The following is a 144,179-nucleotide window of genomic DNA, read 5'->3' as shown; positions in this document are numbered from 1 at the left end:
AATACTGTAAACTTGACAGGGACTTAAGTAAGGTGCTACTTTTCTGGAAGAGTATTGTAGACTAACATAAAGGAGAATAATGTAGGAGGTAATTGCAGCCTTGCCAGGGACATAAGTGAACTGGTATTTTGTCTGAGTGTATTATATAGACTTGCCAGGGACTTGAAGTCTTTCCAGGGATATAAATGATCTGGTTCTTTTGTGGGAGGGTATTGTAGACTTATTTAAAGGGGAATTTTGTATGAATTTACTGTATACTGGTCATGGAAATAAGTAAAGTGGTACTTTGGTGGGTGGGTATTGTAGAGCGATCATGGGCTTACATAAAGGAGACTTTTGTAACACAGTATTGCACACTAGTCAGTGACGTAAGTCAGGGACATAAATCAACTGGTATTTTATCAGAGTTTATTGTATAGACTTGCCAGGAACTTTTGTGGGAGAATATTGTAGACTAAACAAGGACTTACAGGAAGAGGTTGTTGGATTTAACGTCGCACCGACACATGATAGGTCATATGGTGACTTTCCAGCTTTAATGGTGGAGGAAGACCCCAGGTGCCCCTCCGTGCATTATTTCATCATGAGCGGGCATCTGGGTAGAACCACCGACCTTCCGTAAGCCAGCCGGATGGCTTTCTCACATGAAGAATTCAACGCCCCGAGTGAGGCTCGAAGTGATTTGAAGTCAACAACCTTAACCAATCTGCCACGGAGGCCCCCGTGACTTACAGGAAGAGGTATTTCGAATGAGGTTTACTGTAGCATTATTTACATTGTATTTTCTAAGACTTTCTGGGGACTTGGAAAATTGGAGGTATTTTGTAGGATCTTATTGTAGACTGACCAGGGATATAAATGACATGGTATGTTGTGGGAGTCTATTATATTGACTTGCCAGGGACATATGTAAAGTGGAGTACTGTAGACTTAACTGGGACTTACATGAAGAGAATATTGAAGAAGGGTACTGTAGACTGGCCAGGGACACAAGTGTCCTTGTATTTTTGTGGGAGTGTATCAAACAGACTTGCCAGGGACTTGAAGACTTCCAAGGGACATAAGTGAAGTGGTACTTTGTGGGAGGACTTTACAAGGGTTTACATGAAGAGGAATTTTGTATCAGAGTATTGTAGACTTATCAAGGAATAAGTAAACTTGCATTTTTTTTGGAAGTTTATAGGGACTTGCAGACTTGCCAGGGACATCAGTTGTACTTCTTTTGGTGTGTATTGCAGATTTAACAAAGTCTACTTTCCAGATTTTATTTACGGGAAGAGGAATTTTGAAGGAGGTTATTGTAGACTGGCCAGGGACATAAATGAACTGTTATTTTTTGGCATTGTATTGAAGAGAGAGGCATTTTTGTGGGAGAGTATTGTAGATTTAACAAGGACTTAAATAAACAGGCATTTTGTAGAAGGTTATTGTACACTGGCCAGGGAAATAAGTGAACTGGTGTTTTGTTGTAGTGTATTGTACAGACTTCCCAGGGATGAGAAGACATGTTTGGGACATTGTTGAATTGGAAAGAAGAGGAATTTTGTATCAGAGTATTGTTGACTGGTCAGGGACATAAGTGGTGGTATTTTGTCAGTATAATTGTATGGACTTGACAGGGTTTTGAAGACTTGCCAGAGACATAAGGAAAGTGGTACTTTTATGGGAGAGTATTGTATACTTACAGGAAGAGATATTTTGAATGAGGTAAATGCAGACTTGCCAGGGACATATTAAGTGAATAATCATTCAGTGGAAGTACATCGTACAGACTTTTCAGGGACTTGAACACTTGCCAGGGACATAGGTTAAGAGGTACTTTTGTCAGAGAGTATTGTAGACTTAACACTGACTTATTGGAAGAGGAATATTGTATAGGAGTATTATAGACTGGCCAGGGACATAAGTGATTTTGTGGAAAATCAGTGTAGACTGAACAGGGTCTTTGACATACAGAGGAATTTTTTATGAGACAATTATAGACTGGCCTGGGACATAAATGAAATCATTTACCTTTCATACGCATTTTGATAAAATAATTCACAGTGACCTTGACATCTGACTTACTGACCTTGACCTAAAATTAATGTCATGGATGACCGGCATATGGTAAGTTTGGTAACAATAGGCAGGAGCATTCATCAACTCACCAAAAGGCCATACAAGAAAATTTCATTTTTATATATGACATTGACCTCTAAGTGTGACCTTGACCTTAGACCTAGACACCTGGTTCTAGTGCACAACACTCCATCTAATGGTGGTGAACAGTTGTGCCAAGTTACATTTAATTCCCTCCATGCATGAAAAAGAAATGCTCCGGACAGTTTGTGATGCTGCCGGCCTGCCCTCAAGACAAGGGCATTCCCATAATACGTCCCATCTTTCAGATGGGCCTATAAAAAGTTACAAACATGAAGGCCAATGTAGCTCTAAGTCACCCACCTGAACTTGTCTATTTGACCTTTAGTACATATATGACAAACTGAATCATAAATGCCAACAACTATGATTATGATTATGTGAGCTTAAATTGGGCAACAATTTTTGAGAAGAATTTTTTAAAGTTCCCAGTTAATAATCAAGTTCCCAGTCAATGTGGAAGTGGGAGGGTGACCAAATGACTCAACAAAATATGTAGAAGTTATTAACTGACAACAGGAAGCATGTTTTCAGTTTTTTATCTTCATGTTGAGCCTTATGACCCTAAGAACAAATGGAGTCATATACTGACCACAGGCAATGTCAGAAGGCTGCAGGTCCAAGCATTCTGTAGTAATTAATACTCTTCAATAAACTCAATTATACAAGTTAACAATGTAATTATTAAACTTTTTGTAATTATACAACATTATATCATTACAAAACTTAATGAAATTATACAACTCAGTGTGAGTACAAAGTTGAAATATTTATTGTTCTTAAAATGAACATAGACTCCTTATTATACTCCTTAAAAATATATTTGAAGCTATAAGAATACACAAATATCCTAGTTCAAAAAATAAATAAATGAATAAATTTTTAAATCCTTACTGGAATTTAAGCAACATGCCTCTGCAGACAAAACCAACGATTACATACTTTGTTGTTAACTTGAAAAGATTTAAAGGTCCAATACTAAGGAAAGTGAACATTTTAATTTCTTTTAAAAAGCACAGAAACTATTTCATTTATGGAAAATGAAAGTTGGTATGTAGAAATTCGAAATAATTGCAGAATATGTACATTATTTTTCATGAAGTATGAGAAAGTTAAAAAGACCTGGGGGTCATTCTGTCGATTCATGAAATTTACATAATACACATACATTTCTTGAGTTCCAAAGACCTTCTGTAAATTTTGACCTGCCAATCTTCATTATTTAGTGTCTTGCAGAAGTCTATGCACTGGCTATGAAAAAAATTACCAACTCACTTTCCCTTAGTAATGGACCTTTAAGGGCAATTTTCAGTATATATTAAATAATTCTTAAGTCATCAATTGCTAAAACAGAGTTTAATACCAGCATATTATTCAATATGTAACAGAATGGGACAGTTTAATATTACAGCAGTTACATACTAATGTGTTATTCCTTCACAAAATAAAGTCAAATTTTGAATTAAAATCTAATTCAAATTTAATATTGAAAAAAATGCATATCTAATTTTTTTTTTCATTTTTTTTTTTTGTTTGTAATATTTAAAGCATTATATATTCCTTACAAACTTCTATCTGTTCTATAAACCTGTTGAATAACTTGCCTGTCAATAGCCAAAACTATTGCCCATGGTCCAAAGGATCTACGGTCAGAAGTTCTGACTATTGAATAGCAAGCCATTCAATAAGCGTTTTATTTCATGAGTCTGAAATTAATTTTTTCCTGCTTTATACTATCCAGTCATACTGCATGAATATAGACTTATAAGTTATACTGGATGCTAATGGGCAACATGTCCAGCCCAACAGTTGTCAGAAGGACTAAAGTCTCTGTATGACCTTGACCTTTGTGGTAGGGGTCTGGGAGTTGCACACGACACTAAGGCAAACATTTATGCCAAATAAAACAAGAGCTGTCAGATGACAGCAACACTCGACTATTCAACAGCCTTGTCAATTGAAAGAATACAAAAGTTGAAAAAGGGGCATAATTTTGTAAAATGCAAAGTAGAGGTATTGAACCTCTGTACTGCATGTCATATCATGACAGTGAACAAGTGTGTTAAGTTTCAATCCTTTCCAATTTGTGGATACTGAGATACCAGCTTACATACAAAAACTTAACCAAAAACTGCTAAGTCGAAAAAGGGGCATAATTTTGTAAAAATGCAAGGTAGAGTTATAGGACCTTCACAGTGCATGTAAGATCATGACAGTGAACAAGTGTGTGAAGATTCAATCTATTCCAACTAGAAAATGCTTTTGTAAAAAAGCACATGTCTCCCCCAATGCAAAGTCCTATAGGCAAGAAGTCAATAGGGGTCAGGAGCAAAAATCAAAGAGACACTGATGGTTGGCTGCAATAGGGATCATCTACTTGGCATGTCCAGTCATCCCGCTAAATTTCAACACTCTTGGCCTAGTGGTTCTCCAGTCACTGTTCAGGCTCCTGTGACCTTGACCTTTGATCAAGTGACCTCAAAATAAATAGGGGTCATCTACTCTGCATGTCCAATCATCCTATTAAGTTTCAGCATTGTAGGTCAAGTGGTTCTCAAGTTATTTCCAAAAAATGATTTTACATGAACAGGCCACTGTGACCTTGACCATTAACAGACTGACCCCAAAATCAATAGGGGTCATCTACTCTGCATGTTCAATCATCCTATGAAGTTTCAACATTCTGGGTCAAGTGGTTCTCAAGTTATTGATCAGAACTGGTTATCAATGTTCAGGTCCCTGTGACCTTGACCTTTAACGGAGTGGCCCCAAAAACAATAGGGGTCATTTACTCTGCATGAACAATCATCCTATGAAGTTTCAACATTCTGGGTCGAGAGGTTCTCAAGTTATTGATTGGAAATGGTTTTCCATGTTCAGGCCCCTGTGGCCTTGACCTTTAACAGAGTGACCCTAAAATCGTTAGGGGTCATCTACTCTGCATGACCAATCATCCTATGAAGTTTCATCATTATGGGTCAAGTGGTTCTAAAGTTATTGACCGGAAATGGTTTTCAATGTTCGGGCCCCTGTGACCTTGACCTTTCACAGAGTGACCCCATAATCATTAGGGGTCATCTACTCTGCATGACCAATCATCCTATTAAGTTTCAACATTCTGGGTCAAGTGATTCTCAAGTTATTGACCGGAAATGGTTTTCAATGTTCAGGCCCCTGTGACCTTGACCTTTAATGGAGTGATCCCAAGATCGATAGGGGTCATCTACTTTGTATGTACAATCATCCTATGAAGTTTCAACATTCTGGGTCAAGTGGTTCTCTAGTTATTGATCGGAAATGGTTTTCCATGTTCAGGCCCTGTGACCTTGACCTTTGACGGAGTGACCCCAAAATCAATAGGGGTCATCTACTCTTCATGATCAATCATCCTATGAAGTTTCAACATTCTGGGTCAAGTGGTTCTCTAGTTATTGATTGGAAATGGTTTTCCATGTTCAGGCCCCTGTGACCTTGACCTTTGACGGAGTGACCCCAAAATCAATAGGGGTCATCTACTCTTCATGACCAATCATCCTATGAAGTTTCAACATTCTGGGTCAAGTGGTTCTCTAGTTATTGATCGGAAATGGTTTTCAATGTTCAGGCCCCTGTGACCTTGACCTTTGACGGAGTGACCCCAAAATCAATAGGGGTCATCTACTCTTCCTGACCAATCATCCTATGAAGTTTCAACATTCTGGGTCAAGTGGTTCTCTAGTTATAGATCGGAAATGGTTTTCAATGTTCAGGCCCCTGTGACCTTGACCTTTGACGGAGTGACCCCAAAATCAATAGGGGTCATCTACTCTTCATGACCAATCATCCTATGAAGTTTCAACATTCTGGGTCAAGTGGTTCTCTAGTAATAGATCGGAAATGGTTTTCAATGTTCAGGCCCCTGTGACCTTGACCTTAGACGGAGTGACCCCAAAAACAATAGGGGTCGTCTACTCCAGCAGCCCTATGAAGTTTGAAGGTTCTAGGTCAAATGGTTCTCCAGTTATTGCTCGGAAATGAAGTGTGACGTACGGATGGACGGACGGACGGACGGACGGACGGAAGGACAGACGGACGGACGGACAGGGCAAAAACAATATGTCTCCTGGGGGAGACATAATTAGTGGATACTGAGATATCAGATTACATACAAAAATTTAACCAAAAACTGCTAAGTCGAAAAAGGGGCATAATTTTGAAGAAAAAAAGAGAGTAGAGTTATGGGACTTGCTTAGTGTATGTCAGATCGTGACAGTGAACAAGTATGTGAAGTTTCAATCCATTCCCATTAGTAAGTACTGAGATACCAGCTTACATACAAAACCTTAACCAAAAATTTCTAAGTAGAAAAAGGGGCATAATTTTGTAAAAAAGCAAAATAGAGTTATGGAACCTGTGCAATGTATGTCAGTTTATCACAGATAATAAGTGTGTGAAGTTTCAATCCATTCCCACAAGTGGTTACTGAGATACCAGCTTACATACAAAACCCTAACCAAATAGGGAAGCGGACGCATGGGCGAGTCCAATAGCTCTACTATTCTATGAATAGTCGAGCTAAAAAAAGATTACTTTATGCATAGCAAAGTTACAGCCAGAACAAGCTCTAAAATGACCTTTTACCCCAAAGTGTGACCTTGACCTTTGAGATAGGGACCTGAGGAAAAAGATTGCTCCATACTTATCAAAGTTATGGCCTGGACAAACTCTAAAATGACCTTTGACTTCTACCTGTGACCTTGACCTTTAAGATAGGAACCCGAGGTTTGCACAAGACACTTAGTCTCAGAGTTAAACATGAATGCCAAATATAAACAAGATTCCTCAATGTATGTCAAAGTTATGGGTCAGACAAGATCTGACATGACCTCCAACTGTGACCTTGACCTTTGAGATAGGAACCTTGGGTTTGTGCAAGACACTTCGTCTTACTAAGGTTAACATTCATGCCAAATATAACAAGAGCTGTCGCTCGACTTTTCTCAGTGCTTGACTCTGAATTAGAGCTTTGCCAGTAAAAAAATTCCAAGTTAAAAAGGGACATAATTCTGTCAAATTTCAAATCAGAGTTATGGGAACTGTGTCTCCTGGTGTAGACTTTGACAGAAAATAACTATTTTGAATTTCAAGTCAAAAGCTTTAATTGTAAAAGAGATATTTGACTTTATCAAAACATTTTTTTAAAAAATTCTAAGTTAAAAAGGGGCATAATTCTGTCAAAATTCAAATCAGCGTTATGGAGATTGTTTCTCCTGGTGTAGACTTTGATGGAAATAAGTATTTTAAGTTTCAAGTCAAAAGCTTTGATAGTAACAGAGATATTTGACTTTATCAACAATTTTAACAAAAATTCTAAGTTAAAAAGGGGCATAATTCTGTCAAAATTCAATCAGAGTTGTTTGGATTATTACTCCTGATGTAGATTTTGATGGTAAATAAGTATTTTAAGTTTCAAGTCAATAGCTTTGACATTAACAGAGATATTTGACTTTATCAAAAACTTTAACCAAAAACTCTAAGTTAAAAAGGGGCATAATTCTGTCAAAATTCAAATCAGAGTTATGGGGATTGTTTCTCCTGGTGTAGACTCTGATAGTAAATATCTATTTTAAGTTTCAAGTCAATAGCTTTGATAGTAACAGAGATATTTGACTTTATCAAAAACTTTAACCAACGGCGACGGTGACGCCGGGGCGAGTGCAATAGCTCTACATTTTCTTCAAAAAGTCGAGCTAAAAAGGATTACTCCATGCACATCAAAGTTATGGTCTGGACAAACAAATTGGGACGGACGTATGCACGTGCGGACGGATGCATGCACATACACCAAACTGCCATTTAGACAACTATGTCTCCGCTTCTGCAAGTGTGCTCAACAATAAGGAATCAAAAACAACACCTTACATTTGTTATATTTTTTCAAAGTTGACAACTCAGCTGAATATAATACTGTCAATTACTACTGACCTTTAAATAATATTGATAATTTAATATTCAGACTCATGAAAATGAAAACTAGTTCAGAAATGTTTTTTTTCAATGGTTAACTCTTAGTAAACAGATCAATGAAAACTGAATTGTGAGGTTTCGACTCGAGTTGTTCAAGCGGGAAAAGGTCTTGAAGGTTAAAGTTAGGTAACAGTGCTGTGATAAGTGCAATGAAGTTGTGAAGTGCAAAACATGGAGAAAATACAGATATTCCATGACAAGAGGTCAAAAACCTTATTATGTACTGAAATTCTATAAAATCACAACTGACTGCATTTAATATTAGTATAAAAATTCTCTCTTTTTCCTGAAATAAGACTGACTGATACGTGTTATTAAAATACCATTAGTTTAAAAACTTTTCTATAAAATATTTTAAATAATTACAATTTCACTGAAGTTTTATCTTGCCTATTCACATTTCTTCATCAATTACCTGAAATTGTTTAATTCTTCCATCATTAGGACTAAGTAACAAAACCTTTGGTTCCATAACAAGAGGGTCATTGACCCTAAAGCTCTCACCTGTACAAGGCTTCAAGTGCTACATGTTTCAAATGTCAAACTGATGATTTTTAGAAATTTTTTGGAAGTTTTTTCGATGTACAATCAAATAACCCCTGGGGCGGGGCCAATTTTACCCTGGGTGTCATGATTTCAACAAAATTTGTAGAAGTCTACTAGGCAATGTTACATATCAAATATCTAAGATCTAGGCCTTCTGGTTTATTTTTAGCAAATTTGTGAAGATTTCCCGATGTACAATCAAGTAACCCCTGGAGCTGGGTCAATTTGATCCTGGGGGTCAAGATTTGAACAAATTTTGTAGAGGTCCACTAGGCAATGCTACATGTCAAATATCTAAGCTCTAGGCCTTCTGGTTTATTATAAGAAAATTTTGAAGATTTTTCTATGTACAGTCAAGTAACCCCTTGGGGCGGGGTCAATTTGACCCCGGGGGTCATGATTTGAATTTTTTTTTGTAGAAATCTAATAGGCAATGCTATATGTTAAATATCTAAGATCTAGGCCTTCTGGCTTATTTTTAGAAATTTTTTGAAGATTTTCCTATGTAAAATCAAGTGACACCTGGGGCGGGGTCAATTTTGACCCCGGGGGTCATGATTTGAACAAATTTTGTAGAGATCCACTAGGCAATGCTACATGTCAAATATCCTCTAGGCCTTCTGGTCTATTTTTTTTAATTTTTTGAAGATTTTCCTATAGAAATCTATGTAAAATCAAGTGACCCCTGGGTCATGATTTGAACAACTTTAGTACAGGTCCACTAGGCAATGCTACATGTCAAATATCTAAGCTCTAGGGCTTCTGGTTTTTGAGAAGAAGATTTTTTAAGATTTTCCTATGTAAAATCATATGACACCTTGGGCGGGGTCATGATTTGAACAAAATTGGTAGAGGTCCACTAGGTATGCTTCACACCAAATATCTAAGCTCTAGGACTTCTGGTTTTTGAGAAGAAGATTTTTAAAGTTTTTCCTTTCGGTTGCCATGGCAACCAGAGTTCTTCATGGAATTCAATTCTTTGAACAACTTTTGTAGAGCTTCACCCAAGGAACATTCCTGTGAAGTTTGGATGAAATTGGCCTAGCGGTTTATGAGAAGATGTCGTTTAAAGTAAAAGTTTACGGACAGACGCTGGACGGTGAGTGATCACAATAACTCACCCTGAGCCTTTGGCTCATGTGAGCTAATAAAATGCCTTGCAATTGTCAGTTACAGTCCTTGGCCTATTTACTAAACTTTAAAACTACAGCTCCTGTAGTGTAGGACTAAAATAATTCATAAGTCAGGTCTAGGTTTTGGAGGAAAAAAAAAACAATCGAACATCACCAAATCATAGAAAGAACAAGAGCTGTCTCCATAGGATGACATATGCCCCCGATGGCACTTTGAATGAGTAGTTATGGCCGATGTTAGAGTTTAGGACCTTTGACCTACGGAGCTGGGTCTTGCGCGCGACACGTCGTCTTACTGTGCCACACATTCATGCGTAGTTATTTTAAAATCCATGCATGAATGACAAAGATATGGACCGGACACGCCCGTCAATGCACTATCATGAAAAATGACCTTTAACGTCTAAGTGTGACCTTGACCTTTGAGCTACGGACCTGGGTCTTGCGCGAGACACGTCGTCTTACTGTGGTACACATTCATGCTAAGTTATTTGAAAATCCATCTATGGTTGACAAAGATATGGACCGGACACGCCCATCAATGCACTATCCTTTAATGTCTAAGTGTGACCTTGACCTTTGAGCTACGCACCTGGGTCTTGCGCGCGACACGTCGTCTTACTGTGGTACACATTCATGCCAAGTTATTTGAAAATCCATCCATGGATGACAAAGATATGGACCGGACACGCCCATCAATGCACTCTCCTTTAATGTCTAAGTGTGACCTTGACCTTTGAGCTACGGACCTGGGTCTTGCGCGCGACACATCGTCTTACTGTGGTACACATTCATGCCAAGTTATTTGAACATCCATCCATCGATGACAAAGATATGGACCGGACACGAAAATTGCAGACAAACTGACAGACTGACAGACCGACAGACCGACAGACTGACAGACCGACAGACTGACAGACGGACAGACGGTTCAAAAACTATATGCCTCCCTTCGGGGGCATAAAAAGTTGTTTTACATGAAAATTAAACAGCATATAAAACATATATATAAGTCTACAAAAGCATCATCAATTTGCTTACATATGTATTGAATTCTGGAAAGTGACTGCATGAAGGGACCATATAATACTTCTGGACAGTTCAATGCCTTTTAACATTCATCATTTCTAAAGAACTGTTACATGTCTTTATTTTGATGCAATTGCAATAATGTCCCATTGCTTTAACTTCACGTAACTAGGTTAAACATCATTTTGAACAATTGTTTACTTTTATTTCTTTACAAATGGCATTCTTTTATAAAGGGGGACAACTTTTGAGAATATTTCAAGTATCCAATTGTACAGAACAGTAAGGTAAAACATGTATTATTAGACAGGTAGATTGTTAGTAACAAGAGCTGTCAGTTGACAGTGCGCTCGACTATTCTCAGAGCTTGATAGTATAATACAGTGTAACTTCCGAAAACCGGACCTTCTGAAAACCGGAAACCTTTGAAAACTGCACGAAACTCAAGGTCCCGTTTTTTCTGTTCTTATTTCTATATATTTTTAACTTCTGAAAACCGTAACTTCCGAATTCTGAAAACCGGACGATATTTGAAGCACCGTTTATATTTTAACACTAAAATTGACTTCCGAAAACCGAACAGCAAAATATTTGCTGCATTAAAAGTGTCACCTGATAATCTAACAAGAGCGCCGCCAAGCGGGGCAATATACGCCCAAAGGCTTACATCATAGGATTGGAGCAAAATTTTAAGAACTTGACTGTTGTAGCAATAAAGGACTGGAACAACAAAAGGAAAACTTTAAAAAACAAAGTCCACAAAAAAAAAATCTAAGTCTACAAAAAAAATCCTTATCAGGTATAGGTATGTAAAAATACACCTTAAAATTGGAGGTACCATCCATGTTGTACCACAGAAAAGTGGTCTCGGTTTTTCCCTACGGCCAATAATAAAAAAGTTTCAAAATAAGCTATTTATAGTAACATAAAAGGGAAGTAATTCAAAAAAAAATTTATTGTAAGTACAAAAAAGAGATCTGCCAAATTAAAACAAGACCACTGCAATGCAGAGCAATATATACAATGCAAAGTCATATATGACCTTTGACTCTTAAGTGTGACCTTGACCTTGAAGCGAGTCATCCGGAACATGCGTTCTGCAAATCGTTACAATGTGGTGAACATTTCTGCCAAGTTTCTTTGAAATCCTTCCAGCAGTTCAAGAGTTATAGAGCGGACACGAAACAAACTGATATGACTTTTGACCCCTAAGTGTGACCTTGACCTTGAAGCAAGTCATCCGGAACATGCGCTCTGCACATTGTCTTGGCGTGGTGAACATTTGTGTCAACTTTCTTTGAAATCCTTCAAGGGGTTCAAGAGTTACAGAGTGGACACGAAACCAACTGATATGACCTTTGACTCCTAAGTGTGACCTTGACCTTGAAATGAGACATCCAAAACATGCGGTCTGCACATCGTCTCGGTGTGGTGAACATTTGTGTAAAGTTTCCTTGAAATCATTCAAGGGGTTCAAGAGTTACAGAGCAGACATGAAATTGCTAACGGACAGACGGACGGACAGACAGACGGACACCAGCGTCATAACATAATACGTCCCTTCGGGCGTATAAAAATGCTGTCATCATGTTCTTTTGTTTATCTATTAGCGGCGCGCATTTATTTTGACATGCTATATAATCACAATGATCATATGATGCAAAAGTAAGGAAGTAATCAGTGATAACTTCATTTGTATTCAATTTTTGAAAACGTGATGAATTAAACATCTTACGTGTTAAAAAGTTTCTTAATGTTTGAACGAAAGAAAGATAGGTGTTTTAATTGATTTAGTTACATCGATTAAACTATGCATTATCAACATAAATGTAAGTGGAAAATGTTTGCGTAAATGCTATTATTAAAGATATGTTGTTTCTTTTTATATTTGTTATTTATGTATTTATTATCCTTATTGTTTGTAGTTAATTAATTAATCAATTAATTCACATTTTTATATGAAATTGTAAAATAAAAAAGGATAATAATCTCCTTCATCCTACATGTAAGAAAACATAACTCTTGTGCACCACGTCCACTTTACCTACAAACTTTTAAACTTTTGAATTCCGGAAACTTCCAAAAACCGGAGGTCGTTCGGTTTTCGGAAGTTACACTGTATAAGCTACGAGTAAAACTTTAACATTAAAATGAGCATATTCTAAGTCGAAAAGGGGCCATAATTCAGTCAAAATGCTTGATATGCTAGAAACATCCCTCTAGTGGTTCATCAGGCAGACTTTTAAGTTTAAAAGTTTGTTTCATTTTTAGCTATGGGGGGACCTGAAATAAAGTCAATGGGTACCTTCTGAAGAAATTCAAGAAAGGTTCACGAAAGACCTAAGTCAGTGAATGACCTTCACTTTTTGGCATTGTTCTAACCAAGTTTATACAGCAAATCTGATAGACCATAATAGACTATCATAAGGAGTTTTTGTTTTGTGTTTAACAGCATTTTCAACAGTATTTCAGTTAAGTGATCCTGGATTCTGTATAAGTACAAACCTGTTCTTCACTGGTCATGCACCTGTCAATATTTTGCCCGCCCGGGGGAGTGGCAGGCATACACGGGACTTTAGACAGAAAACCATTCCCGACAGGCGGGACTTTGACAAACATTTGATGTACCAACCAGGCTCTAGGGTGGGATTTAGACAAAAAATGTTGTCTCTAGGGTGGGGATTTAGACAACAAAATTTTTGAAATGTCAAATTCCCCTGGGTCAGCCACCCCCCCCCCCCCCCGGACGGGCAAAATATTGACAGGTGCATCACTGCCAACCTCCTCACATGAATCTAAGGTGACAGATAAATATTTCAAACACAATGTCCTTTACCAAATCATCATAGAGAACATAAGCCTAGCCTAAGGATCGAACTCCTGACCCCATGTTCCATAGATCTGTGCCCTCCCTACTGAGCTAATCGGGTGCCCCCCGGCTATCATGAGAAGATAACAATGATTGCCCACTGTCAGCAGATGACCGCTGTTGATTTGGTGGATCAAGAGGTCGAGGTCAAAGTCAGTGACCTCTAGACTGAAAATAATTTACTGTCAAAACCTGGAGAATGCTGAAGCCTAGCATTAATAACTTCAAAGGAGTATTGCCGTAGTCAGTAGATAATCTTTTTTGTTTTGATGGTAAGTAGGTCAAGGTTCAAGGTCATAGTGACATAGAGACTAAACATGGTTTCTTATCAATAACTGGAGAATGATTTAGCCATTTGACTGTCTACAGTCAGAACATTCTCTATTGTTTAGGTGTCAAGACTTCAAAGGTCAAGGTCACTGACCTTGAGATGGAAAATGATTTTGGATGTATAGCAGGGGAACACTGACATATATGGTCAGCAAATGTCTATGGTCAGTAGATGACCTATATTGTTTTTGGGTCATTCAGTCAATGGTCAAGATCACAGCATACTTGAGAGTAAGAATTACAAACATATTTCCCTTCAACAGGTCATGGGGAACATATCACAAAGAAGGAACATTTATGTCCTACTGAGACCTTCTAGAATGATCTATAATAAAGCAGCTCGAGGCTGTATAGTTAGAAAAAAGCACTATTAGAAATATCACTGTGTAAGTGCAAATTGCTTTCCAATATGTCTAAGATCTACATAAAAATGATAAACAATGAAGAAAAGGAAATGAACCTATTATATTATGTATAACAATCTGTATGATGTTTTACTGCAGTCACGCATTCAGGCAACAATTCTTCCCACCAAAACATGTGAAGATCCACAGAAAATAAATGAGAACAAGAGCTGTCACTAATGGTGACAAATGCCCCCACAGCACCTTGACCTTTGACCTGGTGACCCCTAAGTCAGTAGGGTTGGTGTTCTCATAAAGTACTATCAGCAAGTAAAGTTTGAAGGTCCTGGGTGCAGTGGTTCACGAGTAAAGTGCCTTCATGCAAAAAGTTAACGTTGGCCCCTGTGACCTTGACCTTTTGACCCCAATGTCAGTTGGGGTGGTGTACTCAATAAGTACTACCAGCATGTGAAGTTTGAAGGTCCTGGGTGCAGTGGTTCGCGAGTAAAGTGCCTTCATGCAAAAAGTTAACGTTGGCCCCTGTGACCTTGACCTTCAACCTGGTGACCCCAAGGTCAGTAGGGGTGGTGTACTCAATAAGTACTATCAGCATGTGAAGTTTGAAGGTCCTGGGTGCAGTGGTTCGCGAGTAAAGTGCCCTCATGCAAAAAGTTAACGTTGGCCCCTGTGACCTTGACCTTTGACCTGGTGACCCCAAGGTCATTAGGGGTGGTGTACTCAATAAGTACTATCAGCATGTGAAGTTTGAAGGTGTTGGGTGCAGTGGTTCGCAAGTAAAGTGCCTTCATTCAACAAGTTAACGTTGGCCCCTGTGACCTTGACCTTTGACCTGGTGACCCCAAAGTCAGTAAGGGTGGTGTACTCAATAAGTACTGTCAGCATGTGAAGTTTGAAGGTCCTGGCTGCAGTGGTTCGCGAGTAAAGTGCCTTCATGCAAAAAGTTAACGTTGGCCCCTGTGACCTTGACCTTTGACCTGGTGATCCCAAAGTCAGTATGGGGCGGTGTACTCAATAAGTACTATCACCATGTGAAGTTTGAAGGTCCTGGGTGCAGTGGTTCGCGAGTAAAATGCCTTCATGCAAAAAATTAACGTTGCCCCCTGTGACCTTGACCTTTTGACCCCAATGTCAGTTGGGGTGGTTTACTCAATAAGTACTACTATCAGCATGTGAAGTTTGAAGGTCCTGGGTGCAGTGGTTTGCAAGTAAAGTGCCTTCATGCAAAAAGTTAACGTTGGCCCCTGTGACCTTGACCTTTGACCTGGTGATCCCAAAGTCAGTAGGGGTGGTGTACTCAATAAGTACTATCACCATGTGAAGTTGGAAGGTCCTGGGTGCAGTGGTTCGCAAGTAAAATGCCTTCATGCAAAAAATTAACGTTGCCCCCTGTGACCTTGACCTTTTGACCCCAATGTCAGTTGGGGTGGTGTACTCAATAAGTACTATCAGCATGTGAAGTTTGAAGGTCCTGGGTGCAGTGGTTTGCAAGTAAAGTGCCTTCATGCAAAAAGTTAACGTTGGCCCCTGTGACCTTGACCTTTGACCTGGTGACCCCAAGGTCAGTAGGGGTGGTGTATTCAATAAGTACTATCACCACGTGAAGTTTGAAGGTCCTGGGTGCAGTGGTTCGTGAGTAAAGTGCCTCCATGCAAAAAGTTAACGTTGGCCCTTGTGACCTTGACCTTTGACCTGGTGACCCCAAAGTCATTAGGGGTGGTGTACTCAATAAGTACTTTCAGCATGTGAAGTTTGAAGGTCCTGGGTGCAGTGGTTCACGAGTAAAGTGCCTTCATGCAAAAAGTTAACGTTGTGACTAACGAACTAACTAACGGACGGACAGTTAAAAACTAATATGCCTCCCTTCGGGGGGGGGGGGGGGGGGGCATAAAAAGTCAGTTACTGTTAAATCATTAAATTTCGTGGGCATTAAATTTTGAGGTTTTGGTCAAAATGGCAATTTCGTTGGGTTAAGAATTCATGGATTTCAACTTTAGAACATAAAATGAATGGGAATTTACTTGATCATTGGGATTAAATTTTGTGGATTGATTAGACCATGAAATCCACGAAAATAAGTCCCCCACGAATATTAATAATTTTACGGTAAATGTGTTTTTTTCTGCTTTTAGCCCTCGGGCTTCCCTTTCCCCACAAACGTCGTCAAATATTCAGGCAAGAATTCTTCCCACCAAAACGTGTGAAGATCCACAAAATAATTAATGAGAAAAAGTCAGTTAAATGTTTTTTTTCTCCTTTTGGCCCTGGCTTCCCATTCCCAACAAATGTAGTCAAGTATTCAGGCAAGAATTCTTCCCACCAAACGTGTGAAGATGCACAAAACAATTAATGAGAAAAAGTCAGTTAAATGTTTTTTTCTGCTTTTAGCCCTGGCTGCCCTTCCCCCACAAATGCAGTCAAGTATTCCAGCATGAATTCTACTCACCAAAACGTGTGAAGATCCACAAATCAATACATGAGAAATAGTAAGTTAAACGTATTTTTCTGCTTTTAGCCCTCGCTTCCCTCATAAATGCAGTCAAGTAAAACCATTTCAACAAGGCAGTCTGAAAGACAGCTAAATCCCCTGCCACTGCTATGGATAGTGAAAGGGTAAACCTTTGATTTTAGCTGTGACCTTGACCTTGAACTGACATGGCTGACTCATGAATTCTGCGCAACGTCTTGATGAGGTGATCATTTGACCAAAGTTTCATGAAAATCCTTCAAGGGGTTTAGGAGATACAGAGCTGAAACCTTTGACCTTCAGTTGTGACCTTGACCTTGAGTTGACATGGCTGACTCATGAGTTCTTGATGAGGTGATCATTTGACCCAAGTTTGATGAAAATCCTTCAAGGGGTTAAGGAGATACAGAGTGGGCACCAAATGGAAGGCTCAAACCTTCGACCCTTAGTTGTGACCTTGACCTTGAGCTGGCATGGTTGACTCATAATTTCTGCATATTGTTCTGATGAGGTAATCATTTAACCCAAGTTTTATAAAATTCCTTCAAGGGGTTTAGGAGATACAGAGCGGACATGAAATGAAAGGCTCAAACCTTTGACCTTCAGTTGTGACCTTGACCTTGAGCCGACATGGCTGACTCATAAGTTCTGCATATCGCCTTGATGAGGTGATCGTTTGACCCAAGTTTGATGAAATTCCTTCAAGGGGTTAAGGAGATATAGAGCGGACACAAAATGGAAGGTTCAAACCTTTGACCCTAAGTTGTGACCTTGACCTTGAGCCGGCAAGACTGACTCGTGGGTTCTGCACATCGTCTTGATGAGGTGATCATTTGACCCAAGTTTTATAAAATTCCTTCTAGGGGTTTAAGAGATATAGAGCTGACAGAAAATGGAAGGCTCAAACCTTTGACCTCGAGTTGTGACCTTGACCTTGAGCCGGCATGGCTGACTCATGGGTTCTGCACATCGTCTTGATGAGGTGATCATTTGACCCAAGTTTTATAATAAAATTCCTTCAAGGGGTTTAGGAGATATAGAGCAGACACAAAATGGCAGGCTCAAACCTTTGACCTTGAGTTGTGACCTTGACTTTGAACCGACAAGGCTGACTCATGGGTTCTGCACATCGTCTTGATGAGGTGATCATTTGACTCAAGTTTCATCAAAATCCTTCAAGGGGTTTAGGAGATATGGACCGGACACGATTTTGTTACGGATGGAAGGACGCAAGGACGCAGACCATTCCTATAATCCCTCCGCCACGGCGGGGGATTAACAAGCATTAGAAAGGGGGTCTATCTAAAGATGCTTCAAACCACAAGTTCCATCAAATGTTTCATGCAGAAATGCTTTTACATGTTTTTGTACATTAAATTCTAGAGGCCATTAAGTCTGTCAAGATGCTTCTGATCAGGTTTAATGAAAATTTACCAAGTATTCCAGGAGAAAAAAATATTTGAAGGTTTTCCTTTTTTTAACTCTTGCAGTCCCTAGATGTAGTTAAGCACATCCTTTTGAACAGATTTGATTACGTTCCACACAATCATGCTTTAAAACAAGTTTTGCGAACATCCATAGGCCTATAGCTGTTCACAAACTGTTTTTCTTTTTTTCTAACTCGAAGTGAACTTAAGCAGAACTATACAAACAAACATTAACACTGAGACAAGAGTACACACAGATGCTTTTGACCAAGTTTGGTGGAGATCAATACAGATTTTATGAGGAGGTTATGCAGAGCTTTTTTTCTGTTTTGCTCTGGCAGCCCCAAAATGATGATTAAGTGGATATTTATGAATGAATTTGAAAAAAGTCCATGCAAAAAGAGGTAAATATGGATGCTTTTTAAGTTCGGTCAACATCCATCAAGCTGTTTATGGCAAGTTGTTTAAATATTTTCTGAACAAGCTCTGAGAATATCCATCAAGGGGTTTATGAGAAGAATGCTTTCAGAAGTCTTTTTCTGTTCATATCTCTAGCGTCCTTAAGTGCTGCTCACAATGAAAGAAATGTGAAAATTGCTCAATCACCATATATATTACAGTCTTAACTGATGACAACACTGATCTGCTACAACCCTGCTTTTTTAAATATTACTGTTGAAGATTTAATTATAACTAAGCAGGCAGTAAAACACTGCTCTAAAAGTGTCATACCTATTCTAAAACTGAGCAGATGTTTACTGTTACATGTTAAGTTGCATGTGTTTAGGAGAGAAGTTCTTTTATTTCTTAAATGACTATTTATTGAAGTACACACTCCTTCCAAAGTTTTAAATGTTGAGCAATGTTACTTTTGTCACATAAAGGTACCTGGTTGTAAAATGCTTTTCTGATAAGAAGTTTTCAGGGTATTAAGGTAGCATTGTTTTAAAGTATATTTTTTGTTACATGTAGATCTAGTGTGTGAGAGTAATGGTAAGGTGTTCAATCATCTACCAGTATAGTAGACCGGAATGTTTAACATTCTGAAATACCCAGTATCAAATGTAAACTGCTTTGAAAATTTTATTGAAATAAAAGCTGTGAAGCTGTTACAGTGTTTAGTTACTATATAGATGTTATTAAAAGCTTCTTTAATCTGCAAAGATATACCTACACGAAACTACAGTGCTGATTCCTAGTACACAAGCTGAAACTGTCCCATAGAAATTTCTGAATGTCATATAAAATTTTTAAATGTCACAAAACTAAATTTGTGTATGATGGGCCATTGTCCAATAGATATAAATTCTTTCCCAGTCACTGAAAAGGAGGTGAAAGTATACAGCTTAATACACAGAAAAGGGGTTTTCTGCCCTAGGCTTCGAGCGGAAGGAGTGAAAGTTCAGCTAAAATATGCAGAAAATGTGAGGTGAAATAACTTCTGAAATATTCTATATTTTTTTGCCCTTGCAATGAGCATGATACTGAGGTGGAGTACTGTACATAAAAAATATGCATGAACTTTTCTCGGTGGAGGCCCCTAAACCCATTGAAAAGAGGGTAGGATTCATTTCCATACTCTTTGTCAGTGTATATACCCATCAATCTACGAACGTCCCTGACACTATGACAGAAAGCTTGTCAGTCAAAACAGTAGAGAGAAATTAATGCTTATATAATTATAGCATCTTGTAACCAGACATTATAGTCACCTTCAGGGATACCTGTACAATTTCTTACTGTTATTTTTTCTGGAAGATTATCCTTTAAATGTGGAAATCACATTTGAACAATATTTTATGACATTTTTCAGTTATCACATATTCTGTTGTAGATTTTTTCCCAGGAACAAACGACCCATGCAGTACATAAGAGTTAGATCCGTACTCAAAATTTCATGAAAGTTTGTAATTTCTTCACCATTTAATATAAAAGTATTTAAGAAGTGGTCTATTTCCTTATATTTCAATATAATTTCTAGTTTTACATTTGTATTTGATAAATATAGGAATATTTTTCAACTACCTAAAACAAAAGGCAAGATTTAACACCAGCGTGTAGCTTCCAGATTCAGCTATTTTCAATCTTATCTTGGTTGTGCATCTAATATAGGCAAAGGAAGGCAAAAATAATCATATAAACTTGCAATTCTAATGAATTTTAGCAAACAAGATTCTTTTTGATTCAACTCTTTGACAAATTTAATACATCTGTGCTTATATCATTCCTTAAGGCAGAATATATTTATTAAATTTATACTTATGCTAAAATAATGCTATCTTGGTTGGGCAACCACTGGATAGGAAAATCAAATTTTAACAAGAGCACCGCCTTGCAGGTGCTGACGCTCATCTGATTTTTTTGTATAGTAGAAATATTGTCATACCCATGATTTTCTAAGTCTAAAAAGGGCCATCATTCTTGCAAAAAAGCAGGATAGAGTTATGTTTCTTGAAGTACAGCGTCAGCTTATGATGGTGAAAAACTGTTGCAAGTTTTAAAGCAATAGCTTTGGTAGTTTTATAATTATGAGAAAAGCTGACTTGAACATAATACTCAACCAAGAAAACTGATTTTCTAAGTCCAAAAGGGGCAATAATTATTACAAAAAGCAGGATGGAGTTATGTTTCTTGATGTACAGGGTCAGCTTATGATGATGAACAAGTGTTGCAAGTTTCAAAGCAATAGCTTTGACAGTTTAAAAGAAAAAGTTGACCTAAACATAAAACTTAACCAAGAAATCTGATATGTTCTAAATAAAAAAGGGGCAATAAATCTTGCAAAAAAGCAGGATGGAGTTATGTTTCTTGATGTACAGGGTCAGCTTATGATGGTGAACAAGTGTTGCAAGTTTTAAAGCAATAGCTTTGATAGTTTAGGATAAAAGCTGACCTAAACATAAAATTTAACCAAGAAATCTGATTTTCTAAGTCCAAAAGGGGCAACAATTCTTGAAAAAAGCAGGATGGAGTTACAATTCTTGATGTACAGGGTCAGCTTAAGTGATGACAATAACTCATTTTTTTTTTCAAAAAATCAAATAAGCTAACAAGAGCTCGTAGAACACGACATGCCCCCCTTCTATACATTCAGTAATTGTACACGGAACAGAAACTATTTGGTCACTGTACACAAGTTCTACTGTTCTGGGTAATTGTGACCTTGACCTTTGACCTACTGACCTCTAAATCAATAGCGGTCATCTGCTGGTCATGACCAAACCCCCTATCAACTTTCATGATCCTAGGCCCAAGCATTCTCAAGTAATTGTCTGGAAACCGTTTAACAGTTCCAGGTCAGTGTGACCTTGATCTTTGACCTACTAACCTTAAAATCAATAGAGGTCATCTGCTAGTCATGACCAACCTCCATATTAACTTTCATGATCCTAGGCACAAGTGTTCTTGAGTTATCACCCAGAAACGGATTGGTCTACATACAGACTGACCAACATCTGCAAAACAATATACCCCTCCTTCTTCAAAGGAGGGCATAAAAATACCTTCAGTGAAAATTTAATACCTATTGAGAATTCAGTGAACACAAGTAAGTGTAAATGATTAATTATTTAAGTTTAAAGCAAATCCATAAGTTAAACAAAGTTTGATTAACTACCTTTAAACTGTATGAGATTCATTAAATTTTAAAATGGGCTAGAATCACACAGCATGGCTCTAGACAACTTTTGGGACAGGTACCCATACCCTCAGGAAGGGGAATTTTTCGTCATTTTTTAAGACAAAAAAGGGAAGTTTTTAGCCATATAAATGATTGTTACTACTATTCACACTTATAAATACTGTTTTTCATTTCAGTTTTAACAATTAACTATATTGCAGCAAAACCTTCCTTAGAGGCACTATAACTTGAAAGAGAGTTCATAATCTAGTTGTGTCAAACAACCTATTATCAAGGGAAATTTCTTCTGAGAAAGGGGGAAAAAACATTATTTTATGAAGGGGATGGGGCCCATATTCAGCCCAAAAAATGGCGAAACTAGTGCCCTGCATGGAGTACGTTCCATTAAGAGTCAATTAGCAAAAAGTTTTTATTGTATTGGTGCCTTTTTATGGCTCCATGTCACCCAATAAAAAGAAATCATGACCCTACTGACCCAACATTTATGAAAACCTCATTTAAAAAACCCACCCTTTACTTATTAGGCAGATAATGCACTTTCTCAATATCTTGTTCTGCAAAACAAAGTTTGACAGTCATCTGCTAAAGCATTCTCCACTTACTGATCAGGAATTGTTTCCATTGTGACTTTGACCTTTGCCCTACTGACCAAAACAACAGGGGTCATCTAGTGACTACAAGTATTATAATAATATACTGGACTTTTCCAAATTGGCAGCAAGATTTTAATGTTTGATCAGAAACAATGCCTTGTCACCAAAATCAGCCTCTAAAAACTGTCATTATTATCATTATTTTGGTCACTTCTGTCTTTATGGAAAAGCACAAAAGGTTAATGAGATTAGTTCATCACTGGCAAGGTTTTAAAAAGTGAATGTATTGATATGGTTTCATTCTCTTTATATGTAAAGCACTGTTTTGCTATAATGTGAAAATGTACAATAACATCTTTGTGAATAAAAAAATGAATAGGTCACACAAAAAGCAGAAATGCAATGAGTACTAAAAAATTGCTTTGAGGCAATAAAACTAAACTGATCAAGTGGTGTCCCCACCATAATCATCAGATGTATAAAATTTGAATGTCATCTCAAAAGCTAACCCTACACAAGTTGCTTAGATGTATTTATGCTCAGAAATAGAAATCCCTTTCTGAAGGGTACCATTTGATATTCGATATCTTTTCCAAAATCAATGATTTACAAGTCATTTTTCCCTATATACCATTACCAGAATAACAATAACAATACCAAATCTATATGCCCCCACCATTCATAGTGGGGGCAAAAAAACTCTAGTTTTTGTGTCAATTTTGTAGTTGCAACTTATAATATGTATTCAAAAGTTGTAACTCTACAGATACTGGTCTGAGTTTTCCTTGCTCTGTACAAAAAGGGCCTTAGCAGACTTTTTAAGATGACTGATCTTTTCAAATTTTATTTATGACCTCCTGCAAGGAATTCCAGTCAATGATTACACTGTAACAACATATAAGAATCTTTTACTGACTAAAGGTGCTGATGGAAATATCTGGCTTGAGGGTAACTGTTTAGTCAGTAACAAGGCTCTGCCGAGTTACCTCGAAAAGAGCCGAGTTACCATGAAACACTTACCTGAGAACCAGAATATTTCTATCCCCACCTTCAACTAGTAATAGATTCTTTTTTTTGCATGCCATACTCTTCAATAAATAGAACAAATAAATGAATGTTTTTATTTTAGATGCAATACCTTACTAAAGTAATAAATTACAGCACGCGAGACAACTTATATTTTTGGGTGTAAGAAGAGTTTTAATACTAACAGAAAAACAATGGAAAAATCCTGTTAGGATTAGGCATGCAAGAAGGTTACCTTATCTTTCTCATAACATTTGAGTGCATGTTTCATGAAAATCCTTCAACGGGTTTAGGAGATACAGAGCAGACACAAAATGGAAGGCTCAAACCTTTGACCTTGAGTTGTGACCTTGACCTTGAGACAACATGGCTGACTCACAAGCTCTACACATTGTCTTGATGAGGTGATCATTAACCCGAGTTTCATGAAAATCCTCAAGGAGTTAAGGAGAAACAGAGCGGACACAAAATGAAAGACTCAAACCTTTGACCTTGAGTTATAACCTTGACCTTGAACCAACATGGCTGACACATTGTCTTGTTGAGGTGATCATTTGACCCAAGTTTCATGAAATTCCTTTAAGTGGTTGGACGGAAGGATGGACGGATTGAGGCCACTCCTATAAACGCCCCCCACTCATGACGGGGAATTTAATATTAGCCACTCCAAGTCTCATCCCAAGCTCTTGGCAAATATTGCCCCCACTAGAAAGGTTATTCCCTACCCCCCAATTGATGTTCATGTTTTAAGAAGCCAAGTTATTTGGTCATGATAGCAATTACTCTGCCTGACTGTGTGTCTGTCCATCACTCTGTACATCTGTCCGTCAGTCTGGTTACTGACTTATGACTGGCATCATAAGTGCAATATCTTCAATGAGTGGAGAAAGTTTTCCAAGATGTCAACTTTAGAAACACTGTCATAACTACTGTCAGTAAGCTTGTTAAGTCTGTCTTATATAATGATGCTAACTACTCTCTGATAATATTGAAAGTGATTTATCTGACATGTTAGAATTTTGTTCCTACAGTAGAATGTGTACATTATTGATTTAAAAAGCAAAATAGCTTCTGTAGCATCACCATTCATTATGATAAGGTAAATTTTGAATTTATTCCCAGCAAGTTGCTGGTACCCATCTACAGCTAAGTGGACTGCAATCATGATAAAGTGCTTGCCTAAGGTTACACTGCAATGGGAGTAGCAAGGAATCGCACCTAGAGCCTTCGCTCCAAATGAAAGCGACCTACTCTCTCTACCAATGCATCTGTGTTTGCCATGCACGTGTCAATGGTCCCTTTATGAGTAACTCCACACATCAAAAGCACAGTCAAACTCTTCAGCAAGACAGACTTTTGAACAACTCAACATTGAAAGCTGTCAAACCCTTCAGAAAGACAGGCTCTACAACACTGAGTCATGACAGTGACCAGAATGAAAACCATCCTGTTCTCTTTCTATAGACTATTGGGCATGTTTATGCCTCCCAACTCTTATGTGAGCTACAAAATAACAACTTTGCTTTATAAATCATAATGGAACACATCTCCTGTGGATTATAAACTGTATTATAAATATTCAAAAAATGCTTGAGTATCATTATGAACATGGAGCAGTTAGCATCAAAAACATAACCAAAGTTTTTGGCAATTTAAGTTTTATGCACCTATAAAAGCAGGAATTAGTGAAGAATAATATTTGGAAATCAGAAATAGTTGATTATACAACCAGAAAAGCCTAAATTTATCATTAAATATTGAATGCTTCAGAAAAAATAATATCGAGGAACAAAAAATTTGATTCTTCTGAAAAGTCAAGTACTGGCGGGTCTGTCTTTGTCACCATGGATAACTATAATGCTGAATAACAGTAACTTTTTCATAGATATGAAACCTTGTAACTCTATATAATGGAACCTATATATCTTTTATGAAATCTTACCCTACCCTTTATCAACCTCAATTTTTGACCAATCAACATGGCTTCAGAAACCATGAAAAATCTGTGTAAATATTAGAGCAAGATGATTTTTAAGTTCATGTCTTTTCATGTCCAAGTTTATTAAATGAACAGTTACACGTGCAATCAGTTCAAACATTCTTAGCAGAGGATCCTCCTAGGAAATGCAGCATCAGGATCTTTTTCATCATTTTGGGAATCATACAGTCACCAAAACAAATAGCATTGGGAAAGTAGCATTGTAAATTATTTGAATTTGGAAAACATGATTTTAACAAATATATAAAAACATTAACTTTTCTTTTTAAAGCATTTTCAGTGCAAACAAATCTATACAGACATTAAATTATATCCACTTAAAGACCCTGCCAGTGTGTAAGAAATTAAAGCCATGCCACTGAGTCCACTTAAAAACCTTGCCACTGTCATGTGTCGGTGTGACGTTAAATCTAACAAAATAAATAATAAATAAATAAATTGCCACTGTGTGTTAGAAAATAAATCTGTGTTTTGAAACCCATTTAACTGAACAATGTCAGACTGTTTTACAATATAACTGAATTAAGTGTCCATCCATTGCATTAAAAAAAAAAAAACAATTTCATTAAGATACATTTTAAAATTTTATATTCATTCACGCACTGTGTTTTATAACATTGATTCACTTTTTACAAAATAATTCATTCACCATTCATTCACTGTGTTTTACAGAATAATTCATTTTAATACAATCATTCATTGTGTTTTACATAGACTTCATTGAATGCCTCTGGGTTATACAAGATAATTTAATCAATCTAGTGAAATCTTTTCATTTAAAAAGAGAAAAAATCAGTTAAAATTTATCTCAGAATAAAACTTTAGGCCTAAATCTCAAATTCATATTTCCAATTATATCAAAAATATTCAGTAGCTGAACTTTATTCTCTGTATCATCCTTTTTTCTTGAAATTCAATCCAAAAATACATGCATATGGACATCCTTATTTTTTTACTTTCTGTACTCAAAATTCTTTTATGGCAAAGTAACTTTTCCTTAAATGCTTTTTCTTCTTTCTGTTCAAACCAAACACAGGTAAATCCAGTTTCTAGGCACTTTTCACACATTTGGCTCCCTGGCATTTGACTTGCCATGGGATAATTTTGATGGGCTGGTTAGAGCACAGAAAATATATTGCAATTTAAAGCTTTATTTGATTTTTGGCTCCAGTGACCCCTGAAAGGGGTCAAACTTACAATCAGAACAAATCTGAACAAGAGCTGTCTCCGTAGGATGACACATGCCCCCGATGGCACTTTGAATGAATAGTTATGGCCGATGTTAGAGTTTAGGACCTTTGACCTACGGAGCTGGGTCTTGCGCGCGACACATCGTCTTACTGTGTCACACATTCATGCATAGTTATTTTAAAATCCATGCATGAATGACAAAGATATGGACCGGACATGCCCATCAACGCACTATCATGAAAAATGATCTTTAACGTCTAAGTGTGACCTTGACCTTTGAGCTACGGACCTGGGTCTTGCGTGTGACAGGTCGTCTTATTGTGGTACACATTCATGCCAAGTTATTTGAAAATCCATCCATCGATGACAAAGATATGGACCGGACACGCCCATTAATGCACTATCCTTTAACGTCTAAGTGTGACCTTGACCTTTGAGCTACGGACCTGGGTCTTGCGCACTGCATGTCGTCTTACTGTGGTACACATTCATGCCAAGTTATTTGAAAATCCATCCATCGATGACAAAGATATGGACCGGACAGGCCCATTAATGCACTATCCTTTAACGTCTAAGTGTGACCTTGACCTTTGAGCTACGGACCTGGGTCTTGCGCACTGCACTTTGTCTTACTGTGGTACACATTCATGCCAAGTTATTTGAAAATCCATCCATCGATGACAAAGATATGGACCGGACACGCCCATCAATGCACTATCCTTTAAAGTCTAAGTGTGACCTTGACCTTTGAGCTAGGGACCTGGGTCTTGCGCACTGCACGTCGTCTTACTGTGGTACACATTCATGCCAAGTTATTTGAAAATCCATCCATCGGTGACAAAGATATGGACCGGACACGAAAATTGCGGACAGACCGACAGACTGACAGACAGACAGACGGTTCAAAAACTATATGCCTCCCTTCGGGGGCATAAAAAGATCCACACAAGGAGTGCTACAGACCAAGTTTGGTTAATATCCATCAGGTAGGGCAAGCAAAGAAGTTTTTCTATTTTTAGCTCTAGTGGTCACCACCACTTAAACAATTTTGAAAGAAATTACAAGAATGCTGTAACAGACCAAGTTCTTTGAAGATCTATCAAGTGGTTTGCTGTTTTTAAAGATGGTTAATCTGACCTAGGTCAACTAATGGATTTGTTCAAAACTTAACCAACTGATCAGTTACTCCTATTTATGTTCACTGAGTTCTTCATACATGTCAGATGTCATACTGGAAATGATTTTAGAATTTGAATCTCCTATCCTGGTTACCAAGATAGCTTTATTTTAACATAAGTATAAATTCAGTAAATAAAGTCTGCCTAAGGAATAATACAAATATAAGAACTATTGCATTAAAGTAGTCAAAAATATGCACTGACAAGTACATCTTTTGCCAAAATTAATTATAAATGCAAGTTCATAAAATTATTATTACTTCCCATGGAATAATACAAATATAAGAATTATTGCATTAAAGTAGTCAAAAATATGCACTGACAAGTACATCTTTTGCCAAAATTAATTATAAGTGCAAGTTTATAAAATTATAATTACTTCCCTTTGTCTATCTGGGTTTACCAAGATAAGATTGAAAATAGATGAATGCTGAAGCAAAACACTGTTTTAAAACTTATAAGTTTTGTTTCAAGTATTTGAAATATCCCAATATTTATCAATTGCAAAATTGATGTAAAATTAGAAATTATATTGAAATCAAAACAAACAGTCCCTTTATTAAAGGAAGGCAATTACAAAATTTCATAAAAGGTAGTAAGATATACTCGCTAAATACATCTCTGACAGAATACATGTATAATGAGAACTGAAAAATGTCATGAACTGTTGTTCAAATATAACAGATCACCTTTAATTATGTTGGCTACTGACTTCCAAACTCCTGACCAGAGTGCACTATTTGAAATCAATATTTATAAATGTTTTTCTTTTTTTTTTGGGGGGGGGGGGGGGGGGGGGGGGGGTTGTGATGGAGGGAAAGGCCCTCAAATACCTTCATCACCTAGAAGAGGATACCAGCTCCCACACTGCCCTTCCCCCCTGCAACATGTGTTTTTTACCCTTTAAATCCTGGGTATGTCCTTGAATAAGAAGGCCCTATATAAACAGACAGCTTAGCTCAACTTGATGCAGAAATGTTTACATTTGCAGTGTGCTGTTCACTGGATATATGGTATAAATGTATAATAATTACAATATGGCCGCCAACTTCAAATCACTTGCCCCTCACTGATATGGGTTCAAGCCTCACTCAGAGCATTGAGGAAGCCAAACAGATGGCTTATGGAAGGTTGGTGGTTCTACCTGAGGTGCCCACTTCCTCCAACAAGTTGCCATATATCTTATAATTGTGTCAGCATGAGGTGAAACCCAACAAAAAAATTAACACTCTATAAATTGCTTCATTGGAACCCACATTTTGATTCTGTATTAATAGCCATACTGTTTTCATGTGTATAAATGATTAAATTACTACTGAGCTTTAAAATAATAAAAAACTAGAAATGTGTCCATGGGACACAGATGCCCCCACTACATGACATTAGTCAGGGGCCAGAACTCCTACAATACTGAATGAATCTGGATGCGAAACCCCAGGTGCACAACTACACATGCTGACCAACATTCCTGTAAACTTTGGTGATTCTAGGTCAAATACTTTTGGGGCTATGCACGACACAACATTAAAATGACCAATTTTTTACGAAGTCAGGGGCCATAACTCCTACATGACTGGATGAATCCGGACGCGAAACCCCAGGTGCACAACTACACATGCTGACCAACATGCCTGTAAAGTTTTGTGACTCTAGGTCATATACTTTTGGAGCTAGGCACGACAAAACATTAAAATGACCAATTTTTACAAAGTCAGGGGCCATAACTTCTACATGAATGAATGAATCCGGACGCGAAACCCCAGGTGCACAACTACACATGCTGACCAACATTCCTGTAAACTTTGGTGATTCTAGGTCAAATACTTTTGGAGCTATGCGTGACACAACATTAAAATGACCAATTTTTTACTAAGTCAGGGGCCATAACTCCTATATGTCTGGATGAATCCAGACGCGAAACCCCAGGTGCACAACTGCACATGCTGACCAACATGCCTGTAAAGTTTTGTGACTCTAGGTCATATACTTTTGGAGCTAGGCACGACACAACATTAAAATGACCAATTTTTACAAAGTCAGGGGCCATAACTTCTACATGACTGAATGGATCCGGACGCAAGACCCCAGGTGCACAACTACACATGCTGACCAACATTCTTGTAAAGTTTTGTGACTCTACGTCAAATACTTTCAGAGCTACGCGCGACACAACATTTTCAGAAGGACGGACGGACGGACGGACAGACGGACAAGAGCAAATCTATATGCCCCCCTCCCAAAGTGGGGGCATAAAAATTGAATGAGATGCTAAAATCAGACATTTCAGCATGCACACAGACAACCACTACTGTTCTTATTTATTGGAAAAATGTATGATTAAAACTGTGATTTCAAGACTAGTCTTTATAATATTTTTCATAGAGGGGAATTTATTTGATTTTTCAAATTCTGTTAGTATCAAAAGAAACTAAATTTAGATTTACTCCTAAGTATGCTGTATTTCAAGTCTGTATTCTGTGTCTATCTGCATCAAGTAGGAAAAGTTCAGTGCAAAATAGGTCCATCTGCAGATGGACTTCTTTTGCACTGAAAAGATCAGTGCAATATACATTGCTACCACCAAACAAGACATCAGTCATCCAACCCATGGACCAGGGCATTATTCAGACTACAAAACTGAAATATAGGAACAGCTAACTCTCCGACGTGGTTGCTGAAATGGAGAACTGTCCAACAAAGACTGGAACCCAGTTACTGAAGGACATGACAGTCCTACAGACCATCTACTGGAACAAGAGGACCATGATGGTCCTGAATCGCTCACCTCTTCCCATATGACCCAGTTTTGAGTATGACGTCATTTTTTCTATTATCTGACATAGTGACCTAGTTTTTGAGCTCATGTGACCCAGTTTTGAACTTGACCTAGATATTATCAAGATAAAAATTCTGACCAATTTTCATGAAGATCCATTGAAAAATATGGTCTCTAGAGAGGTCAAAAGATTTTAATAATTTTAGACCTACTGACCTAGTTTTTGACCGCAGTTGACCCAGTTTCAAATTTGACTTAGATATCATCAAGATGAACATTCAGACCAACTTTCATACAGATCCCATGAAAAGTATGGCCTCTAGAGAGGTCACAAGGTTTTTTTATTATTTGACCTACTGACCTAGTTTTTTATGGCATGTGACCCAGTTTCAAACTTGACCTAGATATCATCAAGATGAACATTCTGACCAATTTTTATGGAGATCCATTCACAAGTATGGTCTCTAGAGAGGTCACAAGGTTTTTTCTATTTTTAGACCTAATGACCTAGTTTTTGACCGCACATGACCCTGTTTCGAACTGGACCTAGATATCATCAAGATGAACATTCAGACCAATTTTCATACAGATCCCATGAAAAATATGGCCTTTAGAGAGGTCACAAGGTTTTTCTATTATTTGACCTACTGACCTAGTTTTTGATGGCACATGACCCACTTTCAAACTTGACCTAGATATCATCAAGATGAACATTCAAACCAATTTTCATACAGATCCCATGAAAAATATGGCCTCTAGAGAGGTCACAAGGTTTTTCTATTATTTGACCTACTGACCTAGTTTTTGACCGCACATGACCCACTTTCGAACTTGGCCTAGATATCATCAAGGTGAACATTCTGACCAATTTTCATGAAGATCTTATGAAATATATGGCCTCTAGAGAGGTCACAAGGTTTTTCTATTTTTAGACCTACTGACCTAGTTTTTGTCCGCACATGACCCAGTTTCGAACTTGACCTAGATATCATCAAGATGAACATTCAGACCAACTTTCATACATATCCCATGAAAAATATGGCCTCTAGAGAGGTCACAAGGTTTTTCTATTATTTGGCCTACTGACCTAGTTTTTGATGGCACGTGACCCAGTTTCGAACTTGACCTAGATATTATCAAGGTGAACGTTCTCACTAATTTTCATGAAGATCTTGTGAAATATATGGCCTCTAGAGAGGTCACAAGGTTTTTCTATTTTTAGACCTACTGACCTAGTTTTTGATGGCACGTGACCCAGTTTCGAACTTGACCTAGATATCATCAAGGTGAACATTCTGACCATGTTTCATGAAGATCTTGTGAAATATATGGCCTCTAGAGAGGTCACAAGGTTTTTCTATTTTTAGACCTACTGACCTAGTTTTTGAAGGCACGTGACCCAGTTTCGAACTTGACCTAGATATCATCAAGATGAACATTCTGACCAACTTTCATAAAGATCCCATGAAAAATGTTACCTCTAGAGTGGTCACAAGCAAAAGTTTACGGACGGACGCACGCACGCACGGACGGACGACGGACGACGGACACCGCGCGATCACAAAAGCTCACCTTGTCACTTTGTGACAGGTGAGCTAATAAAAAGGCTTGGAAGGACATCAAGGAGGAAACCATTCAGAAGTGCTTTTTAAACTCTGGAGTTAATGTGTTGTTATGTGATAACAATGATGAAAGTGATGATAGTGTCAATGCTGAGGCAAGTGAGCCCGAGATCAGCATCAGTGACTCACTTGTTGAACAGGACAACACCTGCCCTCTGTCTGTGCACATAAAGACACGGCAACTCTTTGACTGCGATTTCATGGATTTACTCAAAATCGACAGTGATTCCGCAATATGTGATACAGACATGAGCAAATGGGTCAAAACTACACAAGAAATTCTTCAGGATGTCAGTGACAGTGAAGAGGTTCAGGAACCGACCCGTGTCCCTATTAGCCTCATTGAGGCCACTGACTGTATTGCCAGGCTAAAAGAATTTGCTATTGAAAAGGGACAGCAAGAATGTTTAATTGAAAGATTAATGAATTAATGTAATGAACTATGAAGGCATTCACTGGTTTTAGGCTTCAGACTGGTGTAAAACAGAACAAAATCAGTAATTTCTTTTGGTAGACTGAACCCGTGTTGAAAACATGAATGACACTGTGTTGAGATTGAACAGTTCATCAATACAAAATGTACATTTATAGATGTGACACTACTGTTGTACCATGAAGTCGATAAAATTCAACACAATTTCGTTTTCATTTTTATACAATATACATAAAAGATAAACCTGTTTGTACTGTTAATTCCTTTTTTATTCATTTGACTGCTTAAATTACATGCACACTTGTGCATGTACATACAATGACAATCCCTAAAAGTGACCGCTTTTATGGAAACTTAAGTATTCGATACATGAACTTGACTGCATTGTAACCAATTGTTTTGCAGACATGTATACTTTACTGCCTGCATGGGAATACTTCACTGCCTGCATGGGAATCTTAATACTTGACAGCATTTGAATCAAATGTATTGGACACATACATTTAAATGCACAGGAATCTTATGGTATGCATTGGATTAATGTTCTTGACTGCACTGGAATTGAAAGTATCAGATAAATATACTTGAATGCATTAGAATCTTTAGCACTGGATACCTTTTCTCGACATCTGAATCTAATGTACCTGACTGCATTATTGGTGACACAAACTTGACCACGCTGAAATTCTAAGTATTGGCTACATATACTTACTTTGAAACTTTTTATTTGAACTACTGATCTTATTGTAGACTACATTTGAATCTAACATCTTGAATCTAATGTATTTGGTACCAGACTACATCTGAATCTAATGTATTTGGTACCAGACTACATTTGAATCTAATGTATTTGGTACCGGACTACATTTGAATCTAATTTATTTGGCACCTGACTACATTAGAATCAAATGTATTTGGTACCTGACTGCATTTTGAATCTAATGTATCTGGTACCTGACTACAATTGATTCTAATGTATCTGACACATTTGAATTTACTGTATTTGGTACCTGACTGCATTTGAATCTACTGTATTTGGTACCTGACTGCGTTTGAATCTAATGTATTTGGTACCTGACTACATTTGAATCTAATGTATTTGGTACCTGAATACATTTGAATCTAATGTATTTGGTACCTGACTGCATTTGGATCTAATGCACTGAGCACCTGACTTGAGAGCATTGCATATTGGACATAATGCCCTAGTCTGCTTCCTTAAAGGTCCAATACTAAGGAAAGTGAACATTTTAATTTCTTTTAAAAAGCACAGAAACTATTTCATTTTATTGGAAAATGAAAGTTGGTATGTAGAAATTCGAAATAAATCACAGTATATGTACAATTATTTTTCTATGAAGTATGAAGAAAGTTAAAAAGACCTGGGGGGTCATTCTGTCGATTCATTGAAATTTCAACATAATACACATACATTTCTTTGAGTTCCAAAGACCTTCTGTAAATTTTGACCTGCCAATCTTCATTATTTAGTGTCTTGCAGAAGTCTATGCACTGGCTATGGAAAAAAATTGCCAACTCACTTTCCCTTAGTAATGGACCTTTAAGAAAACCAGAAATGATTCACTGATAAGATATGAGATGATGCCCTGTCATTATCCCAACTGCTTTAGAATCTACCAACTAGCACTTCATTTTGAATGCAGAAACGAAAAAGCAAAACTACCATGTTTTTTGTTTTCATTTAAGATTCCATTTAAACATGATGAAATCACTCAGTTGCATATAAGATAATAACTTTCAATTCCTTTTCATTACTTCATAGTTTATTACTTCAATGTATATCTTAGATGTATTGGAATGCAATGTACACTTCCTAATAACAAGAGCTGTCACTAATGGTGACAAATGCCCCCGCAGCACCTTGACCTTTGACCTGGTGACTTCGACCTTTGACCTGGTGACCCCAGTCTGTAGGGGTGGTGAACTCAATAAGTACTATCAGCATGTGAAGTTTGAAGGTCCTGGGTGAAGTGGTTCGCGAGTAAAGTGCCTTCATGCAAAAAGTTAACGTTAGCCCCTGTGACCTTGACCTTTGACCTGGTGACCCCAAAGTCAATAGAGGTAGTGTAATCAGTAAGTATTATCAGCATGTGAAGTTTTAAGGTCCTGGATGCAGTGGTTCGCGAGTAAAGTGCCTTCATGCAAAAAGTTAACGTTGGCCCCTGTGACCTTGACCTTTGACCTGGTGACCCAGAAGTCAGTAGGGGTGGTGTACTCAATAAGTAATATCAGCACGTGAAGTTTGAAGGTCCTGAGTGCAGTGGTTCGCGAGTAAAGTGCCTTCATGCAAAAATTTAACGTTGGCTTCTGTGACCTTGACCTTTGATCTGGTGACCCCAAAGTCAATAGGGGTGGTGTACTCAATAAGTACTATCAGCATGTGAAGTTTGAAGGTCTTGGGTGCAGTGGTTCCTAAGTAAAGTGCCTTCATGCAAAAAGTTAACGTTGTGACGAACGAACGAACAAAAACTAACGAATGGACGGACAGTTGAAAACAAATATGCCTCCCTTTGGGGGCATAAAAAACCCCTAAGCTGAAATATCATAGACCATTCTAAAGATATCTTTTCAGGACAAAAATATTCCCTCTCTTTTTGATACACTCTCCATGATGGCCTGTTGGAGGGAAATGTATTTGCAATTCCCATCCTCAAGTAAACTGTGACTTTCACCTTTGACTGAATGACACAAAAACAGTAATGGGTCATCTACTTACCATAGACATTTGTTGATCATATGCCAAAGTGTTCCCCAGCTATACATCTTGAACCATTTTTCATCTCGAGGTCATTATGACCTTGACACTTTGGCCTCCCAACACCAAAACAACAGAGGTTATGTTCTGACCATAGACAATCAATGGCTGAACCATTTTCCAGCAGCTGATAAGAAACCATAGATAGTCCCGATGTCATTGTGACCTTTACCCTTGCCCTTCTGACCCTCAAAACAGAAAGGTTATCTACTTACCATAAGCAATAACCATCTGAAGATTATTAATGCTAAGCTTAAAAGCTTTCTCCAGTTTTTGACAGTAAACCATTTTCAGTTCGAAGGTCACTGACTTTAACTATCGACTCCAGATCACCCAGATCAACAGGGGTCATCTACTGATATCAGGCAATCACTCTAAAAAATCTCATGGATGTAAGCAAAAGCATTCTCTGGCTAAAAAAATCCTTTTAGTCTTGTGGTTCACTGTGACACTGACCTTTTACCTACTGACTTAAAGGGTCCTATGGTAACTACATTCAATCATCTTACCAAGTTTGATCTCTGTAGGCCTAGCCATTCTCCGGTTTTTGATACAAATTTAAATTGTGTAGTCTCAATATCACTCTGATGATTGACCTCTCAAAACAAGAGGGGGCATCAACTGACCACATACAACTACCCTTTGTACTTTTGATCAGTGAAGTGTAAGTTACTGATAAGGAACTAAACTGTCTACTTATAAACACAATCATGTATGTGTTCTTGATGTTTTTGTAAAGCACTTTTGAACGTACATATTTTGTATGAAAAGAGTGCTATATAAGTTAGGTATAATAATAATAATAATAAACACACATACAGACATAAGCAAACCGGTAAATGGTGACCTTGACCTTTTAGCTGTCAGTAATGGACATGTCTCTTGCCATACACATTTAGGCCAAAGTATCTGAATATTCAGCCATATAAAAAAAGCAACAGACTGAACAATAAAAATTAAATCAAATTTTTTGACTTTTCTGAGCCAATTACTGTCACAGTAATTATTCCGATTTTTAAAATATTCCTACTTACTGTGCAAACTAGCGACAGTATCTCACTTTCAACTAATTCAAGGGTCGTTAACTCCAAAGCAAATATAATATGTCCATCTTTGAATATGGAGGTACATAGTATTAGTTTGAATAAGTTCTAAGAAAAAATTATCTAGTTATTGAGCAGTCATTGGAAATTTTGACCAATCCAAGGAGCAGTAACTCTGAAGTCCCCTAATCCAAACTTGACATCAATATAGATGCCATATAATTTGTGTAATTACTGAAATTTTGAACCTGGTGAAGAAATGTGAATGTATCAAGACAGATATTAAACTATTTTTTAAAAATATTTTTAGACACTTTTGAGAAAATATACTAACTTGGAATTTTTAATAAATTTCTTAAATGGTGAAAAGTCACAATACCACATTCAATTATACAGCATAGGGATTTTGTTAACAGAGAGAACAAATTAATAAAACCTAAACCAAAAATCAAATTGCCATGAAAGTAAACTACAAGAGAAAACTACTTGATTTGTTGGATTTATCTCAAATTACTTGCATTAATTTTGTTCTGTAGTAAAAAAATCATTTCTAAAAGTTTAAACATACATACCAGTATTTATTTCTTTTCCCATTTTTAAAATTTAAAAGAATATAACAATTAACAGGTACAGTTATTTTGTTATTTACTGTAAAATTAACATTTATGATTGTGAAAACCTGACTTTTCAATAACTGCTGTACTTAGAAAACTTACATTTGATTCTATTTTAAATTTATTACCTTTTATGTCACATCTAAATCTTATGAAGTATCATTTAAGAAGACCTAACTTACCTTTAAGTGAATGATGCCTCAGCATCTCTTTTCTTTGGTCTTTGCTGAAAAACGATACCTTGCCTGTATGCCTCTTTGCCAACACTCTGTGTGCCTCAGCTCTTTTCTGAAACTCTGTAAGCCTCAGCTCTTTGCCTCAGCTTGGTGTACCTCGGCTGTTTGATGAACCTCTGTCTGTCTCAGTTCTTTGCTGAAACTCCATCTGCCTTAACTCTTTGCTGAGTCTCTGTGTGCCTCAGCTCTTCTAAAACTCTATCTGTGTTATCTTTGCTAAAACTTTTGTTTGCCTCAACTCTGTTAAAAATCTAACTAAGCTCTTGGCTAAAACCCTGCCTGCTTCAGCTTTGCTTAAACTCTATCTACTTTGATGGAACTCCTGTCTGTCTCAGCTCTATACCATTTTCAGATTTTCTAAATTGTTGCATACTTATTTTTCCTCCCTGTTGTCATTTTTGTCCATACAGGATATTTCTTGACATTTCGTCCCTGCTTCACAATTATACCCCCATAAAATGTAATATTTGTCACACGTTATATCTGCTTCCATATGTCTAAGCCCCATAGGCGAGGTTTTCTGAATGCAATTTGCCTGTACAAAGACTCAGCTGTATTATCATCAACTGGCACACACATCTTTGTTTTTATCTGGAAATAAATTTTCATATGATTATGACAAAACATAAAACAACAGCTCTGCCAAGCGGGGCAATATATGCCCAAAAGGTTACATCAGAGGATGGGAGCAAAATTTAAAGGACTTGAAGTGTGAAGCCCAAAGGACAGGAACAACTAAGGGAAGAAATTCCAAAAATATTCTTAGTCCACAAAAAAAAACAAGAGGGTCATGATGACCCTGGTTGCTCACCTGAGTAAATGAGCTACATGTTTCAAATGTCATACCACAGGAGTCTGAAATTCTATCAATAAGACCATAAAAGTCTATCTTTACAAAAAATACCCCCTATATATATAAAATAAACACCAGGAATGAAACGTTAAAAACCCAGGGTCCCCTGAAAATACGCACGGAACACAGGGTGATTGCAATTTAGCGAGCGTAGTTAAGAAATAACACTAAAATACACCTACCACACCCGACAGCATTCAAATCTGATACACTTCACAAGAGTAATCAGATATTTTCTGAGGTTTTCTGAGATTTTCAGCTGTCGCCGAAGCCATTCGCTGACGTCACAACAACAACAACAACAATTACAGCGCCGAGATAAAGATAAAATACTTATTTTATCCTTTAAAATTTGTACATCGAGTAAATAAGTATTAGAATATTTATATGTTTACATCAGTCTATAATATCCCCTAAATTCCTTTTGCAATAAAAAGATATGTTACAAAATTTGATTGGGAAAACCCGTAAAGGGAGGTTACTCTTGGGATAATCCATTTTACGATGCAGCGGAATATCTAAATTTCAGTAGTAAAATTTGATACTTGGTGTACAATGACTTTTTTATATGAATAGAGCAATATGAAAATGTCTGTTATGTAATTTGAAGGTAAGACAGTACGGGAATTGCTACTTTCTAATTTTATCCCGGTGCTGTAATTGTTGTTATTGTTGTGACGTCAGCGAATGGCTTCGGCGACAGCTGAAAATCTCAGAAAACCTCAGAAAATGTCTGATTACTCTTGTAAAGTGTATCAGATTTAAATTATGTCAAGTGTGGTAGGTGTATTTTAATGTTATTTCTTAACTACGCTCGCTAAATTGCGATCACCCTGTGTTCTGTGTGTATTTTCAGGGGACCCTGGGTTTTTGACGTTTCATTCCTGGTGTTTATTTTATATATATAGGGGGTATTTTTTGTAAAGATAGACTTCTATGGTCTTATTGATAGAATTTCAGACTCCTGTGGTCTTACTGATGAAAAAATATTAAGAAAGTCAGTAGGTCACATTCATGGTCAATGAAATTCAGTTTTACAACTTGTGTGCAAAACTGTGTATGTCATCAAAATTTCAAGGCTGTATCTTAAAAAACAAGAAAGTAGGTCAGAAGGTCAAGGTCACAGTCAAGTGACACCATATATTACTTGGGGTCATCAGGTAATTATAATTAAACAGTCTTGGAAATAGGATCAGATGATTTTTTAAGTATTTTTCCTATATAACTCACATAATAACTAAGTGACCACAGGGCGGGGCCTCTTTTAAACCCAGGGGCATAATTTGAACAATTTTGGTAGAGAACTACTAGACAATGCATCATACCAAATATCAAAAGCCTAGGTCGTATGGTTTCAGACAAGAAGATTTTTAAAGCTTTTTGCTATACAAGTCTACATAAAACTTGGGACCTCCAGGGAAGGGCCTCTTTTCACCCAAGGGGTACAACTTGAACAATTTTGGTTGAGGACCATAAGACAATGCTACAAACCAAATATCAAAGGCCTAAGTGTTGTGGTTTCAGACAAGAAGGTTTTTAAACTTTTTTCCTATATAAGTCTATGTAAAACTTGGGACCCCCAGGGCGGGGCCATATTTGACCCTAGGGGGATAATTTGAACAATGTTGATAGAGGACCACTAGATGATGCTACATACCAAATATCAAAGCCCTAGGCCATGTGGTTTTGTACAAGAAGATTTTCAAATTTTTTCCTATGTAAGTCTATATAAACCATGTGACCCCCCGGGACGGAGCCATATTTGAACCTAGGGGGATAATTTGAACAATCTTGGTAGAGGACCACTAGATGATGCTACAAACCAAATATCAAAGCCCTAGGCCATGTGGTTTTGTACAAGAAGATTTTCAAAGTTTTTCCTGTATAAGTCTATATAAACCATGTGACCCCCCAGGACGGGGCCATATTTGACCCTAGGGGGATAATTTGAACAATCTTGGTATATGACCACTAGATGATGCTACATACCAAATATCAAAGACCTAGGCCATGTGGTTTCTTACAAGAAGATTTTCAAAGTTATCCCTATATAAGTCTATATAAACCATATGACCCACAGGGGGGGGGGGGCATATTTGAATATTTGACACTAGGGGATAATTTGAACAATTTTGTATATAAGTCTATATAAACCATGTGACCCCCCCGGGGGGCCATATTTGACCCTAGGGGGATAATTTGAACTATTTTGGTAGAGGACCACTAGATGATGCTACACACGATATCTAAGCCCTAGGCCCTGTGGTTTTGGACAAGAAGATTTTTAAAAATTTTCCTTTCAGTTGCCATGGCAACCGTAGTTCTGCATGGAATTCAATTCTTTGAATAATTTTGAAAGGGGGCCACCAAAGAATCATTCCTGTGAAGTTTGGTATAATTCTGCGCAGTGGTTTAAGAAGATTTTTTTAGAAATTGTTGACGGATGACGCACGACGGACATCAAGCGGTCACAATAGCTCACCTTGTCACTTCGTGACAGGTGAGCTAAAAATTCTTACAAGGTAAAGGTATGTCAAAATACACCTAAAAATTGGATGTACCATTCATGTTGTTCCACAGAAAAGTGGTCCCGTTTTTCCCGTTTTTGCGGCCAATAACAAAAAAGTTTCAAAATAAGCTATGTATAGTAACATAAAAGGGAGGTAATTCAATTGTTTTTATTGTATATGAACAAAAGAGGGATCTGCCAAATAAAAACAAGAGGACCATGATGGTCCTGAATCGCTCACCTGTCCCAACATGACCCAGTTTTGAACTGAGTATGACGTCATTTTTTTCTATTATTTGACATAGTGACCCAGTTTTTGACCTCATGTGACCCAGTTTTGAACCTGACCTAGATATCATCAAGATGAACATTCTGACCAACTTTCATACAGATCCCATGAAAAATATGGCCTCTAGAGAGGTCACAAGGTTTTTTCATTATTTGACCTACTGACCTAGTTATTGATGGCACGTGACCCAGTTTCAAACTTGACCTAGATACAATCAAGATGAACATTCTGACCAATTTTCATGAAGATCCATTCAAAAGTATAGCCTCCAGAGAGGTCACAATGTTTTTCTATTTTTAGACCTAATGACCTAGTTTTTGACCGCAGCTAACCAAGTTTCGAACTTGACCTAGATATCATCAAGATAAACATTCAGACCAACTTTCATACAGATTCCATGAAAAATATGGCCTCTACAGAGGTCACAAGGGTTTTCTATTATTTGACCTACTGACCTAGTTTCTGATGGCACGTGACCCAGTTTCAAACTTGACCTAGATATCATCAAGATGAACATTCAGACCAACTTTCATACAGATCCCATGATAAATATGGCCTCTAGAGAGGTCACAAGGTTTTTCTATAATTTGACCTACTGACCTAGTTTTTGAAGGCATGTGACCTAGTTTCGAACTTGACCTAGATATCATCAAGATGAACATTCTGACCAACTTTCATAAAGATCCCATGAAAAATGTGACTTCTAGAGTGGTCACAAGCAAAAGTTTACGCACGGACGGACGCACGGATGACGAAAACTGCGCGATCACAAAAGCTCACACTGTCACTTTGTGACATGTGAGCTAACAAGAGCACTGCAATGCAGAGAAATAAAACCAAAGTAGTCATATATGACCTTTGACCCCTAAGTGTGACTTTGACCTTGAAGCAAGTCATCAGGGGTCCTGAAATAAGCTGTCCGAGTTGTCTGATTTGTAGATTCCTCGGTCCAGACAAGCAGTTTTTAGAAGCTGGCTTGTCCAGGGACAAGTAAAATTTCCGTGGTAAACATTTTATGAAAACGAAACTAATCGGCGTCATCTGTGATTTCCGCATGCCTTAAGGCAATATCTAATCTGTGATCATTTAAGACCCTTATCAAAACAATCGACTCGAAAAATTAAGCTGCAAATTTTGGCTACTAAATTTTTTCACATAGCACCAACCTAGCTAATCGATTTTCTGAAAATCAAAAATGAAAGTAGATAACGGGAATCCCCAGACTGGCACTCATTTTCAACTTCACGGTATAATGTTCCAATAATGATCATTAAATGTAGTAAACCAGTCCACGTGTCTATAGCAACTGTCAATCACGCATAAGATTGCAAATGGCTGCATACATTTTTCGAGATGCAGAGAACTTTGGATGTTTTTTTTCACTAAAACTTCGCCATCCTCAAGTAATGCATCAAATCAGAACAATGACAAGAGATTGTGCCGTGCCCGATAAGAAGAGGAAAACGAAGACTGATTATGACAAGGCCTATGACCCCAACAGGAAAAGAGTTTGAGTTTTGGCTTGTTGATTTCCCCTGGCTTGAAAACAATGACAGAGTGTGTACTTGTAAACTTTGCAAGGAGTGCAAGAAAATATGTCAAAAGACCAGTGCAGTATTCACTGAATGTTATGGGACCAGGGTAGAAATTCTAGGCACACTGAGATTATTTTTGTCAGTGGCATGTGTTCAAGTGTTCTTAATTATTCTCTACTCACTAAACTTGCTAGTCATAACATATTTTCAAGTGGATGTTCTAGTCACTTAGCTTGCTAGTTATAACATATTTTCAAATGGATGGTTCTAGTCATAACATAAAAACTTTATATAAGTCAAAATAGAAGTCAACATAAGTGTATGTTTGTATTATTTGTTTATTTAGTAATGATAATGCTGATCCTTCCCTTTTTAAACTAAAAAGTACGGACAAGTTCTTCTTTGGTACGGACAAGGGGATTTGTGGGCCCAACTTGTCCATGGACAAGTAGACTCTGAAAATATTTCAGGACCCCTGGTCATCAGGAACATATGCTCTGCACGTCGTCTCAGGATGGTGAACATTTGTGTCAAGTTTCCTTGAAATCCTTCAAGGGGTTAAGAGTTACAGAGCGGACACGAAATTGCTAACGGACAGATGGACGGACAGACAGACACCAGCGTCATAACATAATACGTCCCTTCGGGTGTACTATTACAATAAGATCATATTATATCTTACTTTGAATAAGTTGTTTTAAAATAGTACTAGTACCCAACTAGAGCTATCACTAAAGGTGATGAATGTACCCCCCACATGCACTGACACAGTACATTGCAATTTGACGCACACAAGATTGCACAATTATGTGGACTGTATGTATATAGACTGTATGTATACAGTATAGTAACAAAAAACAAAGTCCCATAACTATGCAGAATATTTACCTAAAAGAATGTAACATGCACCATGCACAACTAGGGTTGGTATTGATCACTTGTGTGAAGTTTCATTAAATTGTGTGTAAGGGTTTGGTAGATTAGGCACGCACAAGATTGCATATGCAGACTGTATGTACATAGTATGTTAACAAGAAACAAAGTCCCATAACTGCAATTTTTGTCGCTGAAAGAACCTAACATGCCCCATGCACAACTACTGTTGTTACTGATCACTTGTGTGAAGTTTCATTAAATTGTGTCAAGGGGATGAGGAGAGATGGTGTGCACAAGATTGTGTCTATGTATATAGTATAGTAACAAAAAAACAAAGTCCCATAACTCTGCAAATTTTTTTTCTAAAAGAACCTAACATACCCCATGCACAACTACTGTTGGTACTGATCACATGTGTAAGTTTCATTAAATTGTGTCAAGGGGATGAGGAGAGATGGTGTGCACAAGATTGTGTCTATGTATATAGTATAGTAACAAAAAAACAAAGTCCCATAACTCTGCAATTTTTTTTTCTAAAAGAACCTAACATGCCCCATGCACAACTACTGTTGTTACTGATCACTTGTGTGAAGTTTCATTTAATTGTGTCAAGGGGATGAGGAGAGATGGTGCGCACAAGATTGTGTCTATGTACATAGTATAGTATAGTAACAAAAAAACAAAGTCCAATAACTCTGCAAATTTTTTTTCTAAAAGAACCTAACATGCCCCATGCACAACTACTGTTGGTACTGATCACTTGTGTGAAGTTTCATTAAATTGTGTTAAGGGGATGAGGAGAGATGGTGCGCACAAGATTGCCTCTACGGACAGACGGACAGACAGACAGACAGACAGACAGACAACCTGAAACCAGTATACCCCCCCTTACAACTTTGTTGTCGGGGGGTACAATAATATATTAAATAACAAGAGCTGTTACAGTAAAATAGGGAGCTGGAGCTATCACTGGAGTACTTAATGATCCCAATGTGGAAGACAATTACAGATTATGTCTGAGTAAATAGCGTTTCAAAATACTAAGTATAAAAGGGACATAATTCATGCAAAACTCTGGTCATAATCTATGACTCTAGTTATCTCCCCTGGCAGTCCGTCCACAGTGTCACAAGCAACTGCTATTAACAACAGCTGTCACAGAAGACAGCATGCTCGACTATTTCAGTGCTTGATAGTGAATTTGGGCACATCTAAGGAAGCTGGAGCTTCCACTGGAGTGTTTAATGACTCAAAATGTGGATGAAGATATTGGACAATAGCTTAAGTCTGTGTCAAATGGATTTAATCATAACACATTATGGTGTATCAAAACATTAAGTAAGTATAAAATGTACATGATTCATGGAAAACTTTTGCAATGCAATACAAAGTCCCCTACTGATTGGCACCTAATTTTCTCTACTGCAGTATAACATACCGGTAATGAACTGATATCTGTCAATAATGTATAAACAATATTGTACTATATATACAATAAGTTATAAACAAAACACTTGGATTAAAATTTGTATACATAAAACCCAATAGTTGTTTTCATAAAGCATTTTTTTGGCCAATTATAACAAAAGAGCCGCCAAGCCGGGCAATATACGCCCGAAGGGTTACATCAAAGGACGGGAGCAAAATTTAAAGAACTTGACTGTTGAAGCCCAAAGGACAGGAACAACAAACAAGAGGGCCATGATGGCCCTATATCGCTCACCTGTTATCATTGCACTGGAGGACAAGAAGGTCCTCAGAAATAATATCTAAGTCCAAAGGACAGTAACAACAAAGTAAGAAATTTAACCAAACAGAAAAACAAAATTCTTACAAGGTACAGATATGTCAAAATACACCTAAAAATTGGAGGTACCATCCATGTTGTACCACAGAAAAGTGTTCTCGGTGTTTCCCTACGGCCAATAATAAAAAAGTTACTAAAAATAAGCTATTTATAGTAACGTAAAAGGGAAGTAATCAAAAAGAAAATTATTGTAAGTGAACAAAAGAAGGATCTGCCAAATAAATCTGTTGACATAAATGAAATTTCAGATCAGTATCTTCATTAGTTACATAGATATACCCATTTTAATTTGAAATAAAGGGAGGTAATTTGACATAAAATCAGTCCATAGTTATCTACCCTGATTGGCTCAGTCCAACTAATGACAATAATGAAATTTCAAATAAGTCCTATAAGTACTTACTGATATAAATCCATTTTGACTATAATCAGGGGAGGTAATCAGATATAAAATAACTCTGGAAACTACGACTGGATCTGATTTGTCATGGAATCCAAGATTTATTGTTGTTCAAGATATTTTGGAAGTTTGTATCAAATCAAACCATAAATGAAATCTCTATATGGCTGCAAAAGCCAAAATAGCCAATTTTGGACCTTTAAGGGGCCATAACTCTGGAACCCATGACGGAATCTTGCCAGTTGAAGAATGGAACCAAGATCTTGTGGTGATACAAGTTGTGTGCAAGTTTGGTTAAAACCAAATCATAAATGAAGTTGCTATTGTGCAGACAAGGTCAACATAGCTAATTTTGGTCCTTTCAGGAGCCATAACTCTGCAATCCATTTGGGGATCTGGCCGGTTCAACAAAGGAACTGAGATCTTATGGCAACACAAGTTTTGTGCAAGTTTGATTAAATTTAAATCATAAATGAAGCTGCTATTGTGCAGAAAAGGTCAAAATAGCTAATTCTGGTCCTTTCAGGGGCCATAACTCTGGAACCCATAATGGAATCTAGCCAGTTCAAGAAAGGAACCAAGATCTTATAGCGATACAAGTTGTGTGCAAGTTTGGTTAAAATAAAATCATAAATGAAGCTGCTATTGTGCAGACAAGGTCAAAATAGCTAATTCTGGCCCTTTCAGGGGCCATAACTCTGGAACCCATAATGGAATCTGGCCAGTTCAAGAAAGGAACCAAGATCTTATGGTGATACAAGTTGTGTGCCAGTCTGGTAAAAATCAAATTATAAATAAAGCTGCTATTGTGCAGACAAGGTCAAAATAGCTAATTTTGGCCCTTTCAGGGGCCATAACTCTGGAACCCATAATGGGATCTGGCCAGTTCAAGAAAGGAACCGAGATCTTATGGTGATACAAGTTGTGTGCAAAGTTTGGTTAAAATAAAATCATAAATGAAACCACTAAGGTGCAGACAAGAAATTGTTGACGGACAGACGCACGCACGGACTGACGACGGACGAAGGGTGATCACAAAAGCTCACCTTGTCATAATGTGACAGGTGAGCTAAAAAGAAGAAATTCCAAAAAAAAAAAAAATCTAAGTCTGCAAAAAAATGCTTACCAGGTAAAGTTATGTCAAAATACATCTAAAAATTGGATGTACCATCCATGTTGTACCACAGAAAAGTGGTCTCAGCTTTTCCCTACGGCCAATAATAAAACAAGAGGGCCATAATGGCCCTATATCGCTCACCTGTTATCATTGCACTTCAGGACAGGAAGGTCAAAAAATCATAATCAAGATCAATCAAAAGAATCATGAGTAAATATAGTTGAAATTTTCTTAAAGGTACAGATATGTCAAAATACACCTAAAAATTGGAGGTACCATCCGTGTTGTACCACAGAAAAGTGGTCTCGGTTTTTCCCTATGGCCAATAATAAAGAAGTTACTAAATAAGCTATTTATAGTAACATAAAATACAGTAACCCCTGGGGCTGGATCAATTTGACCCTGGGGGGTCAAGATCTGAATTTTTTTTGTAGAGGTCCACTAATGCTACATGTCAAATATCTAAGCTCTTCTGGTTTATTTTTAGAAAATTTTGAAGATTTTTCTATGTACAATTAAGTAACCCCATGGGGCGAGGTCAATTTGACCCCGGGGGTCATGATTTGAACAAATTTTGTAGAAGTCTACTAGGCAATGCTACATGTCAAATATCTAAGACCTAGGCCTTCTGGTTTATTTTTAGAAATTTTTGTTAAGATTTTCCTAGGTAAAATCAACTGACCCCTGGGGAGGGGTCATTTTTGACCCCGGGGGTCATGATTTGAACAACTTTAGTAGAGGTCGACTAGGCAATGCTACATGTCAAATATCTAAGCTCTAGGGCTTCTGGTTTTTGAGAAGAAGATTTTTTAAGACTTTCCTATGTACAATCAAGTGACCACTGGGGCGGGGTCAATTTTGACCCCGGGGGTCATGATTTGAACAAATTTTGTAGAAGTCCACTAGGCAATGCTACATGTGATATATCTAAGCTCTAGGCCTTCTGGTTTATTTTTAGACATTTTTTGAAGATTTTGCTATGTAAAATCAAGTGACTCCTGTGGCGGGGTCAATTTTGATCCCTGGGGTCATGATTTGAACAAAGTTTGTAGAGGTCCACTAGACAATGCTACATGTGAAATATCTAAGCTCTAGGTCTTCTGGTTTATTTTAAGAAAATTTTTGAAGATTTTCCTATGTAAAATCAAGTGACCCCTGGGGCGCGGTCAATTTTGACTCTGGGGTCATGATTTGAACAAACTTGGTAGAGGTCCACTAGGCAATGCTTCACACCAAATATCTTAGCTCTAGGGCTTCTGGTTTTTGAGGAGAAGATTTTTAAAGTTTTTCCTTTCGGTTGCCATGGCAACCAGAGTTCTGCATGGAATTCAATTCTTTGAACAATTTTGAAAGGGGGCCACCCAAGGATCATTCCTGTGAAGTTTGGTGAAATTCTGCCCAATGGTTTTCAAGAACAAGGTTTTTTTACAAATTGTTGACGGACGACGGACAACGCACGACGGACATCAAGCGGTCACAAGTGAGCTAAAAATTTCAAAATAAGCTATTTATAGTAACAAAAAAGGGAAGTAATTAAAAAAAAATAAAAAAAAGTATTGTAAGAGAACAAAAAGGGATCTGCCAAATAACAAGAGCTGTCCGTAAGACAGCCAAGCTCGACTATTCGAAATATTGTCACAGAAGCAGGAAATTATTACCCAAAATGTTAAATATCAAAAGAGTTTTAAGTTCGAAAGGGGACATAATTTGACCAAAATACATATCAGAGTTATGGGACTTGGTGCTATTAACTAGTTTTATAACCCCGAAGAAACATATTAAGTTTCAATTCAATATCTGCATTAGTTTTGGGGATAGTAACTTGCATGTAAAACTTTAACCAGAATTTTCTAAGTCCAAAAGGGGGCATAATTTGCTCAAAATACATGTTAAGAGTTATGGAACTTGACCCAGTGAGGTTGGTAATTGACCTAGAAAAAGAATAAATAAGTTTCAAAGCTATATGCCTTTTGGTAATAGCTGTATGTACTTGCACGCAAAACTTTAACCAGGATTTTCTAAGTCCAAAAGGGGCATAATTTGCCCAAAATACATGTCAGAGTTATAGGACTTGGTGCTATCAACTAGTTTTATAACCCCCAAGACACATGTGAAGTTTCAATTTAATATCTGTAGTAGTTTTGGAGATAGTTACTTGCATGTAAAACTTTAACCAGGATTTTCTAAGTCCAAATGGGGGCATAATTTGGCCAAAATACATGTCAGAGTTATGGGACTTGACCCAGGGAGGTAGGTAATTGATCTAGAAAAAGAAAAAATAAGTTTCAAATCTATATGCCTTTTAGTAATAGCTGTATGTACTTGCACGCAAAACTTTAACCAGAATTTTCTAAGTCAAAAAGGGGGCATAATTTGCCCAAAATAAAGGTCAGAGTTATGGAACTTGGTGCTATCAACTAGTTTTATAACCCCGAAGACACATGTGAAGTTTCAATTCAATATCTGCATTAGTTTTGGAGATAGTAACTTGCATGTAAAACTTTAACCAGAATTTTCTAAGTCCAAAAGGGGGCATAATTTGGCCAAAATACATGTCAGAGTTATGGGACTTGACCCAGTGAGGTAGGTAATTGATTTAGAAAAAGAAAAAATAAGTTTTAAATCTATATGCCTTTTAGTAATAGCTGTATGTACTTGCACGCAAAACTTTAACCAGAATTTTCTAAGTCCAAAAGGGGGCATAATTTGGCCAAAATAAAGGTCAGAGTTATGGGACTTGGTGCTATCAACTAGTTTTATAACCCCGAAGACACATGTGAAGTTTCAATTCAATATCTACATTAGTTTTGGAGATAGTAACTTGCATGTAAAACTTTAACCAGAATTTTCTAAGTCCAAAAGGGGGCATAATTTGCTCAAAATACATGTTAGAGTTATGGAACTTGACCCAGTGAGGTTGGTAATTGACCTAGAAAAAGAATAAATAAGTTTCAAAGCTATATGCCTTTAAATGATAGCTGTATGTACTTGCATGCAAAAACTTAACCAAGGTGTGACGCCGACGCCGACGCCGACGCCAGGGTGAGTAGAATAGCTAGACTATTCTTCGAATAGTCGAGCTAAAAACAAGAGCACTGCAACGCAGAGCAATATACACAAAGCAAAGTCATATATGACATTTGACCACTAAGTGTGACCTTGACCTTGAGGCGGGTCAACCAAAACATGCGCTCTGCACGTCGCCTCAGTGTGGTGAACATTTGTGCCAAGTTTCTTTGAAATCATTCAAGCAGTTCAAGAGTTACAAAGCGGACACGAAACACACTCATATGACCTTTCACTCCTAAGTGTGACCTTGACCTTGAAGCTAGTCATCCAAAACAAGCGCTCTGCATGTTGTCTCAATGTGGTGAACATTTGTGCCAAGTTTCTTTGAAATCCTTCAAGGGGTTCAAGAGTTACAGAGTGGACACGAAACTGCTAAATGACGGACGGACATTCCTACAGATGGACCTTTATTGGGTATTTCTTTTGTTAACAAGAGCTGTCACTAATGTTGACAAATGCCCCCACAGCACCTTGACCTTTGACCTGGTGTCCCCAAAGTCAGTAGGGGTGGTGTAGTCAATAAGTACTATCAGCATGTGAAGTTTAAAGGTCCTGAGTGAAGTGGTTCGCGAGTAAAGTGCCTTCATGCAAAAAGTTAACGTTGGCCCCTGTGACCTTGACCTTTGACCTGGTGACCCCAAAGTCAGTAGGGTTGGTGTACTCATAAAGTACTATCAGCATGTAAACTTTGAAGGTCCTGGGTGCAGTGGTACGCGAGTAAAGTGCCTTCATGCAAAAAGTTAACATTGGCCCCTGTGACCTTGACCTTTGATCTGGTGACCCCAAAGTCAGTAGGGTTGGTGTACTCATAAAGTACTATCAGCATGTGAAGTTTGAAGGTCCTGGGTGCAGTGGTTCGCGAGTAGAGTGCCTTCATGCAAAAAGTTAACGTTGGCCCCTGTGACCTTAACCTTTGACCTGGTGACCCCAAAGTCAGTAGGGGTGCTGTACTCAATAAGTACTATCAGCATGTGAAGTTTGAAGGTCCTGGGTGCAGTGGTTCGTGAGTAAAGTGCCTTAATGCAAAAAGTTAACGTTGGCCCCTGTGACCTTGATCTTTGACCTGGTGACCCCAAAGTCAGTAGGGGTGGTGTACTCAATAAGTACTATCAGCCTGTGAAGTTTGAAGGTCCTGGGTGCAGTGGTTCGCAAGTAAAGTGTCTTCATGCAAAACGTTAACGTTGGCCCCTGTGACCTTGACCTTTGACCTGGGGACCCCAAAGTCAGTAAGGGTGGTGTACTCAATAAGTACTATCAGCATGTGAAGTTTGAAGGTCCTGGGTGAAGTGGTTCGCGAATAAAGTGCCTTCATGCAAAAAGTTAACGTTGGCCCCTGTGACCTTGACCTTTGACCTGGTGACCCCAAAGTCAGTAGTAGTGGTGTACTCAATAAGTACTATCAGCATGTGAAGTTTGAAGGTCATGGGTGCAGTGGTTTGCGAGTAAAGTGCCTTCGTGCAAAAAGTTAACGTTGTGACTAACGAACGAACGAACGAACTAACGGACGGACAGTTGAAAACTAATATGCCTCCCTTCGAGGGCAAAAAAGTACCCAATATGCTACAAAAAGTACCCAATAAACACTACGGAATGAATAGAATTTACCGTTACCTCAATCTGACTAAAGTACATATCCTATTACGCTACGCATAGGATCTGAAAACGACCTATTCATTGCCTCGTTCTGACGGCTCTTTCGCTAGCCAATCAGAGACTAGCTTACAACATCTTGCAAATCTACATGTAGCATTGACTTTTGATATTTACAATTCTTATGTCGTAATGTATCAGATAGCCAGTTAGCTCAGTCGGTAGGCCACTTGCTTTGGAAGCGAGGGGTCCCGGGTTCGAGTCCTGGAATAACCGCATATTTTTCTTATCCTTTGACAATCGAACAAGTCCTCTGATTGGATAACATAAAAATAGCAATAATGGAAATCCAAAATATACAGAAGACGAATGTAAATAGGCCGTTCTCAGATCTTCGTTTAGAAGATCAAGTACTTTAGTCAGATTGCTGTTACCTATTGTTCTCTATACCCAACAACTGTTCATTCGTGGACTGGGGCAGACAGACAGACACCGGGACCATAACATAATATGTTCCTTCGGGCATATAAAAAAAGGTATCATGTAAGTTATTTATGGTTAAAAAAAAAACAACAAAAAACAAAAATTCTATGTAAGTCCACATAAAACTCTACCAGGTAAAGATAGGTCAAAATACACCTAAAAATCGGATGTAACATGCATGTTGTACCACAGAAAACTGGTCTTGATTTTTCCCTATGGCCTGTAATAAGTAAGTTACAATATAAGCTATTTACAGTAACAACAGGGACATAAATCTAAAAAAGAGCTGTCAGTGGACAGCGCGCTCGACTATTCTCAGTGCTTGATAGTATAATATAAGCAATGAGTAAAACTTTAACATTACAATAAGCATATTCTAAGTCGAAAAGGGGCCATAATTCAGTCAAAATGCTTGATAGAGTTGCCTCCTCCTTTTTACAGACTGGGGTCGTGATGGTAAACAAGTATGCAAAATATGAAAGTCATATCTCAATGGACTTTGAAAATATTTGGGGTGGTACGCAAACTTTAACATTTATTCTAAGTCGAAAAGGGGCCATAATTCAGTCAAAATGCTTGATACAGTTGCCATCTCCTTATTACAGACGGGGTCACGATGGTAAACAAGTATGCAAAATATGAAAGCAATATCTCAATGGACTTTAAAAATATTTGGGGTGGTACGCAAATTTTAACATTTATTCCAAGTCAAAAAGGGGCCATAATTCAGTCAAAATGCTTGGTAGAGTTGCCTTCTCCTTTTTACAGACTGGGGTCATGATTGTAAACAAGTATGCAAAATATGAAAGCAACATCTCAATGGACTTTGAAAATATTTGGGGTGGTTCGCAAAACTTTAACATTTGTGTGACACTCACGCTAACGCTCATGCCGGGGCGAGCAGGATAGCTCCCCTATTCTTCGAATAGTCGAGCTAAAAACAAGAGTGCCAGTGCCTCATGGTGTTGAACATTTGTGCCAAGTTACATCAAAATCCCTCCATGCATAATGAAGAAATGCTCCGGACAAAGTAGTGAACATTTATGCCAAGTTACATAAAAATCCCTCCATGCATGAACAAGTGTTCCAGACAAAGTCATTCTTGTATCTGACCTTTGGCTTCTATATGTGACCTTGACCTTCGACCTGGGGACCAGGTTCTTGCGCATGACACTCTGTCTCATAGTGGTGAACATTTGTGCCATGTAATTTTCAAATCCTGCTTTGCATGACAAAAATATACACCAGACAGGAAAAATGTCCCATTGACCTTTGATCTCCAAGTGTAACCTTGACCTTTAAGCTAGGGTTCTGGTTAAACAGTCTAGGAAATATGATCTGATATTTTTTTAGTATTTATTCCTATATACATTAACTCATATAACAAGTGACCCCCAGGGCGGGGCCTCTTTTCACCCCAGTGGCCTAATTTGAACATTCTTGTTAGAGATCCTCTAGGCAATGCTATATACCAAATATCAAAGACCTAGGCCTTGAACTTTCGGACAAGAAGATTTTTTTCCCTATACAAGTCTAAGTTAAATTTGGGACCCCCAGGGCTGGGCCTCTTTTCATCCCAGGGGCATAATTTGAACAATTTTGGTAGAGGACCACAAGGCAATGCAACATACCAAATATCAAAAGCCTAAGCCTTGCAGTTTAAGGCAAGAAGATTTTTCAAGTTTTTTCCTTTATATGTCTACGTAAAACTTGAGACCCCCCGGGGCTGGGCCTCTTTTCAACCCACGGGCATAATTTGAATAACTGTGGTAGAGGACCACAAGGTAATGCTACATACCAAATATCAAAGGCCTAGGTCTTGTGGTTTTAGACAAGAAGATTTTTAAAGTTTTTTCCTATTTAAGTCTATGTAAAACTTGTGACCCCCAGGGAGGAACCTCCTTTTCATCCAAGTGGCATAATTTGAACAATCTTCATAGAGGACCATAAGATGATGTCACATGCCAAATATCAAGGCTCTATGCCTTGCAGTTTAGGACAAGAAGATTTTTAAAGTTTTTCGTTTTGGTTGCCATGGCAACCAGAGTTCTGCATGGAATTCAATTCTTTGAAAAATTTTGAAAGGGGGCCACCCAAGGATCATTCCTGTGAAGTTTGGTGTAATTCTGCTCAGTGGTTTTCAAGAAGAGTTTTTTAGAAATTGTTGAAGGACACATGACGGACTACGGACATTGAGCGTTCACAAAAGCTCACCATGAACCTTTGGCTCAGGTGGGCTAAAAAGGGGCAGAATTCTGTCAAAAATCAAATCAGAGTTATGGGAATTGTTTCTCCTTGTGTAGATTTTGATAGTAAATAACTATTTAAAGTTTCAAGTCAACTAATAGTACCAGAGATATTCGACTTTATCAAAAACTTCAACCAAAAATTCTAAGTCAAAAAGGGGCATAACTCCATCAAAATTCATATCAGAGTTATGGGGATTGTTTCTCCTGGTGTAGACTTTGATTTTAAGTTTCAAATCAATAGCTTTGATAGTAATAGACATATCTGACTTTATCAAAAACTTTAACCAACTGTGACGCCGATGCCGGGATGAGTGCAATAGCTCTACTTAAATTTATTCGAAAAGTTGAGCTAAAAGGAGGACATAACTCAGAGCTTTCAGTAGGTTCTGAAACTTGAGAGTCATTCAGACTAAATTTTCAAGGGTCAAAATCAGATTTTCGAGAGGTCAAGCTTAGTACTGTTATAAATGCAACTTCCACAGACTTTATCTAAAACAAGTACATTAATCATTACATATATATTTTTTAAACAATTCATATTTTAGTTGTCTTAGTTTGCACATTGTCTAAAAGTGGGTGGGGTTTGGTGCCTTTGCATGTTTTTATTTTCGGAAATGCTTCAAAATAAGAGCTGCTTTTGTAACAGTTTTATATTTTTCTTAAATGCGAACTTTTTATTTACAGTGTCCTAGAAAATCTTGTAAGAAATGATAAAAATATCTGAAAATCATGGTCGCGAAAATGCTGGTGACAAATATGGAAAATGAAAGAAAACATTTAAAATTTTTGATCAAACATTTGTTTTAAGTTTCATTTTGTTTTCACCATACCTATTCAATACTTACAATTTCTGCTTATTTAAAGCATTTATATTTGTTCTGGCCCAAATAAAGCCTCGGCAATGGTAATAATTTGCTATAGATCGTAACGGCTGACCAGCTCATATAATTGTATCAAGGAAACAAAATAACGATTTTAATTATCCAATTTGTTGTACTTTTAAGATCATTTTCATTTTATTTATTTATTTATTTGGGTTTACGGCGCACCAACACAGTATAGGTTATATGGCGTCAAACAGGACTACAAATTTTGGTTCCACATTTCATTTACATCGAAATAAAAACATAAAGTATGGAATCAAAATTTCCATACCTGCTGGAATCACAGAGTTACTGCAAAACCAAGTGTTAAGACCCTATTAGTCGCCTCTTGCGATCATGCAAGGGTAAGGCAGTGGTTCCAATTCTTTTCATATACAGATCGTCCCAGAACCACATGGGGCCATTTTCATTTTAAGTCGGCAAGACATACAACAATACAACATAATTAAGCTGTTTTTTGTTTTTGTTTTTATTTAACGTTGCACCGACACATGATAGGTCATATGGCGACTTTCCAGCTTAAATGGTGGAGGAAGACCCCAGGTGTTCCTCCGTGCATTATTTCATCATGAGCCGGCACCTGAGTAGAACCACAAAACCCGGAACCTCGGGTCAACCGAACACCCTGATAACTCATAACGTATTAGTGCCAGCATTATTGACCTTGTGTTACATGATGTAGGTGATGATGTGGTTAAGGCTTGGTACTGATCACTCCTGTGAAGTTTCGTCGAAGTCCAGCAAGCGGTTTGACCTGTGAAAGCTGGACAAGTTCTTCTGTATTTAGCTCTGGTGGCCATTTTGTGCAGCAAAGTGGAACATGCCGGCGACATGCACAACTAGGGTTGGTACTGATCACTTCTGTGAAGTTCTGCCAAAATCAAGCGCAAAAGCCAGTCAAGATTTTTCTATTTTTAGCACTGGCGGCCATTTTGTGTAGTGAAGTTGGACATGCCGGCGATATGCACAACTAAGCTTGGTAATGATCACTCCTGTGAAGTATCAGTGAAATCCGGTCAGCAGTTTGACCAGTGAAAACAGGACAAGCTTAATGCAGACGGGCGGATGGACAGATAGCGAACACAAAAACAATATGCCTAAGTAAAAAAGGGATATAATTCATTAAATATTAGTGCCACAGTTATTGACACTGTGTCATATGATGATGATGAGCAGCATCGTATAGTCGAGCTAAAAAGGCCAGCTGGCAGAAAAATCTGAATCCAGACTTGACTCAAAACCTTAAACAGTATAAATATAGCAAAAGAAGCAAACTCTACCTCACCTTGCTTTACTGTTTCCCCTACATGATATTCTGCCGTATCTCATTTTGTGGGGTCTCTGGACAAACACAATTTCATACACACCATCTACATCAGATCTGATCTCTACTCAAGCATGGACCAAACAACCAGAACTATCTTTTCTATCTAAATTTAATAGATGAATTTGAAAATGAACATTTTTGAAACAATTTTGTTAGATAAAAGCTGCGTTAAGATTTTTCAGTAAAAGGTCACTGTATGACTAAATTTTCTCTGGTTTTTTCAAAAAGGTATTATAATTTATGTAAATCATGCAGTTGGTAAAACATTAACTTGTAAGTGATGTAAAGTTCATACTACCTGTATATACATATTAAACGGCAAGGGTGAGCCTGAAGTGGTAATTAACACAACTAAACCCTTATTGCACCAGGGCGTAGCCCGAGTGCCAATATAGTTTTAGGAGTTCTAATTATGTTTGATATTCCTACATGGTTTCTTGAATTTTATGTGAAATATCTTTAAAGATAAATGCAACACACGTTTTTAAGAATTTTATATATTCTTAAACAAGAGTGCCAGAATGTCACAATATACGCCCATCACAGCAAATTTCTTTACACTAGCACCTGTATTTGCAAATGAAATTTTAATTTTCTAGTTGTTTACAATGTTGTTGTTTTTTTTTAGAAATTATTGTAATTCTTTTATTTTTTTAAGTCCACAAAAAAAATCCTTACCAGGTAGAGATACCTTAAAATACACCCAAAATTTGAAAGTAACATCAATGTTGTACCACAGAAGAGAAAAAAAAAATAAAAAAAAAACAAGAGTGCCAGAATGTCACAATATACGCCCGTCACAGCAAATTTCTTTACTCTAGCACCTGTATTTGCAAATGGAATTTTAATTTTGTGGTTGTTTAGTAATCATTGTAAGTCTTTTGTTTTTCTAAGTCCACAAAAAAACTCCTTACCAGGTAGAGATCTATACCTTAAAATACACCTAAAATTTGAAAGTAACATCTATGTTGTACCACAGAAAAGTGGTCTTGTTTTTTCCCTACGGTCAATTATAAAAAAGTTACAATATAAGTTATTTATAGTAACAACTAAGGGAAGGTAATCTTAAAAAAAAAAAAAAAAAAAAAAAATCCAAAAAAAAATTGTAAGTCCACACAAAAATCTTCACCAGGTAGAGATTGGTCAAAATACACCTCATAATTGGATGTAGCATGCATGTTGTACTACAGAAGAGTGGTCTCGATTTTTCCCTACGACTAGTAATGAAAAAGTTACAATATAAGCTATTTATAGTAACAACAAAGGGAAGTAATTCTAAACAGGGAACTGCGCATGACACTTCGTCTCATGATGGTGTATAATTGTGCCAAGTTACATCAAAGTCCCTCCATTCATGAAGAAGAAATGCTTCGGACAAAGTCATTCTTGTATCTGACCTTTGGCCTCTAAGTGTGACCTTGACCTTAGACCTAGGGACCTGGTTCTTGCGCATGACACTCCGTCTCGTGGTGGTGAACATTTGTGCCAAGTTATATCAAAATCCCTCTATGCATGAAGAAGAAATGCTCCGGACAAGGTTTTCATTCTTGTATCCTTTGACCTCTAAGTGTGACCTTGACCTTAGACCTAGGGACCTGGTTCTTGCGCATGACACTCCGTCTCGTGGTGGTGAACATTTGTGCCAAGTTATATCAAAATCCCTCTATGCATGAAGAAGATATGCTCCGGACAAAGTTTTCTTTCTTGTGTCCTTTGACCTCTAAGTGTGACCTTGACCTTAGACCTAGGGACCTGGTTCTTGCGCATGACACTCCGTCTCATGATGACGAACAACTGTGCCAACTTTCATCAAAATCCCTCTATGCATGAAGAAGATATGCTCCGGACAAAGTCATTCTTGAATTTGACCTTTGACCTCTAAGTGTGACCTTGACCTTAGACCTAGGGACCTGGTTCTTGCACATGACACTCCGTCTCATGATGGTGAACAACTGTGCCAAGTTTCATCAAAATCCCTCCATGTATGTAGAAGATATGCTCCGGACAAAGTCTGTGGACGCCGCTCGCCCGCCCACCCGCCCGCCCGCCAGGGGCGTTCCCATAATACGTCCCGTTTTTCAAACGGGCGTATAAAAAAAAAGAGGCTAAGTCAAGGACCATACCTCTGGTATGGTTCAAGTGAAATCCAAAATAGAACAGCAGGTGCACAACTTCACCTTAAGTAGCTAAAATCTGGAGGTTGGCTGAGTGGCAGATCTGCTAAATGTAACTTCAATACTTGAGCATTTACACTCCAAACTTCATACTAGTTAAATTTTCACTGGCGGTTGAGGTATTCTAGTTACAAGGAAAATGCGATACGCAAGCTATTTTTTACAAACTGGGTATTAGGAATTTTACTTGCGTTTCAGTACGCACACTGTATGAATTCAATTGGGTTTTCTGCAATTTTAATTGCGTAAATACGCAAATACGCAGCTTACCTGGAGCTCTGTATATGGCAAATTTATAAATGACTAATCGCAGAAATTCACAACATGTATTGAAACTGAAACTGCATAGATCCCTCCATTCTTTACGATTGTCTTTTGTCTCATACTCCACTTAAATCGGATAATATGTATTTTATGTTTAATATTCACATATTTTGAACAATAGTTATTAGTTTTATAGCTAGAAATAGCTATATATAGCTAGATTTAGCTATATAGCTAATCTGTGACTTTTCTGGGACCTGCTAATATACCTAAAAATTTAGACCTATAAATGCACCAGAGGCCACCATTTCAAGCCTGCATTTCCAGGGGGCTCTCCCCCAAGCCGCTAATATGACTAGAGTACATCCACCAATAAATGCACCTGAGGGTACCATTTCACACCTGTATTTCAAAAAAATAATCCAGGGGAAGACCCCTGAATCCCTCATATCGGCAAAGATACAAATTTTTATTATTAGTTGGGTTTCCAAACATAATAACATATTAATTATGAATAGCTTTTTGCCGACTTAAGGCTACCCACTCCAGTAGTATTATACAGGCTGGTAACATTGCCCGATCAGGCTTCCGACATAAAAACTAATATTTCTTGAAAAATAGTAAAGATATTTCTTTCAAACTTGGTCCATTTATTAAGCATTTCATATGACACAAATTAAGATAAAAATAACTTGGTTGCCTTCAGTTTTGGTAGAATTATTTCCCCTTTTCAGATTTTTATGATGCATAATTTTTGAAGTCCAAACAAAATATGTTCTAATGCTAAGTTTAAAACAAAAAGGGGGTCAATGGCTTTCTAATGCTCTAAATTATTGCGCTAGTACATGAATGTATACATTTTACTGTGCTTTCACTAACAACATTATAGAAAAATGTTAGTTGTAAAAAAACTGTTCATACATCTGCACTAGAAACTAAGTATTAACCTTCAATACATAGAATAAAGGTATTGGCGCACAAGTTTTGAGCAATAGAAACCCATTAAACCCTTTTCTGTTTTAAAAATTGCATTAAAACATACTTTATTTGGACTTCAAAAATTATGCATCATAAAAATCTGAAAAAGGGAAGTAATTCTAACAAAACTGAAGGCAACAAAGTTATTTCTACCTTAGTATGTGTCATATGTTATGCTTAATTAATGGAGCAAGTTTGAAAGAAATATCTTCATTATTTTTCAAGAAACATTAGTTTTTATGTCTAAAGCCCGATCGGGCAATGTTACCAGCCTGTTATAATTATCCAGACACTTGGGGATCAGCACCCCTCCCCCTCCCAGGCCGCCCCTGACAACCCTTGGTCAATATATTTTAGTTTTTTAAAAAAACTGAGCACATGTCAAGATCATATAACGACTTCTCTTACCATTTCAACATGTTTAAAAAATTCCCATACAGTAGATGTTGTTTGTATTCTATCAACACTGATCAATGCTAAAAAAACTGTTCAAAAAGATCTCCACCTTGCACGTGCTAAGCTGTCTAAATTAAAATGGTATATGCACATTTACTAACCTGGCGTTTCGAATCATCTCCAGCTAAACCTTTGTAGATCTAGCTCTACATTTTATTTTCTCTTATTTTTTTCAACAACAACAAACTCGTTATGGCGGCAACAGGGTGAACACATCTCGCAATGTCACGTGATCATGTACAATGTATATGTCTAAATATGGAAGGCCAGTTGCGAGCTAAACAGTTCGTGGCGGGCAAAAACAGTTCTCCGATATTTTTGCTGGCATCTATATTTGAAGAATCGGTTGGTGCAAAATATGTTTAAGATCTTTATTTGTCAGTATAAATAGAAGCATAAATAAAGAACATGTCTGTGTTTCCCGTTTAAAAGTAATGTATATTCATAAGTTATGGTGAGTTACTAAAGTGTCATTTTGTTAAAAAAATGCGAAAATAAAAGTTTATCGCGTTATTTTTAATTCACTTTTCAACTTAGGGCTATAGTACCAACATCAATCTTTAAAATAATATTTGCTCTGAATATTATCCAACTTTTAATCGACAAAGCGCAATATTCAAATTTCAAATAGATCTAAATTCAGTCTATCTTAAAATATGCCATTGAACAGTCTGTTGTTGTTGTTGATATTGTTTTTTTTTAATAGAAATTATACCTGACTTATACAGCTTGCTTTTCAAAACAAACACGTCCAAACACGCGTTACACAATGATAGTCATTCAGGACGCAAAATTCATCCTCTACTAGGCGCAGACAAAGAGCGATCTGAACAGAGGGACAGAATGAGAGAAAGTCCGCGGAACAAAGAGAGAGAAATCTTTTAGATACAGGCATGCCGGGCCAACTTAGTCTAGCTCTACAGATACCAAATACTTTCCTTACTATTAGGAAATATTTCATATAATCTCTACAGTTTCCCGACGGAACAGAAACGGGGTTCAAAATCATTAAAAAAATAGTTCAACTGCATTTCAAAAGAAGACCCAGCTTCATGTAGATCTATTATTGTTGCTGGCGCTTTCTACACCTAGATGCAGGTACTGAAAAAGTGACTGCGAAAAAATTGCCAAAACTACCATGATATGGTCTCAATATCACAATTATTGCAGAACGAATGTTGGTGTATTGTTTTTCTTTCCTTTTTTTTTTTCAATAGACGTATCTTGGGTAAATTTGCGTCTGGTCCGATGATGGCTCCAAAGTTCGAAACTTGACTTCGATACCATTCGGGTGGTGTCTTAGTTTTAGCCATACAACGTACAGTCAAGCTTGTCGGAGACACCACGTATACGAACAGACCACTTGCATGAAGAGACCACTTTTTTCAGTTCCTTTTTTGTTATGAAAGAATACAGAGATCATCAGTGTTAATGAAATCTCTAACGTAATTTTTTCACAGTCGATGTTGGCATTGGAAAGAAAATACCCTTCGATGGGAACAGGCAAAGGTCGTACGTCTGCCGAAGTATTGCTACATATGTTTTAAAGTCTCGGGAACAGGCAAAAGTCGTACGTCTGCCGAAGTATTGCTACATATGTTTTAAAGTCTCGGAAACAGGCAAAGGTCGTACGTCTGCCGGAGTATTGCTACATATGTTTTAAAGTCTCGGAAACAGACAAAGGTCGTACGTCTGCCGGAGTATTGCTACATATGCTTTAAAGTCTCGGAAACAGGCAAAGGTCGAACGTCTGCCGAGGTATTGCTACATATGTTTTAAAGTCTCGGAAACAGGCAAAGGTCGTACGTCAGCCGAAGTATTGCTACATATGTTTTAAAGTCTCGGGTTTGTTGCATTAAATCTAGCTGTACATATTGGAACAAATTTTCTGGAATTTCAAGTAATTTGTGCTTCTACATTCAACATTGAATTAATGCACAGATGGAATAATTCTACCTTGTATCTCTTTAAGTAAACGTGATGTGCATATTCATAAAACAAAGAGCCACAGAGAGCATTTATTAATTCTTTCGCTTTAAATGTAGTGGACTTCAGCCTCTCTGGAATCAATTCAATGCTGGGAATCTACCTAGCATTTAGACACCAACTTATATGCCATGGGTAAAGAAATGACAAGAAGGGTGAAAAACTACGTCACGGGTACCTGGCGGAGGCTGCAAAGTCCGGAGGCAATCAGTTATAGCGGGATCTTTCAGTGCACAAAATACGTACTATGGTGGCTGACTTCTGCCATTTCGTTCTAGTGTTTTGGCGCGTTTGAGGAGCGCCAACACGCCAGGACAACCTTTGCGAAACTAAACTTGTCGTATTGATGGGCCTATTTGTCGTTCTGGTGTGTAATGTGCCAGCGCAAAATTCCAAATTTCATTTTGGCACCCGCATACTCGTATCTGCGCACTAAATCAATCGTTTGGGCGTGTTGACGCTTTCGGGGGTGGGGATGGGGACGTGGGGAGGGCACCAGCATGCCAGAACGAGAATAAGCACGCCGATCTGAAAAAAAGGGTAAAGACCAAAACGAAATGGTTCAAGTCAACCACCATAGTAGTGGTTCTGGACTGGAGAAGTTTCATTATAATTGATATGATACGACGTACGTACATGTAAGATTGAACCAATTTATACTAAACACTCCTCATTGTATACATGAATATTTCAACAGAACTGTTTTTAGACAATATTGTGTGAAAATTTGTCATCTGTACAGGGACGTGTCCTACTTAGGACAAAGTTTTAACTTAGGAACAAGGTGTTTCATGATTAGAAATTCTTAGAATATTTTATTTTAAACCAAACAACCGACAATTTTTGACAGTGATGACAGTTTGTAAACAAACTATAAATAATCACGGTATATCCCCAAACGGATGTATACTTATAATAGACAGAAATATGTCCCTATCGTATTAGAAACTCTAAGTAAAGTATGGTCCAGTGGATGTGTTGGCTACTTGTCACGCGGGTGATATAAGTTCGAAACCAGTGATAGGCGATGTACATTTTATGTACTTTTTGTAGCAAAAAAAAAATTGTTTGAAAGACCAGTTACATTTGCTTCCTTGATTTGGAAAAAATGTTGTTTTTGAATGTGTTTCTTGATATTTTTGATTATTACATACTCGTTTCTATTCCCCGTTAAGTTACACTGGTACCGGAAACGTCAATATTTTTCCATACACTGACGCCTGAATTTCATATCGGGTGCGTGACGTAATTCAGTGTGTGTTGTTGCACTATTTTTTTCTATTTAGTTCAGTATTGTCAATCCAATTCAGGCTATTGAACAAATTTATAATATTTACATTATATTTGTACGTGTAGATGCGTATGTAATTAAAAGGTTATTATCTTTGCACCGGGAAATATGCACTCGTTCTTCAGCGGAATAATATTGCGCTCCTCAAGTCGCGCAGTATTTCCACTGAAGAACTCGTGCATATTTCCCGTTACAAAGCTAATAACCTATAATTATCAATCATTTATTTTAGTATGAAGTATACCAAATGTTAAAGCAACATATACCTGTCTCGCCGTCCGTCTATTGTGTTTTAGCTTCGGAATAGATATTGCTTTCTCGTTATTCTCCAAAGGCTTGTTACAGTTAAACGTGTTCATAACCATTTAGCCATTTTATGTGGAGTGAAATAAAAAACGTTTTCTACACAATTTATTCTGTACGCATAATTCGTGATGCACTAGAAAATCAAGATACATGTAACTCCATAGTTGAATAAAAAAAAATATCAGTGCGGGAAAAAGTTCCACCGAACGGATTCGACCTCGGTATTTTTCGGTTACTACGACAGCGCCGTTATCCTCTGGGCTACGTAACTTTGCAGGCTTTGGCTAAAGAAACATAATGATAATCCAGTACAATATAAAGTAAACATTGGAAAGTTTATATGTATGTATTCATTTACTTTGGGATTAAATACGTGGCGACATGTTATAGCAGGCACACGACACGTCACATCTGCATTTATAATAAGTCTTATTTGAATCTTACAAGTTTTTGTCTTTACTTTTTTATTATTACAGGGACCACGACTTTGATCGCTCAAAGAGAACTAAGGTCTTGTGCATAAAAAAAGGTAGCTACTGTGAGCATAGACAGGAATGCTGTTAAAAGGATCCCTTGGTGTTTCGTGGGACAGCAGTGCAAGGCGGAATGAAATTAAACTATGATCCTTCCTAGCGTAAGAACTGGACTCGACAACTGATGATACACAGCATGTTGGCGTGTTAATTGACATTTCTTCTTTTCGACTAAAAATTCAGACTGCTGACATCAGAAGTTTCTTTCAAAATTCTATTTCAGACATTATCATGAGTCAACAGACTGTTTTGGTATCGACAGATACCCAATTTACAAATATATAAAACACAACACGTGTTACTTGTACTGCATGTATTATCAGACTAAAGCTTCTATATAGAGGGAAGTGCGCCAGAATTATAAACATCATTACGCATGCGCAATACATGAATATTCAACATGTAACATTCCGTTCGTTTTTTTTTTGTTGTTGTTTTTTTAAAACTTATTTAAACTTTTAACTAGTGTCTCTGGGTCTAGTAGATGGTTGGTTTCGATTATAAGTCACTGATTATAAGTAACACTGATTAGCATAAACATACTGTTAATTTCTATATTGCAATATAATATTATAATTAAGTTGTTTAATGTTTTATTCAACTGTTGTTATATTCCACCTAGAAACAACAACTGTTTGTTATCAGTTAATGTTTATATCACACAACCCAGTCTTTGTTCGAGAACGCTGCTGGTGGCCTGACTTCTCGACCTCTAGTCGTGACATAATGCTGTGAGGAATTTTTACCTGAAATATTTTCAAGCGTTGCAGATTGTACAGGCTGTGGGGTTCTGATTGGGGAATTTTCCACAGGGTCAGTGTGGGAAGGGCTGTGGTGTGATATGTTTATTAATTTGCGGTTCCTGCGGTATTCTGTACCTTCAGGGGTTTGTATTATATATGACCTGTTGTTATGTTTGGAAATAACCTTGGCTGGTTCCCATGTTTTTCCTCGCTGATACACAATATGATCTCCGGGGTTGAGCGGAGGTAAGGTCTTGGTGCCCTTATCATAATAATGTTTTGATTTGCATTTTTTCACGGGCGGATTTGATGTCAGCTAATTGGGGGGTGAGCTGTTCTTTGGTGTTAGGTAGGACAGATCGCAAGCGTCTTGAGTTTAGTAGTTGGGACGGGGAAAGGTTGCAACTCTGGAGGGGTGTATTGCGAAACTCGAGCAGTGCTAGATAAATATCTGTATTTGCCGCTTTTGCTTTACTTAATATTCGCTTCGCGATTTTAACAGACGATTCTGCTAGTCCGTTTGAGTTTGCCATAGTCGGGCTCGAAGTTACATGTTTAAAGTTCCACTCTGCAGCGAACTTTGCAAATTCGTCCGATGTAAATTGTCTAGCGTTGTCTGTTTTGATTTCCACGGGCGCACCTAGTCGGCTAAAGTGTACTTTAAGCCTCCTAATGACGGTTTTACTTGAGATCGTCGGTAAATGGTCAATTTCGATGTGGTGACTGAATGCATCTACTAGGACCATGTATTGTTCGTCGTTAAATGTGAACAAGTCGCACGCGACATTTTACCATGGAAGCTCAGGAATATCGTGTGGCAACAACGGTTCCTTGCTATTGGCTGCACGATATTTTACGCATATTGGGCATGCAAGCACGTGCTCTGTTATTTGTTTTGTCATGCCTGGCCAAAAGAGGATATCACGTGCACGGTCGACCGATTTCTGGCAACCGAGATGATTCATGTGGACTGCGTTTATCATATCCGATTGTTGTGATTTCGGAATCACTATTTTTGAACCTCTAAGTATTATGCCATCTTCAACGGCTAACTCGTCCCTATGGTTCCAATAATCCTGCGCGTCTTTACTGCACGTGCTGCGTTCATTAGGCCATCCTTCTAAGATATACCTCTTTACAGCTTGTAACTGTGCGTCAGTTTCAGTTTCAGAACGGATTTTAGCTACTCTGTCTTCACTTATTGGGAGTGAGTTTACGGTATGTACTTGGACATCCATATCCGCGAACATTTCCGGGTACGTTTCCGGTTCATAAATTCTCGACAGGGCGTCACCTATAGGGATGTTCGAGCCTTTCTTATGTACCACTTCTATATCGAAGGGTTGTAATTGCATGAGTATTCTCTGTAGTCGTTGTGGTTGCCAACGGAAATTTGAACAACAGCATTGTCAGGTCGAGAAGAAAGACTACTTACAGTGTGTACGAAAAATTCCGAATCACTCGAGTCACTTTCACAATATTCCTCATTTTCAACGTAATTTACATGTTTGATGTATGTTTTGCACATTTTTGCAAAATGATTGTATTTAGAACACTTGTTGCAAGTTTGTCCCCAAGCTACACAGTCTTCTCGCCTCTTGTGTTTCTTTTCCCCACACCTGGAGCACTGGTCGTCGGGATGTTCACGTTTCTCGGGCTTTTTCCTTCGTCTCCATCCAGTGTTGCTCTGACTTCCGTACTGGGGCTCGGACCGTTTTCCTATGGGTTTCTGCTTACGAACCCAGTCAACGTCCAATTCGTTTTCTTTCTTTTTCATTTCCTGTAGTTGTTTTCTGTTGAACTCGTATGATTGTACAATTTGTATAGCATCTTCTTTTGTCAAGTCCTTGCCCTTCGCGAGCAGTTTCTCTCTGACTTTTTCAGAGGAGCATCCGAAGACAATCCTATCTCGGATCATTTCGTCCGTGCGGTCTATCGTGCCAAAATCACAGTCTTTCGCGATTATGGTTAATCTTGCTATGTATTCATCTATTGGCTCGCTGTTCTGTGTTTCACGGTAAAATTTGTAACGTGCAAACACGGGGTTGGCCTTGGGTTCACAGAACTCTTTGAATTTTGTAAATATTGTTTTAGCTACTTTGTTTTGTTCGTCCGTTAAATTCCACGAGGAGTGTATTGTTCTTCCTCTGTCTCCAATCCAAAGTAAAATATATGCACATTGTTCTTTTCCGGTACTTCCCTTGAGGGGACCGTCAAACATTAATTTACAATGTTTCTCGAATTTATTCCATGCGTCTGGTAAGTTGCTCGATTCCCAGTCCATGGTTGGATAAGGTACACCTTTTAAATCCATTTTTTTCACTAAATGTGTATAATGAATTATGAATGAATGAAAATGTTTTTATCCCAGTTCTGTCACCATGTTTTGGTATCGACAGATACCCAATTTACAAATATATAAAACACAACACGTGTTACTTGTACTGCATGTATTATCAGACTAAAGCTTCTATATAGAGGGAAGTGCGCCAGAATTATAAACATCATTACGCATGCGCAATACATGAATATTCAACATGTAACAAGACAATTAGAAGAATTTCTTTATGTTGAAAATTTTAGTTATTATACAGTTAACTGTCTTAAGCCTTTAAGGTCATGTATCGTGATGTAGATTGAACTTTTCGTTAAACATTTGTAACATTTTACAACTAAACGCATTCCAGAACTGTCAGCTTCAATTTTATTATTTTTAAAGACATGTAACTTCATGTATAATAATACGTAAACAATGATTGTAAAATAATGTATTATGTCCCGAAAAGTCAGAAAATTAGATAGTAACAGCGATATTTGTCTTTATCAAAATCTTTAACCAAAACATTCTTAGTTGAAACGGACATAACTCTGTCAAATTCAAACAAAGTAGCAGGAATTGTTTCATTGGTGTAGACTTTGATAGCAGATAACTGTTTTATGATACAAATCAATGGCTTTGATAGTAAAAGATATTTGAATTTGAAAACCGCTTAAGAACAAAAAATAGAGAGGCACGAGGGTTGCATCATGCCAAAAATGCTATTTGACACAATGACCAGAATGCACCACTAAAAATTCGAGATCAACATGTCTTCATCAATTTTTCAAGGTATTCACTGGTTTAAATTACACACACATTCCTGCGACGTTGCCTTATATGCCGATTCAGGAATGACCTGTGCTTATTCAATGCAGCACATTGTATGCAGGCAGACTCCGGTTGTCTTCATGACTGCGCATGTGCTCGGTGAGTTCGTAACGGGTCACTACCAGATAGCCGCAAATGTCAGAACTGAAAGTCCGAGGATTGTTCCCTCTCTTGTCGTGAGCGTTTAAATGTGAACATATGCTCTCTTCATCTGAAAATTAATAGAAATAATGCTGTGATACTTTCCAAATTTTAAATAAAATATATTATGCATTTTTGTCGTAATTATCTGCATATTTGGCACCATGTCATAGATACATACCAAAATTATAGTCATTTTCTTCAGATTTGTTGTATTCACAAGAGGAGAGGCCAAGAGCTTGTATGGCGGTCGTCCTCTGAATATTGCTGATGCTGATGCGATTGAGCATAGGATAAACAGTCAAATATTTCGTAAATACACTGCTAAAAACACGTAAAGGATCGGTTGATAATTTTCCATTGATTTACAAATAAACTGTCTCATATTTAACCAGCTGTAATTTCAATATTTATTCTCCTGTAATAAACTGATTCATACAGTACAGTTCTTCGGTCTTCACCATTCTCCAAGATAGTGGGCTATAAACATAAGACAAAGTTTTCCTGAAATTCTAAGCAGTTTTTGCAAAGGTTGGTTCCAACCCTGAAATTCGGCAAATTCTTGGATGGTAATACGGCAAGAAAAACCCGTATTTTACAAAATAATGCAGGACTGCTTTCCTTTACATTGTTGTGCCTTACACCGCTGTTTATTTCGGTTCCAAGAAGGCCTGCGGACCACATTACTTGACATAAAATGGTAGGTTCCTCTGTGAAAACATATGTCTTCGGAAAATGCTAATACGGCAAGAATGATATGACGGCAAGCAGATTCATGAATATGCCTATTGTTCCTTGACGAACAAATTCGCGAATTATTGAGTTTGAGACTCGTTTCCTCATGTTTAAGTAAAGGAGAAAAGCCGAAAACTGTCCATTATGTGAAAGAATGGACAAATCGAGGCGCAACGCGCCGAGATTGTCCATTCTTTCACATAATGGATAGTTTGAGGCCTTTCTCTGACTTAAAACACGGTCCTCACGAAAAAGTCAAGATTGTCGTGATATTATATAATGTCTCTAATATTGTCCTCTTTGAGGCAAAGACAAATCATTGATTTGTGTCTCTGTGCTAAATAAAAATACCAAGTCAAATGGAATTCAAATTAGATTGCATATAAATGTTTATTGCAATTAAAGGTTTTTAAACACTAATGATATTCAGTGCTGATTCTTAGGAAAGTTTCGAACATATCTCGTTTTGTCATATTTATGAATGATTTGAAGTGCCTTTACAAAAAGTAAAATTAAACTTGGCCTTATGATGTATGTATTAATAGTTGCCCATGCTTTGTTCGTGCTAAGTTTGCAGTTTTATATAAATCAAGTAATTTAATAAATGACGGGTCCAGGTGAAGACATTCTAAAATGTATGTATATGTATTTTATATCGTTATTAGAAAACAATCGTTCTTATCTCGTAATTACGAGATATTCTTTCAATTTTATTAGAAAAAAATTACTCGTATCACATGAGATCTTTACTCGTTATGACTCATATGTCGTTAATATTTCGTTGTTAAAATAAATAGCACCGTTATTGCAAGACAATTGTACTCAAGTTCAACGTAGTTCATTACGGCCAAATTTTCTGGTAATACCGAAATGTGCAGTAAAACTTTAGGGAATTGACGTTGTTTTTTGTCTTTGTAGTAGAAAAGTGAAATTGCACATTTCTGGGTAGGACTGCAACAAATGTCAGTTATGTTACAAATTTAACCAATTTTACATGAACACTGCATGAGAAAGATATGTCTGCAGCATTTGAAAAAGAAAGGAAAATTATGTGTTTTAGCTCGACTATTCAAAGAATAGGTGGAGCTATTGGACTCCAGTTTGTTTAATTCTGCCCACTGTTTTCTTGTTTAGGGCACAGCCATTATTCTATCTGGGGACTATACGCCACTTTTCATGGATTTGCACTCTGTGCATCATTGAAGGTTCCATGTGCACCGTCGTATGAATACATCTGCGAATGTCTAAATTACATTCTGGTACTTATAACATGTGTAAATGTTGAGTTCTGCTCAACCCGGGGCTAGAGGGCGTGGACGGTAGCTTGCACTTCCACTACCGTCCATGAACAGGCTCAATCAGACCGAGCCTGCCACATTTGCGGTTATGTCGTGTTAGGCGACCTGTGGTTTTCCACTTTTTTATTTCATCCCTGTGTCGATGTCCGCGTCGGCGTCCCGATTTGGTTAGTTTTTGTAAGAAAGCTGGTATCTCAGTAACCACTTGTGGGATTGGATTGAAACTTCACACACTTATTTACTGTGATAAATTGACTTACACTGCACCGGTTCCATAACTCTGTTTCGTATAATTTTTTATTAAGGTTTTATATGTAAGCTGGTATTTCAGTACCTACTAATGGAAATGGATTGAAACGTCACGCACTTGTTCATTGCGATGATCTGACATGCATTACTCATGTTCCATAACTCTACTTTGCATTTTTACAAAAGTATGCCATTTTTTCGACTAAACAGTTGTTGATTAATTTTTTTGTATGCAAGCTGATATCTCAGTACCCACTAATGGGAATGGATTGAAACCTGCACATTTGTCCATTGTCATGAGCTGATATACTTTGTACAGGTTCAATAACCCTTTTTGCAATCTTACGAAAGTATGCCCCCTTTTCGACTTAAATATTCATTCAGTTGACAAGGCTGTTGAATAGTCGAGCGTTGCTTTACTCCGACAGCTCTTGTTTTTACATAACGTTGCCTGTTTTTATCTATTTTTGACTGAAAATGCCATACCAGGTGTATATCTGCGATACATTTCTATTGCGATTTAGGAGTACACAAAGAGAACATTATTACTTTCTAACGGTTGAAGATTTAAACTAACATTCTGTAATTACTTTTGGCACACTGTTTGATTTTCATTTGACTGATAATTTGTGGGGCGATTTAGGTTAAAGTCATACGTTCCTCTTCAGGTTTTTTTATTGCAATTACAAGTTCTGTAAAACGTTGTAGTTTAAATTTCGAAACTTTCGAATTTCTTAGGTTAATGTACTCACACCTCTCAACGCACATGGTTGTTACTATACCTGTCCATTATTAACCTGTACCTGTCCATTCTTAAAGTATCCATTATTTTAAGAATGGACAGTTACAGGTTAATAATGGACAGGTATAGTAAAATAATCGTGTGTATAGAACGGTGTCGGTACAATAACCTATATAGTAGACAAAACTAACAAAGGATTGCATCACAACCGTGTTTTAATACCTGTTTAAAGATTTCTTTAGCTTCTATTCAGATAAATTTCGGTATGATGTGATATGAAAGAACGGCTTTTTTCAATGCTTCTTAAAGATCGTTTAGTAGATCTATTTTTTTCCTGTTTCATTACTTGTTATCTAATTAAAGCTTTCAAGAGAAGTTTCCTAATTTCTACTTTATTTATAGTCTCAAGAGGTATCTTATAAATGAGTCCCTATGTGTATATACTGTTGCATCCGCGAATGCTAACAACCATCTTAAAAGGGTCAAACTGCTAAAAAGTCTACAAAAAGTGTTTAAAATTGAAAATATATCCTACATATTCACATTATGTGTTTACTTATCAATCATTAGTGATAGCTGGGCCTCTGAACAATGCCTATCTATAATAGTAATTGATAATTTATCGAAACTGTATTTCGAAATAAGTCTTTGAGATTTCGAGATTATGGTTACACACAGAAATTGAAATTTTCAATAAAGTTACTTATTTTAATAAAATTAACGCATTACACATTAAATTATGACAGTATAAGCAGATAGTTACAAAGGACTTCGGACACTTTCTATATGAATTTGCCTACTCCAAGAGTGAAAAATAAACCACTAAGAAATAAGTATTTAATTACATATACTATCAAAATACATATTTGAGATTATTTCTTAAAGTCAAATTTTTCAATATTTGTTTCATAAAATGTTAATTTTTGCTCTAAATAGAATTACGTACCCTGTTATATACATATAAAAGCTATTTTGCTTTAAAGAACATTGTTCCCCCCGGTGCATCAAAACCATATTTGGCCAGCATATGTAGATATTAATTATACACATTTTCTGTGACTATTGTGTTGATGCAAGGGGTGGAGCAGTAATTTTAAACAAAAAATATAACCACAGGGTGTTCCCAAATGTAAAGTAACCAATACCTTTTATATTCACTTTTTAATAATTTGATAGTCACATATTTTTACATCTGTTTGTAACTCAAATACTATACAAATGTTTGAATGGGCACATATAGGCATGTTATACATTTGTAGTAGTGAGAAAAGCAAATGCTGTGAATTCATTATTATTCGTTGGTTTATCCTGGTTGTTTGTTGCAGTAGATTGGTAAATGTGTGCTGTAAAATACTAGCAACACACCAGGTAATCTTCTGCATGCCCACCTCGCGACGCGCACGCCACTAGCGATGAGGATGTAATTTGTTTTCCATTTTGTTTTTATTATTTTTTGTATTTTTCATATATTTTTCATTTCTTTATTTCTTCATCTTCTTCTGTGCATTTATATTTATTTCTTTTAGACACATACTACATGTGACACGCATTCATTACTTCATGTTCTTCCTTCTGTGAAAACTGAATTGAAGATTGTTCTTTGCGGCGGACTAGGCCTAAACACAACAAAAAAGAGGCAATATGTGCACAGCAGTTAATCTGATCCTGACTATAGTCTGTCCAACAGAAATAACGCTTGGCATTGATATGCCTGTGATTTACAGGTCAAGAACAGTAGCTTCTTGGCAGGTCATATCCGTTACGGTTTCATATTCAGTGTGATGCCACGAAAGTGATGTGTCAAGTCGCTTTCCATGCAGATGGCATATACAAATACGGCTAGACGCGAAAACGAACTAAACGGTCCAGCCGAGTTTCAGATAGATTTTTTATGCAGGGACCTGCTTCTACTTTAGCCCTACAAATGACACATTTCGAATATGTTTTGCCCACAACTTCAGCCCTGAATAGACAACATTATCTATAGATGGGTTGTTGTCAGACTTATCCCGATTTAACTTTTTCCGATCCAGCTTTCTTAGGCAAGCCTCAGAAAGAACTGTCATTTCGGATACATTTTTATTACATGTTGAAGCGAAATGAGCCGTGCCATGAGAAAACCAACATAGTGACTTTGCGACCAGCATGGATCCAGACCAGCCTCAGAATCTGCGCAGTCTGGTCAGGATCCATGCTGTTCGCTTTCAAAGCCTATTGGAATAAGACAAACCGTTAGCGAACAGCATGGATCCTGACTGGACTGCGCAGATGCGCAGGCTGGTCAGGATCCATGCTGGTCGCAATTGTACTATGTTGGTTTTCTCATGGCGCGGCTCAAATATTATCTTTGCCACTGGTACTTATCCCAAGCAATAACCCACCCTATGGTCTTGATAAGATTACTGCCTTTTATTAGTATTAATGTTATACAGCACACAAATATCTGCCATCACTTATAACAGAGCTATACAGACATGTACATGTGCTTAAATAACTACCTGAACCGCTGTTATAAAACTGACCGGTCACTTATACATGTATACCTATTCACACATGTAATGCATCAATAACTTTACATTACGAACAATGTATAGATAAATCAAGTACAGGTTGTTTGCAAAAATATCGTTCTCTTTTTTTATTTATTTACAGGATTTTAATCTTAAAATGTTATTTTTTCCTTAAATAAACAGATTTTGTCACTTTTTTCGACTGGAATTCAGATATTTAAAACTTCCGTAAAGTGATGACATTATATTTTTACGGAAATTAAACATTTTATTTTTTCAAGAAAATATACCCTGGCCCAGATAAAATAAGAAACAAATCTTGATAGGAACAGATACAAATAAGTTTCTGCTGTAATAAGTTAACTAATACATTGGTTTATCATTGACTCGAAATTATTTGGGTATTGTTAAAATACTTAAGGAGAAAGTTGCATTTAAAATGTAGGCTAGAAGCATATGATAGTGTCCGAAGTCCTTTTAGAATTTATGAAACGTTTTGAAATATAAAACATAACAGTAAAATTGAAGTAAAACTGAACAATTCATTTTATCAGACCCAAGAAAGCAATGGTAATGTTGAGCGCAAATAACCAATCTGCGCTATTTACCAAACGCGCAGCGCATATAACAAATTTTGTACGTTGGTTATATGCGCAACGATATTTACCAATCGTTGCGCAGGATAAATGTTACCTGCGCGATTTACCAAATGCGCAGCGCAAATAAATGTAACTTTATATATCAGAAATTTGCATTTCGTGTTTGATAAATCATGCAGTTGGTCAAGTTATTAATAAATATAGATGTCAAATGCTGAATATCTTGGTACTTAAATTATGTGTCATAAATTTGTTTCTACATCAGTAAATTCACTGCAGTCGGTCACCAGGTTTCAATACCTCCGATCTTATACAAGATGCAATAAGGAAATCTAGAATCTGATTCTAGAGGTACGGATCCGTACCTCTAGACAAGCCTGTTAGGAGTTTTCTAGGGGTACGGACCTCCTTTTTCTAGATATGTAGGGTCATATATATATTGTTGAAAATGAAATAAAAAATAAGACTTAACCAGTGTTCACTTAAAACTTGGAACTAAATGGTTTACAGATACCAGCGTTCACCCGATGTTTACCTTCTCTTTCAAAACCTAAATAACCGAGGAACTCCAAATGAATACACTGGTTTGTTGTAAAATAAACTGTTGATAACAGATAAATGAGTGCTTGTAACCCTTTACTGAATTCTATTTGATATTCAACAAAAAAAAAATAAATTAAGCATAATAATATGAACCTATTTATTTTGTTATTTAACAAGATATAATGATAATCGGCACGGAACTGATTGTTTAATAATCAATTAACCGACATTAAGTAAAAGAATTAAACTGTTTGTGAAAACGTCCACGGCTATCAAATGTGTGGAAAACATAAATACCCTAGGGGTTAATTATCATAAAAATAGTTTTTCCCCCAAGATATTTAACTTTTTTGTTTTTGTTTAATCTTCATATATATATATATATATATATATTGCCAGTTCGAATCATCATCATGATTTATTCGGTGTTCCTCGGTTATTTACGTTTCGAAAGAAAATGTAACAAATCGGGTGAACGTTGTTATCAGTAAACCATTTAGATCCAAGTTTAAGGTGAATTCTGATGAATTCTTATTTGTTATTTCATTTTTAACAAAATTTGAAATGTAAATGACGCTTAATCTCTAGTAAATTGGAGGTCCGTACCCCTAGAAAACCCCTAACAGGCTTGTCTAGAGGTACGGATCCGTACCTCTAGAATCTGATTCTAGAGGTACGGATCCGTACCCCTAGACACTTCCATGCAATAAAACCCAAACATGCGTGAAGGTGTGATTTCCTCCAGCTTGCACACGTCGTCCTCTGGTATGCTTTATCTGGAAATTACTCTGATAACTTGAATATCTTTTATAAATCATATTAACTTTTACTTTGATTTACGATTACAGACTGAAAACTATAGTTTTTCTAAATGGATCTATAACGTTACACCTGTAACTTGCGTGGGAGGTCGGTCCTGCGCTAATAGCAAAGTTTGAAATTACACTGTATTTCAAATATACTTCATTCATAAAACATACTATTTATGTAACTTTCAAATGAATACTGTAAAAGAATGATTAGAAAAAGAGTGATTTCTGTCATAACGAGAACGAAATATTATATTTTTTATCTGCGCAAGATGTGTGTCTGCGCTAATAATAAATCTGGAAATTACTCTGATAACTTGAATATCTTTGGTAAATCATATTAACTTTTACTTTGATTTACGATTACAGACTAAAACTATAGTTCTTTTACAAATCTAAATGGATCTATAATGTTACACCTGTAACTTGCGTGGGAGATCGGTCCTGCGCTAATAGGAAAGTTTGAAATTACACTGTATTTCAAATATATTTCATTCATAAAACATACTATTTTAAAGCTATCGGAGTGATATCTGGATTTTCCATTAGCGCAGGACACATATCTTGCGCAGATAAAAAGTAATATTTCGTACTATTCATGACAGAACTCACTCCTTTTTCTATTTATTTTCTACCACAAAAACTGTTTGTTTCTTCTTTTTTTTTTCTTAGAAAAAAGTACATAAATAGAATGCTTTAGAAATGAAATTATATATTTGAAATTTCGGCATCATTTCAGGATTTGCTATTATCGGAGGGCCGATACCCCGCGACGGTTACAGATGTAACAAGATATTCATTTTGGCAAAAGCTAGACTTTCAGCCCATAAAACAATGGTAAAATTGACATGGTTTATGAAAGATATTCTAGTAAACAGAGTAATTTTCAGATTTTTTATTAGAGCAGGACACACATTTTGCGCAGCTACAAAATATAAACTTTCGTGCACGTTTTGATGGAATTTACTCGTTATTCTATTTATTTTGCATTATAAAAGCATGAAAAGACATAATATCAATTAGAATTGTACGAAATGACATATACTTGGTATATTGTTGACATTTCAGGAATTGCGATAAGTGCAGGACCGTCATCCCGCGAGTTATGTAGAAGTAACTTTATATACTAGCTACAATTTTCGGAAGCCTAATGGTAGAGCGTCCGCTTCGAGTGCGGGAGGTCGTGGGTTCGATCCTCGGCTGCATCATACCAAAGACGTAAAAAATGGTACTAGCAGCTTCTTCGCTTGGCGCTCAGCATTAAGAGGATAGTGCTAGGACTGGTCAGCCCGGTGTCAGTATAATGTGACTGGGTGGGGTATCATGCCACGTGTCTACGGCGTGATATTCCAGTGAGGCAGCACTATAAAGTTGGGCATATTGCTCACTGCTACAAGTAGACACCGTCGTTTATATGACTGAAAAATTGTTGAAAAAGACGTTAAACCCGAACACACACACACACACACACACACAATTTTAGTCTGTAATTGTAATAACAAAATTAAAGTTGACATAGCGTATGAAATTATCGGAGTACTGTTAAAACTTTCTATTAACGCATGACATACGTCTTGCACAGATAAAACATATAATTTTTCGTTCTCGTTATGACGGAAATCGCTCTTGTTTCTATCTATTTGTACTACATTTTTAAAAGGTATATAAATGATATGTTTTATAAATTAAATATATTTGGATTCAGGATTTGCTATTAGCGCAGAACTGACATCCCACGCGGGTTACAGAATTAAAATTACATTTGTCTTTGCAAAAGCTACAACTTTAGTCTGTAACCATAAAACAAAGTTAAATTTAGCATGGTTTAGGAAAGATATTCAAGTAATAAAAAAAATTGTGTTATTATAAATATACTTTGGGTATTTTGTATCATTTTAAAGATTTTTAACACCTAAGACAAATGACTCTTAATACCGTCGTCAACAGAAGCATCTCATTGAAATTACCTCATAAATATGCTCATTTACTTTAAAAAAATGTTTCTCTTGTTCTTTACAAATTAAGCACAGTCAATTCACACCTTTACGCGTGCCTGATCACCGTCAGTTTTAAAATTAAACAATTTTATGTAGACCTACAAGTCTAACCCTCTAATGATATTCAATTTTATCGGGAGATATCATCCATATGTTAAAAGCGAGACTCATTCACCAAACGCGCAAGACAGTTACCCTGCGCATATAAGAAATATATAAGGCTGCCCGATTTACAAATCGTTGCGCAGATAACAAATTGGTTATTTGCGCTGCGCGATTTACCAAATGCGCAGATTGGCTATATGCGCGTAACATCTACATTTCACTCAGCGTAGCACAATCAACAGAGTGAAAGAAATTGACACTCTCGTCCAGTCAGGCAGAGTGTTGCATAAATCTTCCATTTTGATAAATTATCTATAATATGCGTTATCAAGTAGTTTGATTTGCAAACTGAAGTCACGTGGCATAGGTAACGAATTCGTTCTTAGACGGCGTTCGCCGAAAAATAGATACAGTAGCAAATAAATAAATCTACTACTTTGTAAAATGAGTTCAACTTCCTTTCATTCATACTGGCTCGTTTTAAACATGACTGTGCAATATGATCCGACTCTGGTAGAGGAGGCGGTGACTCATGTAGCAATAGCATGAGCTTGTCAAGAGTTGCAAGCGAATTTTGGGTGCCAAGATAACCCTGCACAACAAAGTCCACGTTACTGCTATGCATGTGAAAAACCCTTCATGCACCAATTGTGGATGCAGATTTCACCCTAAATGTGTGGCAGATGAGTTATTGGGCAATACAGACAAACTTCCGTTTGAATGCAAATACTGTTAATTTAAACACAGATTCTAAGACATTTTAACACTACACACTGCATCATTGTATAGGGTGGTAATACCATATTCAATGTTTCGGACATTAATCATGTAGAAAGTTGGCAAGATGTTGTGCTGTGCTTCTGCAAATTTAGGTTTAGGTACAGATGCTCTGTAAATTCCAGTTGTATGTTTTGTTTTATAAAGTTTCTTTGTTAAAAATGCAAGTAATATCACAAAGAATGTCTGTGTTTATCATTGTAAACAAACAAAAGTTCTGTTTTTAAGAAGTTGGAACTGTTCGGAATAAGCCCCCCTGTTGTTCGGAATTACCCCCTCTGTTCGGAAATACACGTCCAATAGGTAATATCTTCAATACACTGTACTGACAATATCTGTATACTTATATAGTTTGGAATTATACACGCTAAATCAGCTGGAATCGCTCTATAAACAAGTTGTTTTTAAATGGCAATATAAGCGGGTATATCCGAACATACAACCTTATTGCTTAACTGTTCGGAAATACCCACTCCCGCTCTATATGACAACGGAGTGGAGGCATGGTACACATTTCATTTATTATATTTCATGAATAGACTCAGCTAAACAGTCAGTTCATATTTTGCTTGGTTCAATGCTTCTAAATAAATTTTTTAAAAAAAGCAACTCAGAGATGGATGTGCAATAGATCTATACCAAAATTAAACTTACGTTTGATAAGTTGTTCACTTTCAAAATTTTCAATTAGGCCTACATAGTGCGTTTGCGACCAGGATGGATCCAGACCAGCATAATTTGGCCGCGCCATGGGAAAACCAATAAGAATCTACATAGTGTGTTTGCGACCAGCCTGGATCCAGACCAGCCTGCTCATCCGCGCAGTCTGGTCAGGATCTATGCTGTTCGCTAACAGTTTCTCTAATTCCAATTGGTTTTGAAAGTGAACAGTATCCTGACCAGACTGCGCGGATGTTATGTTATGTTGGTTTTCTCAAATTTTCCATTTATTGATAATAATTATAATTTTTAGTATCTGTGATCGGAATTTTCCGGCTCACTTGATACGGTCAAAAATACCTAAAAGTAGGATATGGCTATAACGTAATCGCACAGACATTGTCGACAACCAAAACTGGTCCAAAGCTTTTAAGAACGCAGTAAGTCAAGAAAACAAGAATATGACAATGCCTCAAAAATTGCTTGACAGAACAAGAGCTGTTTGCTAAACATGTACAAATGTATGCCCCCATGTGCGCCTGTCCATTTTCAGTCCCGATATCATCACGACCTTGCCCTGTTGACATGTTGACCCTCATACCAACAGAGGTAATTTACTGATCATAGGTAATCGTCATAAGAAGTTTGAAAGCAGCAGGCTTAAGGATTCTAAAGGTAACTGGGCAGAAATCATATCAGTCTCAGGGTCATTAGGACTTTGATCTGTGACCGATCGACCCCGCAAAGCAGTATGATTTTCCTACTGACTGCAAACATTTTACAAATGACAATTTTGCTGGTAATGGTAAAAACTCCAAATACTGTGTGACCCACACACCAAATACAGTTTTAAGATATTATTTCCTTGTAGAGTTCAGGAGAATTCTAGTTTTGGCTACATTGAGACAAGAAAATTTACTGTAAGTTGATATTATTACTCTGATTATCTGACAAAATTCCACACTAATACTCTCCAGGAGTCCTTGATTAAAGATATCCAATGTCCAACTTTCACTAAAGTAATCTTTACTTCGAATGTTAAAAATCCAATGTATTAAAATTGTCTGTGTAAAGTCATTGTAAATATAGATCTAGACCTACATTCATAATACATAATAGAGATAGCAAAGGCTCAAGTACAGACCCATGTGGCACTCAAGATATAACTTTTACTTCTACTGGTTTTTCTTCTAGAATGACTGTGTAAAAAAATCTATGACCTATTAAAAAGAGATAGAGTGAATTCTTTAAAGTGTATCAAAACTTTAACCCGAAATTCTAAGTAAAATGGGGTGATAATTCATGAAATATTCGTGCAAGGATTATGACCCTTGTGTCATAATGATATGATGTGAGTGATGATATTGAACAACTATTTCAAGTTTGAATCAAATCCATTTAGTAATAACTGTGATATAGTGAAAGTGCATGAAAACTTAAACCTGAAATTCTAAGTAAAAAAGGGTGATGATTCATTCAGGAATATTGGTACCAGAGGTATGGGCCATGTGTCATATGATGTGGGAGATGATGAGGAACAACTATTTTCAGTTTGAATCAAACCCATTTAGGAATAACTGAGATAGAGTGAAAGTGCATTAAAACTTTACACTGAAATTCTGAGTAAAAAGGGGGAATAGTTCATGAAATATTGTGTGGCCTTTGTGCCGTATGATGTGGGTGATGATGAGGAATATCAATCAAGTAATTACAGGAGAAAAAAAAGAGAAAAAAAAGAGAAAGTGTAAAAAAAAGCTTGAACCAATGCGGGGACGCAGAAAGGTGAGTAGGATAGCTCTCCATGTACTTCGTATAGTCGAGCTAAAAAGCATGGGGAAAAGCACGTACAGTGCATTCTATGATTGGAATAACTGAGGGAATCTGCATAAGATACGGTACTGATGTACAACATTGCAAGTCTTGTCACGCTAGTGATGACATCTGTGTTTTGTTCATAGGAGATAACTCTCGAGGCTATTCATATTTTGATTAATTATGTCCTTTCTCTCGCAAAACACTGGATAATCAGAGCCAAGACTGATACAGTCAGAATATATAATATAATTATCTTTTCTAAAACAAAAGATTATCTAGTCGGTAGCCAGACTAGTGATGACACAGCAAAAACAATATTTTAGCCTGCCCGCTTAGCCCAACAGGGAGGATCGCGGGGCGTGAGTTCGATCCCTGGGCGAGGTGTATGTTCTCTCACGGTTACGATTTGATAAGAAACATTGTCCCTGAAATCATTCGTCCTCCATGCCTGATTCATGTGGGGAAGATTGCAGTTACTTGCGGAGACCAGGTTTTTCTGGCCGCTGTTACCTTAATAAAATACTGTTGAAAAACGGCGTAAACTCCAAAAACAACAAAGAAAAAACACCCTGTAATTGAAAAATACAAACCACTACAGATACAAAATCATTTTTACCGAATATACTCATATTAATATAGAAGCGGCTGCTAAACGAATTCTTGGTAATATCCTGAAATATAAACCGACAGAACGCATAGCCATCTGCTGAACACAATGAAGCTCGTCCATTTTATTTGTTGCAATTTACATCAAAATCAGTGTCCAACATTTAATGAAATCTCAGTATTTTTAATAAACGCCTTCAAAATGAGCAAGGTTAACATTGCCACAAAATGTGGCAGATTCAGCTCAACATTTATCCGAATACTCATGTTGAATGTATTTTCAAATGCGCCACTCCGACATGCCCAGGTGTGTGAACAGTTACATAATATTTTGCATAAAACCCATTTTTCATTAAATCAGAAAATGATTTTCATTTCCGTATGCCGAATCCAGGCTTTTTCTACGTTTCTACGTTTTCCAGATAAATGACGTAACGCCATCACTTTTTTTTTCGAATTCGCAGAATTAACTTACAAAAGTAGGCTTTCAATTTTCCTTAAGGTAGCAAGGGAACGGGTGTTTTCAAAATTTTGAAGCACGTCGCAAAATACTCGAGAGTTCCCGTCAATGAAAAGTAACATCACCTGTGTTTTATTCCGTAAAATGGCAGGAATGTTTGGCGTTTCAAAACAAAGAACTATCGAATAAATGTGCTATAACTATATTAATTTCCCGTGTTTTAAAAAGTTCGAATTAAAATATAATATCATATAGACTAAAATATCCAACGTTTCTCTCTTTTGCACACGAAAAAAATCCCCTGCTAACGGTCATTTAAAATTGATTGACATTTCACTAGATCAATGAAAACATGTCCAAAAATGCCAAATGTATGTCAACTATAATAAACGATTAATGTTTTTTAGTACCGAAATGGATCAAAAGAGGAACCAACAGACAACAGACTGTGCCATTTTGTCCATGGGGAGGAGAAATAGATGGATTAACCTTGGATAACACTTGTACTGTCGATAACCATTTGTATATGATATATCTCATACTGATAGATGAACAATTTAAAGCTGTCAAAGAATGGTTACATTCACAATGTAAAGAAAATCCAGTCGCTTCTGTATTGCTACGTGTATCAAAACTATTTGAAAAGACGAAATGGGCGGAAGGGAAGTTGATTTCGATAAGAGAAACGAATCCTGAAGCCATAGATTCTGAAATGGGTAATGTGAACCTGTTTGGCAGCGAATATGATTTTTTCGTTGGACATTACAGTACTCTTCAGCAGAGTGTCACGGAGAGTGTTTGTAGTAATGATAACTGCCCGGAAAGAGGGATTGAGCGGAAATATACAGAAATAGTACTGCAGTAAGTTATTTTTTTTTTCGAAACAATTTTAATTTAAAATGTATGTATTTAGACAATATTAATTGTTTGACTATAATCTCTGCTCGAAGATGTAAACATATGCAATTAATTAAATGGTTTCTATATGTTTGATGAAAAATTACAAAATGGTAGTATAAAATTATTTCAGAAAAAACAATCAGACATGTAAGAAAACGCAGTTTCAGTTGAAATTAACCCATTACAAACGTTTATATTCTATTACAGTGACTCCGACACGAGAACCATTCAGGGAGCAATAGATGAATGGCAGAACAACAATATGGATATGGTCAGGTGTAGAAAGAAAGACCCCGTTTCCAAAAGGTGAGCATTATTAATTAACATTACACCATTCTTTATAGCGTGCCTATAAACCCATGACATTTTGAACTAGTGTTACATAAACACAGAAATGCGTTTAACACTTAAAACGTTTAAGCTAGTACCTCTGCCATGATGAAACTGTTTGTCATTATATGTTTGTACCTACATTATAATAATTTAACAAAATACAACTTTTTCACTCTTCCTAAAATTATGAGCACAGGGTTAGCTTTTGAAGCTGGCTTCATGCGTATCATCTTTGATAACGTGTATATTTATTCAGATTAAATATAATTAGGGACTTGGGGCCGTCGGAAGCATTTTCAGAATGAAAAACAGCTAAAATTGACTCGCTGTCAAAATATTGCTTCGATAATTACCACAGATGGTCAAATTATTGGGAGGGCCCGGATCCCCTGCCCTCCCCCCGTTCCTGGGACTTGTATTTTATATCTTCCCTCTTGATTACATTGCAACAGTTACATCAAGGTTTGTCAGAAGCATGATATGACGATTTCAGGACATTATAAGATATGTTTTATTTTTATATTCTTTTTAAGGTCCTGCAAAGGGTACCGAAATTGGACAAGAATGCGATTCACCAACAGTAACATTCCCAAGTTAGTTATAGCTAATATAGAGAACATCATAGACGAAGTTAGTGTTGGAGAAGAAGTTGTCATAAACGATACCAGGTTAATGCATATATTTCTATTTATATGATTGAATTTTTCAAATAAATTTTGACATTTCAATGATACAATCACATTTTTATAAAAATAATCAGCTTCTATTTTTACAACACAACACAAATATAACATAAAGAATGCCGCACACTCTACTATACAAGAGGTACAGAGTGCCACTGTCTTGGCTTGTAAAGGCCCTGTCCATGCCGGATATTTAAGCTTTATTGATGTTTTAATGTAGAGAATTTTCTGTGGATTCTTTTGACAAAAAGAAATGTTTCTGGTGGTAGGAGACATCTCTACTGCCGCTGATGTACTCGGTCACTTGTATGTTTGTTGTTTTGTTACAGAATGAAACCTGTAATGTTATAATGGTTTATAAAACAGTGTAGTTTTTGCGGTGTGCTATTTATAGAACTATTTGAGGTTATGCATATCAAATTAAAGTACATTGCAACTTCTGTAGAGCAACGCCCTTTGGGGGTACAAGCACTGACTGTTATGTAGAGGTTGGTGTTTAGGAGGGGTAAATTTAATAGTACATTTCATCTTTGGGAACTGAGGATAATGTTGTTATAGAGACATGTTTGCATAAAAGAGGGCCGCTCGGGAGAGGTTGTACTGTAGTCAGGCAACATGCAGTACAAATGGAACAAAACTGATTTTTCTTCTGCAGATTTATATTAACCCGTATATTTGCCAGAATTCATATAGCTAAATAATAAAGTAATAAACAATATATATATATCACTCTCACTTTAGGACAATGTGCTGTTTCAAACGTCATGGTCTTCAAGTGTTTATATTGTTTCAAAGTCTTTTTTTCTTCATATTGGAAATAATGTTTCTCTTTTTCAGGTACAGTGTGTATGCTATAACGTTTGGAAATGGGTCACATTTTATAGCCGTATTCAACAAAAAATGGATCCCAGCAGGTTTATGACGGGCTGAAGACAAGGGTTGAGACCTTAAAAAAACTGCCTGCCAGATTTTCTCACGTGCATGTTCTATTAGTAATGAAAGTTACAGATTGAAATGGTGACTGAATAGCAAACTATGAAAGGCATTTTGTGGGGACTTACATGTCTGTGCTACTGGCACTAATCCCAGTGTTGTATTATACCCCTAGGTATACTATAACAATCAATGTTCTGAACGGGAAATGCTCTATCACATTTCAGTCGCACACTTGTCGCCTAAAACGCGCTGTTCCATAAATTGGCACTATGCATATTTAATACATGGTCATATATCTCTTCCATCGTGCAGCCAGCAATCACATTGTCTTAATAGTTCATATCGCCGAGATACCCGGCATGTTTCATGCTACGGGGATTTATTGTATTTTCACTGGTGCTGGATAACACCATTTTAAACTCTTGCTGTAAGGACGCATTACGTACTACATAATATGTAGAGGATTAACGTAGTAATTTTTAGTTTATTTCATAAAGCGGAATAAAATCCAATACCTTGATAGTTCCATTTTGTTTCTTACAAGATAATCATAAATACATAGTAACAAGCCATAAAAGTGTTACGAATTTCCGGTTTACGGACGTTGATTTCCTGCGCATGTTAGGTAGGCTTCTGTAAGAAAATAGTTCTAAAAAGAAAGTAGTTCGTTTGAGTTCATTTAAACTATTAATTTATTTCTTGATTATTGTATGCAAGTAAAAGATTATTTCAATGACTGTAGTTACAGATGGGAATGTCCAGCTCTAGAGTAACTGATTACGCACCTGCACCCACAGCTAGTGAAAAAGTCCCGTTTGTCAACTTTACAGGAATTACTTGCACAAACTCCGGTAAAAAAGTTTCGTTCCAGATAACAAAATTACTCTAGCTATATTGAAACTTATTTCGGTCGTCGTTTAACTGCAAGTGTACTATAGAATGTTTATATGTAACATAAATGTGCGGTGTGAATTAAATAGACAACAGTTAAATGTATACCACTATATTATTTCAAATTCCAAATCTTTTTAAGATGATGTAAATTCATCAGTTCAATTTCTACTATATTACTGTAAATATTTTGATTTCTGTTCTTGTTTGTTTATAACTCTGCTCATGATCCAGTTGTCTAAACCGAAACTTAGTTAAGGAAGTTAATCAAAGTTTGCGTTATGTAATGTTGACGAAAGTATTAAATATGCGGAGTATTTCTGCAATATGAATTCATGAGGCAATGTCACTAGGGAACGACGGAAGATATATTACCACTTGATTGAAATGTGTGGTACCCATTTATCGAACTGCACGGTTTGGTTGAGAAGGATGTGACTAAAATCAGATAGTGATGCTCATGGCCGCGGTCCTTATAATATACCTTGCGGGTAGCGTAAGACATGTACAGTGACATACCGGTATATCGATCCATCTATCTTCCGAATTAGTGTTATGATACTGATAATTTTATGTTCTTAGCGACAAAATTCATAGGGTGAATACGGAATCGTAGACTGCAGTTATATCTGTTCAGTCCGTTTTGTAACAATAGTCTTAAATATAAATGAAGCCCCTTTGTACAATTTTGATCATTATATGTTTCTTATTGCTTGTACATTTTTCAGTATATAGTTTACATAGAATCTTTTCGGAACATCAAGATGTTAACCCCGTTGAAAATGTTGCGATATGTAAATTAAAATGTATACAATAATACTTCGTTATGCATTTGAATAATCTTTTTATGTCTTCATCTAGAACTTTTTTAATTTTGCTTAATAAGAAATTGTGAAGTAACGTGTCTTGTATATTCATATTACATGTTACATTGTTGTTTAGATGGAAAAAAAGTGATTGAATATATGTCTCGCAATTTTCTTAAAAAATATATGGACATTAAACAATAAATGTCAAATAATTTAGTTGTCTCCTTTATTTGTTTTAATGTCATTTTTTACCAGTTCCAAATGATCGCTAATCAAAGTTCAATGCATTATTCACAATTTTAATCGTAAACTGCATATACATTATGACAGAGAGAATGTTTAAAGTCCAGTGATTAATCCTTTTTTGTATTGTATTAAAAACCGCTAACTTCAGGCCGTCTTTACGTATCTTTAGAGAACATCAATTTTTCCTACAACTACTTTTCAGAAAAGCTCTGTTACAAATGATAATAACAAGAAAATGGGGGTTGGATATTCCTATTAAAATGCCTGCCAGTTGTGGTCTGCTACCCTTAAAATAGCGCATATTTGCTCTAGTCCGCACAATAAACATTTACTTCCAGTTTCGATCTGCAAAACTTGCCATGTGGGGTGTATGAAAATGTAAACTGTCTCGATATACGATATACGAAATGATAATCTGTAAATACTCCACTTTCCTAGACCTGATGACGCCAGCACACTCGCCAACATAGGAAACTTTGGTAACTCCTTCTTCTATGAAAATTCTCGTGGATTTTTTTTTTTGCAAATTTTGGGAATATTAAGCTTACAAATTCTTAAGGTAGTGGACCCGTTATGATACTCGACAGTTTCCTTGTGATTACGTCATTTTCGTTAGGTATTCTGCATTTCTTTAAAAGAAAAGGAGATACAGAGAATACGAAATTTGCCGCCAAAAAGTCCTTCAAGTAAAAATGAGCCGCGCCATGAGAAAACAAACATAGTGCGTTTGCGACCAGCATGGATCCAGACCAGCCTGCGCATCCGCGCAGTCTGGTCAGGATCCATGCTGTTCGCTAATGGTTTCTCTAATTGCAGTAGGCTTTGAAAGCGAACAGCATGGATCCTGACCAGACTGCGCGGATGTGCAGGCTGGTCTGGATCCATGCTGATCGCAAACGTACCATATTGGTTTTCTCATTGTGCGGCTTATATACAGTCTGACGTTAGGGCGACTTAAAGAAACATGCAGCTCTTTTGTTTCTATTTGTGTTTGACGTATTGTTGATTACTGAACAAAATGTTGTAACTTTATTCTTAAATGCTATCCTTTTCTTCTTTATCAATAAAATGTATAACTGCTTCCAGATTGGTTACAGAAGTTCAAATTTATCGGTACCCATCCAGTTGTACAAGAGTATAACCAGTCAAGCAACCTTCCACACAATGATACAAAACAACTCAAAGTTTTCGACATAAAATGGGCCAGGCAGCAGACACCTTCAACTTCCTGTTCCGACGACCTTCCGATCGCGATAGAATACCCAGTGTTTCAAATGCTCAAAACTGGTCCAGAGGCATTCCTGCTCTCCTGGCAAGGAACCGGAAATGATTGTTCGAGTTGTCAGGTCGCAAAAACGCTTGTGCAAGACCTTGTTAAAAGAGACTTTTTGCAAGAAGAGAGAATGCGTTACATGAAACTGAAAATGAATGCAATGTCGGAACTAAAATCAAAATTTGAGGTAGCTACTTTTTACTTAGTATTTTGGTGTTTGGTATCCACAGTATGATCTCTAGGCCTTGTAACCTTGGACTCACCTTCGTCTTTAAATAGATATCTGGCGGGAAACAATTAGACTCACTGTTTGATCAACCCACCTAAATCGTAACAAGTTTTGTTTTTCTCTAAATTTGTAGGTTTTTTAAAAAAAAATCCGGTTTAAACTATACTACATTCAAAAGGTCTCCGATGGTTGTAGTACGCTGTTTACTATGGACTTTAAGAAATCTTCAATAATGTAAATTTTATGACTAGAAATGAAAATTTTATTCCGTTTACAAATAAACTCAAAATTAGTGTTAAGAAAAACTTTGCTGTCAAAATGGCTGAAATTTACGATAGAAAATGCTCTGAAATAATCACAGTTTCACAAGCACTGGTCTAGTGTTATTTTTCCTTCAAAAATCCATTTTTTTTCACACAAATGTACTGTTTATACGTTAGTCAAATGAAAACAAATCGATGGCCAAAAATCCGGTCACAGTATCATATACATTGTATTTACAGTACATTTGTGTGAAAAGGTGGATTTTTGAAAAATGAAGTTTGCACAACCCAGTGTGTGTGTGTGTGTGTGTGTGTGTGTGTGTGTGTGTGTGTGTGTTAGAAGTTCAGAACTAAACGAGATATTCTGAAAATTTTAAATGTTCCTTCTACATGCTGTCCCCGGAGTTCTTTAGAATGCCAGAAGTGTTGTCATATTCAAAGATAAATTACAAAAAAATGCGTGTTACGGAAAAGGTGAATTTAACAGTAGACTCCGTAGCTTGCTCTGTCATTGTTAAACGTTGCAAGAATGAGCCTCCAGCTGCTGCAGAGTATAAACTTAATATAAAACTAGAAAATGCTTTTGTAAAAAAGCGCATGTCTCCCCCAATGCAAAGTCCTATAGGCAAGAAGTCAATAGGGGTCAGGAGCGAAAGTCAAAGAGACACTGATGGTTGGCTGCAATAGGGATCATCTACTTGGCATGTCCAGTCATCCCGCTAAATTTCAACACTCGTGGCCTAGTGGTTCTCAAGTCACTGTTCAGGCTCCTGTGACCTTGACCTTTGATCAAGTGACCTCAAAAAAATAGGGGTCATCTACTCTGCATGTCCAATCATCCTATTAAGTTTCAACATTGTAGGTCAAGTGGTTCTCAAGTTATTTCCAAAAAATGATTTTACATGAACAGGACACTGTGACCTTGACCTTTAATAGACTGACCCCAAAATCATTAGGGGCCATCTACTATGCATGTTCAATCATCCTATGAAGTTTCAACATTCTGGGTCAAGTGGTTCTCAAGCTATTGATCAGAACTGGTTATCAATGTTCAGGCCCCTGAGACCTTGACCTTTAACGGAGTGACCCCAAAAACAATTAAGGGTCATTTACTTGCATGACAATCATCCTATGAAGTTTCAACATAGTTAGTTTGACTGAAATGGTTTTCCATGTTCAGGCCTGTGGCTTGACCTTTAACAGGTGAACCAAATCGTTAGAGTATCTCCTTATGATCAACATCTGTGTAATTTCACTTTCTGGGCAAGTGGTTCTCAAGTTACTGACCGGAAATGGTTTTCATGTTCAGGTCCCTGTGCCTTGACCTTTAATGGAGTGACCCAAAATCGATAGGGTCATCTATTTGCATGTACAATCATCCTGTAAGTTTCAACATTCTGGGTCTAGTGGTTCTCAGTTATGATCAGAAATGGTTTTCAATGTTCAGGCCCTGTGACCTTGACCTTTGACAGAGTGACCCCAAAATCAATAGAGTCATCTACTCTTTCATGACCAATCATCCTATGAAGTTTCAACATTCTGGGTCAGTGGTTCTCTAGTTATTGATCAGAAATGGTTTTCAATGTTCAGGCCCCTGTGACCTTGACCTTTGACAGAGTAACTCCAAAATCAATAGGAGTCATCTACTCTTCATGACCAATCATCCTATGAAGTTTCAACATTCTGGGTCAAGTGGTTCTCTAGTTATTGATCGGAAATGGTTTTCAATGTTCAGGCCCCTGTGACCTTGACCTTTGACGGAGTGACCCCAAAATCAATAGGGGTCATCTACTCTTCATGACCAATCATCCTATGAAGTTTCAACATTCTGGGTCAAGTGGTTCTCTAGTTATTGATCGGAAATGGTTTTCAATGATCAGGCCCCTGTGACCTTGACCTTTGACAGAGTGATCCCAAAATCAATAGGGGTCATCTACTCTTCATGACCAATCATCCTATGAAGTTTCAACATTCTGGGTCAAGTGGTTCTCTAGTTATTGATCGGAAATGGTTTTCAATGTTCTGGCTCCTGTGACCTTGACCTTTGATCAAGTGACCCCAAAATCAATAGGGGTCATTTACTCTTCATGACCAATCATCCTATGAAGTTTCAACATTCTGGGTCAAGTGGTTCTCTAGTTATTGATCGGAAATGGTTTTCAATGATCAGGCCCCTGTGACCTTGACCTTTGACGGAGTGACCCCAAAAACAATAGGGGCCGTCTACTCCAGCAGCCCTACAACCCTATGAAGTTTGAAGGTTCTAGGTCAAATGGTTCTCCAGTTATTGCTCGGAAATGAAGTGTGACGTACGGACGGACGGACGGACGGAAGGACGGACGGACAGACGGACAGGGCAAAAACAATATGTCTCCTGGGGGAGACATAATTAATGAAAGTCTGAGATGTTGATGAATACGGACCCAGTGTAACTGAGCTGTACATGTATATGTAAAAGGGCGTACTGGCTACATGAAAATTATTAACAGATTTGTCTGCAATAATAATGGCATTTATTTATCCTAGCACTTGCCAGTTTACAGGCGTATTATATGTCAGTAATTATATATTAATTACAGGAGAACGACAGAGTTAGATGTGTTGGTTTACTGGACTTGGCGCTCAGTCAAGTTCAAGATGATAACAAGTCTCTACGAAAACGTGTAGAAAACCTAGAGGGACTGCTGTTCGAGGCTCGATCCCGGCTCAGGGAAAAATCACAAACCGGAAGTATTGTGACGAAAGTATCAGACGACAGATACGGAACTTGGATTGTCAAAGATCCAAAACGCATAGGTACATGCTATGAATGTTGCTATAATGATTATGTATTCAGTGGTGTATTCAAGTTCTATTTTGATTGTATCATATATTGCGAGGTTGAACATATTATCACCAAAGACACTTGGTGTCAGTACCCCTGCCCCTCATCGGCCCCTGCCAACTGTTTGCCAATATTTTTAGCATTGAGCATAGGTGACGGTTATAACAAAACGGGTTTTGTTACAATTTCAGTTTCAGCCTGTTTTTAAAATCACTTTTTTAACATCAATGCTCTCTAAAAGGAAAGATGATTGGCATCTGTGAAACTGACACTGGGAACATTTGCTTGCGCTGGGCCGTGTCATTAACCGGGTATTAAAATTAATACGCTTACGACTATATTTAACCGGATCATCACTTCCTATGTTTAAAGTCAAGTTTGGTACCCGATACGATATGCGCAGTACAAAATACAAGTAAAATTGGTCGATTGATTTCTCGTCGGAACCCGAATGTCAGTTGTCAGGACCGGTGTCATTTGACAAAATGGTTACAAACCCGTCGATTGGTACCAGTGATTCATAGGAAGATGCTTATTTAAAAGCTGAATCGACTATTGTTTCTGGGTGTCAATTTCACATATGCCCATCGTTCCTTTTAATGAGCATTGATGGTAAAAAATGCATTTTTAAAACATGTTGAAATTGTAACAAAACCTAAGGTTCGAACACCAGCGAGGCATATTTCCTCTCTGATGACTGACTAAAATACGTTTGAAGCTTTTTCGCTCTACCAACTATGATTGATGCGGCGAAGTCAGTTGTGGAGAACATATAAAATATTTTTTGCTGATGCTTTTTTGTTAATGATGCTTAATGATACAAATATGGCACATGATTTGAACCAATGATAACTTTATGAATGTATATTATGTGATAAGTATAGCTTTCTTGATTACAAGATATCAAATTGTACATTTTTACATACAATATAATGTAATTAAAAGGTTGACATATTCTTAAGAATACCATATATAAATGTATGTATTACATGGCTACAATAAATTTGATCTTATCGAAAATAATTCCTAAAGGTTACATCTTTAGTTTTCGTTTCGATAAAGATGACCATTTTTGGAAATTAATGGAGACTGAAAAAATAATTATTATAAGAATATTTCTTTAAATTTGGAATGTCACAGGCTGTAAAAATATCTCATAAAATTATTATAACAACAATTATAGGTTTACGTCTTGTATTTTCCTTTGTTTTGAATGATTGCTATTGCTGAAATAAATTTCATTTTAAACACTGAAATAACAAGTCTAGCAATAAAAACAGTTAATTTAGCATATTGTTAATACATTATTTTTCCGTGTGTATAATAAGTAAAAATATTCAGATACTATTTCTGTTACATTCGAACACATAATAAAGAATTAGGCTAATATATTTAAATGTCATAAGTTTATAGCCAATGTTTTGGAAAGATACATACATCTTTGTCAATATTTGTAGATATAATACATGTGTATAAGTAATAATATATATTATATATATCTTTAGTGTACCTGTGCATTTGTCTAAAATGTCTTTCTGTACTGCATTATATTGTTATGGGCCGGTGGCCAGTATCAAATAAACATTTTGTCATTGTCATTGTCATATTCACATTGGCAAGGGGGACCTGAAATACTGTTTTAACGGCTTTCCACCCGACAAAACAAATGAGCCGCGCCATAAGAAAACCAACATAGTGCATTTGCGACCAACATGGATCCATGCTGTTCGCTAACGGTTTCTCTAGTTGCAATATGCTTTGAAAGCGAACAGCATGGATCCTGACCAGACTGCGCGGATGCGCAGGCTGGTCTGGATCCATGCTGGTCGCAAATGCACTATGTTGGTTTTCTCATGGCGTGGCTCAAATAAGAAAGGACTTTTTTCTATTATTCCAGCACGCATAAAGAAAATTGTAGGCAGACAGAGTAGGACGATACATTTGTTACATATGTGTAACGAAACCAAACAGGTACAGCTCAATGGGCTACAGGAAGAGAACAAACGATTGAGAAAACTTGTCCAGGTACTATATGAATTATATGTGTCAAATTTCAATATAAACAGCTTATTTTATTCTTTATTTACACTTCGAGATTGCTTCTTTTGAACTCTGTAAGATACTTCATTACTTGTCGTAAAATCAGCTCTTCCATGAGAACGGTTTTCGTTAAGTGTTTATTTAGAATAGGAAATCATGATTTGACGTTTCTTTTGTTCTGAATGTAAATTTAAGACTGCTTTTCTGAATTTCAGAATGCCTTTAAAACCAGTGACAAATTCCGGGAACTTTCAGAAGAGTTGAATCGCCGAATCAAGAGCGTACTGGCAGAAAGAGCCAAAGATCACACTAACGAATGGAGGCAGTTTCTCCGTAACGTACATGTAGGTACATGTATATAAAAAACGCCGGCATATGGGTTTTAGAAGCTATGTACAATAGTATTTTTTTTTAATATTTACAGTGTAAATGCGTTTTCTTAAACAAAGGGATAAGCAGTGGATGCATACCAATTCACATGACCCCAAAGGCAGCTCACTCCAGAGATCCCAACGCTCGATTTGGCTTCGACTGTCTTTTTACGTTAGGCTATCATATAGAATTTCCCGAAGTTGTTCGTTGTGGTTCGACCTTGGAACGTTTGCTATTCCAACAGTCATCGTTATTTGACAGTTTTGTCATTTCATAGATCTTTAAAATTTGCTTTAAATTATATTATCTAGATATAAAATTGGTTGCTGTAGACCCAGAAGACATTCACGCGTATTGCAAGTTAGATAAAATCTGTGTTGGATGACCTGTCATTTTGTCATCTTCCTCTATCTTTTTAAGATCTAATTTCTGCAGCCGCTTTTAATTTCCCGTGCAACTTTCTTCGCTATATGTTATTTCTTCTTCATCAAAATCTTTGTCAAAATCAAGTAAAAAGGATATTATAAGAATAACTTAACACAGCAAACACTTAAAATGTGCCGAAGAACAGTGCAATAGGTTCCAGCAAATTAAAAATTTCGTTTTGATACAAATCTCAGATTTTAATAATTGCGGGTCAACTTTAAAACTACGTTCGTTCGGCGGATAGTTAGGTAAAATTTAAAGTAGTGAAATCAGTCTCCAAACTAGCTTTATAATCTTTGATGTAGGAGTGTTGCTCGTGAACATTTAGAAAAACCCATTCTAACATGGCTCAGTTTGGTTGCCTATTAAACAAAGAAGGTCAAGCCATGTATATTCTGCGACAAACAGCGGTAGATGCGCGGACCGGTAGGAGAACATTATGACATTAATTATAACGTAAAATTGCCACATGACGTCCGATCTATTATTACTTGGATAAAAGAAGTCCAGTTTTTAAGATTTATACGTTGTATTGCAGGAAACAACAACACAGACGCCGACTGAGCAGAAAGAGGACAGAGGGACATCACCAGAGAATGTAAGCCCCAGTAGCACTAGCTGTAGCAAGGCAGGAAGTAGTAGTGAGCTTCGAACACCAGAGAGACATCAACTGAGAAACAAGCAGATATCTAAGGTCCTCCGTACCGAGAAGCAGCAACGATCAAAACTACACAAAGAACGATATCAAGCAGAGCAGTGCCCTACTTGTGGTCTCAAGTTTTCTAAAAAGACTGACCGTCGGGTCATCGAGGAGCACATTGTCTTTCATGACAAAATGAAATGTTAAACGATGCTCTGAATACCTTTCCAATCTCATTAATGGCCCCACCCTCGCAAATGTGACAAAATGGACAAGAACTTTAGACACTACTGGCCGTAAGCGGAAACCATTGTTTTTCGTCTTGAAACCGTTTAATAACAGTAGCTCACTATTTTGACAGTTTTATATTTTAGTTCCTTTTTTCTTTTGGAAAAGTATACGGACACGTTAAACCAGCTTGTTTCTACTTTCTTCTTGTAAGAAACCATTTACAAATTCACTTTTTGTTACCTTTCTTTCATTTCTGAATGCTTTCTTTCCTTTCTGCAATTTTAAAACTTATCCGAAACAAGTTCTACATTCCTTCAGATTTTTGTATAATATTCAGAAAGATTCACATTATCACTCTGTATGTATCAACCCCACCAATAAAATTCTTTAAAATATACATGTTGTTCTGTTTATTCGAATTTATAATGATTTCACGATACATTATGCATTCTACGTGTGAAGTCAAATTTTAATAACAATAAGTATACTTATTGTAAAAAGAAGCAAACAAAACGATTCTCAACGCATACCTGACGGAGGTTTTGATGTTTTAGAGGTGCTTCACGAAGAGAGCCCTAAATATAACTCGATTAAAACATGACAACAAATAATTTATGTTACATGATACTTTATTTATTCCTGTTTTCTCAATATGCAGGGTTATTTTATCAACTCTCACATATTTCTTTTTACATTTTTATGTGTTTTACAATGTTTTTGTAAGCTTCTAATGGACTGTGATAATTCTTGTGTTGTTGCTGTTGCTGCTGCTTCTGCAATTGAAAATGTTATGTAATTAGACTTCCTCTACTCGCACTTGTACAAGTAGCAGGACCATAAAAACATGTCAAAACATTCAAAACATTATCAATGATCAAATTTCTCATTTCCCCAGAAATACTTCCTACTTTCTGCATGCCTTGTATTCTATGTATGGGAAATGGTGCCTGTAACTTTCACTTGTAGACGAACTTCATTAGGCATTTATAGTTTGTGTAAAGATCTGTGACAGATACACTGGAAGCATAGAACGCAACCAAGTAAATGATAATAGCAGACTCGGTTTGGTTGAGTCTGTTAATGAGAGGTAATGAAATGTGCAACACCCATCCCACCCCTTTAATGAGCATCGGCTTATGCGAAATTCTATTATAGAATCTAGTAAAACTGAAGGTTTTCAGTGGTCCAAAAGGACAAAAAAATGTAACAACCCCGAGTCAAAGTACGTGGAGACTTTTTACAGCCGTTAGACGGCTTTTAGAGACTTAAACACTTTTTTCCCTATATTAGTTGTACTTTTAACTTGTGGATCTATACTTCTTAAATTAATAGCACCGTCATATTATGTGTTGTGTATCTAAAGATTCTCCTAACTTGCAACTTTCTTCCTGAATGTTTAGTTTTAGTTGTATTCATACCTGTCAGTGTCTACTCCACGATGTTCTGTATTTATTTTCCAACTCCTAGCACTCCATTTCCGTTTCGGGGGAACAACAGTTGAATCAGGAATATGAACAAAAAGACTGAAGTAGGGAAAAATAACCAACTATATAATTTATACATAAGTTGCCAAGTGGAAGATGGATTTTTTTGCAACAATACTTCAATTGTTATACGGGAAAACCGAAGGTTTTCCCGTCTATAGATAATGTGTACGTGTATATATGTCAAAGTAAACCTATATACCGTTCAACTTGGGAATATGTTCTATACCTTCACCGGTTTTGTTGTTGTTGTTCTCCCATAATTCTACCGGACCTGCTGCCGTGCTTGCGCAATAAATAATTTTCAGGACGACATTTGATAAAATAAAATTTCTTATGAACGATCGGGCGGCGCATTATTTAAACAAATTATTCTATCCAGTTGAAAATTCGCGGTACCAATAGAAATCGGTGTTATTCGGGTTTCTTCATGAAACGAGTTTATGGATGATTCAAGCGGCCCGCTTTTTGTTTCCAATAATGAATTATGATGTAAGCTACATTACTGCACTGTTTGATTAACAAAACCATTGTTTATTTATTTCTTTGAATGTAGAAAAGCCAATAATTTCAAAAAAATCAATGTAAAACGAATATAGACACGCTGTCCTAACAAAATTTATTTGTATACATAATTTTACCACACATTTATGTCACAAGTCACTGTGGTCCAATTGTTGCGCAAATATTTTCCATGCGCGAGGTCCGAGTTCGAATCTCATAAGGTGGTTGATTTTTTTTTTTTTTTAGCTTAGGCCCAATTTAATTTTTTTTCTTTATATTTATCACACTTTTTTCAATTACTGGAACACAAATCAATAATAAGTATAGTTAACCAACGTTCTGTCTGTAAATTTTGAACAAAATATTCGAAGGCATGGAAAAGCATATTTCGATATTGCTTATCTCCCCTCCCTTCCACAATCTTTCACATACATTGCAACTACTTTCTAAAAGTCAATTCATTGACTAGAGTTTTAGTAAAATTACACTTGGAAAAAAATGTTGGCTATAAACTTGAGAGGCTCACTACGATCACTATCAAGCTAAGAAATTAACCTTAATCATATTCAAAAAAAGGTCCCAGACTGTTAGCAGTTAGGTAAATTAAATTGAATTTCGACCAAAAGTGTTTGTGTTATATATAAAATTCTGGTCAAGAACTTTTTACAATGAATTTGAAATAAGAATTTCACAAGTAAATGGTTGTTTATCATTCTCACATACACGAGTTTTACCATAGCTGTATTAGTGGAACACAATTTGTCATAAAAGAGTGTCATTTGACAATAATGGCATTTAAAAGAATTAAAATAGTCCGTGTTTAGGATAGCAGGATTATGTAAGTTCCGGTATCTATACTACAAAAGAATATCAGAACAAGATGATATTGAATGTGATGTTACGCAGGCATAATGTGTAAATTGTTGTGTTTTATTGTTTTGGATTGTTTTGTCGTTTTTAGAAACTATTTGTTTGTAACAAATGAACTGAAAAGAATATGTGCATTTCCGGATTCAGAAATTTGTATTAGAGAAACAAATTGATAGCAAAGGCATGATCGTTGTAAACAGAAACAAAATTGGTCATATTATGTATAAATAAATGACTTGCATTTATCTGTATATAATGAAATATTTATCCAAAATTACTGAGTAAGAGTGTGTTTTACGCATGCTCACTGACAACACATAAAGGCCTGATATTGGGTCAATTTTGAATGACTGTTGCAACATATATAATACTATGAGGAAAATCTTGTAAATGACAAAGTGTTCGAATTTATCAATGTTCGTACAGCCCCCATTTTACATACCCCTTTCCGGCGCTCACTTCGTGTGAGTTAAAATTCGCTTACTAGATATAAATTTGAATTATGTAAAGTTTTCAGCAAAAGCATTATTTTGATACCAATAAATGATAATAATTTGCAGAAATAAAAAAGTGACAGGTCAAAAATCCCCCGTTATCTGTCCAGGTTTATGCAACAGTTTCGTTTTTGTCGTGTTGAGCGACATGTGAAGTTTCCACTTTTCTCTATTTTATCATCAGTACAACTAATGGTGCGTTTTGGGACTAGATTCTGTGCACCCAAATATCACTATTATTTTTAACTCATGAACACTATTTTCCATTGTCTGTCTAGTCTTGATACATTTGAAGAAATGATTAGATCTATGTTCATTTAAACAAAACTTTTTAAAACATTTCCCCTTCTTATTTTTATAACAATAGCAAAACCATCAGGCTTACTGTCAAAACTGAAAGCCAAACAGAAAATATCAGAAAGAACAATTTAATGCAGAAAAAAAGAAAGAATCCGTATCACTATCACTAGGTTTTCTCCGTCAGATAGGCAGCGCCTAATTTCATATTAATATATGAAGTAGAACTTAACTAAGATTTAAAACAAAACAGTTGAATCAAAATATTGCAATGTTTGCTTGAGTTACGGTATCTGTCTTTGACATCACGTTGATATGTACACAAATATTTCACAAATCAGACATAGCTTTTGTATAATGGAAGCCGAGACAGGTTAAAGCTTTGTAGGACCACATTTGTAACAGATCGCATTTGTAACAGATTTCGTACGTATGCGATCGCATTCGTAACAGGTAAAATGTGTTACGAATGTGTTTGTCCAACATGGGGGTTGACATGAGAAGCACATATGTATCATGTTGAGTTTTATACTGCAAATGTTCAATGAGTTGGTTGTCATCGCAACATCATTAAATGACTGCCATAAGCATATCACAAGTTAGCGTCGTCGTCGTCGAGGTCAATGACATCATAAAATTATTTGAGCCGCATCATGAGAAAATGGGCCTTAGGGAATCTTCGAGGCTTTGCAACCAATGTGGGCCCAGATCATCCTGCGCATCCGCGGAGTCTGATCATGGCCCACACCGTTCGCTGTTATTTCAAAGAAGGCTTACTCTACCTGAATATGAAATTTTCTGACCCTGATTCAGATGCATAAATGCATAGGTCAGCCTAAATATAGACTTTTTGGGAATTCACAAAAATGTCCGAATGCCAATTTTTCCGTGACGTGGCTCATTTTTTATAATCATTTCTGCATCCACAGCCACTACCACTTTAATATGAGTACAACTTCAGCTACTTCTGCTGTTACCTCGACTTGCTGAAATGTAGACCCACATGCCCAGGTCACTGGTTCGAACCCGGTGGCGACATACATTTGTAGCTGTCTTTCGTCATCGAGAGCTGTTTCAAGTTGGTTGACAGGAAGCTGCTATGTCACGGGACAAATTATATACAACTTGTCATGGACAGAGTCGTTAGCCTTAAGTCTAGGAGGGCCCGACCTTGTGCTGCGAACTAATGTCTATGGGATTTTAAGAAAATACACCTTATTTTCTAATTACCCTCACCCCACTGAGTCCGTCTGTGAGGTACATGTAATAGGCCTTCTTTTATTATAATCCCGCCGGGAAATAGAGGAGGCTGTGCGTTCGTGCAGTAATATATATAAGTTCATGTCCTTGGTATAACTTGACCATTCAGTCAGATTTTCAAATTTTTTGGTACAAATGATCAGTATGGATAGGTGTGTTGAGATCATGATCCTTGTTGCTGCATGTATATATCCAAGATCAAGTTTACAGCTTTGAACTTAGGTTTGTTTTGTTATTTTGTTGTAATATATATGTTTGTGCCCGGATCATAACCCGCTTTAGTCAGATTTCCAAATAATTTGGTACAAATAACCACCATTTATTGACAATCTGTAGTGATCATATTACACCTATTTCTGCAAACGTCTCAAATTTTGGGACCCTGTAGAATGGCTTTGATGAATATTATCTTTGTTTGTTGGATTCAGAGCGCCTGTTTTCAACAGTATTTAGGTAATACATATTCGGGCAGTTAATCTTACCATTGATCCTAGAACGGACCAGTCCAAGATGATGATGATGATGATTATTATGATGATGGTGATAATGCTGATAAAAATGTCAGTAATATTAAAATCAGTACAATAGTATCTTTATATTAGTAACCGACAACGTCCCAGCTTGAAACAGCACTGAGTGGCGAAAATAGCAACAGATACGAGTAGTTTTCACCCGGTCTCGAACGTGTGTCCCTCGACACTCTGGTCGATGGTAAGTTATTCCCATTAATTTCAATTGAAATTATACCCTGGCTCATATACGAGTTTACACTCATATGTTCGCTTACAGGTCTGGTAAAACGCACTTATAAACGTAAAGTATTAACTGGGTGGATGAGAGACACAATATCTCTGGAAATTCCTCCGGCCCTGACTAGGAATTCAACCCGCTCCGCCGGTTTCGTAATCTGCAAAACTATCCACTGCACTAGCTTCACCGATGGTGTTACTCGTGCCGTTCCTATAGAGATACAAAATAAGAGTTTTTCCATGCGAATGCAGACACCAGGCCTGGCAAGAAAACTCTCATAGTAAATATAATCCAATAAAGTTCACGTCAGGATTTTAAGTTGGACATATTTTATTTGTCGTCAGTTTAATTTTTTTTATGTTTAAAGTAATGTGAATTGACAAAGATAAACAAAACGAAAAACCTATCTTGCAGCGAACCCGCGGACACCGACGACATCAGGATCAGAACAATAGCCATTAGCAGTCCTCGAATAGTCAAGCTAGTCACTATTTTTAAGTATACGTAGATGTATATATATCTAGTGTTCAGCTTTAACAAGACTTTCTATGCTAGTTGAGACTGCCTTGATCTTGATTTTCGAGTGCACTTTATTTGTTGTTGAAGCGATACAACCAGCGAATTGCCGATTATAAAAGTTGAACAGGGATTGCATGTGGTGTATCTTCCCCTTTAATCATACATATTCATATACATGTATTCATGCATTTAATAAAAATGAAATCTTACAAACCAAAACCTATATGGGAAATTTATAAGTGACATGTACATGAAGTACTATGAACAGACCAGTCATGATAACCGTTCGGTATTCTTGCCATGTTTAATTGCCAGATAACCAACCAGTACCAAGATATTAACCTAACCGGAAAATCCCTCTATCAGCAAGAGGGTCGTCATGGCCCACTATCGCTCACATGAGTAATACTACACTATACATGTTATTAATTCTGCGATTTTAGGGGTCATAATTTTTAAGACAAATGGCGTGATATGGCTACTCTTCGAGGAAAAAAGATATATAATTCCTACAATATATAATTTCTAGGCAAGCTTGGTCATAATCAAATCATAAATGTGATCTCTGTCATGTTCACAATGCTAAAATCAGCAAATTTTGTCATTTAAGGGACCATAACTCCAGCAAAAATGTTGCTATATAGCTGGTTTTCGTAAGGAACCGAGATGTTATAGATATATAACTTCCCTACAAGTCTGGTCAAAATGAAATAATAAATATGGCCTCTATTGTGTTCAAGGAAGTGAGATCCTATATAAGTTTAATGAGAATCAAATAATAAATGTAATCTCCACTGTGTTCACAAGCAGCATTTTTTACCAAATCAGGGGCCGTAACTCGAAGTCAAATAAATGGTGCAATACGGTTGTCTTTGAAAGGAACAGAGATCTTATAGATATACAAGTTGTATGCATATTGAGTCAAAATAACAAAACATGTGGTCTTAATCGGGTTCACAAGGCTAAAATCATTAATTATTGCCATTCCAGGGGCCATAACTCCTAGACAAATAACGTGATATGGCTGGTTTTCGAAAGGAACCGAGATATAGATCTATATTAAGTTCTGTGCAAGTTTTGTCAAAATCAAATGATAAATGTTGTCTCTGTCAGATTCGCAAGAAAAATGTGAACGGACGGATCATCGCAATAGTTTACTTTGTCACTTCGTACAAGTGGGCTAAAACATGTAACAAATGTGTTTCAGATGTAAAAATGCACTTTTTTGTTCATTTTTCCGATTGAAAATGACATGTTACAAATGCGATCAGATGTCACATCAAAAATCGGCATCGATCACATTCGTCACAAAAATTGTTACATATGTGCTTGATTTCTGTTACGTATGCGATCTCATTTGTAACACGTGTTACATATGCGATCGCATTTGTAACACGTGTTACAAATGCGATCTGTTACGAAGCTTCACTATTTAATAAGTATAAAACGGAATCTAATCAGATAGAGTAGTTTTGGCACTGGACATGCCCAATGTCGAAACATACCATGCAATTATTACAAATAAAACTTACGGTTTATAATCATTTCAAACAGCCCGCCACCAGATGATAACCCTCCAAACATGCCAGCACTGCTACCGGAAGTAGGATAAGCTGGATAGTAGCCGAAACCTCCGAACCCTTTGTTATTCATTGCAACACTTCCGTAGCAAAGTGCAATTCCTATAAAGGAGCACAATGAAACTAATCCGAATAGAAACGTGTTCTTCATACTTGCTGAAAAATAAACAAATCACGCCATGAAATCTACTTGTAATCTTGAAGTAAATGCTTACGAAGAGCTGTTTGGTCATTTTTCCTCAAATCGGCGCGTTGGAAAAGAAATTAGCAGAAAACAGGCACATATTTGATGGATGTCGTCAAGGATATACGTAATAATCCTTGATAACGTGTTAGAATCGAAATGATATATCTCAAACCTCAAACAGTGATTTGTTTTGAATAAAATCATTGTCATTTAGATGCGTATAATTGCGCCATCGTGATATAATTCCTTCGCATCTAAACTCGTATTCTTTTTGTTTAATTAACTGGTAATGGAATATAGCCATGCCAGAATAATGTTTAGACATTACGTTAAACGTTAAACGTATACCTACCTGATTTCGTTCCTGCTCCTGATAGGTCACAGTAAAGCTTTCGTTATTCTTACCATCTCCATTACTGCTCGTTTCTTTTATACAACGCTGTCAACTGATGTGGGTTGAACTTCCGGTACAACAGATAATCTGGCGGAAGGAAAATAAAGGAAATATATTTAAATCACACCTTTATATAAAAAAAAATAGATATTACACCTAGCTGGTTCATCACGATGATTCGCGGTCTGTTATGTGTCATGTCTAGTGCAAAAGATACGAAAATATAACCACAAAATAGATATTTTACAGTATACTAATATCTTCATCATGGATAGCAAAATCTTCGTGTAAAGCATCATACATTTTACCTTTTTACCTGAATGGTGATACTTATGAAACGTGGAAGAAAAACAATCATCTGTCCCTTTTCAGAATTGCACCAGCCATCTAAATAAGTATACGCATGTTACTGACAGTTCCAAGTTTGTGTCACGAATTTCAACTTGTCTGTATTTATATGATATTAACACGGTTTTTGATTCCAAGTTTGGTTCAAATTTACATTTGTCATGTATTATATGATCATACTCACGTTGGCATCATTTCCAATTTGTCCAAAATTTACATATGTGCTTGATTTATTTACTATGCGTTTATTTAACACGTTGTCATACAGTTCCATTTGTAACACGATGTTAACAAATCGATCTGTACGAATTACTATTAATAGTATAAACGAACAAATTCAGAAGATTTGTGAATCCAATGTCAAACATACATGCATTATTACAAATAAACTTACGGTTTCATAATCAATTTACACGCACAACTTTTATCCCTCATTAACATGCAGACTCACCGGAAGTTGGAATTCAAGTGTTAGTGCCGAATTCAACTTTGTGTATTCATTGAACACTCCGTAGCATGACAGTCCAAGGGCACAATGTCAACTTATGATCTGTATTTATATTTGAATTAAACATCACGTGTCTGACATTGTCAATTTGAGTCAAATTTCAACTGTTGTCATTATTTATCAGAATACTCAGCGGTTGGTACAGAACAGGTCACATATTTGATGTCAAGGATTATCGTATATAATCCTTATAACGTGTTGACAGTCAAAAGTTAGTCACAAACTCTCAAACTATGTATGTTGTTTTGAATTACACAGTAGTCTGTCATTAGATGGTAATGCACGAATCGTGATATATGCCCTTCATTAACTGTATTCTTGTTGTCTGAATTAACTTGGTAATGAATTTCAACTTGCCCAGATATTTATATTATTTAACTTAACGTTACCTACGATTTCGTTTTGTCACGAATTTCAACATGTAGTCTTTCGTTATTCTACCATTATTACTCCGTTACGTTTTACAACGCTGTCCAATGTGGGTTGAACTTCCGTACAACATATTGCTGATAATAAGAATATTTAACACACCTTTGTATAAAGTTCCAAGTCTGGTGTCACAATATTCCGGTCTGTTATGTGTCATGATTCTCAGTGCAACAGATACAAATTTTACCACGAAAATAGATATTTTACAGATATTACTAGTTCTACAGTTCCAAATTTGTGTACAACATTCAACTTTGTCTTTTTATATGATATTATCAACGTTGTTGACAGTAAACAAGTTTGTCACGATTTCAATTTGTCAGCATTATATAATATTACTCAGGGTTGTCTGACAGTTCCAAGTTTGTGTCACGAATTTCAACTTTTCTATCTAATTGGTTTATTACTCACGTTGACGTACATGTTCCGTTTGTGCCGTAATATTTCAACTTTGCCTGAAATACATAAAATTATAACTAGCACGTTAGCGCAGAATCTCTTGTGTCACGATTTTCAACATCAAAGTCTCGTATTTATATGAGAATACTCACGGTTGTCTGACAGTTCCAAGTTTGTGTCACGAATTTCAACTTTGTCTGTATTTATATGATATTACTCACGGTTGTCTGACAGTTCCAAGTTTGTGTCACGAATTTCAACTTTGTCTGTATTTATATGATATTACTCACGGTTGTCTGACAGTTCCAAGTTTGTGTCACGAATTTCAACTTTGTCTGTATTTATATTATATTACTCACGGTTGTCTGACAGTTCCAAGTTTGTGTCACGAATTTCAACTTTAGTCTGTATTTATATTATATTACTCACGGTTGTCTGACAGTTCCAAAGTTTGTGTCACGATTTCAATTTGTCTTATTTACATTTTATTACTACTGTTGTCTGACAGTTCCAAGTTTGTGTCACGAATTTCAACTTTGTCTGTATTTATATGATATTGTAGGGATAACGCATGTTTTTTCATGTTATAACATCTGCAGAATCCCGAGGGATTGGTTGGTACCCGAGCCCGGTAGGGCGAGGGTATCAACGATTCCCGGGGGATTCTGAAGATGTTATAACATGAAAAGAACATGTGCTAACGCTATTCTAGCATAAAACGCGTAAAAACCAAGTAAATGAATATATTGTCCATCAACGTCATTAAATTTCCATGAAATGCGCGGTAAAGTCTGCGTTGTTTTGTCACGTTGACGTCATTTCATTTTGAATTATCCGTTTTGGGGCCGTAATACGTTTACGCTTTGCCACGGAACGCGCATACATAAAAAGGTGTTATAACAGCACGTGAGCGCGAGAATCTCTCTGTTAACACACGTTTTCTCTCCTGTTAAAACACCCCCGAAAAGGGACAATAACAGCAGTTTTATGCTAGAATACTCACGGTTGTCTGACAGTTCCAAGCTTGTGTCACGAATTTCAACTTTGTCTGTATTTATATTATATTACTCACGGTTGTCTGACAGTTCCAAGTTTGTGTCACGAATTTCAACTTTGTCTGTATTTATATGATATTACTCACGGTTGTCTGACAGTTCCAAGTTTGTGTCACGAATTTCAACTTTATCTGTATTTATATTATATTACTCACGGTTGTCTGACAGTTCCAAGTTTGTGTCACGAATTTCAACTTTATCTGTATTTATATTATATTACTCACGGTTGTCTGACAGTTCCAAGTTTGTGTCACGAGTTTCAACTTTGTCTGTATTTATATTATATTACTTACTGTTGTCTGACAGTTCCAAGTTTGTGTCACGAATTTCAACTTTGTCTGTATTTATATGATATTACTCACTGTTGTCTTGTATATTCGCGGTGTATTCCATCCCCTATCCCGAACCGTCCCCACAATCTTATATTGTGATTATAAGATTTGAAATGTATCTCCACTACAGTCAATTTGTTGTTATCCTTCTTCGGAGTGTGGTCTTGGTTGTGTTTGATGTGCTCATTGCAATGTGGGGTTTAGTCTATCTCGTGCTGATATATGGTCGGGCCGTCAGGGGAGGTAACTAGGAATTATAGTCTTATCTTCTAAACGTGTATTTCTGTCAATGTATAATTATTGCATGGAACCTCTATCTGTCCAGCACCTTTAATTGTATATGTCTGAGTTTTAACGAAAATATTCCAGTTTCGAAAACCATGCGTGTATGTCGGATCTACATTCAAATGTGATTATTTTATATCTGAAATGCAAATTTATCTAAAACCTAACCCTTATCCTGCTAAATTTCTATAATGAATTTGTCCATCTTTTAATTTGTACAGTTCCATTAACTGTTAAAAGGGGTGCTTGCCAAAAAGATACTGACTGAATGGCGAACAGTGCAGATCTTGATCAGACTGCACGGACGTGCAGGCTGATGATCTACATTGGTCGCAAAGGTAGAACCAATCGTGTCCAGCATGATAAGGGTTAAGCTTTACCGGACATCAGTCGTTGAACACAAGACTGTGAGACAAGGAAAAAAACGACGGGAGAACCTCATTTTAAATTAATACTAAAATACTCATGTATACGCTTACTTATTGATCTGACTTTGTAAAACAACATGTATAATTTATTGGTTAGAAAATACTTTATATGTATTTTTAAAGTTACTTATTGGTTTTTTCTATTAATAATAACGCACTTTCTTACGTGATATGGTGGTAAACTTAGTCACAGGGAAGGGTCTCGTCCTCCCAAGCGGAGGATAAGGGTTTCCTCTTCCGCATGCGGTTACAATCCCTATAAAAAGGGACTGGAACAGGCCTACAGTAGCAACAACTTGATTGTCTTACAAACCGACAACCAAAGTAACATAGAAACACCAAAAAGTTTTTTTTTTAATTTTGCAGCTTTACAAGCAGTTATACAAGTAAGTAACATTTTCTAAGTCTTACTTTTTTAGATAATATTAATGTAAAATTTATTTTATTTCTGTTACTTAAACTTAACTTTAAAAGGAAAATACACCAACTCAGACTTTCAAATCTATGTTGTTTGTTAAAACGACTTATTATACTTGTATGTATTGACAATACCATCATATAGTACAAGGAATATATTTATGATCAATCAAAATTTTCTGCGTGTCTGTAAATAAATAAAGCCATTTAACGTATACTATCACGAAGTTATCAAAAAATAGAGTTACTTTAGATGTGTTCTTTTTTAAATGTATCGAAACGTTGCCTAGAAATATTGTCAAAAATTAAGCGAAAGCCAGAGAATTATTTTCATGTTTCAAAATATTTATTTATTTATTTATTCTTTGTTTAGAATGAACAAGATGGTCTGTCTCGGGTGTTTGGCTCTTGCCTCATGTATCGGTATGGCTGTTGGTTATGGCAGTGTTATGACAGGGCAGAAAAAGTTCACAGCTTATCCCTATATGGCTAACATGGGTTCCATGGGCTATGGGTATGTGCCTCACATGGCGGGACCTTCAGGGTTCGGAGGTTTTCTTGGCGGTGCCGGAGGCTCGTCTGGGGGCATGGGCGGAATGTTTGGAAGTATAATTCAATGTAAGTAGTCCGGTTACACTTAGCATCTTAAAAATACATTTGTGATAAGTCATTTTGTCGAATTTATGAAGATATCTTTTCCTTGTAGATTAGAATATTGTTTGGGTTCGTTTTTTTTCTTTCTTTCTTTCTTTTTTAAATTGCATTTAGGTTCAAACACGTGAATCTTTCTAATAGGTATTTATACATAGTACAACAGTTTTTAGAGTTGTGGAAAATAAATTGTCGTTGTTTTCCTGGTTTCAGTGTTCCTTTTTATTTTTGTGATCAACATCTTGTTCTCGACTCTGGGCTCTGGTCTTGGATCTGGCGGTCTTAATATCGGCAAGAAATCCTCATATGCTGGCACTCACGGCGACAACTACTAAATGTAGTAAATGTAGTAACAGGTAGGGTTATTGCATTCTATAGTTTGTTTCTGTAATGTGTATCCATAATAAATCTAAGAAAAAATATTTTATAAACTTAAGGTAAATGGTCTTCAGTATTTAACTACTTGTAACATGCTATAATTCCAATGTTATTTCGGATATTGTTTAAAAATTCAGATTAAGATGTAAGATTATGTAAATAGCCATTGTTTTTGTTTTCAGGAAAATCAGATGAAAAATCAGTTCATCAAACGAAGCAGGCGTTTCCACAAACAGCGAATTCAATTGTGATGTAAAATGTAAAAAAAAAAAATAGTAAAGTTAATAAAAAAATAGTAAAACATTATACACCGTCCATTGTTACTTCGCATTACTTAAAGATGGTCCAAACAAAGAATATCTATAATAGACGGTTAGTTGTAATGTATACAGAGCAATTTATAATGTACCTGGGAACTTTGTTTCATATATGAAATAAGCAAAAGCCTTCACAGGACTGCCAATCACGCCTGGTCTTTAATCTGAAAGTGGTGCATTGATGTACATATTCTGCACCGACATGGGCGTACCTGTCTTCTAGCAGATAGGTCTAGATCTATTCTGGGCTCGGGCACCAACCAATCCCTCTGGATTCAGCAGATGTTATAACACGAAAAAACATAAAAACATGAAGCCATATACTCCTTTGAGCACTCCGACCATTCTGTACATACTCTAAGGCAATGGAGTGGAAAATAGTAATGTTCCAGTGGAAGGTTAAAAAAGTGTGTGGACTGAGCAGGTCTTATTTCCGGTTTACTATGAATAGGCTTGTGTACTAGAACAGAACAATATTCTATTTCTATTTCATTCCATTGACAACAATTTAGAAGGTTAAGCTAACATTTAAGAGCAGTGTTCTGAGTAGTCAAATGAATGTAGTCAAGGTAGCCGGATTAGAAGAAAAACGCAGTCTACGAAGTCTAGTGACCGGTATGCTGTACATGTATAAATACCACTTTGACAGTTTTCGTATTTTTAATGAATAAAATGGGTAAATGTAATTTAGGTATATAGGCATTAGATTTTGTTATTTATTAAAGATATTTTTAAAGATGAAAGATCAGCAATTTCAGGATCCGTTAATCGAAACCTACATAATGTATCCATATTTCATCCACGTATATACTAGACAAGCTCCTAGACTTATTTTTGAAATTGTGAATGTAGTCAGTCTATATATCCAAAGTCATCAAATGATAACATCTCAGTCAGTTCTCTTAGAAAATTTACAAAATAGTCTGTTATTTGTCGCTTACAGGAAAACTGCAAAAATCTTGCGACAAAGCCTGTATTGTCAGTCAAGCAGTGGCTGGCCAATGTTTGTACAATCAACTAAAATTTGCGAAAAAGTAAGGCATTTATAAAGTAAACGGTTGTAAGACTCGTTTTTGGCTTAAAACCTATAAAGGTATATATAGATACAAATGTCATATTTAAAAGCATGAGCAGTTTAACTGTTACGTCTTATAGTTTATGTAAACATAAAATTAGCCCTTAGCTGTTAAAAGGGGTGCTTACCAAAATAACTGACTAAATGGCGGACAGTGCAGATCATGATCAGACTGCAGGGATGATCTACACTGATCGCAATGGCAGAATCAATCGTGTCCAGCATGCTAAGGGTTAACAAGTTTTTGTGTACAATGCATTAGGTTTTAAAGAGTACACACTGTATACATGTATAGATATATAGACACAGTTTAAATGTGTACTACCATTAAAAATCTGGCTGTTTTTTAACAATCATATTTAGTAAAGTTAGATATATTTGATGGGGATTTCATTCTCCGCGCCCACAGGCGCGGAATATTTGTGAGGGCTTAGTGCAGTGTATGTTGTAAATGACGATTTTTTTCCTTTCGATTTGCAAAATTTCAAATATTTATTTTTAATGTCTGATCTGGCCCATAATAATGGCACCAAAATTAACAACACAAACGAGAAAAATAAGAAGCAGGAAAGAAATCAAAGAGCAGAAAAGAAAGAAATTTGTGTCGGACATCACGTGGAAAATTCCTTTCGATTTCAGTTCGATGAATGCATCAGAAAGAATGTTACCTTTTTCGTGTGTAACAAGTTTATTTTAAACTATCTGGCACATATATTTCATGATAGAGGTCGGGGTATAGGCCTTTTATTCCAACCGAAACTCGGGATACTGCTTTGTAAAGTTAATTTAAGCTAATTTTTAAACCCATTTTTCTTGTGTTACTTTTATTGGATGGTGTATACTAGTAAGTAAGTTTTATACTACTATTTCTGTGTTAGTCCTGGCTTCCAAAACTCTAAATGCCGCTTTTTCATTTTTTTTATAGTCCCGTCCAAAACAAACATAAACAGGTGGGCTGAAGTATCTTAAGCTAATCTTTTGGTAATCAACACCAAACTTATTGCACAGTACATACGTTAGGAACAAACATCCTTAAACGTAGTGTGTTATATTTTTAGTTTTATATTTTGATTTTTTTTGTTAAGTTAAGTATTTATGTGTTTAATGGTTGATATGCATAATTGTAGTCAAACTTTTTACAAATGTCACCTAACAATTAGGCAAAAACTGGCCTTTGAACCAAGGTGACTTGCATTTTAAAGTATCCTAGCTTGCTCTATTATCTCAATGTAGGTTTCTTACAGGCTGACCTTTAGCAATATCAGAACAATGGTATTTCTTGAGAGGTGGCTGATTGCACAACATTGACTGTTTGTCCTTCCAAAATACGAGTTGATCAGTATATGACTGTATATAGTGGTAAAGGTGTTTATAGTAGTGAACTGTTTAATCAATAGGCCTATTCATTGCTGCGTATTCAGAAGCTGTTCTCCTAAGGAGTAGGCCCTAGGTGAAGAAAACAACAACAATAAAACCTTCTAAGTAAATATACCAACGTAATCGTCATCATATAACACTTGGGTTATAGTTTTCTTGTTCCTATCAAACTGTGAGTTTCACGCCACTAGTGGGGATAAAATGAGTTTCCTTTTGCTGCATCTTGCAGCAACGTTCGCACTTGTAGATTCTACATAAAGTATTTAAGTGAAAGATGGCACCTACGTCCTGTCGGTCGGTTCTTCAGTTTATACAGCAATTTGTACAGGCCAAAAAGTTTATACAGCAGTTTGTACAGGCCAAAAAGAAGTGACTGAATCACAGACTCTTTGGACCATGACTGCCGTATGCGAACAAGGGACGTAATTTTAGTAATTCTGTCGAATTTTTATAGTGGATTGTCTCCCTCCCACGAGCGTCTATTTTATATTTTCACTAGTGTTGAGAAAACTAGAATCTATCAATAATATCTGGCTGAGAAAGCATCCATTTAGATCGCTTTTCGTTTTCAAGCAAAAATGTTAAATCTAGATCTACTGTTACAGTGTACACAGTAGATTTACTCGAATCGAGTGATTTGCTCCGTAGATTCTACTCACGGGAAACAACCGTGTAAGAAGATTGCCAAATTTATAAGACAAGTTATTTCTCTTGAAAAGTGTGCGGTATCGATTTTCCTACATAGCTTTATATACTAACTTTAAACCCACGTTAACAGCTCAGCGCGCTTAGCCGTGATCGTATAGTGGTTAGTACTTCGCGTTGTGGCCGCGACAACCCAGGTTCGAATCCTGGTCACGGCATTGACTGTGGTCGTCGCTGTCTCGGCACTGCTGAGCATTACTTTTTTTTCTTTTTTAATTTAATGTTTAGTCTGTTTTTGCGTGAACATGTTTTTCTCTGATATCATATGGAATCGCATTGGTGAAAATATATAAAGGAAAGTTTTTTGACACCAATTTTAGAGAATTGTTTCATATAATCCGTATAGAATCTATGCCAAATCACGAAAAACCAGCAAAGAAATAAACAAAATCATAATCTTCCACACTTTAACTTTATGATAAAAAGTAATACAAAGATTCTGCAAACGCATTTAGTCAGTTTCAGTTCGTTTGCGAGGCACGCCGTTGAAGGTCAAATGTCTGCATGGGTATAATTAATAAAAAAAAAATGCGAGTATCATGGCGAAAACATTCTTTAAAGTGCATAAAACGCTCCCTCTTCTGTGAAAGTAACACTAGAGCCCTGCCTCTTTTTAGCAGATTTCCTTTTTTTTAAAGAAAAAAAAAAGATGTTGAAATAAAAGCTGACAGATTTGGTTAGATGTGTGCAAAAATGTATTATTGTTAAAGATGTAGGGGAAGTAGGCTTACTCTCGTTCCTTGGAGTTGGTAGATATGCAAGTCTCGTTCATACTCTCAAGGTCTGTTTCCCATATTTTAAAGCAATTCAATCGAAAATACTTGAATATATTATATAGGTTTCTTGTTTGCCAAGTTACGCCTGGCGCTCCACTTGATCGGCTATGCCTAACCTGCCAGGGCGGCAAAGGTCTCGGGTTCGATGTCACCCTTCGGAGTCGATAAAAGAATATACTATCCTATTTATTCAAAGAGAGTGGTGATGTTTAGTTATTACTTAAAACACAATCCCAACTTGAAAATGTGTTTTAGCTAATCTTTATTATTAGGCAGATCTTATCTAACAGATTTCAGGTGTGACACTCCCCCAAAATTACCGAATATGATTTAAGTTAAACATAAACATAAGTACACTCAAAGTTATTTTATGATTTTTTTCCCCAGAGCTATTAGTTACAGAAGCTAGGTATATAATCTTTCTAGTTGTTAAAATTGCCAGCATTTTTATGATGAACGATGTTGTCAGATAAGGTAATAAAACATCACATTATGAAAACTAGTTATCTGTCGTTTTGTGTTTTATGAGCCTCATTTTTAATGTATATGTATATACTTTTTTATGGTGTTTAAATTTTGAAATATGGTTTTTATTGTAAGGTGGATATTTCTCAAACTTCGATTTTTTTTTTTTACTTTTAGTCTTTATGAAACTGAATATCACTGATGACGTAACATGGGAGTTGCAGCATTTTCAAAAATTCTAATCAAATGGAAGGTCCGAATTTCCTAAATTAGGTCCATCATGAATTACCATAACTTTACTGTAGGTCAGAATTAAAAAAATATTTCTAAACATTTTTTGAACAACGACGACAATCGAGCTAAAAACCCAGACAGACAAAAATAGACAGACAGACAAACAGACAGACAGACAGACGGGCCGACAGACGGTAAGTCAGACTGACAAACTGAATGATAGAGAAATAGGAAAAGGTACTGGCTTGATCTGTTTTTATTTTATAAAAAAGAATACCAATGCTTGATTTGGCACGAAATGTCACTGATTTCACCTTTTTGGTCAAACTATTACCATAAATAAACAAAGTCATAAAGTATTATGCTCTGTTTGTATTTTTAAACGCGGACTGTAATTGACAAGTTCAACTTTAATCAGACATATGTAAACAAAGGGGACTCGAGTAAGCCACTCGAAAACGCCAAAGGGGGCACCTGATTCGCTGCATAAATATTTGCTCTCAGAAGAATTGCTTTAAACGAAATGAAACCTAATGTTGCTTTGTATGACAAAGTCAAACATTGGTGTCAGAGTGAGATGAATGCTTAAAATTATGATAGTCAGGTTTTCGTAAGATCATTCAAAATCATTATTTGAAAAATAACCCGGATCAGTTGCTAATTGTGTGGAATATTAATGCTTTATGTCCGTTTTATTGTTGACTTTCTTGGCCCAGATAAAAAGGTTGTGTTACGAAAATTTCCCCATTTATCCTATAAAAGTAAGCAGTTAACTAGAAATGTGCCCATGAATTCATGAGTCAAACTTACTATATTGTTACACTAACAGAAACTGTAACAATCAAGCAATAAAGGCAGAAATGTCGGCATATCTGATTGAGAAAATTCGTTTTGATTCAAGTTAGTGATCATTCGTCAGTCTTCATTCATTAATAGAAGTTGACTTTTATATTGAACTTGTTGCCTGATTTAAAAAAGGAAAGTCAGGTATGTATAATAAGTATAAAAAAACCCAAATAATCTATCATTAGCGCAGAAACATGTATTTTCAAATTGTCTGAATTTATAGAAATACAATAACTGTGAATTAGTCAGTCAATATTTGCCTTCTTACTTGTATGTAATTGAAATGAATTCTGCCATTACGCTGTATGTTGACTTGCGTAATTATGTGTGGGCTATGGCGGATTCGTTAATGATTTCTGTAAAGATTTATTTTGTCAATATTTGGATTTCTAAATCACTCTTTTCAACAAAATTTATGTGTTTTTTCAAACAAGTGCATGGTGTATATCTGATATTGTGATATACAGTCTTCTGTGGTCTTCAGTAAAATGTTTCCCATTTTTGTAAAATGTCATGAAGATTCCATAGATTCTAATTTGTATTAAGGCGATATTCTTCTAAAATATTGAGAGCATGCAGAGGCAAAATGAGCTGAACGGGAGATATTTAACATTGATATATTCATATGTCTGAATTTTCTTTTACATGCACAAACTCGAAAAGATGTTGTCTTCCCATATTACAATGTATTTTATCCAATCTATTCAATCAGGAGCTTACAGAAAGAGAGTGGGATCTCACCCTGTCACCCGACACCCTGGATGGCACAGGTGTCATAATATGTACGGATCGCCTCCTATATACTGGTGTTCTACAGCCGTTGCCAGGAATGGTATGATGAAAGTGACTGCTATAGCTATAATGTGTTATCGATAGACTGACTTTAACTGGAATAAGATTAGCTTTGTGTAAAAGCTAGTCAGTGGCCCGTTTAATATGCTAATGTTCAACATAACTGAGACTGAAATATCTGTGAAGTGCATATACTGGTATACCATCCATCAGTTACACAAAAAGGAAACACCTTTCGATCAGAAAGATTCCTTTTTGGGTTTATGTATTGCTATAGCTGGTTTTCAGGTTGCTAATGCATTTTCAACTGTGCGCACAAAAAACAAGGTCTAAAAGGCTCCATGGGATTCGAAAGCTTCTGTCCTTTTTCGTTGTTTTTAAATAAAAATCATTTCGTAATAGCAACTCGTCGAGATGGAATAATATGCACACTTCTTCAGACGGGTTTGCGGAACACAAGTTTATTCCGGAATAAAAGCTGAAATGTTATCACTGTACTTTCAATATTATTCAGATCTGGATATCAAGGTCATAATCATGTCTTGATTTCTTGTGATAAGATATAACATCTGCATCAAGAATTGAAAAGGAGAGTGACTGAATACAGAAAATGTATTCTTATCCCCGATAAAGTTTCAAATGAGACCTTTGTATCGTTTTCGTAGTGTAAAACCATTAAAATCTGGCTGACAAGTAAAAAACAATAGCCTGTATGTTGATTTTGTCATTTAATTGCCCTGTGTTTTACAGTGTAAAATTTGCATAATTTATATGATGAATCTGTCTGCGTCTTGAGGTTGAATGAACCTACATAAATCTGAAATGCAGTAAACTGTTTCAAACTGTTCGCTTATAAATATCATATATACAACATAAGCTAGTGGTATTATATCTTTATGCTGTATATCCTTAAATTAAGAAAACACGAACAGGTATTTTATCATTTTACATGTATGTTAGTTTTATGCGTCAGGTTACATTTCAAACACTTCGAGATACATATATACTCAGGCCGACTACATTTTTTTCTATTGTTCGTACATTTGTTGCTTCACTGAAAATATATATATATAGACACACTTTAATATAAACTTCTGCCTACATTTTTAGTAGATTGCTCGATACCTCATATGCCATACCAAGATGTTGATTGTTTTTAGTCATAGTCTATGTTTTCTCTCATTAATCAATATGGAGAGGGCAACTGAATGGCTCATGCATCATGTTTACCATCGTTCTACACCGCAGACATACTACATACATTCTGCTGTATCTTTGCAAAAAGAAAAACACGCACATATTCTAATGAAACTTTGCATACTACGTTGTACCAAAATTGGTGGCTCGGTCTGTGGTTGCTTTTTTGGAATTTGACGGATAGAAGCGTTGTTTTTCTTTACTTTTATATAAACAGTTTTTTCACGTTTTGTTCACCTGTCAAAAAAAATAGAAAAGAACGAAACTGCAATCACTGCACATCGCAATTTTGTTATCAAAACACACTGAAGCCAAACTATAGACTTCCAATTTGTTTAAATCGAAAAAAAACGAAAAGTGAAGGTAGACATAAATTTTCATATGTCAAAACAAGGTCCTGACAAAAAATCAGGCTAATTACATATAACATTTGTGCAAATGTTTTGTTCATAGAGAGAAGGGCAGCTGTATTTAAAATTCTTTATGCATGTTTAAAGGCCATTCACGTCATTATAGATGCATATCTTCCCATTTTTGCGACTAAATTCAGACACGACCATCCCAAGTTTATGTTGGAAGTTTTTTTTATGGCCAAGGATAGGAGAAAGTCGACGTATATTGCATCTGGTATATTGCATAAGATATTTTTTATACAATTTGCAGGATTTTCGTCTCGGGGAATGATATTTTCAATGTCTTTTAAATTATGTGCTATCAGGAGTTTTTTTTACATATACAATAACAACCAGGTACCAAATTCTATTAACTAGGTAACCAGCCTCTAACTAAAATATAATGTCGACAAAATCTAAGAGTTAAGTGCCGTTCCACAACACCGTCTGCATGTAATGACTAATGTCCGACCTCTTACAGTCAGAGGTCAGCCTGTATGGCCACGGCTCAAACACGGACAGATCTCTGACAGCCAGGAACCGGCCTCCAAGAGCCAAGGACAAATCCACAACAGTCAGGCACGGAACTTCAATAGCTGGAGAAGTCAAGGACCGATCTCCAAACAACCAGGGCCTATCCTCCAACAATCATGCCGATCTCCAACAGCCAGGAATAGACCGCTAACAGCCAGGAATAAATCTCTAACAGACAGGAATAGACCTCTAACAGTCAGGAATAGACCTCTAACAGCCACGAATAGACCTCTAACAGACATGAATAGACCTCAAACAGCCAGGAATAGACCTCTAACAGCCAGGAACAGACAGGAATACACCTCTAACAGCCAGGAATAGACCTCTAACAGCCAGGAACAGCCAGGAATAGACCTCTAACAGCCAGGAATAGACCTCTAACAGCCAGGAATACACCACTAACAGTCAGGAATAGACCTCTAATAGCCACGAATAGACCTCTAACAGATAGGAATAGACCTCTAACAGCCAGGAATAGACCTAACAGCAGGAATAGATCTAACAGCAGGAATAGACCTCTCAGCAGGAACAGACGGGAATACACTCTACGCAGGAATAGACTCTAATAGCCACGAATAGCTCTAACAGATGGGAAATAGACCTCTAACAGCAGGAATAGCCTCTAACAGCCAGGAATAGATCTCTAACAGACAGGAATAGATCTCGAACAGTCAGGAATAGATTTCTAACAGACAGGAATAGACCTCCAACAGGCAGGGACCAAACCACAACAGCCAAGAATCGACCTCTTACAGCCAGTGAACAGTCTGTAATAGTCAGGAACCGATCTCCAGATGTAAGTTATAATTGTTACTAAGGTCTGGGTAGGATCTTTTTAATTTTTTGAAAGATTGTAAGAACATCTATTTTAAGACAAAATAATTATGTAGATTTCTAGCCGGTTTAGAATTTTAAAGATATTTTTTCCCGACAGTTTACACAAAACAAAACTTTGATGAAAACTAAGATACCGTGATATTTGTGGATTTTGGATTATAAATCCTCAAAACGCCCTAAATGGCTGAAAATAACATTTGCAAAATACCCTATCAAAACCTTTCTGGATAATGCATTCAAAGGTAACCAAGATATTTTGAAAATTTAAAGATAAATCAGTAACAAACTTATCAAGGAAAATGTGTATGAAACAGTAGAAATAGTTCTAACAGGAAAACTAGAAGAAACTCTAACAGAACAATTAAAAAATGTTAAAGGTATCTGTTGTGCATTACTAAAATATTTTATTTTTCGATACCAACTTAACATGTAGAATATCCTGATCAAGTGAGTTTAACCTGACTAGATACATAAACTAACTGTCTTTGTAAAGCTGCATTCACAAATAAATACATGTACAGCAGTCATCTGTTAAAAACACTTCCAGTTTTCTATTGGAAGTATGCATTTATAATTTGCTTAGCTATACATGTATTTGATAATTATGAACTATTCTAAACCTAAAACACTGAACTGTTCATTCACACAAAGATGTTGAATCTATATTTACATAGACAGATCTACAATGAAATAGTTGTTCATACTTTCAAGTGTGAATTTTGGTCTAATATGTCTTTAAAAATCGAATATATCAATACAGACCTAGTTATTAAAAGACAACCGGCGGTCTGTACTAGTTGTATACCTTGATTTGACACAAGGTCATGAATTCTGTTAATAAAATGGAGGAAAGATTTTTCGAAAACATGTATTTCAAAAAAACCCTTTAGGTTACTGACTGAAAAAAATGTTCAAAAGAATTCTTATATTACATAAATTATATTCAGTATTTATGTAAAGAAATAAAAAATCTCAGGCATTTAAAACAGCATACATGAAACTAAAGTTTAAACCCTCTTGAGAGATGTTTAAGTCGTAAAACACCATGACATGCATACAAAGTAAGGCTTTTGATGTGGTAAATAGGAGAAAAAAAAGTAATAAGGCGAACGTACCTTTCATATCATTTATTATGACTATAAATGAAAGACATTTTATAAACGTTTTTGCAGCAATTTGATAACCAAACATAAAAGGATAGATATGTCTATACTTTCAAGGCAAAACTTGATCAAAAATTACAGATTTAAGAACAAATCTTATCAACGTTAACGACTTCTTACGTAAATGTCTTCTTATACAAATATGATTTATGAGTATAGCTTTAAGTCAACGTTATCCAACCAGTGAAAACATCATAAAAACTTAGTACTTAATTAAGTTATTTTTGTATTTCTCTGTGCAGTACTAAAAATGTTTATATCGGCTTAACGTTTACAGGTAAATTGAATTAAAAGACAGATTGAGATTTTAAGACGTGCATGTATACGCCTTGGTGTAGAACCTCCTCCCCGACACCAAAGGGCAGTGATTAAGTCCAGGTGCTCTACTGTTTTAAACTTTGGATTCAATGTTTATTGGTATTTTTAACGTGCATGTGTTAAAATGCAATGTTCTGAATTTCGACATGTGCATTGCTTTGAAAAAAAAAAAGAAATCCTACACGTACACGTACACGTGCAGTATTGAAATCTCAATCTCTCCGATTTTAAACAAAACACACAACCTGACTAACGGTGTGTATTTACAAGTATTAATTAACTTCCATTACAAAAAAGGTGTAATTTGCTTTTGAAAAACAAAATCGGTCAGCAATGTTTAATATTCGAACTGTTTCGCACAAAAATAGTTTTGTTAATACGGCATCATTGGCGAATTTAATATCACAGTTGTTTTTCACAATCCAGTTTTTTATTTTAAAGAAACTTATCTGCAAATGTTACGGGTAAAACATCAATTTTCCGAATTTCACTTTTCATAAAAATCAACTTTTGTAGACACGTTGAGAAAAATCGTTGCTAAATTTTCGTGGGCGTATCTCTGTTTAAAAGATTACGTTATGTTTGCAAAGTAGATGCAAATTAACTGAATTTAAGCTTTATAAATACTCCGTGTTGCAATTAATTACATAAACGCTATTAAACTATTTCCGTTTTGTCATAAAATACAGATAAAATTCAAGATGTGTTACGAAACGAAATCTGAAGAACACATTTCAGTGAAAAAGCAACTGTTTGTCATAGTTCATGCGGATCAAGTCCCCCAACAGTCTATTATGCGAGCCCGATTTTCCTCCCCTGTAAGGGTCCATGTACACCGGGGTAGGTTGCGGCGCCAACACCGGTTTATTACGAGAATGTCTTGACGTCAAAGAACTGCTTGAATTTGAGTTAGATGGAAATTTATACATTTCCTTGTCCTCGTCTGATAAAGATTTATAAACACGACAATCGAAAGACTTGCTCCTATGGTAGTGTTGTTTTTTAGATTTACTTCCAGTTTTGTCTTTTGACTTTTTACTTTTTGATAAAACTTTAGATTTTATGGTTTTTGGATCCGTTTCTGGTGCAGAAACAGAGCGTTCTAAATTAACATGAGATTCCCGATCTTTGTCACGTGTCCCTTGAGCATCCTCAAGACATTCATAATATCCACTACTGTCGTCTGACGCTGATCTGTCGGCTGATACATCACTAATATGACTTGCTGCAGACGAATATTCGGAAAGACTAGAAACATAGGTCATTGAATCTATATCACTTTTATCTTCATCTTCTGCGCATGCGCCATGCGGCATTGATTCAATATCATGCACCAATTTTCTGACATTATGTTTGAGTTGAAGATTGGACTCAATTTTTGACAAGTATAGCTCATAATCCCCTTTTTCGCTAGTGCGAGAATGGTCACTTTCACCGGAAGTGCTGAGATCGAATTCGTAATTTGTCTCAAGTCCGTCAAACGGATCTTTACTGTGTTGAGAATTCTTTGTTTCTTTGAACAAAACACTGTCTGACTTACACGTATGAACGTTTTCAACCGACAGACCGTTTCCTATTTCGTCCTCTCCAGTAATTATTGCACTTGATTCGGATCTTTCCGACAACGTATCGGGCGTTCGCGTGGAAGAATCGGGAGTTCCCGTCAAAGTTCGTGAGTTACTGTCATTACTTGGAGAGTCACTGAACATTCTTGACTCGCACGCATTGCTTTGAGCACCATTAGTAAATGAACACAAGTCAGAACGCTGATTTTTGTCAACTGAACACAATTGTTGTACATTTGTTGTATCATTTATTCCAGTTTTTGACTTAACACATCTTGTAAGCACTATTTTTGTATCTCTGATTTTTTCAGCACTGCGCGTTAAAGAATCCCATGCATGATTTAAATCCAGACGAGATGCCTTACACTCTGAACAGTCTTCTTCATTACAATTGCACATTCCAAAATCGTTTTCACCAGTCTCACAAATGTCGTCTGCATTTCTCTTAAATATTTCCACATCGCCTTTTGAATCTGGTGAATTCACAATTGGCACGATAAGGTATGGCCCAACTTCTATTGCATTTCTTAAATCCATGCGAGGATCACGCACTCTGTGCGTGTCTTTAATTAAGTCTGCTTCATTAGCTGACGGTGCGTCGCTTAAATTTAGTCTAGTTCTTACAAAGTGTTCCGGAATTTCATCATAAATATGATTTGAAGTTTCTTTATTCTGAACTGGAGTGGGCATACGCGCCCTGTAATGAAATCGACAGAAACTTTGTGGGTATACCAATGTGGTTTCATTGTCTTTGATAATAACTGAATGACCATTCTCAGTTTCCTGTAAAATGATTTGCTTTTTCCTAAATCCGTAGTCGTCTTCAACTTTGTCTTTCCTTTCGTGCTTTGCCTTCCTCTTGTCTTTCAGCCAACGGAACATTTTGCTTATGTTGTGATTGAGTCCCGTCATTCGGATTACTTCGGATCTTATTCATGTAGCATCAGTCTGAAAAGATAAGTAAAATAATTCGATTTAAAATTTCCGTATGGTATTGAGAGACTGGAACACTTCAAAGTTACTATACACGTAGAGATGTAACACTTCAACATTATTTCATATGCAGCTGCAAAGCAGTGCACGCTTATTTGAAGGGTCTCAATTGTATCAAATATGAAAGCGTGTATATAGTACGTTAAGGTTAATATATAGTGTTTTTTACCAGTCCAAGTCTGACATTACAGTTCAACAGAATTAGTACGTACATGTCTTTGACATGTTTAATTTCTGTTATCAACTCTATAGTCCCATATCACAATACTGACTAATACATTTGTATCGGGAATTCACGCATCGTGCAAAAATCAATGAGACAGGGAAAGCAATATTGAGTGCCACTGTCATTTTTCTTTCATCTTGATTTTTTTCTTACTTCCGATTCATCCATTTTTAGTCTCTGACTTCAACTGTAACAACTATTATTCTCTGGTCGAGATCGATCCCGCAAGTTTACATGGCCATTAAATTTTATAGGTCAAACACCCTGCACTGTCTTTGTTACCTTAATTAGCTTTATGCATACAATAACAATGGCAGAGTCATCACAATTGTCACTTTTATGTTCATAAGTGAAATTCAAGAAATATTGTTCAAGGTGTCATTAAATGTTAACTCTAATTCATAAAAGTTGGTTAAATCAATATTGATACGGAATCAGTATTTCAGTGACTCTTTGATACAACAGTGAGTGTATGCCATCTGTAGTCAGAACAAAAATAATGGCAATCGCCTGTACAGTTTAACTTCACGAACATGCAAAAATAGAATGAAGATCTTATCAGGACATTATATCCAATTTTGTGTCAATATTTCATCCAACGTTTTAGCAAAGAGATAAAAAGGCTAGATAAGCATGCGACGCTTCATAGGTGTCACGCAATCTAACTCATTAACCACTACCCGGCATATCTATAGATTCTAGTGATATAAACGATTGGAACAATGTTAGTGATCATGGTCTCCAATTAAATTGACCCTCATTCAGGGTTTTGCACAAATGTCTAACAACTTAACAAAGTGCTGACTTCATTGATTGAGATGATAGGGATCTGTATCTAGTGTGTTTAATAGCAGATAAAACATGATATCATATCAATGGTGAATGCATTAATACAAGAATAAAACATACACCGCTCCTTTAAAACTTAGCATAAAGAAGCCATCGGCGAGCTAATATCAAAAGACGCTTTGGACAAGTCTTTGAATCGTTTGATAACGTCAATAAGGTAGGTGATAAAGATATTGGAGCGTTTTATATCAATTAATCACTAAGACTTATCAGATGACGGTGCTGATAAGGTGAGACCTAGTCTCAAAGGAAATTAGACAATCGCAATACTGTACTAGTTTAAATTATAGAAATTATATCCTTTGCACATAGACCGTCCTTTCAAACTGCATGTTAGCATGCGAACTGTTCCTCAAAGGACACCCAGCACAGGGTTTGACCAACTTGGCAATATCACTAATGTGCAAACATCATACACATCTCATATCTGATCCTAGCGCAGCAGATTTGAAATGAATGTGCTTTCAGATTGCATGATATCATGCAAAATATGTCCTCAAAGGAAATCAAAATCTCATAGCTAATGTACAACGAATAACTGTTAATATCGCAATTAAAGCACAACTTTCGGAGAGTGAATGATCGATTTCGTATACCCTTCTTAAGAATTACTGAATGACTACACCCTAGTGTAGATCCTCGTCTGAATTTCAAATGAATTAATTTACATGCACATACAGCTAAATTACGGTGTTAAAATATCGCACTACATAATGTAAACGTATCTTTACAGGAAAAAATTGTAATTGTAATCCAAAAATATTTTCCGTGTTTGTATAAAAATTGGTTAACCTAAACGTAAACATATTTTTATATCATACATTTATTTTCTTGAAAAAAAAACACCCTATAAATATCGACTAGTGCAAACAAGAATAATACCGATTTTTCTGTTAATTATATTGCTTAGTTCTGAAGTTATTTTATAGACTACCTTTTGAAATTTATCCTACATCTTAATCCAGTTTTGCTGTTTGTTTACTAAATTCCTGAATGCACTGCAACATTTTAAAAGAGTGTTCATTGACCCCCACCTCACGAACAACAACCTTTTATTTCAACTACTACATTATTACCTTGTGAGGCTATAATATTCCTCAATGATCATTAGATCTAAATCCTCACTTTTTTTTTTATCTCTTTCATCTGATAACCACGTTCATCAAACACGACAGAATAAATGTGGCGGCATTGAATCAACATTTAAAAAGGTTTCGGAATTGTTTGCTCATATCATGTAACGCCGAAGCAATCCAATTCAATGTCCTTTGAGACACATTTAGCACAATTTATCCTTGATGAAATGTATCCGCATTTAATACAGGTATTGCACTCTCTGTATATTTATTAAAATGTAAACAGACTATTTGAAAACCACATATATGTAAGCGTTAAATAAAATGAATAGCGTTTTTGTTTGGTAAGGAGCTAACATAGAATGTTCTCTCGCTTTATCACTGTGCAAACAACGACATAATTCTGTGCGTGGTTTAAAAACCTTGTTATTCCAAATATAAAAAATCTCTAGCACTTAAAATACACCTTTCTTTATTAAAATTTTGACAAAACTGTTAAGTTGAGTCTCGCGAGATAGCGTGACAGCGCGTGACCTCGCGATGTTACAATATTATCCAATTAGACAGCAGAGTGATCTATGATCTTATCATTTGAATGCGCATCATCGCATCTCTCTGAAAGCCATACAACAGTGTCAAACGACCCTATTTACATTTATAATACATTGATTTTTGAATTCTAATTCACGACATATTATAGCGGTGTGTGCACTGCTATTCAAATAAAGTAAAGTACCTTTTCGTTCAATATGGCAATTAATTTTAACAGCTTAAATTTCTTAAATAGATTAGAATATTATCTAACAGAGCTGATTGATAGAACATTCAGCCTTTACTAAATTTATACGAACTTCATACAAATCCGGTTTTCTACCATATGAAACTCGTGCACAAGCCATACTGGATTTCTCCTCTTGCTTTCGGGCTATATCAAGCCAGAAACCTCAACTGTAGTGCCGAATACGCCGGACTATCATTTCAGGGGTAGCGAGTTCGATTCCCCATTACCTCACTTGTGAGCCTTTTATAAATCACCCACTAGAGAAGCAAGGAGAACTTCTGGCATTCACGGGAGCATCTTCTGTATATTGCACTACCCAAAACGGTCTTATGCATGAGCCGGCCATACCACTGTATTATAAACTTAGATTACGGTTCTTGAAGCCTGCGATAACGAGGGCATATTTCTCTAATTGTGTTTTCAAATCTACGTGTTCAAAATATTTACTTTTTTCTTATAGTTGTATAAACTTTGCCGTAAAATACATATTGTAAAATGCCTCAGAGAAAAAAATATTGAAAGCCAAAAATTGAAAAATACTTGAAAGAAACAGGTGTTTAACACTTTGAAACCCTGTTAAAACAAAACGTAAATCCTTGTATTTTCTACAAAACTCATTACATGCTGAGGTCGCAACGAGGGTCATGGGAAGATACGCACGACAAACATAGAAACTAAAGATTTTCAGATCAATATCTACACTTCATGTCAAAAGTTTAATCACTATCTAATTTCTACCATATTATAACTTTTGGCTAACTCACTTACTGACAGTTATGTAAGTATACCAGAATACTTACTAAATTTTAAGATCTTAAACTTTCTGGTAGATCTAGTATATTTCCGGACTAATTGATACTAAGCCATCAGTGAAAATGGTCGCCAAAGCCACTTGCTTTTGTTATTTCAAATCAGTTTGCCTCTGTACTGTAGTTGCGTTCATTTAGTAATAAAATATGATTAAAGTTCAACCTAGGTGTTCGTCCGCTCGTGCCTAAATTAAATAATATTCACAGGAACGACTATGGACTTGTAATGACGTTCGGTAATTTCCGTGCGGTTACGTATTCTCGTTCGGCAAATCGGCATTCTTCGGAATTAACATGGATTTCCGTAAAACAGGAGGATGCCAAATTGCATTCTGCGAACACGTTACTGACCAACCATCATTTCGGGTCCACTACCTTAAACTGACTGGAATTTCGCCACATGACCCTGTCTGCTAGTCTATTCTACAAATCTATTCTACTAAAATTCCAACAGATAAAATCTTTCGACATACAATAATTATGATTTTATGGCTGAAATAATTTTTGGCGTGAGGTGTAATAACGGGTACCAAAATTTAAAGACAGAGGGAAGATTACGGGCAATACATGATAATGCGATAGTGCGATGTCAAAAACAAACAAGTGGATCATGATAACACATAAACTGTTTGTGTCAAGTTTTACGACTTTTTTTTGTAAATGAGAAATGAGATGTCATCTGCTTTTAAAAACTGTCATGGTTTCCGTTCGAAAATAACTTCAGATAACAACACGACTTTTGTTTATATAGGAAAAATATGTACAAGATATGCATTGTTACTTTAACTGATGTCGAGAAACAAGAAAACGCAACATCATTGATAAATGACAATTTGACATGGTGTTGCTGCTGGTTTCGTTTTAGTTACAAACATTTAAGCCGTGCCATGGGAAAACCAACATAGTGGCTTTGCGACCAGCATGGATCCAGACCAGCCTGCGCATCCGCGCAGTCTGGTCAGGATCCATCCTGTTCGCTAACAGTTTCTCCTATTCCAATAGGTATTAAAAGCGAACAGCATGGAGCCTGACCAGACTGCGCGGATGCGCAGGCTGGTCTGGATCCATGCTGGTCGCATACCCACTATGTTGGTTTTCCCATGGCACGGCTCATTTAGTCTTATAAAGAATGACAGACTGCACGTGTAAAATCTAGCGAATGTCCGCCCAAACAACGTTGTGCACACACACAACCCATAAAAATGCACTGCCTCCTTTATGCATTGTTCTGTGAACCAAGCCTAACCATCCGTTTGCACGTGCATACACTTGATTCATAAATTGAGAGCTGCCATCTTTTATAATAAAAAAAAAACAAATAAAGAACAGTTTTCGATATACTTAAAGTTCAAGACATCCTCGAAACCAGGTTAAAGCTTAGCTATCTTGATGGAGGTAGGTATAACTATCAACATTGTTGGACTACGGACGATTTGCTAAGACACTACTTGGCTTCTTTCTTTGTTCTACTATTATCTGAAGCGAAGTTGTGTCCCTACTTTATCGGTTTTTTTTGTCAATACAGCATGAACAATGGAGAACTTTGTGAATAGTGTTAAGAAGATTAGCAGAATCTGAATTGCAACTAAGTGACATCGAATTTCCGCTTTTAAGATTATGTTTAACAAAAAAAGGGAACACTAAATTTTATTTAAAAGAACAACAACAAAAAAAAAACAACAGCACAACGGTCACCGATTTTCACCTAGACAAAACATTACATGCCCACCGTTCTTGTTGCTTCAGTAGAAGTATCTACTGGGATTCGGATATTTCTGATACACAACCTGATTGAGTTCATACCTAAATTGCTTTAAGCAAAATCATTGTTGATGTCGTTTTGGTCATTTCCATCATTACTTTTATGAGAACAAAGTTATCCTGCGGGGAGACTGTTGTTCGTCAACCTACAGAGACATGGTCAGGTTTCTGACTGTCCTATATGACAGACGAGAATGGCCCTTTGTAGGTAGTTATAAGAAACATAAAACCTTCCTACATTAAGGTGTTGAAACGGAAGCAAAATGTGATGCATATCTAGACGCTATTGTTGACACGAGAGAAGGATATTTAATTGTTAAGAGATGAAAGGACCGTTGAAAAATGATCTACGTGCGAAAATAACGAGATTCGAGTTATCTTAGATACACATCTGTAACTATATAAACCCAAATAGTGCTACATGTGGACGTAAAGTAGTTTTAAGATGACATGAAACGCTACATTAGAGCATAGTTAGTATCCGATATATACAAACAAATTTTATTGCCGGTTAGATAACAGTTTATTAGAATTAGAAACATTTCTGAAATGTTTTAAACGTTGCACGGTTATGTAAAGAATTTTGACACATTCTCAATGGATAAAGATAAACAGATAGTTTATATCACATTTGAAAGAATCATGGAAACACAAGAAATGTACATTTTCTTCCATGCAGGAGATAATGAACTCTACTCCCCCATCCCCAAAATATCCAACCCCACCCAAACTGCCCACTGACAAAACTAACCTAAAAATAATGACGAAAACTTCGTGCAGCACAAGTTTAGTTTTACAAGAGAGGCTCTTCTGTAAGCAATGCCGAGACTTACCGACAGCCTCACAAATAGACGGTTTTAAGCTGAAGCTTCTAAAAAGCAAAAATTCAGACAGACTTTGTTTATTCACTTTGTCTTTATAACAACATATTATCTGTATGAAAAGTACACAAGATACCGCGTTAAATTTTAATTGTGTTTACTATCTACAAATCAGACATCCTATATTAATGCACGGGTTCCCCTGACAGAAAGCTTAATAAACAATTCAGTTTCAAATTAAGCGACAACTTAATACTTAAAATAATGAATTTCAGAGCAAAAAGCATTTAGCACTATCAAACCAGGCCCGTGTCCAGGATTTATTTGCTGGGGGGGCCCAACGTGGGGTGGGTTCGGGGAGGGGTATCCCCTCCCGATGTCGAAAATTTTTTAATATGGTACATGAAAAGGTGCATTTTCCTGCAACCTGAAACACCTTTAAGGATGCATGAATGTATTATATATTTAAGGAAAAGTCTATTTTTTAATCATTTCATCAAGCCTTTTCAATGTATATATGATTGTACAGTCACAGTGTATGGACTTCATTTTTCTGTATGATACCCAGGTCTCAGTGTATTGGCTCTTATATCTACCCAATGCAATGTATAACCAGCTACCAGTAATAAAGAAGCTAGTGGTTTGAAAATCAACTTTATTTATCATAATAAAACAAACAATATGATTGTTAGACTTACAAAGTCTGTTGAGATCAAATAATCTGTAATAATATTAATTTCTTCATACTGACACTGATATTTTCTCAGAAAAACATTTTCTCTCTAGGCTCATTTTAACAGTTAGAGACAGAGGCAAGAGATATTGTAAACTTTATTCAGAAAGTGGTATCAGAGATGATTGATTTTATGGCCAGGTGCTTTACATTTAATGACTCTAACGACTGATGCCAGTCTATATGATTGTCAGCAATAATTATACTACATTTTAATCAAATGAATAAAATTTCATTCATTCTACCCTTTTCTTTCAATCATAATATAAAAAAAAAACTTTTTTGTAATTATTTAAAAAAAAATAATATGTGTAATTTCATTAAAAAGAAAGTTATCAAAAACTGCTCAAAATTGATATACAAAATGACATGATTTGTAGAAAAAATGATTTACTAAGTTCACAAATAAGTATTAATAATAAAATGAATAAAAACACAAAAATATTTTTGATCTTTTTCTGCATTTCTTGTGTTCTAAGCAAATATAATGAAAAACTACCCACTACGTGACTACCCAATCATGTACCGCGTTTAAAAAGCGAGCGATCAATGAAGCATGTAGAGATAAACTTTTACCTGTAACATGCCTGGGGATAATTTCCACTACCGGACACGGTTTTATGGCTCTTTAGCCTGTGTATTGCTGTCAAATCAAGCCAATTGCGCTGGTGTATAAATTTGTTAATTGAGGGGCCCATAGAAATAAAAAACGTAACTAGCCAGCCAGCTGGGGGGGCCCGGGCCCCCTGGCCCCCCACCTGGACACGTGCCTGCAAACTATATATTTTTGGTGTCGAGGGAGTTTTGCGGTTGCAGGTTTTTACAAAGTAAAAGCAAGCCTTTCCTGAAAACGTACGTGCCCGGACAGTCATTATCGATGTTTCTGATAGATAACTAAACTTGACGGGCAATAAAAATTATGAAACGAAACCGTCAAAAGCTCGTCTAGATTTATATCTTGGAGAGCGGATAAAATACGAGTTAGGCTCGAACCCTGTGGGTATAATGGTCGTATGATAAAGAGGACCGGTGTCGAGATAGAATCATGTCTGTCGTTTGAAGTCTTTATAAGGGCTAATTGCATCTCGATAAAATTAACATTATAAATTAATTAAAAGCATTTTACCAGCCAAACAAAAAACAACGGCTAATAATATCATAACTCCTACATATTGTCTAGAATACTAACGACTGTTTGATATAGTTTTAAGTTACATAAACACAATAAAGAATATACTGCGATTGTGCAGCTATAATGAAGAAGGATGACCTATGTGCCCCTCCGGACAGTACTAAAGGAACGGGCTGGCACTGGCCGTACACCATTTTTGGTAGCACCCTCAAATGAAATAATTCTAAATCCCAACCCACAGCGGTGAAAGACAAGTCCTATATCACTAGGTATTTTTTTTATTTATAAAATCCAGTTAGCGTTTACCATAAAGCTTTGGACAATCATAATGTATTAGTCAGATGGGTAATGACTACACATAACTTTCTTTTGTGAAAGATTTTAATTTTCTACTCAATTTAGGCTGACTATTATATTTCTTTATTTTCATTTTCACAAAAATGTGCAAGAGTATGTATATCTAATCTATTATACCTATATTATTATTTTCATTTCCTATTATTATAAGTGTCCTTCGCTTAGATTTTGATTTGATAATGGCAAATTTACGGTCATTTTAACATATAGATATATTAACTTGAGGCCAAATCATGAATCAGATCTGATATATAAACAATTATTAGTATATAATGTACCATTCAACGTACATGTAGCATTCCATTGTAATGATACATTCGACTACAATTATTTATCTAGAAAAAAAAATATTACAACTAAACCACCAGAAATCATGCCTCCTTGTCTGAAAATCTGAGCAAAAAAGTACTGCCCACGGACCAGCACAACATAAAGGATGGTATAGGGTGACTGCATGTCAATATCTCGCATAGCCCAAACTGCAGCCTCTCGTATTTGAGTAGTCTTGAAGTAAAAATGGCTAGACAATAATCAAAGTATTTCTGTATCATACATTATAGATTTCCACTTCATGTACATTTTGGCAGTTTCTACGAATGAGTTATTGCGATATTATATATCTAAATATGTAATAAAAAAAGCAAACGCTCCCAATTTTTATGAGGTAACATTTGCCATCATCAGACCATTTAATTTTTTTCCACGCCCAAGCAGTCAGATAAATAGGTAGTAAAAAGTAATCCGGTTGCTATGGAGTAAAAGGCTCGTTTGAGAAGAGACTATGTTTACCAAGGTTTTGTAAACAATTAAATTTAAAAAAATGATCGAGTGATAATTAACTATGCGTTGCACGTGAATCTAATAGATCTAGTAATGTTAGTATGCATGTATACTATAAATGTTAAATAAAATTAGAGCACACACATTAGACACGAACGTAAGAAAAATACATTTAGTACTCTAGCTTGTTCAAGACGGATAATTACATATGATTAAATTTTCGTGGTTTATTCATTTCCTTTAATATGATTCAAATCCCTGTTTTAAAATACATTTTAGCGTTTTTGTAAATTAATTTAACAGTAAGTATAACGTTCGGCATGTGTATTTTTATCAAAATGTACTCTATGGCAAGTGATCATTACAGATTATGTTGGCCACAAAAGTGCAAAACAAATCATTAGAAAATAAAAATTACCCTGTTGTAACTGATGGTGCATATCTAAGATGCAATATCTCATCCCCCCCACTTGTCAGCAACAAACTTAATGAACCCGCGGAAAGTAAGTCTGTAACGCCCAGATTTCGTGTCACACGTGTAACTAAAGACTAGTCAATTTCAATCGGACCAGTGTTCGTATTTAGGTTGAAATTTTGTCTTGACAGTTACTGTAGAAGAAACCAAGTGGACAAAAGTTCGTTTGGGGTAAAATCAAACTCAAGCGGGGTGAAAACAGAATGTCATTATTTAGTTCTTGCGATGTGAATGACGTCAACTGTTTTTTTTTTTATGTTCTATAACGAACACAGACCCACAAAAATGTGTTGATGTAATGGTAAGAAACAAAAGTTCATTTTACCGTCTAAACAAACTGGGTGGACATGTTATTAGAGAATTAAACAGGTCTGAAAAAGTTGAAAGTATGCAAAAAAAAAAAAAAAAACAAACTTAAATTTATCCAAGAAAAAAATAGAAAAAGGGTAAATAACGAAGAAGTTTAGATATATGACTAGGCTTTTCTAGTTTTGTCCTATAAAAAGAATTGCTAAGATTTTCTTTGCCACATTATAACCATTATCATGCTGGACATGATTTATTCTGCCTTTGCGACCAGTGCAGATCAAGATCAGCCTGCACATCTGTGCAGTCTGATCATGATCTACACTGTTCGCCATTCAGTTAGTATCTTTTTGGTATGCACCCCTTTTAACAGTTAATGGTACTGTCCAAATTGAAAGATGGACAAGTTCATTATAGAAATTTAGCAGGGTATGGGATAATCTTATAGCAGAACCTTGTTGTTTTTGTTCTAGACAGAGGATTGAGGCGACCAAATAAAACAAATAAAACCTTTAATACTCATTAACAATAGCTTTTGCTCCTTACCAAAGAACTGACAGCGAGTACACACATGTAGTTAACAGTGTTAGATAAAGAGAAAAAAATCTCTGTAATTATTTCATTTACTGAAAACCTAAAAAAAGTTTTTTTACCTTAATGCTAAATAGACATGTCATTCAATCAAAACCTAACACATCGTACAGACGACAGTATACGCGTGAGCAGCTTAATTAAAGGCCGCAGAAAGTCACACCGTCCGTCGTGTCACAAGGAGGTATATTGTGCCCTATCTTGTTCAGTTTAATGAAAGGTTCTACATTTTTGGTGGGGTTTCTGTCATTTCAGTGCAGTATCAAACGTAGAAACTTTATACCCGGTGAAAGCAATTACCATTATGTATACGTCTCATTTCGCCGCCTTCGTGGATCAAAGTGCCCGAAGTTCATCAATCATAAAGAAATGCCAGATTTTTTTCAGTTATCCTTATTTATCCTCATAATCATTCGAATGAAGTTAACAGAAGGAACTCTGAAATATCGGCTATAGGATGCACAAATATCATTAATTCCATCTGCTGTTTAATACAATTCAATTTTATGAAATCATTTTCATTAATGCATTTTATTAAAAGTAACGTATCTTACCTGAGTAAAAAAGATGAAACTGAAATTCCCAGTTATAATTAACGTCTAATGTAAGCTCCTACACTCAATATATAATCAGTTTACTTTTCATACCGTGTTCAACATCCCGAACATTTGACTTATCAGACACTGACAACATTGTAAATATGTTGAACAAAAACATTAACTTTATGGTTTAGGTTGTTAAAGCAACCTTCTAAAGCCAGTTTTATGGTTATGTGCCTTTATAATGGTAAGGAGGGTTTCTTTGCTCTGCACTTGCGGAAAAAATTATGAAAACAACTTAATCTTTATTCGTCGTAATGCGATTAAGTTGCGACGCCATGTGCAGTGGTACTTAAGAAAGGGGCGGAAACAAGAGGGGGCGATTGTTTAACAAGAGGGAGATTATATAAAAGATATTTCGCTAAAAGGGACCTTGTGATGTCGTTTAACATTGTTTTCTTAAATATCATTGTAAATATGATAGGTGCGGAAACCATCACTTCGTTGTGAAAATATAATTTATGCACGCGTTAAAAGTGCTGTCAATGGAAAAGACTTTAATGGCAGGTGTAAAGTATTACACTGTATCATTTAATTGTTGATATTTAAGTGGTGTTATACAGTAATAACTTTACGCCTAAAGCAACGGTTAAGTTGCTGATAAATAAAAAAAAAGTATGATTTATTCAAACAAATAAATTCCTGAAAGCATGTTTTGGGAAGGCAGTGCTCCAAAAAAATACACTGGTGACAGTCCAGCAGTACGAAGGTCCGTTGGCTCGATGCCAGTCTGAAGTCCCGCTAGTACGAAAATCCGAAATTGGGGATACGTATGTCATTCTCATCTATATATATATATATATATTTGTTTTGTTGGGTTTAACGTCGCACCGACACAATTATAGGTCACGTGGCGACTTTCCTGCTTTGATGGTTGAGGAAGACCCCAGGTGCCCCTCAGTGGTTTATTTCATCACGAGCGGGCACCTGGGTAGAACCACCGACCTTCCGTAAGCCAGCTGGATGGCTTCATCATCCTTCTCATCTATAAGATGTTCGTCAAAATCCCGAGACGAACAGGGAACCATGGTAGGCCTCTGCTATGCAAGAATTTATGAATGTTGGCTTTCAGACTAGCGGGACTTCTCCGAACGACGGGTCTGTTTACATGACGGACCTGTCACGAATCTTTACTTTCGGACTTGCGGGCCATCGTATTAGCTGGTTTACCCTAGCAGAAGCATCTAGATTACAACAATATATAATTATGCAGGCGTGTGTGACTTGTATACGCGCTGCGCCATAGTCGGTGTTAAATGTAATTTTCTCGTGCGAGTCCCCTAATTTGTGAACGAGTGGAGAACGAACTAACCTATTTCAAAGGTCGTGTGACAGATCAGTCTCGGCAGCGAATGAGCCTTCAAAAAGCGTGTGAAACTCCAGCTACCAATCGAACTATCTAATCCCGCGTTAATAGAAATCTTTTCTATTGAATCAATTGCTCTCTATAGAATATAAACAGCGAATTTAATTGGATTAAATTATTCAAGGCAAATTTCAACAACAAAAGGCACTCAGCAACTAATTCAACAATGTTCTCTCCAGGGCATCCTCTCTATATCAAGGTAACGATACCATTCCCGGAAGTACCCAGGGAGGCAAACATGGCGATACATTGTTGGGAGACAATGGACATGCACGAGAAGAAAAAAATAAATTGTCCAGTGTAGAGGTCAATCAATGAAGTTTGCAATATCCTTTTCTGTTCAGCGGAGGTTTGAACAATTGCTATAATGTTGACCCACGTGCTTAGATTATAAGGATGGGAGCATATTTCCTTATTCTTAGGACAAAAAGGTCATCCAGTATGGTATAATCCAGTCTTAAGATATTTCAGGGTGACAGTAACTTGCAGTAATGAAAGGTGAGCCTCCGCTTCGTTAAAAAGAAAGAATATATGGAAATGAAATCATGTTTTTTGCCTTTAAGAACCCAGAATCGTTTTGGACCAGTTTAACATTTTCAAAAAGTATATATGAGAAACTAAAGCTCCTGGATTTGTCTTCATATTAGTAATACAGACATAAATATGGAATTACTTTAAATCCTAGAGGGTCATTCGCGATCCTATAAAATTTGTAATTTCAATTTCCACCATTTTCACAATATAAACAATAAAATGTTTGCCAGTGTGATTTACTCCGTCAATATTGGACGCAAACACTTGGTGTTTACGTGGGCATGCCAGCGGCACAAAGCCGTTTGAACATATACCTGTCGTGGCAAATATGGATTATACAATATAATCTGAAAGTAAATATTGTTCTTGAAGAAGAATGAGTCTGCTAAACTTTGATCATTTTTTTTTTCATAATCAATATGGCCGCCCTGGTAAAAACTGAACCTTTGCGGTATCGATAAAAGGCATCCATCATGTAACAGAGTAGATCACCGTAGGATATAGTACAATGAAAATTAATTAATGTCGTTTAAGAAATATTACCATTCCATTATTCACTTTTTTGACAGGACAGGATAGGATATGATTTGTTATTTTGTTATCGTTCTCTTCCACTATGATACAGCTTATAAAAGTGCAGCTGACACAGTACATGTATCCCAAAAACTGAATTTGAAAGCCAGTCTCAGACTGGTCATTTATCAGACTTTTTTAGTTTTGAGACTGGTCATCAGATTTAAAGTTTTGCAACTGTTCTCAAGACTTTTGAATTTTGAAAACGGTCTTAAGACGTTGGTCTCCGGGGGTTTTCAGCTCTTTACATAGGCCCCTATAGAGTTTTCATTCAATCACATACTCTTACATACAATCTTTAAGAGTGTTAGTTTCATATACATTTATAAAAAGGACCCATAAAATAGATAGATAAATGAATAAATAAGTAAGATCTGGAAAAACTAAAAAGGCCACATATGAACGAAACATTTAAAGAAATCGGCTGAAGTTTAGAGGAATTACTTTCAATTTAATGGTCTATTAAACGGGAGGTTAGAAACTGCTAACACTGCAAATCTTTCAAGCAGTATTTCAAATATAGTCACGTCTTACTTATTTACATAAAATCCAAGTTTCGCTTTTTTATTACCATGGGATCTAAATATACACGTACATATAAATTGACGAAATGCCTGTGGTCAATAGAAACCTCCCTCGGGTAGATCTAACCTCATAAAAACGATGACCATTTATTTACTGTCACCATTTCAGACATGTATATGGACCATGACACGACGGTAATTCCTTTTAGTACCTTTTGAGTGAAATAAAAATCCAACTGTCAAACAAGAAAGACTAGTGTCATACTTTCTTAAATGAGACGGCTAGGGACATAGCCAGGAAGTGGAGGAACTGATGTTTTACAGGGCAATTTACAAAACAAATATTTATGAACGGTCTTTAAGAGATTAAGTGCAATTTCCGGAGCAGACTTATTCTACAGCTGCAAGTTAATACAATCAGGTCTAAATGTACCACTTAAATAACCTTGCGACACTAAATTCATATTTAAACAAACGTCTTAGGCAAACAACATCAACTGATAAAATAGATAACCTTTGCCTTATAAAACATAATCAAAAATTAAAAAAAAATACTAATAATAACATTGTAATTTTAGTATAGGTAATGATACTGTATATTTCCGAATACTGTATGTTTACATTAATCCTCTGTTAGAACGTCATTACCTATGCTTAACGTTTTAGATGATTTTTAGCGTTCTTAAAAAAATATTTTTAGCTTCTATTTTCTTGAACATGACCTTCAACGTTTTTAGAAGATGATTTAAACGTTTAGAAGATAGGACATCTTGTGGTTATACCAGACTGATTTTGGGGAGAATGTGATGCGACCTGACTAGAAAAATAACCATGCAGTCAGAGAGCCAGGCTACGAACTGACCTGTTTAAACGATAAGATGTGCATCATTCCTTAGAATGGAAGTGCCCTTTTATCCGAAACTGACCAGCCATGCCGATATTGTTTATTGAAAATTGATTGAACTTTTATTAACTAAATATCCAACTTTTTATTGCTTTCCCACGTCCTTTATCATTGAGTTCAACGCTTCTTATTCTACATGAAAAGTTTATATGAATGAAGAGCATTTAAACATGGACTTTTATTAAAACCGACATTTTTTATTAACCCTGTTTGCAGAAACATTAATGGAGCAACTACTGTTACTACTAGAAAATTTAAGAATAAATCCGGCCAATAATAGCGCGCACTAGGGGAGATAGGGTTTAATTTTCATTTTTGATAACACAAATCTTTTTAGAATTTTTCATGCTGGGATGGTATCAAGTAATGACTTATAAAACATGATTGATAAAGAAGATAACGTATTAAGTGTATGTGTATATAATAATGAATTGGTAACATTACGTGTTGGTACGTTATTTTTAGTGATCAAAATCGAAATATAAATCCTGATATGTAGGCCTAATCTATTAAAAAAGCTTAATATGAAAATCACTGAATTGAAAAACATGTGAATGATATAAATCAAATTTACCATATGTTGTTAATGACAGTTTATCTCGTATGTACCGTAAAAAGAAATCTGATAAAAATGCGTAATAAAGTATATTTTTTATCAATTATAATGCTGTGAAAATATATTAAGAAGAAGAGAAGAAGAAACTGATGGTGGTGGTAGTGGTGATGATGATGATGGGAGGAGGAGAAGAATTAGTACAGTGGTAATGACGACGACAATGATGACGACAATGATGACAACGACGACCATGACGATTATGATGATGATATATTTGCTATTGCTTTTTCCTATTATGCTAACATTGCAGGAGTTCAGATATTTTCTACTGAAATGTCAAGGCCACGTCTATGAAAATATATATTAACAACAAGAGCTGTCTCCATAGGATGACACATGCCCCCGATGGTACTTTGAATGAATAGTTATGGCCGATGTTAGAGTTTAGGACCTTTGACCTACGGAGCTGGGTCTTGCGCGCGAAACGTCGTCTTACTGTTTCACACATTCATGCGTAGTTATTTTAAAATCCATGCATGAATGACAATGATATGGACCGGACACACCGATCAATGCACTATCATGAAAAATGACCTTTAATGTCTAAGTGTGACCTTGACCTTTGAGCTACGGACCTGGGTCTTGCGTGCGACACGTCGTCTTACTGTGGTACACATTCATGCCAAGTAATTTGAAAATCCATCCATCGATGACAAAGATATGGACCAGACACGCCCATCAATGCACTATCCTTTAACGTCTAAGTGTGACCTTGACCTTTGAGCTACGGACCTGGGTCTTGCGCGCGACACGTCGTCTTACTGTGGTACACATTCATGCCAAGTTAGTTGAAAATCCATTCATCGATGACAAAGATATGGACCGGACACGCCCATCAATGCACTATCCTTTAACGTCTAAGTGTGACCTTGACCTTTGAGCTACGGACCTGGGTCTTGCGCGCGACACGTCGTCTTACTGTGGTACACATTCATGACAAGTTATTTGAAAATCCATCCATCACTGACAAAGATATGGACCGGACATGCCCATCAATGCACTATCCTTTAATGTCTAAGTGTGACCTTGACCTTTGAGCTATGGGCCTGGGTCTTGCGCGCGACACGTCGTCTTACTGTGGTACACATTCATGCCAAGTTATTTGAAAATCCATCCATCGATGACAAAGATATGGACCGGACACGAAAATTGCGGACAGACTGACAGACCGACAGACCGACAGACGGTTCAAAAACTATATGCCTCCCTTCGGGGGCATAAAAACAAAAATACTCTGTTACAATATTATTCTTGTTTTCGAAAAGTAAATGACAGATTTTCTCTCGCAACCGAAAAGACTATTTAAACATTTTCCGTTTGCACTTTTATATATAAATTTGTCAATTTCCAGGTAAGGTGCACGACTAACATGATAAATTTATCTTCACTGCGCAGTAAAATACAAACACATTGGTGCATTACCTCAATTAGTTATAACATCCATGATATTTAAGCAGGTGCAAGGTTATTGCACACGAGAACCAGGTGCCTTTTACATGCATGCTCGCGCGTAAAACCTCGCTTAATCCTTTAATTATAACGTAAACCTGTAATTTCGCTTATATCTAATGGAAACTTGCAATTATCATGTAGAAATTATATTTTCGGTACCTTGATAGTACTAATTACTGCGTTTCATGTCTTTGATTGACTTAAAAGTAGATGTAGGGATATGCCTAATCGGAAGACGACTGCTACGTCAATCAATCATCGTTGTCATCATCACTATGTCAAAATCGTTAAATCTCCACTTACCCGCTTTATGAGCACACAAATTACCCTGGTACGGGCTTATCCTCAGCTTTGATTTAGAAAGTTTTGATGCAGACGAAAAGGTATCTAAGGTATAAATTTAATGTCAAAATAAATACCTCGTTTCAAGATCTTAGCGATAAAATTTAAAAGTTTTGAAGATACTTTTAGTGTCATGTTTCAATATTATGAAAATAGAACGGCGAGACCGAGCATGTGTTCTTGAAAAAAGTGGCCAAAGTTTGACTGCCGCATTATACAAAATCAAAATGCATGTTTTAACGAGCAGATCAGATAAGGTAAACGGCCTTTTACTTGAGATATATCGAATTTCAAAAGAAAATAAAACTGCACAATGGGAGATGTGTGCCCGACGTGCCTTTTTTATCAACGTTGTCTGTGAAGTGCGGTGCAATTTATATTAAATAAAACTAAATAAAATCACCATGATGACCGTAATTTTAGTAGTACATGCGAACCGAAAACAACCCGGAGACGCGTCAGGATGATATATCATGAATTCCTCGTGCACCTGCCTATGACTTATTGGAACGTAACATTTGATGACGGTCGGATTAGCAAACCGGTATTCCTCGATCCTGTGTCAGCATAAAATTGTTCCTCACAAGTAAGTAACACCTTCCTCACTCGAAGACAACGAATGACACCAGATCTACCAGGCCTTTGTCATATTGTCACGGGGAGCACCATCTAGAACCAAGAACCAAACAAGGCTGAATTGAACACTGTACTCCATTTTAGTAGAACAATTAGCGGAAAATTCGTGTTAACGATGCTGAAACTGGTGATGATGCTGATGTGTATGTGTAAGAAGTTGATGAAGATACTGAAGGTGAAAATGATGATAATAATATTGACTGTTGATGACGACGAAGTTAATGATGATGATAACAAAGACAATGCCATTGTCTTTCAGTGACAATGATGCTTATTGATGATAATGTTCCTGGTGTCATGGAATGGTCGTGGTAGCTATTCTATTGACGGAAACTGGTTTTAACAGATAACAGGGAACATTTGCCAGAACCACTTCGGTGAGAATTAAACTTTTTGTTGGGAAATAGTCACATACATGTACTGTATTTCAAACGACTCATGTCTTACATAATTCAGGACATATACAGGCTCCTGAAGTCAGACACCTAAAGCCATAACAAGAAAAGAAATTTTGAATAAAATCGACTTACCCATGCCTGGTAAACTATATAGCCGAACATGTCCTTTATAAAAATATTTTTGATTTATCTTAAATAACTATAAATAACGTAATTTGAACGAAATTAACCTTCCGAAACTATTATATCAATACTTGGACAGAAACTACTCTCACACTTGCTATCTAGTGGAGGCGGAGTTACAATCCGGTGAACCAATGAAAATATCGATAATCTCAATTACTAAATGCACCCTAATGATATTCATTATATCATATTTATATTTTGAGAAGAAATATAATGATAAAGAGCTATTAAATACAATCATTGGCAATTCTAAACTTTTTACAAATACAAAAAAAAATAACAGGCACAGACATGCGTGGGTGTTCATGTATCTTTGCGATATAGTTTACGTCCAAGTTTTAGCCAGCAATTTTGTCCATTTTCGTATTCAAAAAAGTAAATATGAGCCGTGCCATGAGAAAATCAACATAGTGGGTTTGCGACCAGCATGGATCCAGACCAGCCTGCGCATCCGCGCAGTCTGGTCAGGCTCCATGCTGTTCGCTTTTAAAGCCTATTGGAATTGAAGAAACTGTTAGCGAACAGCATGGATCCTGACCAGACTGCGCGGATGCGCAGGCTGGTCTGGATCCATGCTGGTCGCACACCCACTATGTTGGTTTTCTCATGGCACGGCTCAAATATTAATTTAAATTATTATGATACTTGTTTTCAAATATGTTGATATTAATATGTATTTTATTACAAAGGGGATTGGTGGTTGGGGGGGGGGGGGGGGAGGGGCAAAAACATACATGTGTGTATATATATCTATTTTATTTCAAAATCCCTTTTTAGAAGTAGTATTGTAGACAAATCAATGAGACCATCTTTTCCCCACTTCAACGTAAAGACTTGAAATAAATTCACAACCCTGGCCCATACTGTCTGCCTCGTATTTTTAGATTTTTAATTAATGTTATAAATCAGGCAAACTTATCCTCAACAAGGTCGGTTTGAGAGCATATTCCTAGAGATTACCAAGCCTAGGTTCAAGTTTGATCCATTTTGAATGACATTCGATAGCCTCCGAGATTTCTTCCTATCTTTTCACTAAAGCCCCCTATTATAAAGTCTATTTACCTATTCATTTATTAAAGCAGGGAAATAAATATTTTGAGATAACCTTAGCTAATAGATTTTACAAGTTGATAAACGTTTTAAACTGATTGCTGTATATGTGCACCGGTATCAGAGCCTAAATGTCAATACTGAACAAAATGGGTCTTTGATTAAATTGGACCACCAATACACCTGATAACTTCCTTCAAGTGCTTCGTGACATTATCGAAAATGTCTTAATAAGGGTATGGGAAATGTAAAAAAAATATGTATATAAAAATAAACAATATCTTATTCATTATGATACAAGAATATGAAAGGAAAGTCACATAATACAATAACGGCCAAGTTTTCTCTAATGATGAAGAATTTCATAGCTGAAAATCAATTTTGTCTTCTGTATATATCAATAGGCGTAGTTAAGTTAAACTCCCTATGACCATGTAGATAACTTGAAACAAGAAGACGAAGAAGATGGAGAAGGAGAAAGAAGAAGGAGGAGGAATGCACGGAAATCGTAGACAAGATCATATCCGTTTTTTATCAAATAAGATATTAAATCATGCACCAGGCAATATCCATACCCCACTCACCACCACGCACACCCAGGGCCAGTGGACACTCCTCGTGCTGCCCCTACCGCCCCTGATAGGTCGTGAAACCAATTATAACTATTAATGTCATTACCAATTATGATACAACCACATTATTATATATAACCCTTCACTAATTCACTCTATATGCCTCTCGGTAACGAAAGCTGCCGCAACATGTTTCAGTGAAAAATTGTCTGTCAAATTATTCATTCTGGACTTAGGATGACAAATTACATTGTCACTACTGTAATTATTTATTATAAAAACCTTAGCAAGAAGAGCATGCACTGTCTCTCCGTTTATCCTTTTTATTTTTTTCTTAAGACAAAATGGTAGTTATTTAATAAGGAAACTTCATAGACATTTCTGTTGTTGTCATTTTTTTCTTCATTAAAATATCATTGTTTTGGCATTGAAAAAAACTTAAACTGCTGAAGATGCATATAACGAAAAAAAAAATGGATTCAAAATTTGTTCAAATGGGGGTTTTTATTTGGATCCACCCAGGAATTTATCATGATTGTATATATGTATAAAATCTGCGCATGTCTGCTGGGAAATAAGGGACTTCCTTAAAAAAGTCCTTGACTAAATTAGAAAAGCCATAATAACAATCTTAAACTAGGATATTAAACTGTTAACACGTTCATTTGAAGTATATCGAACTTTATATACACTTCTTAAATCACACCAGTTTATCACATCGGCCGCGTGGCCTAATGGATAAGGCGTCTGACTTCGAATCAGAAGATTGCGAGTTCGAGTCTCGTCGTGGTCGAATTTTTTCAAACATTTTTTCTTTGTTCACGGCACAAATGTACTTAGATCGAAGCCATCATCTGCTAACCTTTTGTGATATCATGGTAAATTTATTGGCGCAATCTCGAATTTATTACCCACCATTGCTTATTGACCTAAAACAAGATCGCCCTGCTGTTACCGGAATTTTACAGATATTTGGTCAAACTTGACCATATGCTGCCCTTGTTGACAAACATACTTGTAATGACCCCAACAATTGTAACAATCAACCATACCTCTTGTTTAATAATCAGCTCTTATCAAATCCGTAGACAAATGTTTGCTGATAATAAACTATGTTTAATGGTAATA

The 144,179-nt window shown here is 36.4% G+C and overlaps 2 protein-coding genes, 2 long non-coding RNA genes and 2 other non-coding genes across 10 annotated transcripts; 4 read left to right on the top strand and 2 right to left on the bottom strand.

The window, feature by feature from the left end:
- The first annotated feature begins 82,119 nt into the window (after positions 1 to 82,119).
- Positions 82,120 to 95,844, top strand: LOC123560725 (uncharacterized). Its single transcript, XM_053516920.1, has 10 exons — positions 82,120 to 82,165; positions 82,759 to 83,212; positions 83,459 to 83,557; positions 84,118 to 84,252; positions 85,105 to 85,181; positions 88,236 to 88,609; positions 91,494 to 91,710; positions 93,636 to 93,763; positions 93,994 to 94,122; positions 95,115 to 95,844. Exons 1-10 carry the CDS (start codon positions 82,120 to 82,122, stop codon positions 95,421 to 95,423), a joined length of 1,968 nt encoding a protein of 655 aa, XP_053372895.1. The 3' UTR covers positions 95,424 to 95,844.
- A 240-nt stretch (positions 95,845 to 96,084) lies between these two features.
- Positions 96,085 to 104,207, bottom strand: LOC123561527 (uncharacterized). Its single transcript, XR_008365951.1, has 4 exons — positions 103,745 to 104,207; positions 103,158 to 103,361; positions 96,866 to 96,970; positions 96,085 to 96,220 (listed from the first exon to the last, which is right to left on the bottom strand). It is a non-coding gene; the product is annotated as an uncharacterized LOC123561527 (long non-coding RNA).
- A 3,618-nt stretch (positions 104,208 to 107,825) lies between these two features.
- LOC123560291 (uncharacterized) lies at positions 107,826 to 109,322 on the top strand. Of its 2 annotated transcripts, XR_006688174.2 has the most exons (4): positions 107,830 to 107,956; positions 108,361 to 108,605; positions 108,852 to 108,994; positions 109,199 to 109,322. It is a non-coding gene; the product is annotated as an uncharacterized LOC123560291 (long non-coding RNA). The 2 variants fall into 2 exon arrangements; XR_008365950.1 differs by having other exon boundaries at positions 107,826 to 107,956; positions 108,361 to 108,994.
- A 3,254-nt stretch (positions 109,323 to 112,576) lies between these two features.
- Trnah-gug (transfer RNA histidin (anticodon GUG)) lies at positions 112,577 to 112,648 on the top strand. Its single transcript has one exon. It is a non-coding gene; the product is annotated as a tRNA-His (tRNA).
- Positions 112,649 to 119,675: 7,027 nt separating this feature from the next.
- On the bottom strand, positions 119,676 to 141,532 carry LOC123561528 (uncharacterized). 4 transcript variants are annotated; one of them, XM_045353974.2, is made up of 2 exons: positions 141,376 to 141,532; positions 119,676 to 122,557 (listed from the first exon to the last, which is right to left on the bottom strand). In XM_045353974.2, exon 2 carries the CDS (start codon positions 122,519 to 122,521, stop codon positions 120,779 to 120,781), a length of 1,743 nt encoding a protein of 580 aa, XP_045209909.2. In that variant the 5' UTR covers positions 122,522 to 122,557; positions 141,376 to 141,532; the 3' UTR covers positions 119,676 to 120,778. The 4 variants fall into 4 exon arrangements, with proteins under 4 accessions (XP_045209909.2, XP_045209911.2, XP_045209908.2 ...); XM_045353976.2 differs by lacking the exon at positions 141,376 to 141,532 and adding an exon at positions 133,854 to 133,987; XM_045353973.2 differs by lacking the exon at positions 141,376 to 141,532 and adding an exon at positions 124,754 to 125,254.
- A 2,239-nt stretch (positions 141,533 to 143,771) lies between these two features.
- Trnar-ucg (transfer RNA arginine (anticodon UCG)) lies at positions 143,772 to 143,844 on the top strand. The gene has a single exon. It is a non-coding gene; the product is annotated as a tRNA-Arg (tRNA).
- Positions 143,845 to 144,179: the final 335 nt, after the last annotated feature.

The sequence above is a fragment of the Mercenaria mercenaria genome, chromosome 10, assembly GCF_021730395.1.
Source record: "Mercenaria mercenaria strain notata chromosome 10, MADL_Memer_1, whole genome shotgun sequence".
In the NCBI taxonomy this organism is placed as follows: Eukaryota; Metazoa; Mollusca; class Bivalvia; order Venerida; family Veneridae; genus Mercenaria; species Mercenaria mercenaria.
The sequence above is the reverse complement of the archived record's forward strand: the minus strand, read 5'-3'. Positions and strand labels throughout refer to the sequence as shown.

Coding starts and splice junctions, on each gene's coding strand:
- LOC123560725 (XM_053516920.1), top strand. CDS start 82,120: ATGTGGCAGATTCAGCTCAACATTTATCCGAATACTCATGTTGAAT. Junction 85,182..88,235: donor CAAAAAATGGATCCCAGCAG/GTTTATGACGGG, acceptor AACTGCTTCCAG/ATTGGTTACAGAAGTTCAAA. Junction 88,610..91,493: donor AACTAAAATCAAAATTTGAG/GTAGCTACTTTT, acceptor TATTAATTACAG/GAGAACGACAGAGTTAGATG.
- LOC123561528 (XM_045353974.2), bottom strand. CDS start 122,521: ATGACGGGACTCAATCACAACATAAGCAAAATGTTCCGTTGGCTGAAA.